The following is a 144179-nucleotide window of genomic DNA, read 5'->3' as shown; positions in this document are numbered from 1 at the left end:
CACTGTATGGATACAATATATCCATTGCATGGATATATTCAAGCTTTGTTTATGCATTTATCAGTTAATGGCTATGTGGGTTGTTTTCACTTCTTGGCTATTCCGAATAATGCTGCTATGAAGAGTCACGCACGAGTTTTTGTGTAAACACATATTTTCAGTTCTCTCAGGTACATATACCTAGGAGTAGAATTGCTGGATCACATGGTAACTCTGTGTTTAACGTTTTGAGGAACTGCCACACTGTTTTCCAAAATGTTAGTAGATTTTACATTTCCACCTGCAGTGTATGTGGGTTCCAACCTCTCCACCTCCTTGCCAACTGCTGCTATTGTCCATATTTTTTATTATAGCCATCCTAGTGAGTGTGAGGTGGTATTTCATTGTCAGTTTGATTGGCATGAAATTCTTAATAAAACCTGAACAAGGGGCCCCTCATTTTCATTTTACTTTGGGCCCAGCAAATGATGTAGCTGGTCCTAACTATAGCATAATAACTATAAAAGGAAGTACCAGCACCCAGGATCTAGAGTCAGTCCTTGTTTTCCCCAGATACACAAAAGGCTGGGGTGTGAGAGGAAGGAGAAGAAATCCACCTGTCTCTGACATACCCATCAGACACCTTGGAGGAACTGTCAGGTTCATTGTCAGAGGAGACCTACTGGGATTTCAGTTCACCCTCTTCCCTAAGCCTCTGGACATTCATGCCCCACCATGCCTTCCCCTCTCTTACCCTTTCAGCTTGAATTCCTTCAAGTGAGAGGGAACTAAGTCTTTCATTGTTCATTCAACAACTGTTACTTACCTACCAAGCACTGAGTCACATGCTGGGGATACCAGGGCAAAGAGTTCCAAGTCCCAGGATTCTCAAAGTTGGTAAAGGCTTGACTTCAAAGACCTGCTTGATTTACCATATCCATGAAAATTCATTCACTTTAACTCAACATTAATGAAATTGTTACAAAGCCAGTTTCTGGTGGAAAATAAGAGGAAAAAAGAAGTGATAGGATGCCTTAAGTCAGAGCAGGGGGCAATCTTTTAAGAGGCAACAGAAAATGGAAGATGAAGACATGGTGAAGGCTGAAATATTTTATATATTTGCTAAAGAGTAGCCCTGTTTGCTTACATCTGGACAGGGCTGAGAGCCACTCTGCTGAGGGATGTTTCTGTCTTGCCAAATGCCTGGAGGCAGTTCTGCCTGGCTTGATTTATGAAGATGAGATTGGAGCATATTTTTTTTCCACACTGCCCTTTCCCGGAGGATTTGTTAATTGAGGTATCACCTCTCAAGAATCATTGAGGAAAACTAATATATTACATTGCATGTTTCTGATTTCCACCAGGGCAATTATTTCACAATGTGAATTAAAGGGAAGACCATGCATGTCTCTTAAGCATGTCAAATAGAAAGCAGTTTATTCAGGCCCAAACTGGAAGAGGTTGATTTCCCTAATTTACACACTGGAATTAGACTTTATTTCATTTCTTTATCCTATTTCTAGAAATGAAATCATAAATTTCTCCTGATGGGTCAGCACAAATTAGTTTTAAGTGCTCATAATTCAGTTATCTTTGTTGTGTCTTTGACCAGCATTCAGTAGACGTCGATCACATAACGTTGTAACACCAAAAATTGTACACTTAACCTTTTTCAATATCTTGCGATGGTTACTTCCTATTTAGAAAGATTATAAAATAACCTGTTACAAATTCTAGGGTTTCCTGGACCCCTAGCACCTTAGGAAAGTGCAAATGGGAGTCCTTAAGCATTTTTATGTTTCTGACATCCCAATGAAAATCATATAATACATCTGCACAAGCCAAAAACAACAAAAAGTTTATGTTTGACTCAAACTGTATCAACTCTCACATTCATTAGACATTTGGACTAACAAACGTTGTTGTTGCTGTTGTTTGATTAATTTGTGTGTGTATATATATACATATACATACACATGTTACTTAATATAATTATTTTGTAGATATTTTTTAAACTAGATCGTATATGAGGAAGGTGTCAATCACTAAAAGGGTCCTTGACATTGAGAACTCTAGGGAAAACCTGGAAAAGACTATAAAACATCAGAAAATTCTCTTCCTTTAGCAGCTCTTGCTTTAGAATGCAAAGCTTATCCAGGAATTCACGTTCTGGCCTTCTCATCCTTGTTCACAGGTTCCTCCCACTCCCAGTCACTATCACCTGGGACCTAAAACTGCCCACTCCTGAAGAGCAGGGCTTCCAAGCAGGTTCTTTTTGTAGGTTGAATAATCAGAATAACTCACATTGTTTATATATTTTCTTGGTAACATCAACTTAGATTTTACTTTTTAATATTAATAGCAACTGTTTTCTTCCTGCTTATTGGAGGGGCTCTTGTCCAGAATGAAAGCCCACTGAAATCCAAATGGTCACCCGTGTTCCAGGGAAGGTTTGAGCAAGGATAGCTAAGATTAACCTGGTGTTTCCCTATGGGGAAGTTCTAGAAAGGACCAGGCTAGTGAGACTTCTGGAATTGGGTCTTGACTAAATGATTTTCATCATTTGTTAGAAGTGAATCTTATTGAAAAGTACCCAGTCTTATTGGAAAGTAAGTTTAAATACGTATATCAACGGCAAAGGGAGGCAAGTACAAGGCAGCGGTGAGCCATTCTCTCCAGAGTGAAGGTAAAGGAGCAACAGTTTCTTGTGTGCTCTCATTGTCAAAAGTGGCAGTAATAAAAATAACAATAATAGGGGCTTCCTGGGTGGCGCAGTGGTTGAGAGTCCGCCTGCCAATGCAGAGGACATGGGTTCGATCCCTGCTCCAGGAAGATCCCACATGCCTCGGAGCAACGAAGCCCGTGCACCACAACTATTGAGCCTGCGCTTTAGAGCCTGTGAGCCACAACTATTGAGCCCACATGCTGCAACTACTGAAGCCCACGCACCTAGAGCCCGTGCTCCGCAACAAGAGAAGCCATGGCAATGAGGAGCCCATGCACCACAACGAAGAGTAGCCCCCACTCACTGCAACTAAAAAGAAAGCCCGTGCACAGCAAAAAAAGACCCAATACAGCCAATAAAATAAATAAATTTATTTTAAAAAAATAACAATAACAATAACAATAATAATAATAAAGCAAGTGTTTCATTAATACCCCCCCCCCAAAAAAAAGTCTGAAAGTCTTCATAGACATCTCCCTTCACCCGAGTATGCAACTCACAGGGAGATGTAAACTAACAAAAGCAAACTCTGGCAGATGGCCTTGTCTATACTATTGTGACAGGTAAACAAAAGCTCTCCTGCATCTCAGGCAAAGAGCCTCTGATACACATGGCTTCAGACACTGCAGGGCCAAAGAGGACAGAAAAGTTGGATGCCATTTTGTTCTGTTTCAGTTAGTAAGTACAGCTACCATTCACCATAAATACGTGTTATTCATATCCTAAAATTTTTTTAAATTCTTTATTCTATAGGCAATAAAACGTCATTTAAGTTTTCTGAACAAGCAGATGACATTCTCGAACATGTGTGTAGGAAGGTGACTCTGGTGTCTGTGTGAAGGATGAGCGGGCTGATGGAGATGCTGAGGGTGCGGTAAAGGAGCTTCTTGCAAAAGATGGTGCCAGGCCAAGCCAGGATGAAGGAAGGTGGGGGTGGAGGTGACAGACAAAAGAAACATGGCAAAGAATAAAAATCACTGCAGTTGGCTGCCGATTAGGGATGAGGGAAGGGGAGACACAGAAATGGTGCTGGGGAACTGAGGTTGAGAAAGACATGTATTGAAAAGCTGTAAAGACTATACCCTGCGGTGGTTTTATAGATGCTCGTGAACCCTGCCCATGAGCCTCGGTGAATGGTGAACACCCAGGAGGATCTGCTCAAATGACTAGGCTGATTCCTACCTCAAACCAAAAGGGGAGAAGTGAGCCCACGGGTGCAGCATAGCAGAAAAGCATAGATGTGAAATGAATTGCCTGGTTTTGAATATCTGCTTACCCTCCTTTCTCCCTGCCACCCTCATGTGATCTAGGGCAGACCACTAACCCTATCAAAACCACTGCTTTCTGACCTGAAAATGAGGATGCTATCCCTTGTGAGACTGTTGTGAGGATAAACAGTTTTGTGCAGGATGGTTCCTACTGCAGGCCTAGCAGATATCAGGAGCCCACCAATCGGTAGCGGTTATTATCAGCACACAAATTTCCTATGCGGGACTCAGAGAGAATGCATGGCTTTGCCAAGGTCAAGTCTGTGTAGTAAATTAGTAATAAAACCAGCACATGTTTATAGCAATGTAGTCCTACCTTAAGAAACAAGAAAATTATCGAATAAACAACCTAACCTTACACCTAAAACAACTAGAGAAAGAAGAACAAAGAAACCCCAAAGTGAGCAGAAGGAAAGAAATCATAAAGATCAGAGCAGAAATAAATGAAAAAGAAAGGAAGGAAGCAATAGCAAAAATCAATAAAACTAAAAGCTGGTTCTTTGAGAAGATAAACAAAATTGATAAACCATTAGCCAGACTCATCAAGAAAAAAAAGGGAGAAGATGCAAATCAACAGAATTAGAAATGAAAAAGGAGAAGTCACAACGGACACCTCAGAAATACAAAACATCATGAGAGACTACTACAAGCAACTATATGCCAATCAATTGGATAACCTGGAAGAAATGGATACATTCTTAGAAAAGTACAATCTTCCAAGACTGAACCAGGAAGAAATAGAAACCATGAACAGAACAATCACAAGTACGGAAATTGAGGCAGTGATTAAAAATCTCCCAACACACAAAAGCCCAGGACCACACAGATTCACGGGCGAATTCTATCAAACATTTAGAGAAGAGTTAACACCTATCCTTCTCAAACTCTTCCAAAATATTGCAGAAGGCAGAACACTCCCAAACTCATTCTACAAGGCCACCATCACCCTGATAACAAAATCAGGCAAAGATGTCACAAAAAAAGAAAATTACAGACCAATATCACTGATGAATATACATGCAAAAATCCTCAACAAAATACTAGCTAACAGACTCCAACAGCACACTAAAAAAATCATACACCATGATCATGTGGGGTTTATCCCTGGGATGCAAGGATTCTTCAATATACGCGAATCAATCAACGTGATACATCATATCAACAACTTGAAGGATAAAAACCATATGATCATCTCAATAGATGCAGAAAAAGCTTTTGACAAAGTTCAACATCCATTTATGATAAAAGCTCTCCAGAAAATGGGCATAGAAGGAAATTACCTCAACATAATAAAAGCCATATATGAGAAACCAAAAGCCAACATCGTTCTAAATGGGGAAAAACTGAAAGAATTCCCTCTAAGAACAGGAACAAGACAAGGGGGTCCACTCTCACCATTATTATTCAACATAGTTTTGGAAGTTTTAGCCACAGCAATCAGAGAAGAAAAAGAAATAAAAGGAATCCAAATTGGAAAAGAAGTAAAATTGTCACTCTTTGCAGATGACATGATATTATATATAGAAAACCCTAAAGACTCTACCAGAAAACTGCTAGCACTAATTGAGGAGTTTAGTAAAGTAGTAGGATACAAAATTAATGCACAGAAATCTCTTGCATTCCTATACACTAACAACGGAAGAGCACAAAGAGAAATTAAGGAAACTCTCCCATTCACCATTGCAACCAAAAGAATAAAATACCTAGGAATAAACCTGCCTAAGGAGGCAAAAGATCTGTATGCAGAAAACTTTATGACACTGATGAAAGAAATCAAAGACGACACAAACAGATGGAGAGACATACCATGTTCCTGGATTGGAAGAATCAACATCATGAAAATGACTGTACTACCCAAAGCAACTTACAGATTCAATGCAATCCCGATCAAATTACCAATGGCATTTTTCACAGAACTAGAGCAAGAAATCTTACGATTTGTATGGAAACACAAAAGACCCCGAATAGCCAAAGCAATCTTGAGAAGGAAAAATGGAGTTGGTGGAATCAGGCTTCCTGACTTCAAACTATACTACAAGGCCATAGTGATCAAGACAGTATGGTACTGGCACAAAAATAGAAAGGAAGATCAATGGAATAGAATAGAGAACTCAGAAGTAAGCCCAAACACATATGGGCACCTTATCATTGACAAAGGAGGCACGAGTATACAATGGAAAAAAGACAGCCTCTTCAATAAGTGGTGCTGGGAAAATTGGACAGCAACATGTCAAAGAATGAAATTAGAACACTTCCTAACATCATACACAAAAATAAACTCCAAATGGATTAAAGACCTACATGGAAGGCCAGACACTATCAAACTCCTAGAGGGAAACATAGGCAGAACACTCTATGACATCCATCAAAGCAACATCCTTTTTGACCCACCTCCTAGAATCATGGAAATAAAATCAAGAATAAACAAATGGGACCTCATGAAACTTAAAAGCTTTTGCACAGCGAAAGAAAGCATAAACAAGACTAGAAGGCAACCCTCAGAATGGGAAAAAATAGTTGCCTATGAAACATAGGCAAAGGATTAACCTCCAAAATATACAAGCAGCTCATGAAGCTTAATACCAAAAAAGCAAATAACCCAATCCACAAATGGGCAGAAGACCTAAATAGACATTTCTCCAAAGAAGACATACAGATGGCCAACAAACACATGAAAAGATGCTCAACATCACGAATCATCAGAGAAATGCAAGTCAAAGCCACAATGAGGTATCACCTCACACCAATCAGAATGGCCATCATCACAAAGTCTGGAAACCACAAATGTTGGAGAGGCTGTGGAGAAAAGGGAACTCTCCTGTACTGTTGGTGGGAATGTAAGTTGGTAGAGCCACTATGGAAAACAATTTGGAGGTTCCTTAAAAAACTACAAATAGAACTACCATATCATCCAGTAATCCCACTCCTGGGCATATATCCAAAGAAAACTATAATCCCAAAAGAAACATGTACCATAATGTTTATTGCAGCACTATTTACAACAGCCAGGACATGGAAGCAACCTAAATGCCCATCAACAAATGAATGGATACAGAAGATGTGGCATATATATACAATGGAATATTACTCAGCTATAAAAAGGGATGAGATGGAGCTATATGTAATGAGGTGGATAGAACTACAATCTGTCATACATAGTGAAGTAAGTCAGAAAGAGAAGGACAAATATTGTATGCTAACTCACATATACAGAATCTAAAAATGGTACTGATGAACTCAGTGACAAGAATAAGGATGCAGATACAGAGAATGGACTGGAGAACTCGAGGTATGGGAGGGGGCGGGGGGTGAAGGGGAAGCTGAGATGAAGCGAGAGAGTAGCACAGACATATATATACTACCAACTGTAAAACAGTCAGTGGGAAGTTGTTGTATAACAAAGGGAGTCCAACTCAAGGATGGAAGATGCCTTAGAGGACTGGGGCAGGGAGGGTGGGGGGGACTCGAGGGGGGGGAGTCAAGAAAGGGAGGGAATATGGGGATATGTGTATAAAAACAGATGATTGAACCTGGTGTAGCCCCCCCCAAAAAAAATAAAAAAATAAAAAAAAAAAAAGAATGGCCATCATCACAAAATCTGGAAACCACAAATGTTGGAGAGGCTGTGGAGAAAAGGGAACTCTCCTGCACTGTTGGTGGGACTGTAAGTTGGTACAGCCACTATGGAAAACAATTTGGAGGTTCCTTAAAAAACTACAAATAGAACTACCATATGATCCAGTAATCCCACTCCTGGGCATATACCCAAAGAAAACCATAATCCCAAAAGAAACTTGTACCATAATGTTTATTGCAGCACTCTTTACAATAGCCAGGACATGGAAGCAACCAAAATGCCCATCAACAAATGAATGGATACAGAAGATGTGGCATATATATACAATGGAATATTACTCAGCTATAAAAAGGGATGAGATGGAGCTATATGTAATGAGGTGGATAGACCTAGAGTCTGTCATATAGAGTGAAGTAAGTCAGAAAGAGAAGGACAAATATTGTATGCTAACTCACATATACGGAATCTAAAAATGGTACTGATGAACTCAGTGACAAGACAAGAACAAGGACGCAGATGCAGAGAATGGACTGGAGAACTCAAGGTTTGGGGGGGGAGGGGGGCGAAGGGGAAGCTGAGACGAAGCGAGAGAGTAGCACAGACATATATATACTACCAACTGTAAAGTAGATAGCCAGTGGGAAGTTGCTGTATAACAAAGAGAGTTCAACTCGAGGATGGAAGATGCCTTAGAGGACTGGGACGGGGAGGGTGGGGGGGACTCGAGGGAGGGTGGGGGAGAGTTGAGGGAGGGAGGGAATACGGGGATATGTGTATAAAAACAGATGATTGAACTTGGTGTACCCCCAAAAAAATAATAAATAAATAAAATTTAAAAAAAAAAAAACAGCACGTAAAGCCAGTTTGTCTAAAGTAATCTTCCCCCTAAGCTATATTTCCCAGATGCAAGCACATGAGACTTCCTTCCACACAGCTTCACATTCTCTGTGTCCTGTACACACTTCCTTTTCAGATCCTGAACAACATCCAAGGCAAATCACTACAAGCTTCCACTGCCAAGATCAAAACATTTTTCTGCTTACACAGTGCCTATTATCGTTGCTCTTAGCTCAAGTAACAATTTTTTAAAATTGTGAATGACACAACTTACCGCCCTGTTTTCGTCATCTCTGGTAACAAAACTGCCCCAGAACTCACCGGTTTGACAGGACAGTTTGTTATTTCTCCCAATTCTGTACCTTGTCGGGACGCAGATGGGAGGTTCTTCCGCGCTATGCGGCACTGTCTGTTATCAGTCTTATGGCTGTGTTCAGCTAGGTGCTCAGCTAGAAAATCCAAAATGCCTTCATTCATATGCCTGGTGCATCTGAGGCTGTGACTGGAACACCGGGGAGCTGTCTGGGTCCCTCTCTCTCTTCACATTCTTCAGCTGTCTGGTCCAAGCTTCTTTACAAAGCAGCTGGGTTCCAAGGGGTGAAGTAAAAGTCGCTACCAGGCCGGTGCTCAGAAACCCAGGTCGCCTCCACACCATTCTGCTGCTCAAAGCAAATCCCAAGGCCAGGCCAGGTGTGCAGGGAGGGAAATAAACCCCACCTCCTGATACACATATGCTCCCAAAAAGATAGGGAGAATTGTTGGGTGGAAGTGCTGATGGATATCTTTGAAAGTATTTACCAACAACATTACTTATAAAATCTGAGCTTCAGAGTCAACAGTGAACTATTTCATTATGACTTTTTAGAAAATATCTCATCCATACATGAACAAAATTTGTTTTTTGTAAGTGTCTTTTACCTTTGATTTCCCAGAAAGCATTTAACAACTGTAGTAGGTCGGACTGTGGGCTTCAAAAAGATGTCCGAATCCCTAGAACCTATAAATGTGACCTTACTTGGAAAAAGTCTTTGCAGATGTCATTAAATTATGAATTTTAAGATAAGATCATACTAGATGACACAGGTAGGACCTAAATCCAATGACAAGTGTCCTCCTAAAAGACACAAGAAGAGGAAACACATAGAGGAGAAAGTGGTGTGACGACAGAAGCAGAGATTAGGGTGATGCCGTCACAAGCCAAGGAAGCCAAGGAATGCCCACAGCCACCAGAAGCTAAAGAGGCAAGAAAAGATTCTCCCCTAGAGCCTCCAGAGGGAGCATGGCCCTACCAGCAGCTTGATTTGACATCTGTGCTGGATTTCCTTGGTGGTCCAGTGATAAAGAATCCATCCTGTGGGTTCGATCCCTGGTCAGGGAACTAAGATCTCACATGCCACAGGGCAACTAAGCCCTCTCGCCACAACTACTGAGCCCACGCACCTCAACTAGAGAGCCCGTGTGCCGCAAAATACAGAGCCTACATGCTCTGGAGCCCACATGCCACAACCAGAGAAGAGAAAAGCAGCACGCCACAACTAGAGAAGAGAAAAGCAGGACGCCACAACTACAGAGGAGCCCACACGCCGCAACTAAAAGCCGATGCAGCCAAAACTTTAAACAACAATCATCAAAAATTTTAAAAAAGGATCTCTGTCCTCCAGAACCTGAGAGAATTCACTTCTGTTATTTTTAACTGCCCAGTTTTCAGTCATCTTTTACAGCAGCCGTGGAAAACTCATCAAGGATCTTCCCGCCTCACAACTAACACCACAGCAGTCCCGCTTCTCAGCAGGGGACACATTCCAAGACCCCCAGCAGATGTCTGAAACCACAGACCGTACAAAACCCTACACACACTACGCTTCTTCCCGTACTTACATACCTACAGTAAAGCTGAATTTATTAATTAGACACAGGAAAAGATTAACAGCAACGACAAATGACAGCCCCGGGGGTGGGGAGCAGCGCCGGGCGCCCCACGCTCCGCTGCTGCCTCCCGGCCTTGAATCCCGGCTGCGCTGGCGGCCAAGGCGGCCTTGGCCAGTGGCCGGAGGTCGGGCCGCGATGGGTTTCCCCCGGGACGAGCCCCAGACGCGGCTTCTGACGTCCTTCCCATCACAATCGTCATCACTGTGGGCTTTCGTTTTTAATGCAAAAAAGGATTAAAAACCTCCAGCCAGCACCAAGAAAACGGCCTTTCCTCCTTGAACCCTTCGCCTTCCACAGTCTGCCTCTGCCAGGGTCCAAAGGCACCGCCCTCCCATCCTCTTCCCCCACGGAGCCCACCCCTCCCCATCCTGCACTAAAGGAAGGTTTCCGATGCCCAAGAGAGAGGCCCCAGGACGGAAGAGTCCCAAAACCCGAGAGCGAAAGGTTTTCTTGAGTCCCTCGGGTGCCTGCTTCCAGAAGTTTCTTTCCTGATGTTATCAATTTATGCAACAGTTGCTCTGGCTTCATCGCGAACTGCGGGCAAGAAGCGTCTTCTGCTGTCCCACATTTGTCCCGTGGGAATCCTCTGTAACCTGGAAACGTGCGGTGTGGCGGATTGTTGGCTGCCAGAAGGAAAATTCGGGAGCTGTACGAGCGTTGTCTTCCTGTGAGTTCCCCAAGCCCCTCGTGAGGCCCGCTGCGGGGTGAGGATGTGAGCTGTGGAAACCTCACCTTTCTCGGTGGTCAGCCCCTCACCCCGCTCCCCGTTCTGTGGTGGCAGCGGCAACGGGAAAGCAAGGTGGGGGTATGCGTTCCAGTGCCCATCCTCATCTGATGAGGACCTTGGAGAAGTTACTCCCAGGGCACGATGGCAGAAGAGCGCAGGCAGACAGCAGAAGAGGTCTGTCGCACTTCATCATCCACGGTTCTGGTGGACTCCGTGATTAAAACAGGGCTTGGTGATTGAAACATGATGCCAGTCGGGCCAAGTTCATCCCAGACCATGTGCCTGTCACCTGGTCCTCCCTTTACCAGCCAGCCTCATCCTTAACGCTGCATCCCATCCCTTCTCAGAAGTAGAGCAACAGTGTGAGAGCTTGAGTCGCCTGAGTGTGGCCCAGCCTCCTGTTTAGGACCTACAGACCAAGTCCTTGGAACAGGCTTGAGGCTGTGGGCAATTTGGGGAGTTTTGAGGAGAGAGGACTGCTGGGAGACAGGAGGCACATGGTGGAAGCTCCCTTCCTTCTTCACAGCTGGATGACACTTTTTCTTTTCTCTGTTTCTAATTTGTGCCAGGCAGTTGATCTTTGTTTGGCCCGAGCTGTAGCGTCAGGCTGTCTTGACCCTGAATCACTGCAGGTCGGGCATGGGTGGGCTGTGAGATGGTAAGTGCCCCAGCGTTTGTGCACTGGGGCTGAGTATAAAGCTGTGGGATAGGAAAACTTGCAAGAGATCTACCACAAGGGTGAGGGCCTACGTATAGGGTCTAAACAAAGCCAGAAGTGCTTTCGTATATTAATACCAATTCTTGCACTCAGTCTCTTGTGTGAAATCCTTGTATAAGTTGGGATAAACCCACAGCTAGTTCAACGTGGTCTCCTGAAAACCATTCCGTTCTCTCCAGCCTAGAGGTCGGGGCAAGGTCTTGGTCACAGCTGTGCAGTAATCATACAATTCAGTGGTCAAGATTTGAGCCCCCTGGTTCAGACCTGCTGGGCTTGGTGAGCCTTGACTGGCGGGGAGCGGCATGAGTGTGTTTAGTATTTCTTTTTTCTGCTGCATGCGGGGCTTGTGGGATCTTAGTTTCCCAACCAGGGATGGAACCCAGGCCCCCCGCAGTGGAAGCACAGAGTCCTAACCACTGGACTACCAGGGAATTCCCAGCATAGGTAATTTTTAAAAGAACGTTTAATGTTATTTTTCTTTTTTTTTTTCAAGGTGTTAAATTTATTCAACTGTGACTATTCGTTATTGTGAAATTACCTCCTTGTAATTTAGTGTTAAACTACCTGTTTATTTATGCAATGGTGACAGTCAGTGATGAAGTTGAATTTTTTTAAGAACTTTTATTGAGCTATAATGGACATACAATAAACTGCATATATTTAAAGCCTACAGTTTGATTTTTTTTCTCATTAGTAATGTGTATATGGCAATCCCCATCTCCCAAGTCATCCCACCCCAACACCCCCCACCCCTGCTTTCCCCACTTGGTGTCCATATGTTTGTTCTCTACATCTGTGTCTCTATTTCTGCCGTGCAAACCTAAATGTTATTTTTCATATTTGGAAAGTAAGAGGGAAAGTCCGTTGTTTTTGAAAACCAACTACAGGGAGTAAAGCTGAATACATGTACAGAAACTGGTGGTTCCCAACCACAGAGCTGAGCATCACAGAGTGTCTTTGCAGCAAGATTCTATCAGAGTTTCCATCACAGGGGTTTGGGATTCTTTGGGGTTTTGTGTGTCAAAGCACGAGTAGTGTGTAGCAGCTGGGACCTTTCTCAAGGGCTCCTTGACATAAACTTTTCAAGTTTATTTCCTCTTGCTGAAGATCACAGCCAAGAACATCCCCTGGGGCCCCAGAACCTGGAGGTAGAGAGGAAGTTCCAGAAGGTTTTAAGCAAAGGGGAGGGTCCAGATTGTGTGGAACTTCTGTAACGTTCCAGGCCATTCCATGTAACTCCTAGCAGAATAGTCCACAGAGTTTATTAACCATCTAACTCTAAGCCTCTCCTTAGGCCTAGAGGACTAGGCACACTCTAATCGTGCCATCCTGCTGCCTCAGGTCTTTTTAGGCCAGAGCTGAACTCTGAGAGACCCCACTTCTGAAAACTGAGTCTGGGCTCTTCATGGAAAGGGAGATGTGTGGGAGGACGCCTCAATTGGTCCCCCATCTCTCCCTCCTGCCCCCACCCCCATGGCATTGTCCTAGGTCTTTCTTTCTCAGATTCTTACCTGCTCTGTGGAGGAGAGGCTGAACCAGGCCGTGGCCGTGACCCTAGCCTTCCAGGGGCTGTTCTCTAATGTCTGATAGTGGAGACAGGCTCAGACAAGCTCAGACTTAGTCGCTTTTCTCCTTTTGGTTGCGAACCAAAACAAGACTACCTAGGGGGCTTCCTAGGTGGCGCAGTGGTTGAGAATCCACCTGCCAATGCAGGGGACACAGGTTTGATCCCTGCTCCAGGAAGATCCCACATGCCGCGGAGCAACGAAGCCCGTGCGCCACAACTACTGAGCCTGTGCTTTAGAGCCTGTGAGTCACAACTATTGAGCCCACGTGCTGCAACTACTGAAGCCCACGCGCCTAGAGCCCGAACTCCACAACAAGAGAAGCCGTAGCAACGAGGAGCCCGCCTACCAAAGAGTAGCCCCCACTCACCACAACTAAAAAAAAAGAAAGCCCGTACACAGCAAAAAAAAGACCCAACACAGCCAATAAAATAATAAATAAATAAATGTATAAAAAAAAAAAAAACAAGACTGCCTAGAAGTTGGGACCTGGCCTGGGTCAGAGGGGACAAGAGGGCGCAGCCCCTCTGGGCTGTGCCCGTCAGGCTGGGAATGAGGTACAAGGACAGTAGGAGCCTGAGTTCGCAGGAAGCACAGCCCCTACGTGGGGAGACACAGACAACGGAACAGAAACCAGAGGTGTACACGTCTAGGCATTTGTGATGCTGTCTTTGGACTTGATCGGGACTTCCTTTTGTTCCTTCTGAGCCACACTGATTTTTCCCTCTGTGGCCCCTTATTCGTTGCTGAGTGAAATGATCCTTCCTAGATCGCAGTGCTGGGAGAGAAGGATTTCCTGCTTTCTTCGGAGGTTCTGGCATTTCATTCACTGGGTGCACCGTGCCCTCTCGTAATGGTCCCAGCATGAGTCAAGGTGACTAACAGGAAACATAAATTTTAATTAAATTAAATAAAGCAAGTAAAAGAACTGGCACAGAGGACCTCGGGAAATGGTGCCTGTCATCACCGCTCCTCTTATGTCCTGCTTTGTTTCCTTTGTTTACACTCCTGATGCCCAGGGTCACTGGAGCTGAGCCCCAATCTGATAAGTGAGGCCTCTGACCCCTTCCTGGTCCTTTCCAGCCACCCCGTCCCTCCCAAGGCAGCTGTCCTCCACGACTTCATCACCCAACAGCGGCACCACTTTCGCCAGGCCCCCCAACCCAGTAGATTTGACCTAGCAGGATATTACAGTGATGCAAGTTCTTGGCCTCTTTGAATTAATCAGAATCTCAGGGGCCTGGGATTTTTAGTTAGTATTTTTCAAGCCTCCCCACATGATTCTACCGTGCAGGCAGGGCTGAAAGACCACAATAGGGGATCGGAGGCTGTTCCTTTTTTGCTCCGTCCTCCTCACCCCGGTCCTGCCGGCTCCTAGCACCCTCCCTTCCCTACCGGCGACTGCTGCTGAATTCCCTGCAAGTCTCATGACCAAGGTCACCCCACTTTCTCCGTACACAGAGAACACGTGTCTCCGTGGTAGACACAAAGGTGCACTGCTCAGATATGCCTTCAAGAAAGGACGCGTTGCTCAGATTTGGAGAACGTGGTCACCTGACAGCCTCCAGCGGTTTACTCCTTCAGGACTGCCTCAGCTTAGCCAACATCGGGCTCTCCTGGGGACGGCTATAGCCAGTGACTGAGCAGGACTGTGGTCAAGAGCCTGGAATTTCTGCCCAAGGGGGCTCCTCTGGGCAACCTCGTCCACAGGCGAGACTTTGCGAGATGGGCATCAAGGACATCAGGCTGTTCCCCACCCCCATGCCCCACTTCCAGTTCTATTCTTTCCTTGTACAGGTCTCACTCCCCAATACACCTTCCACACTCATAATTCCATCTCCTCCCAAAAGGACTCAGCTGACTCATAGGCCCTATTTCACAGGTTCTCAAAGACCAGCAATCTCAGCATCAACTGGGAACCTGTTAGAAATGTCAATTCTTGGGCCCCCTCCCAGACCTACTGACTCGGAAACTCCGGGGCAGGGCCCGACATCTGCGTTTTAACAAGCCTCGAGTTGATTCTGAGGCACGCAAGTTGAGAATTGTGGCCTTGCTGTATTTCAGTAAAAGTTCAAACCACTTGATATCCTGAACAGTCAAATGAAATCACCTACCCAGGGTACTGAAGAGGTGCTGCTAGCGCCCTCTGCAGGCCAGTGATATAAAGAGAACTGCATCAGACCTTTGGCAGCAGTGAGCTACACCTTGCCCAGGGCAGCACTTTTAATATTTTACACACTTAGTGTGCCCAGTCTGTAGCTCTCCAGGCCCATACCCCCAGGATCCTGCCCACTCCACTGCGAGCAATGGAATCAGTGTCGCAAAATTAAGCACAAGGTCAAAATCTGGCTTTGAACGGTAAAAGTACAGCATTTGACATTTATACTGCCAACTGCTTTCTATAGTAGCTCAAATGCTTAACATATAGCACCTCCTGATATTTAATTTTTCAGACCTAACAATGTATCTGATGTTCATAGGATGTGGACTCAGATATCGGATTAACCTGCTCATAAATCCTGCGTTTATCTTACCACGACCTCGTGAGTTAGGCTGTAAAACCACAGCATGTTTACAAGATTCAGAGCTGACCGTGAGCACCCAGTGGCTGGGGCATTTTTGCTGTGACCCACCCTGAAGGAGAAAGGAAGCAGATCTTCAGGCTCTTTGGCCCCTCCTTGGCATAGTTCAGACAGATTCTCTTATTAAAGCCTCCTCCTTAATGACTGACATACGTGCAATTCAAGTTACTTTCTTGCAATTATGTTATTCAGCAATAATTGGATTTCTAGTTTTAATTGGGCCCTAAATTAGCAATAGCTTTCATGAAAGCCATTACAGTGATTTCTAACTACAGTTTTTGCTGCTTTTTGAGTACATTATATTTCAAACAGAATGATTCACCAGTAGAAGTCACAGCTGCAGTGAACTCTTACACGGGTTGCTATTAATGATTACAAGTTGGGTGCTCTTCTGTTGTAACTAAACATGTGCTGCAAATGCTATCCATTGAGCCTTGCTATGCCATGAGGGAGGCTGCCTCCTGCCCAGGGTTAGAGCACACTATTCTGTTTGTGATGAAGATCCAGCCATTGGCCAGCTATGTAGCTCAGTTAAATGGGGAACAGAATCTATGTCTTACCACCTGCTACTGCAGATAAATATTGAAAATAATACAAAGTAAAAGAAAACCAAATTATTCTTGAAAGCTATTGAAATCAAAATTTTGTCGAAACTACGGAAAGCATAATCCCGTTGGTGTCTTCTTTTCCTAATGGGACCGTCTACTCAGATCCGCTCAACAAATGTGCTGGGTGTCAACTATACACTAGTCATTGCAAAAGACACTAAGGTAGGAAGAGAAATACAGTGATGCCGTTAAGAGCATGAGCTTTGGAGTCAGACCACTCAGACCACATGGATTAGCATCCCAGCTTTGCTACTTCCTGGCTGTGTGACCTCAGGCAAGTTACTTAATTTCTCTGAGGTTCTGTTTTCTCATTTGTAAAATATATCACAAGGTGGTTGTGTGGATGAAGTGATTTACGATACATAAAGGACATTTAAAAGTGCCTGCCATGTGGTAACACTTATTAAATACTAGTCCCATTATTCTTGTTCAAGATGGCGAGGACTTATGTATATTGTTCATCACTGTATTCCCAGCATCCAGAAGAGTGACTGATAGATGATAAGTGCTCAATAGGTGCTTGTTGTCTAATCGGGAAATCCATGACTATAGAAAGTACCTAAGAGAGAAGGGATTTAAAGGAGAGAGTAATTGTATCTAGTTTGGATACCAGTCAGGACATTTGGTAGTAAGTGGATGGAACATCCGAAAGGAATACTTGTGAGGAGCATTTCATGAAATAATTACTTACAAAGGTATGGGACACATTCATAGAAACAAAGATGGTAAAGCACTGCAGGGTTAGCAACAGCAGAGCGAAATTACCAGCCCGAGACCTGAAAGGGCAGAAGCTGTGGGGAGAGGTTTCTGATGGGAGGAGCAGCCTTCAGGACAGCGTGCAGCCTCTGCCACCTGCAGCCGCGCAGGAAGGGCGTCAAGACCTCTCTCTCTTGCCCCCAGACAGTGTCCCATTGGCCAAACCCAATTAGAAGCCAGAGGATAAATGACAATCCCTGCAGGTCAGCCTCCTAGGCAGCCAGCACAGTGGACAAGGGTGGAGAGTGAATCTGGAGAAGGAGATGGAGGACATTTAATTTACAGGAAAATTAGGAAGAGATTGGGTAGGGGTGGAATTTAACATGAGCCTTTAAGCAAGGTTGGGTTGTGTATGCAAGGTGAAGTTCAAAGGCTGGGGAGGGTATCCTAGGTGGAAAGAACATCATCAGTAAATTAATACGGGAAATAGGAGTCAAAATTAATCCAAGCTGGCTGGAGAATAGAGCACAAGTTTGTAAGAAAAGATAACAGTGAAAAGATAGATTGGAACATTCCACAGAATATCTCAAATGACAGGGCAAGATGGGGGACATGATTTTGGAGGCAGGAGAAGCCACTGAAGTTGGGGGTCCAGCAGGTAAGGATCAAAGCTATGGTTTAAGAAGTCTGATTTTACAGGGGTGCATCAAAAAGACTGGAATATGACAAGGTAAAATGTCCACTTAATTCAAGTTCTCTTTCATGTTACTCAATAAACTATTACATAATTTTTTATGAAAAAAAAAAAGACTGGAAAGTGAAAAGATTAGTGCTAATAAGATGATTTGAGAGGTTTTAATAATTGTTCAAGGGAGAGAAAAATAAGGATATGAACCCAGGTGTGAGCAACAGGGGTAGCATTAAGGAAGCAGATGGTTTATGTGGGAGATGGGGGACAGGGGTCAAGAATTCACAAAGAGTCAAAGATCATCCCAATATGTCCCACCTGGATGGATGCTTAAAAAGAGAAAGGCAAGGATGGAGGAGAAGCCACTCTTCAGCACTTGGGGGCAGAAGAGTAGTGACAAACAAGTCATTGAGTGCCCTTTCATGTATTCCCCACAGACCTTGTACAGACACACTTGGATTCCAGCCAGCTGGCTTCTACTCCAGCTCATTTCTACTTGTACTCAGCCTTGTTACTCTGACAGCCCACCAGCGAACCTGGTGCGGTTTCTTTGGTATGTGACTCTTTGCCAGGCTCCTGGCTCCTTATCCTCCTAAAGCTCAATCCTGGTTCTGAGCCCACCTCAGGCCTTCAAGCTACTTGTATTCAGTTACCCGCGCAGCCCTGGACCCATCCACGCTCACGATGCAGAGCAACGCTGTCCAGCAGAATCTTACGTGATGATGGACGTGTTCCGTACCTTGGCTGTCCCGTATGGTAACTGCTAGCACACGTAGCTATTGAGCACGTAAGATGTGGCCAGTGCGACTGAGGAAATGAACTTTTCATTTTAATTAATTCTAATTTGGAGAGCCTCAAGCTGGGAAGCTCATTCCAGTGGGAAAGATGAAAAAGCATGAGGGTTTGTTAGATTTTGAATTGTCAAACGGGTTTTGCAGGAACTAGCCTTAGGAGAAACTGTGGCAAGAATAAAGTTGGTTGTTAGCGTGTTTTCAGCTTTCTTTCTACTTCCTTTCCATATATATATTTATCACGTCAGAAGCTGCTTTCTCCGCTCCCCGCAGCCGTGCCTAGCCCAGAGCTGCTCTGCCCTGCCTCTCCTTGGAACATCTGCAGTGTGTGTCATAGCTGCCACAACTTGTCCCCACACCCCGCCAGGCTTGAGCACTGGGCAAATAAAGCAAACAGGGAAGACAGGACCGGACAGGGACAGGGCCAATCGAACAACACTGTCCAGCTGACCCCCTTCAGGGGCATGAAAATTCTAAATCTCACGCTAAATCCTGCTCCAGGTTTTTTCCATAGCATTTTAATGTTCTAAAATACTACATGATTCAATTATGTTGTGTTTGTTATTTAATGCTTCTCTCCCCGTGTGAGAATGCAAGCACCACAAGGGCAGGAATTTTGTGTATATTGCCTACTGATATACCAAGTTACCCAGAGCAAAGTCTGTTGAGGGGATGAATTGGACCCAGTGAGGGAGACATGGACTGTGGTGAGTGGAACAAAAGGCATCAAGATTCTAGGAGTGAGTTTAAACTGGGACAGGATCCCAGACAGCAGCTGAAGGGTACGAGAAATAGGATTTAGCTCAGGACTTGACCAAAGGGTAAATCCTGTGTGCATTTCCAAAGAACAGTAGTTCCTGACCATGAGCTTGGGAAGGACTGTGAAACCAACCCTGAGCCAAGCAAGAGAGCATTGTAATCAACACGTTCTGTCTGCCATGAGTGCAGGACTGGCTGCCCAGATGCCCCATATTTGTCTATCTTGACTGGTGTAATTAAGAATTAAGGCTCCATACGACTACTGAGGCTACGAGCCACAACTACCGAAGCCCTCATGCCTAGAGCCCATGCTCCACAACAGGAGAAACCACCACAATGAGAAACCCACGCACCACAACAAAGAGCAGCCCCTGCTTTCCACAACTAGAGGAAGCCCGTGCTCAGCAATGAAGACCCAACACAGCCAAATAAAGAAAGAAAGAAAGAAAATAAATCTTTAAATAAATAAATAAAATTACATGAAAACCTGTTGCAGGAAATAAGGAAAAGATAGACTATGTAATCACAAGTGTTATTAAATGTCTTAAAAGTTGTGTAAATATTGTGCTATTACATACCACAGTATGAAGACAATAACTGAATATATTGTTTGTTAAACAGTCTATGGGAGTTTAATTCTAACTTGCCTGTCAAATAGCCTTTTATATTGAGAGTCTACATTTGTGTTTCACTTTGACTTGTTAGGAGTAAGAGAATTTTTGTTTGTTTGTTTTCTTTCCTGAATCATTATCAAAGTTAACCGTAGTATTATAAAAGAACTATTGGCTTTATTTGATTTTATTTATTATTTTTCTAAGTGACACACACAAATAAGTTTTCAAAAAAAAAAATAATTAAGGCTCCAGGGACTTCCCTGGTGGCGCAGTGGGTAAGAATCCGCCTGCCAATGCAGGGGACATGGGTTCAATCCCGGCCCCAGGAAGATACCACACGCCGCAGAGCAACTAAGCCTGTGCGCCACAACAAATGAGCCTGTGCTCTAGAGCCCGTGAGCCACAACTGTTGAGCCCATGTGCCACAACTACTGAAGCCCACGCACCTAGAGCCTGTGCTCTACAACAAGAGAAGCCACAGCAATGAGAAGCCTGCGCAACACAATGAAGAGTAACCCCCACTCGCCACAACTAGAGAAAGCCCATGTGCAGCAACAAAGACCCAACACAGCCAATAAAATTAATTAATTAATTAATTAATTAAAAAAAATAAAGAATCTGCCTGCCAATGCAAGGGACACAGTTTCGACCCCTGGGCCAGGAAGATCCCACGTGCCACGGAGCAACTAAGCCTGCACACCACAACTACTCAGCCTGTGCTTTAGAGCCCACGGGCCACAACTACTGAGCCCATTCACCACAACTACTGAAGCCCAAGAGCCTAGAGCTTGTGCTCCGCAAGAGAAGCCACCGCAGTGAGAAGCTCACGCACTGCAATGAAGAGGAGACCCTGCTCACCACAACTAGAGAAAGCCCATGTGCAGCAACAAAGACCCAATGCAGCCAAAAATAAATAAATTAAATTAACAATAAAATAAATCTTTAAAAAAAAAAAAGAATTAAGGCTCCAGCCCAAGGGCCTGTGATTCGAGCCAGTTGTCCAATCCAGTGAGGAAACTTGAAGCCACTGAAAAACACAAAAGCACTCACCTAATCATCCAAACTGTGAAGCACAGCAGGGTAATATTAGGAAGAAAGGCCAGTTAGAAAGTCAAGAGATGCCTATGTCCCCCACAGATACAACATATTTCAAAATAAAGGCATCAAGGCGCATTCGTTGATTTGACCAATGTCTATTTATTATCTCTGTTCCAACCATTATTCTAGGCACATTTATTCTAGAAGACACAGCATGAAAAAAACACAAAATTCCCTACGCTCATGAAGCTTACGTTCTAGAGACAATTCTCAAAATAACCAAAATATATAGTATGATAAATTGCAGTAAGAATTAAGCAAGACAGGGGTTAGGAGGTATGTATAGGAGTAGAGTTGTTGAAATTGCAGAGAGAGTAGCTGGAAGGGCTTCATGTAATTGATAAATTCAAGATCCACCTCTTGAGGGCTGGAAATCCTAATTACTACAGAATCCCACTGGGTCGGCCCAAGTATCTTGGTGAGACTGGACTTGCAGAGACCAGACTTGGCACCTAGAGAACACTCCCTAGAGGGGAGCAGGACACGGCTCTTTTTGTTGCAAGTCTGGTCTTGGCTGGTTCTTGGCAGCCACCCAGCCGCAAGGACTTCCCACCACACTCTCTCCCGGCACAGACTCCTTAACAACCTGGTGAAGCCTAAACTCCTTTTTAAAATAATGTTTTTGAAAGCATACAACAAAATACATGGTATTACAGGACTTCCCTGGAGGTCCAGTGGTTGGGACTCCGTGCTTGCACTGCAGGAATGGGGCACAGGTTCAATCCCTGGCTGGAGAACTAGGATCCCACAAGCCGCGTGGTGAGGGCAGAAATGAAATGAAATGAAATAATGAAATGAAATGAAATGAAATGAAAAAATAAAAATGGTATTACAAAGGAAGTAAAACATTGAGATATACTTATCAAATATTTTTAACAAATTTGTGATACAGTAATATATATGATTCTTTATTAATGCATTAAATAGTAAAAGCTAGAGACAGATGTAATCGCTACCATAATTTTGAAGTGGGAATAATTGAAAATATTTTTATATTGGGTTGGCCAAATAGTTCGTTCAGATTTTTCTGTAAGATGTTATGGAAAAACCCAAATGAACTTTTGAGCCAACCCAATATATCTGAAACAATAACGTGATATGAAAAAATTGTGGTTTCTATTGCTGACAAAGTCTCTTGTGGCTTGTTGCCTACATTGGCAGTTGAATAAAATGCTAAATTTCAGGTAGACGTAAATTAAAATAAACTAGTAGTCTTTCCCCCATCAAAGTTCATGGACTCCCTGAATTAAGGGCCACTGACCTAGTCCTACCATGCCTGTCTTCATGTCCGCAGATGCTACTGAAAGCAAACTAACACGGAGTGTTGATTCAGAGGCCATTACCTTTCACTTGAAGGGGAAAATGTTTGAACGAATTCTATTTGCTGAGCCTTTTCTATTTCCCAATAAAACCTGATTATACGTAGTCATGAGCAAGATGGTTATGGATAACTTGTGAAGACTATCTCATTAATCTATAGAGAGTTTTCATAAAACTTGTTAATTCAGCAGACATGTATTGAGCACCTATTACATGCCAGGCACTGTTCTATATACTAGGGATACGTCAGTGAACAAACAGACCCCCCCAAAAAACTCCTTCTCTCCGTGACCCTCAGATTCCAGTGGAGAGCGGCTGGGAGGAGGGGAGCTGATAGGAGTGGGGGTCAGATAATAAATACAATCAAATGATATAAATGATATCATAGGCAGGGAGATAAGTGCTGTGAAAAGATGTGTATGTAACATTGTAAGGAGTACAGGGAGCCAGAGGGAGTCTTGCAAGTTTAAAAGGAGTTGATCAGGGTAAAGCTGATTAGGAAGGTGAAGGTGAAATTTAAGAAAAGACTTGAAGGAGGTGAAATTAATCAAATGAGTTATCGCTCCCAACGTGACCACGGTCTTGTTCTTCTGTGTCAGTAGGCAGCACGGGTTAACAGGTGCACAAGAATGGATTCAAGAATCCTTGTCCCTGTTCTCCCTCTGCCAGTTGACTTTTCCTGGACTTGGTTTCCTCATCAGTGAAGGCAGAGCCCCAACTAGGTCAGCGGTTCTGGAACCGTGATGGGCACAACCTTGGGGTGGTGGAGATACTTTGGGGGCCCTGGAGGGAGACTCTGCTGCTAGAGGATACATAGGCCAAGATTGGAGTCACTTCCCCAGCTTCAGCCTTTGATCTGTTTTATACAATGTGGCTGCAAATCAGATTTTGCTTCAAAAACCATTCCACTACAAACCCGCCCCCATAAAAAAGTCTGAAAACCATAAATAGTATAGATGTTTGTCTTTTAAATAACTGTCATAATTATTTGAAAGAAAAATCACGGCAGTGTTGTGTACTGCTGCCTTGATTCGTCAATTCTCACAGCTTGCCATGATTTCACGACTTCTTTTGGCTTTATTTCATTACTTTCCGTACAGAGGTATTTATAGCGATGATAATGAGTTTCAAAACAAATCTAATGAAATGTGCATTTCTGTAGGGCTGTGAGCTCCTAGAATAAACAAGCATTGATTTAGGGGACCAAATTACACAGCAACCAGGAGAGGAGGCCGCCCCAGGAAGGTGACGGTGCAGCCTGCACGTCCTTGCCCTTCCCGGCCCTGCGCTGTCCCAGACATCCCTCCACTAATGCATGCCGGATTGATTCTATTAAAGGATCATCTGATCATCCCCACTGAAAGTAGTCCTCCAACTGACACCCGCGCGTGCTCACCTAGAGGAGTTTTCTAATAGGCGATAGATCCTCAGCACAGGGCCCTGCTCAGTCAGACGTCAGACACAGCATACCCACATAACTGATTCGATGGCGCTCCCCGTAAATATTCCACCACCAAGGAAGAGATTTATGATATTGTATCTTCAGTTCAATTTTCATAACGATTTACAGCTCACACACATCCAAAAACTTATTACCAACTGCATTATTTGAAAACAAAGCGATAACTTGCTCTCCTCCGAGAGGACCAGGGGAGCCTTCCCGGGTGCTTTCCCTCCCCCACTATCTCTGCCACTGCTATTACCAGGATATATGTAACAAACCTCTTAAGTGAAGTTACAAAGCACACATGCTGCACGGCGTGTAGTAGTCCCTTAAGTGAAAAGCCTTCAGAGGATCGCGTATTTGTCTTCAAACTGGGGACCTCGACAGAACATTTCAAGACACTGAGAGGCCCAGAGCAAAGATTGCGCTGAGAATGCATGAGGCCTCCTGATAACCACGGACACCGCCACGCGGCTGCTGAGTTTAGCCAACAACAGAAGCCCTGACTTCCTGGCTTCCTGTCCGTGGGCGGCCCAGGGTGACCTCGCAGCAGTGTCCCCAAGAACCCCCAAGGGAACTTTATAAAAAAAGGACTGGCCCCCCCCAGCCCCATATTTTAGCGATTCTGATTTAATCGACCTAGGGTAGAGCCCAGGCATTGGTATTTTCAGAAGCAGAACCCTCTGATGATTCTAATGTAACAGAGATGACAACCTCTGACTTCACCTCCCTGAGCTGTAGTTTCCCCAGCGCTGGACTACCCTCCACGCTTGCTTCCACAAGGTGGGTGAATGGATACACAAGTCTGGCTTGTTAACCATTGTCGCTCACACGAGTGCCTGGCACGCACGAGGAACTCACTAAATATGAGTTGAACTGACAGGTGAATAAACATCAAGTCCTGGGCACGGTTCACCACGTGGTCAGCATCAGTGACAGCTAATATTGCTAATCAAAATGCCTTTTTAAAGCCTTTTCATTTACAGTTTTTATTATCAAAAATGTTCTTATTTGGGTCTTGCTTTCCCACTCCAAAGGCAAGGTTTCCTCTCAGAACGAATTTTTTTGTTGTTGCATTATCACACAATAGGGAGAGTTATGAAATCAGATACTGTAAGAAAAGTACCCGCATCCGGCATCTGGCACTGGCATGGAAAAGGAAAACCATATCCCAGAATTCAACACTCTTACAAAAAAATATGTTTGTAGAGGCAAAAAATCACAACGTGAAAAATTTCAAATTAAAATGTCCATTGTCATTTTAGTTCCAACAGCATCAAAGTCCTTTCCTAATGCCCCCCTGCTGTACCTGTGAGGAGATGCAATCAAGTACCAATCACGCCTCCATGTGAAATGCACCTCCTTGCAGCGCACACAAAACAGTCATTCTGGCCCATTTCATTGATTGGTGCCAGTAGCCACACCATCAATCCCGCTGGGGAAGCAGCCCTGGTGACCAGCACTGGTAGTGAAGGCAGCTGGGAGAGCTAGTGCCACTGAGCTGAGTTCCAGGGACGATAAATGGACCCAACTGCAGGCTCATTTATACCAGAGAAGGGGGATTCTGAAAAAGTAGCCACTGCTGTGGTCCACACAATTAATCAGCCCATTTAACTAAGATTCATCCTTCTGTTTTCTCAACCTGAATTCCTCTCCACATCTCTTAGGTGGCCCTGTGATTCACCTGCACTAAATCATCCTTTTAAAACCAGGTCCTTCATAATCACGATTGAAAACTTTCGAGTTTCATTCAGATTTGGTTCTTTTGAAAGCCATCTTGACTTTTCTTTAAAATGTGAATAATTTTCACCCCCTCAGCCAATCAGGTCGACCCCCACCACATTCTTTTGAGGTGCACGTTCCCCAGGGTTGCCTCCAATGCTTGCATCTTTGAAAAATATCTCTAATAAAAATTCAAATACACTCAAAAATGAGCATAAATAAAACATAATTTCCTCCAAATGATTTATAAAATACTGAAACATTGACTTCCCTGTCTTCCTGCCTGTCAGGAGTGCCGCAGCATATATCCTTGGGGTGGTGGAGCTGCTCTGTGGTGCCCTGCAGAGTCTTCCACGGGCGCTGCCTTGACAACAGAGAACACCCGGAAGCCTGCCAGTTCTCACAGAACGCCGATCTCCCTTTATCCATCAAAGCGCCAGGATGATTTCATCCCTGGCGAGATGGTACAGCTCTATATTTCCTCCTCACGGGGTTCTAATTTTAGCAAAAATGCTAGGGTGAAAAATCTGTCAGGACAGCAACAGGTGGGGGACGGAAGAATGATTCACCTTATCCCGGGGATTTGACTAGCGCTCCAATCTTAGAGAGAGGCACTGTGGAGCTGGGTTCTCTCCTCCACTCACCTCACCATCTGCATTCCCTGCGGACCCCATATTCCCTGCCTTAGTACCACAGAGATACTTGGAGCTAGTCTTAGGCAGTAGTGGACATGCACAGATTCCCCTGGAGGGCATGTGGAAACACAGGTTGCTGGGGTCCATAGAGTTTTAATTTAGTAGTACCGTGGTGAGACCTGAGAACCTGCATTTCTTTTTTTCCCCCAGCTTTATTAAAATATAATTAAGGGAACTTCCTGGCGGTCCAGTGGTGAGGACTCTGCAATTCTGTTGCAAGGGGCATGGGTTCCATCCCTTGTTGGGGAACTAAGATCCAGCAACCCCCACAGTGCAGCCAAAAGAAAGAAAAAAAGATACAATTGACATAAAACATATAACATTGTGTACGTTTAAGGTACACAACGTGATGATTTGATATACATGTATTGCAAAATGATTACCACAATAAGGTTAGTTAATACTTTCATCACCTCACATAGTTGTGTGTGTGTGTGTGTGTGTGTGTGTGTGTGTGATGAGAACTTTTATAATCTACCCTCTTAGCAACTTTCAAGTGTTCAATACAGCACTGTTAACTAGAGTCATCATGTCATGTGTTAGATCCCCAGGACTATTCATCTTATAACTGGAAGTTTGTACCCTTTGATCACCTTCACCCTTTTCCGCCCACCCCCAAACCTGGCAACCACCAATCTACTGTCTGTTTCTATGAGTTCAGTTTTGGGGGTTCCACATGTGAGATCATACTATTTTTCGCTGACTTATTTCACTCAGCGTAATGCCCTCAAGACCCATCCATGTTGTCACAAAAGGCAAGATTTCCTTCTTTTTTATGACTGGTTAATATTCCATTGTATATATACAGGCATACCTCCAAGATATTATGGGTTTGGTTCCAGACCACCACGCTAAAGTGAATATCACCATAAAGCAAATCACACATTTACTGGTTTCCCAAAGCACAGAAAAGCTATGTTTATAGTGTAATCTGTTAAGTGTAAGAAAGCATTATGTCTAAAAATCAATGTAAGTACCTTAATTTAAAAGTACTTTTTTGCTAAAAAATGCTAACCTTCATCTGAGCCTTCAGTGAGCCTTTTTGTTGGTGGAGTGTCTTGCCTCCATCCGAATGGCTACTGACTGATTAGAGTGATGGTTGCTGGAGGTTGGGATGGCTGTGGCAATTTCTTAAAATAAAATAACAATGGAGTTTGCCACCCTGCTTGACTCTTCCTCTCACAAACACCTTCTCTATGTCATGCAATGCTGTTTGACAGCGTTTTATACACAGTAAAGCTTCTTTCAAAATTGGAGTCAATCCTTTCAAACCTATCCACTGCTTTATCAACTAAGTTGATGCGCTGTTCTAAATCCTCTGTCATTTCAACAATCTCCACAGCATCTTCACCAGGAGTAGACTTCAAAGAAATCACTTTCTCTGCTCTTCCACATAAGAAGCAACTCCTCACTTGTTTGCATTTTTCATGAGATTGCAGCAATTCAGTTACATCTTTAGGCTCCACTTCCAATTCTGATTCTCTTGCTATTTCCACCATATCTGCAGTGACTTCCTCCACGGAAGTCCCGAAGCCCTCAAAGTCATCCGTGAGGGTTGAAATCAACTTCTTCCAAACTCCTGTTAATGTTGATATTTGGACCTCTTCCCATGAATCGTGAATGTTCTGAATGGCATCTAGAATCCTTTGCAGAAGATTTTCAACTGACTTTGCCCAGATCCATTAAAGGAATCGCTATCTATGGCAGCTATAGCCTTATGCAGTGTATTTCCTGAATAATATTTGAAAGTGTAAATTACTCCTTGATCCATGGGCCGCAGAATGCATGTTGTGTTAACCAGGCATGAAAACAATATTAATCTTGTTATATACCTCCATCACAACTCTTGGGTGACCAGGTGCATTATCAATGAGCAGTAATATTTTAAAAGGAATCTTTTTTCTTTCTGAGCAGTAGGTCTCAACAGTGGGCTTAAAATGTCCAGTAAACTATGCTGTAAACAGACGTGCTGTCATCCAGGCTTTGTTGTTCCATTTATAGAGCATAGGCAGAGTAGATTTAGCATAATTCTTAAGGATCCTGGGATTTTCAGAATGGTAAATGAGCACTGGCTTCAACTTACGGTCACCAACTGGATTAACCGTTAACAAGAGGGTCAGCCTTTCTTTTGAAACTTTGAAGCCAGGCATTGACTTCTCCTTTCTAGCTATGAAAGTCCTATATGGCATCTTCTTCCAATGTAAGGCTGTTTTGCCTACATTGAAAATCTGTTGTTTAGGGTAGCTGCCTTCATTAATTATGTTAGCTAGATCTTCTGGATGACTTGCTGCAGCTTCTACATCAGCACTTTCTACTTCACCTTACACTTTATATTATATTAGTACCACCTCTGCTAGCTTCAAACTTTTCTTCTGCAGTTTCCTCACCTCTCTAAGCTTTCATAGAATTGAGGAGAGTTAGGGCCTAGCTCTGGATTAGGCTTTTGTTAAGGGAATGTTGTGACTGGTTAAATATTCTACTCAGACCACTACAACTTTCTCCATATAAATAAGACTATTTCACTTTCTTATCATTCATGTGTTCACTGGAGTAGCACTTTTAATTTCCTTCAAGAACTTTTTTTTGCATTTATAACTTGGCTAACTGACACAAGTGGTCTAGCTTTTGGCCTATCTCAGCTTTCAGTATTCCTTCCTCACTAAGCTTAATCATTTCTAGCTTTTGATTTAAGGTGAGAGATGTCTCCCATCCAAGTACTAATCAGGCCCGACCCTGCTTGGCTTCCGAGAACAGATGAGATCGGGTGCGTTCAGGGTGGGGTGGTGGGACAAACTGTGAGATTGGGCTTGACGTATATATCCTAACATGTATAAAATAGATAACTAATAAAAAAGTTTATTTTTGAACATAGAGAGATGTGCAACTTCCTTTCACTTGCACACTTAGAGGCCATTATAGGGTTATTAATTGGCCTAATTTCAATATTATTGTTTCTCAGGGAATAGGGAGGCCCGAGGAGAGGTAGAGAAATGCGGGGATGACTAGTCAGTGGAGCAGTCAGAACACACACTACATTTACCAATTACATTTTCTGTCTTTATATGGTCATGGTTTGTGGCACCCCAAAACAATTACAATAGTAACATCAAAAATCACTGATACAATCTAAGTAGACATTTCTCCAAAGAAGACATACAGATGGCCAACAGGCACATGGAAAGATGTTTAACATTGCTAATTATTAGAGAAACGCAAATCAAAACTACAATGAGGTATCACCTCACTACAGGCAGAATCGCCATCATCAGAGAGTCTACAAATAATAAATGCTAGAAAGGGTATGGAGGAAAGGGAACCCTCCTACCTTGTTGATGGGAAAGTAAGTTTGTGCAGCCACTGTGGAGAACAGTATGGAGGTTACTTAAAAAACTAAAAATGCAGTTACCATTATGATCCAGCAATCCCGCTCTTGGGCATATATCTGGAGAAAACCGTAATTTGAAAAGACATATACACCCCAATGCTCATTGCAGCATAGCCAAGACATAGAAGCAACTTGAATGTCTATAGACAGATGAATGGATAAAGAAGATGTGGTACTTATATACAATGGAATATTACTCAGCCATTAAAATAATGAAATAATGCCATATGCAGCAACATGAAAGGACCTAAAGATTATCATACTAAGTGAAGTAAGCCAGACAGAGAAAGACACATGTCATATGACATCTTTATATGTGGAATCTAAAAAATAAATAGAGATGAACTTATTTACAAAACAGACACACAGACATAGAAAGCAATCTTATGGTTACCAAACGGGAAAGTGAGGTGAAGAGATAAATTAGGAGTTTTGGGATCAACATATACACACTACTATATATAAAATAGATAACCAACAAGGACCTACTGTATAGCTCTACACAGTATAGTAACTATGTTTGATATTTTGTAATAACCTATAAGGGAAAAGAATCTGAAAAAGATATATATATGTATACATATATGTATAACTGAACCACTGTGCTTTACACCTGAAACTAACACATTGTAAATCAACTATACTTCAATTAAAAAATAATTTAAGGACTTCCTAGGTGGCGCAGTGGTAAAGAATGTGCCTGCCAATGCGGGGGACAAGGGTTCGAGCCCTGCCTTGGGAAGATTCCACATGCCACGGAGCAGCTAAGCCCGTGCCTCACAACTATTGAGCCTGTGCTCTAAAGCCCGTGAGCCACAACTACTGAGCCCATGTGCCACAACTACTGAAGCCCACGTGCCTAGGGCCCATGCTCCACAACAAGAGCAGCCACTATGATGACGAGTCTGCACATCAAAATGAAGAGTAGCCCCCACTCTCAGCAACTAGAGAAAGCCCATGTGCAGCGGCGAGGACCCAGCACAGCCAATAAATAAATAAAATTAATTAATTAATTAATTAAAATAATAATAATAATAATTTAAAAATTAAAAAAATTAAAGATCACTGATCACAGATCGCCATAGCAAATGTAATAATAATGAAAAAGTTTGGAATATTGCAATAATTGCTAAAATGTGGCACAGAGACATGAAGCGAGCAAATGCTGTTGGAAGATGGCACTGATAGATTTGTTCAATGCAAGGGTTGTCACAATCTTCAGTTTGCAAGAACACAACATCTGGGAGAAGCACAGTAAAATGAGGAATGCTTGTACCTGTTGGCCATTTGTATTTCTTCTTTGGAAATATGTCCATTCAGTTCCTTTGTCCATTTTTAATTAGATTATTTGGGGGGGGGGGTTGTATACGAGCTCCTTATATACTTTGGATACTAGCCTCTTATCAGATACATGATTTGCATATTTTTTTTCCTAGCCTGTAGCTTGCCTTTTTATTTTGTTGATCATTTCTTTTTATGTGTATAAAATTTTTAGTGTGATATAGTCCGCTTGATTATTCTTGCTTCTGTTTCTTGTGCTTTTGGAGTCATAGCCAGAAATCATTGCCAATGTCAATGTCAAGGAACGTTTTTCCTGTGTTTTCTTCTTAAGAGTCTTATGGTTTCAGGTCTTACATATAAGTCTTTAACTTATTTCAAGTTAATTTTTGTGAGCAGTGTAAGCCAGGAGTCCAGTTTTATTCTTTTACATGTGAATATCCAGTTTTCCCAGCATCATTTATTGAAGAGACTTATCTTTTCTCCGTTGAGTATTCTTGCCTCTTTTTTCAAAAATTAGTTAACTATATATGTGTGAGCTTGTTTCTGAGCTCTGGACTTGACCCACTAGTCTTTGTGTTCGTTTTTACGCCAGTATCTTATTATTTTGATTACAAGTTTTGTAGTATAGTTTAAAATCAGGACATATGATTGCACCAGCTTTGTTCTTCCTTCTCAAGATTGGCTTGGCTATGTGGGATCTTTTGTGATTCCATACAAATGTTAGAATTTTTTCTATTTATGTAAAAACTGTCATTGGGATTTTGATTCTAATTCCAAGGATTACATAGAATCTTAGATTGCTTTGGGTATTATGGACATTTTGATAACTTAATCATTTCAGTCCATGATTATGTGATATCTTTCCATTTGTCTGCATCTTCTTCAGGTTCTTTCATCAACGTCTTATTGTCTTCAGGGTACAGATCTTTCACCACCTTGGTTAAATTTATTCCCTAAGTATTTTTTTTGTTTGTTTTGATGCTGTTGTGAATGGGTTTGTTTTCTTTCTTTTTCGAATATTTTGTTATCATTAGTGTATAGAAATGTGCCTCATTTTTGCATATTGACTTCGCATCTTGCAACTTTACTGAATTTGTTTATTAGTTCCAACAGGTTTTTTTTTTCTTTTTGGTGGATTCTTGCAAATGACATATATACTATGTCATTTGCAAACAAAGACAATTTTATTTCTTCCTTTCCAACTTGGATGCCTTATCTTTCTTTTTATTGCCCAAATGCTATGGCTAAGACTTCCAGTAATATGTTGAGTAGATGTGGGAAAAGTGGGCACCCTTGTCTTTTTCTTGATCTTAAAGGAAAAGCTTCAATCTTTCACCGTTGAGTATGATATTAGCTGTGGGCTTGTCCTACACGTTTATTATGTTGCAGTACATTCCCTCTATACCCAATTTGTTAGAATCTGCATTTCTAGGTGCATCATCCAGGTGATGCTGATGCTGTTGGACTGGGAGCCATACTTCAGGAACAAGTCATCTAACTTCTCAGAGACCGATCCTTCCTTGACAGGACTCAGGTAGGAATGAGATTGTACTGAGAACAATTCAAAATGTACTAGACCTGATCATATCATATTCTGTAGAAAGATCCTAGGGTTATGCGATTCCCAGGGGATTTTCTACACACACACACACACACACACACACACACACACACACACACCCATGCAGGAAGATGCATGGCACACTGGGGTTAATTCAAAATAAGTTAGACACACGATGAATCCTTCCTCTTGAATAACTCACAGGCTAATGGAAGAAAAGGTACAAAAATAGAGAATAATGTGAAAAATGCTTTAGAGAAAATGTGTACCAAATTTATGGGAGTCCAAAGGAGTAAGTGATTAATTGCCCAGAGAAGTTAAGAAAGTTTTCAAAAAAAGAGGTAACACTAGACCCAGCACTTGAAGGGTGAATGAGAGTGGAGGGTAAAGTAAGGAGTTTTCAGGCAATAAAGGGAACAGATGTAAAAGACAGCTGAGACTGCTGAAAAGGCCTGGTACTCAGAGAAAATAAAAGAATTTTATGTGTACTTGAGGAAATGTTTGGATATTGCTATGTATAGGTTCTTAAATGTCAGTCTGAGGAGCTGAACCTTGAAACAGCCAAAAGGTTTTCAGGTCAGATCCCTGTTCGCATGAGAGACCAACTCACTATCCTTCTGGAATCATTTCTGGGCTCCAATCCAGTTCCCTGAAACTGTCTGTAGCCACCAAAGCCATCCTGAAGTTTGAGGGAAGGTTGGCCACAGAAATCAATCATATTCAATAAATTGCCAGAGAAATTGGGACACAACACAGAGACCACCAAACAAGCTGCTACCTGGAAGCTGCTACATACAAAAGTAAGCTTTGCCTAAGACCCAAGAAGCTCACACAGCCAGATATTGGCAGGAATTTTGGTGTGGGCCACATATCAGCTCTCCACGCATGTCAGCCATGTGGGTGTTCTATTGATGATGAGGTTGTGAAGACTGTACCCGATGCCACTGTGCCTGGCACAAACATGAGTCGAGTACATAATAATGATAAAATGTTATAAGACAGCTACTGCATGGGTATAAATCTTGCAGTTACAAGGTCAGATGTACAAAAAAAGAACTTTAAAAAATTTATTTCCCTATAACTCAACCTACCCTAGCTTTCAAAGTTTCATTTTACCTGGAGCAGGAAACTTTGTCTAGTCACTTTCAGGGAAACTCAATCCATTCAGTGTTCTCACCCTCTCCTTTCAACTTGTTTTTGCCTGGCGATTATTCCAATCATGGGAGCTCAGGTAGCCACCGTGTGTCATTGGTAGACAACATCTTTTCCCCATCTCCTTCTTCCTTGGTCCTAAGATATGTCTACCACTAACACCTCTGGCTAGATGTTTTTACTTTGGGGCTGCTAACCACACTGCAACTGCTGCTGAATCTTGCAGGCTCCACCCCGCTTTCTGGACGTGAGGGCCAAATGGGTCACCTGCATCCTTCTTGTCTGGACGTCAAGGCCGCCCAGGTACAGAAGTGGCTGTTCCCCTCTGAAGGGCACATTACTTTCTTTACTCTCCTACTTTACTCTCCTACTTCAGGGATGAATAAACTTGATGGTTGTGGGCTGTCAACCTTCCTCTGCTTAAGAACACTTGGACAATTTTTAATCTACTGGAGACCCAGTTGGTGCAGGGGGTCCTGGCTCTAAGAGGCTTTTTGTGTTCTCAGGCTTCACCCAGGAAGCAAAGCACAAGTACCCCTGCTCTGGATCTTCCCCCAGGCTTCTCTAGGCTTTCTGTTGTCTAACCTTGGCCATGAACTCATCTCGGAAGGTGTGGAATCCCCTCTCTATCACTAGCCAGCTCCGGTGTAGCCCCTCCAATCCACCTCCTACCACCAACTGATTGAACTTACATCTCTTTTAGAGCAGTAAAGTCTGTTGCTTAAAAAAGAAATAAACTTCAGCTATCTCCAAATTATTTGGATAATATACTGCAGTTATTCATTTATTCATTTGTTTATTATTGAGAATCTACTGTGTGTCAAATATGTTCTAGGCACATAGGATATGGCAAGAAACCAACCACAAAAAACTTCCGCACCATGAAGCTTATGTATTAGAGGGAGGAGACAGATTATAAAAAATAAACATAATACTTCTTATCATACTATTATATTTAATATATTATGTATGCTGCGAGATCATATAGTATAGGTACTGATTAAATAGTATACCAGAAGATAATAAATGCTATTTAAAAATCCAATGCTAGAGGCCAAATGCAAACCAATAAGTCAGGTTCTGTGGGCATGAGGTCCTGGCATCAATATTTTTCCCAAGCTCTCCAAGTGATTCTGAAGTGCAGCCAGATTTGAGAACCACTGCTTTCACCCCTGGAAATCATCACTGTGGCTCTGTGGGAGTTCTTTCTTTGCTTTGTTAATTCATTTATTCATTAATTCAGTTATTTAAATCAATGAATGAATAAATAAATGTTTGTGTATTAAAAGGTAGCACCTCCATCTCCCAGCCTTGTGGTAAACACTGGGGATACAGAAATGAAGAAAAGAAACAAACTCCATGCTCTCATGCTGTTCACCTACCAGAAACGTGTTTTTCTTTTCCTTCAGCATCTCACTTAGTTCTCACAACACACACATGCAATCACCACCATCCCCGCTGTCCAGCTGAGGAAACTGAGCATTCAGCCAGTTAAGAAACTTGCCCAAAGTCACACAACTACTAAGTGACAGAGCTAGGGCTCACACCCAGGCCTGGACAAGTCAAAAGACCATATTCTTATACCCTTTCTCAGAACTACATTTTCCCAGTGAAAGGCCTTTATGCGTGCTTCTTTCCATCTTGTTTTCAATACTTCACATGGACCAGTTTCGTGATATAATTTAATGGAATTAAATCCGAACAGCTCAAAATGGTGTCATTGATTACACTCAATTTCCATCACAAATTACTCATTTGATTCACACCTGCTGATGTGACATCTGGAGGGAGGGAGTAGAGCTAGGTGGGTAGTTAGGCCTTATTGATCTATGATATAGGTGCTAACTAATCGTGTAAAAGAAATGTTATTTAAAAATCTCCCATGGGCTGTGATTAGGCAGACCACATACTTATCATCAGCTTACCTGTTAGACACCTGGAAGTTATTGTATTCAGCCTGGTAAATTCTGAAATTAATCTTCATTAAATCTCCCTGTACGGGAGATCCATTGAGGAGATCTCCATGTACCATATGAGATACTCTCACCCCATGCCTCATGTATGGGTCATACATTTCCATGAGAGCATATATTTACAGAAATTCTAAATTTTTGATCCGCATTTCACGTTCAGTACCACTGCGTGTTATTTGAAAGACATATGAATCGTGCCCCCCTAAACTTCAAATGTCCAAGCCCTGTCCCCCAGGACCTCAGAATACGACTGCGCTCAGAAATAGTCCTCTAAAGAGGTGACTGAGTTAAAATGAGGCCATTAAGTTGGGCCCTAATCCAGTGTGACTGGTGTCCTCATAAGAAGAGGAAATTCGGGCATACAGAGTGACACCAAGGATGTGTGTGCACAGAGGAAAGCCCATGTGGGGACACAGCAAGAAGGTGGCCACCTGGAAGCCAAGGAGAGAGGCCTCAGAAGACCCCAACCCTGCTGACACCTTGATCTTGGACCTCTAGCCTCCAGAACTGTGGGACAATACATTTCTGTCGTTTAAGCCACCCAGTCTGTAGTTATGACTGCCGTAGCAAACTAATACAAATTACATTCAGTTAGATAATTACCATTCTATGTCTGACATAAAACTATACTATTAGGGTGATGTCTCGGACCCTTTCTTGAAGAACTTGTGGTCTCTTAGAAAGACACATACATGGGCTTCCCTGGTGGTGCAGTGGTTAAGAATCCGCCTGCCAACTCAGGGGACATGGGTTTGAGCCCTGGTCTGGGAAGATCTCACATGCTGCAGAGCAACTAAGCCCGAATGCCACAACTACTGAGCCTGTGCTCTAGAGGCCGTGTGCCACAACTACTGAAGCCCATGAGCCTAGCCCCTGTGCTCTGCAACAAGAGAAGCCACTGCAATGAGAAGCCCGCACACTGCAACCAAGAGTAGACCCCGCTCTCCGCAACTAGAGAAAGCCCAATCTCAGCAACAAAGACCCAACACAGTCAGTAAACAAAAATAAAGAAAAATTAAAAAAATTTTTAAAAAAGGAAGAAAGATACATACATGGACAAGACAGAGAATAATAGAAGGTCCAGTAGAGGACATAAGTGCTACTCTGAGGGGGCCAAAGCCAAGATAGAGCAGGATGGGTCACCCAAAGAAGAGTTTCAAAAGAGGGAAATACTGAGGCTGGGTGGGGTAGGGGGTAGAATGAACAATAGTACAGACGGTGAAGGCTTACGAGAGAGTAAAGCAAAGAGCGGAACAGCATGTGCTTTGGAGTAGTCATTGCCACTTACTAGATAGTGACCTTCAAGGGAGACAGTAAAATGCACACTTCGTGGGGCTGGGGGGAAGACTGGCTGTGACGGTGCCGTAAGAGGGATTTGCTGACATATAGTAAGCTCTTGGTAAGAGTGATGGAATTTGGGGAGAACGGGGGGAGGGCTCACTCAGAGAGAAAAGATTCAGCCTGAGAAACAGTGAAAGATAAGGGGTGTCCTTGGTGAGGACTTGAGACTAATCTAAATCCTCCCAATCAGATTTTCCCTAAAAGGGATATTTTGCTCCCAAATGGACAATGCATCCGTAGAACAATAGCCAACATCTGCTGAGTATCCACATGCGCCAGGAGCTCTTTTAAACATTTTATGTGTTAATTCCTTATTATTATGAGTATAATAATGCATTGAGATGGGTCTGATAACAATGGCCCCCACTTTACAGATGAAGAAACTGAAATGAAAAAGATGCCGTAAGGGGCCCAGAACTGCACAGTTACAGCCGCAGGGAGAGTCAGGCACTGGCAGTTCTGCCCCAGAGTCCGACTCTGCACACACACGGGGACCCACACCCTCCTCAGAAGCACACAAGGTGCCCCGCAGGCACGAGCCCTTCGCACCCTCTAACTTTTTAATGAGGAAACGGAGGCAAGAGAAAGGTCCTGACTAATTGCCCAAAACTGTCTAGCAGGCAAGTGGCAAAGCCAGGACTCAGAGTCCTTCTGGCCTGTGGCTTGTGCCCTCCCCCAGCTTGGCCCTGGCTCTCTTTTCAAAATACGTAACTTTCAGGGATTGTCTTTTTTTTTTTCCCCAAGAGAATATGTTGACTTTCACCAGACTCTGGGTCCTTCCTGCTTCTCCATGTGACTTGGTTAATCGCTTAGAACCGGAAAAAAAAAAAAAAAGGAAAATTCTCAAAATATAAATGCAGTGACTACAGGGAGAAAAAGAAATTTTAAATACAGCTTTTTGTGTATATGCATGTGCACATAAAGAAAGCCTAGTATAATATTTATGAAGGCGCTAACTGATGCAGAGCACATGGAGTGTACTTTCTCATTTCACTCTCACGCCAGCCCTTGGGGATGGCCAGGTGCCAGCATTATCCCATTGTAGAAATGAGGACACTGGGGATCAGAGAGGGTAGAGGTGCTGGTCCGAGTCTGGCAGGTCGTCAGTGGTGGAGCAGGAGGATTCAGAACCAGGTTTGTCAGACAGAGCCCACTCCCCTAATTCCATGCTATATCACCTCTAGCTGATGTTCTCCTCTGTACTTACACTCATGCTAGTTCCCTCTCGAAAGCCTTCTTTTCCCCCGCAAATCCTAATCGCCTTCCAAAGTACCAGTTTCCATCTTCCCTGCCCCACCTGCAGCCCTTTACACCAGAACACAGGCCTCAAAATGACCCAAGGTGGCTGGTTTGAATGTAGTTTCCTGGGTCCCACCGCTAAGCCCATGAATTATAATCTAGGAGACTGGGGCTTGACTCTGCATTTTTAACAAGGTCACTGGGGGATTCTGAATCTCACTGATGTTTGAGGGCACTGGTCTGCCCCATGCCATATGAAATGTGTGTGATCATTACAGGGTGACCCAGGGATACTTGGAGTCTTGCAAGAGCTGCACCAGCTCCAAGCAGGTTTGGTCTCAAAGACAGCTGTTTGGCCTTTCTCATAAAAGCAAGATTACAAATGTTTATTGGGCTCTTAGGTTAGCCAGCCAAAGCAGGGTTATCCACAATGTAGTTTAACCATGGGGCCAGTTGAACCTTGGTACTGATAATTGAAGAAACGTTAGGTACAGAGCACAAAGAAGAAAAGAACATGGTGCCTTGCAGAACACTTATTTCCTTGGGTTCGTGTTTACTGCATATTTACAAGCCAAAGAGTATACACACCCTTTTAGCACTTCCACTTCAAACATATAGATGGAAAGGAAAATGGATACCAGAGATTTAAATCAAGCTCTGTAAGAAGCCCCTTCTAAAAGCCAGGTGGCTAATTCAAATTAAAATATGTTTTGCTTCTTTGCTGAATATCAAGGAGGAGTAGAATAGACACATTTTCAATAACGTTTATGAAGCATTGATTTTCCTTTCTCTCAAACCCAGGGATACTCCATTCACTTCACAGATACCCCCCTAAATATGAATATGATTAGCAATGATGATCTGATGACAGTGTGTTTGGAGTAAAGCAGCTTTTTCATCAGCATTAATACACATTTATTGAGCATCTACTATGTATAAAGCATAAAATGAAATAGAAATTCAAAAAATATTTAGGCTTTGTGCCATGGAGACCTAAAGATGACAGTATCTGAAAGAATGATTAAGCTGAGCCCTGGAGTAGATCTGGGGCATTTAGGGAGCATCCTCATTCAGTCTGATCAAAGAAATAATAAAAACACTGGAATGTAAGTTTTCCTCCACTACTTCATCAACTAGCAAGGTCTAGGGAGCAGAAACTGCCTCCTCCTAGCAGCCCTTCCTGCTCTCTAGAGCACCTGTGATTGCACACCTGGTTCCCTGGCCCAGTCAATGACTCCAGATAATAATATGAGAAAAAAAATCCATGCATCTTCCGTAATATTATTTTCATAGTATGTTAAGAAAATGGGTATTGTCGAAAGGTAACAAGTCCAGTATTATCTTAAAATAACTTGTATTTCATTAAGCACAGCAGTATCTGCATTCTACATTTATCTAAAAAGCAGTTAAATCACATGGTTTATTCAGGCTACAGATCACTCTTGGTGCGCTGGGGAATTTAAAGTTCTTTTTAATAATTTCAAGGGTCGGAAGCAGAGGCTTGAGTCCCACAGGCTAAGATCTGTTGTCTCAGTCTATCATCTCGAGGGATTTCCTCCCAGACTCTTCTCCTTAACTGGTCTGTGGAAAGACAGCCCTCGTACCCCAGTGAAAGCAAGGAGCTCAGATCTGTTAGGAAATGGGAAGGCTGACAGCAGACGCTGGGCTTCTGCAGATGGTTTACAGCAGCATTTTCTAAAGCTGTCAGGGTCTTCACCACGTTTAGAATTGGGGACTGAGCCTAGACTGGCTCAGAGCAACTACTTCATCCTCTGCAAAGATCTGATTTCACCCCAGAGGACACCTTGACTGGCTTAAAGCATGGTGGGTACTAAAAGGATGAGGCAGAAAAGCATTGTCAAGCAGCTCATAAATGTCCGATTCTCTCTAAGGGAGGCAAGCATTGTCCTTAGAAGTAGTTACACTATAAAACTGTAGGCAGCAGAGAAGTGTGTTAAAGCAGATCATTCTTGAGGTTTATTCCTCAAAAGTCAAACATGATTTCAGTTTAGGGTCATCCACCAAGCATGAAGGTTGTGGATAACAGTATTATTAATATTCCATAAATTCTTTATATAGTACTCAGTGGAAAATCATCATTTGTAATATTTATCTGGTGCTTGAATGAGAACACGCGATAATATGACAATTCAATTTTCTACTTTGACATTTCGAATATGACCAAGTCATGATAATCAATCAGCAATACATTTATCATCTACATGAAGCCAATTACGTGCCAATAATCAGTAAAATTTCAAACTTGTAACCTAGACCCGTGTGAGGTGGCGACAGCGAAGGTGGAGACATTTGCTATAATTATGCTGTTATTGCTTCTAACAAAATGTTTTATACCTGAAAGGGCAGGCAGTGCTTTTAAAACCTCAGTTCCACTCCGGCTCCTTATTATTAATCGCCTTTTGAACCATAAGCTTTTTAGAAGGGCAGTAGGAGATGCAGTCATCATAAAGCAGCAGGGGTACATGGCTTTGGAATCAGAAAGAGTGTGGTTCAAATCCCAGCTCTGCATTTATTAACTGAGTAACCTTGGGCAAGCAATTTAACTCACTGAGCCTCAGTTTCCCCATCTATAAAGGGGATAGTAATAACCCCGCGTGATATATAAGGATTCACCATGATGTACGACACATGGGTGCTCCAAAAATAGGAGATATCATTAGAGCCAAAGGAATATAACCAAAGCTTAAATGTTTAGATCATGTTTTTAAAAGAATAAATTTGAAACTTTCCATATAAGTGAATCAATGTTGGAAGGAGAAAAACATTTAAAACAGAGCACTCATCATAATCAAGTACCTTTTAAAATATTCTGATTACTAGACAACAATTATATGCACTATCTTAGTAATATCATAAAATGGTTGCCCTTTGTTCTTTGTTTATTGCATTCTGAAAACCCATGTTAGAATTATAGGCATATAAACTGGAGCTATTAAGAATGCCTGCGGAAGGCACTAACTGATGCATCCTTTAGCCTGTATCTTGTCTTTGGAAGAGAGAAATCCAAATGGCTGCTTCTTTCAAATGTCACCCCGATACACAGTGCTCATTTGAGGTCATCTATATTTTTTTGTGTATGTGTATGTGTGTGCGCACATTTTAACTTAGCTTTCCACAGCACGTCATAGGAGTTTTTCTGCCCCTATGAGACAGTTAAGAATACTGTCTGGGACCAGGAGGGATTTGGAGACGGCCAATGTGCATGGGCTATGGCACTACAGGAAGCTTCGCGTGAACCTTTTCCTGGTCCCAAATAGTGGGCCTCAGACCTCACAGGGCTACAGCGTTGCTGCCGAGGGATCCTTGAATCAATATGAACCCAATCACTCACTGTGTGCATGCTATCACAAAGGATGTGTGTTCCAGTGACGTATTATTGTGTACTAATGACAACAGCCGCCCCAAAACTCAGAGGCTTAAAGCAAAATGTGTTCTTTTTTTTTTAAGATTTTTTTGATGTGGACCGCTTTTGAAGTCTTTATTGAATTGGTTACAGTATTGCTTCTGTTTTATGTTTTGGTTTTGGGGCCACGAGGCATGTGGGAATCTTAGCTCCCCGACCAGGGATGGAACCCGTACCCCCTGCATTGGAAGGCGAAGTCGTAACCACTGGACCACCAGGGGAGTCCCAACAAAATGTACTGTCTCGTAATTCTGTGGGTTGACGAGGGTTTCTGCCGCTCCACCTGGTGTTAGCTGGAGCTCCAGGGTGGCTGCCGTCCTCCGGGAAGTAGATCGGGCTGGAACGTCCAAAACGGCTCACTTCCATGACTGCCTCCTGTTGGCTCTTGGCCAGGAGTTCAGCTGAGGCTGGCAGCCGAAGCACCTACACAGGGAATCTCCACGTAGGTTGGGCTTCTCAGTTGGGTGGCGGGGCTGCAAATTGCAGCACCCAAAAAACGGAGCATTACAAAGAGCCAGATAAAAGCAACAAAGCTTCTTCTGAACTTGCCTTTGACACCATGCAGTCATTTTCACCTCATGCTATTGGTCAAGCAACTCACAGGGCTACCCTGATTCAAGGGGTGGGCGATTAGACTTCACTTCGCGCTGGGAGAACTGCTATTTTTCAAGTTTTCCTATGTGTAAAAGCTAGAATACAAATTTATTGAAGGGCATATTGAATTCTTAGTAAATTTTAGTCATTAAATATTTTTCAATCAGCTCATAAAAATGTACAAGCAATTTAACAAGATGATTAGGAGTTCAAGCTCTGCAGTCAGACAGCTCCGAATTTAAATACCGACACCTATTGGTTGCATAGCCTTGAGACAATCACTAAGCCTCAAGTTCTCTACCGCTAAATTGGCGATAGAAATGGACTTCACAGAGTGGTCCCAAAGATCGCACGAGACAATGAACGGCAGATGCTCAGTACTCAGAAACAGTGAGCCCTTGTAGTTCCTGTAACGCTGGGATGCACACCTCTAGCTGACTGTCTCTTGTCTTCTGGCTTCCGCCCGCACTCCCATCCCTTTCCTCACTTCATCTTCCATTGTATTTAAACTGGCGGATTGCTACAAGGCTGACCCAGTTGTGCCTGGGAAGCGTCTATAGGTAGAAACTTGCTGGAAAGATGAATTTTAACATTTGCTTATGCAAAAAGAAAAAACATTATTAATGTCAAACACAATTTAAGAGACATGATGTTGATGGAAGAAAATGAAAAAGTAGCCCTATTATCATCAAGTATCTTTTTTCAAAAATTCTCCATAGCCCATACCTGACAAATCAGCCAGGAGTCAGCTACTACATATTAATCACACGTGGTGAGTCAGTTCTGCCTCACTTGCCACTTTCTTGGGACAAAACTGACCAAGAGGCAGAAATGGGCTCTAGCACATAATGAGTTAAAAGCAGCATCTGAGTGCAAAGTGGGCAGATCAGGTCCGAGGCCCAGCAAGGCAGGAGGAAGTGGGGCTACAGGCCAGCACAGAGCAGATAATCGGAAACCAAAAGGACTTTTGAATTCAGCCTGTTCAGTTAGGGTAACGACAGTAGATTCAATAAATGGGAGGCAGGAAATCACACGGCACAGAAGCCGAAGGTCAAATAGCAGAAGTGTTGGAAGTTCACAGAAAAGACTCTGCTGCTGGCTTTCTTGGGGTTTTCCTCTTACTGCCTATTCTAAGCAACTCTGCCCTACCTGGAGTAGAAAACTGCACTGGTGTGGCTTCTGACCCAAGGTTAGTCCAACCCAACCCAAGTCCAGCCCAGCTAAGAGCTCAGTGCAGGAGTGGAAATTTTGCTGAATTCAAAGCTTTTATTGAAAGGAAGGAAGGGAGCTCTCTGGCCCTAAACTATGCAAGTGCCTATCTCATGAGGTGAAGTGGTCCAGCAAGCATCACGTATGAGGTTTCTTTCCCATACCCTGAAGCCAGCAAGAGGTACACACATGAGCGGAACCATGGCATCTGCTCTATAGAGTGTTTTGGAAGCTTTGAAGATGAAAATATTTATGAAACTTCCATGGACAGGACCTCTCTCTGGGTATCACAGCCCCGGTAGGTCATGGGGAAAATAAGGTTCCAACAAAGCGTTCCAGTATAAAGCTTTTTTAAAAGGTTGACAGAAGGCTGATAGATCTGCCTACCTGTGCATTCCACACCGCCGGAGCTCTTCTTATGTATTAGGACTCCAATGCATAAGGCTTTTTCAGGAATAGTCTTTCTCCCAGTTATTGGACTATACCTACAGATTTGCCAAGTAGCCTGTCTTCAGCATCCTCCTATTTGGTGCTATGTGTTAATAATGTTGAAAAACGACTTACAGATGATGCATTAGCCACTGAAATTAGCTTCACAGTGAGACGTTCACATCTTATTCTAGACACTGTTATATTATTGAGAGTAAATTTATATACTTACCCTGTCTTAGTTTATAAGCTAGAGGGGAGAGCTGTCATTGAACATTCCCATCTATTCATGCCACCAAACAAGAGACAGCTTGCAAGGACTGCCGGTCCCTTTGAGAATTTCTCCAACGCACTGATAGTCACAGCAGTCATCTAGTCACAACTTCGATGTGAGTTTCTTATGTATTTTTGTTTGAACGCAAGAGATTCTAGTTGGATGACTGGGTCGTTTGAATGAATCTCATTGGTTTTTGTCCTCTCTCCCCACTCAGAGACCTTCTTTTCTAAACATGCGCATTGGCCATACTATATTATCATTGAAAAGAAGGGTCTACCTTTGATGATGCTCAGATGATTGTCCCACACCTTCAGGCAGCCATTTATTACTTAGAACCATGATATCAGAGAAAACTAGGTTTATATCTCGTAGAATTAAATTCCGCTGACTACACCCTGCCAACTACTTGCATGTAAATGTATGCTTAATTGGATGGGAGTTTATCCAGGCAAAGGTGCAGCTCTGCAGTCACCAGGCCATGTGGAATTGACTGTCGCTCATTAAAGTTATCCTTAAGATAAAGATTTTAACCTATTTCATTTCCTTGCTTGGCATCACTAAAGTAAATAGGACTAAGACACGAGAATTAAAGGAGATTTCCCAGCCAAGAACATTGACAGCTGAAATATAATCAGTTTCTAAGATTTATAATGCTATTGACTTTTCTTTCGCATCATAAATTTCACTGCTGACTCTCTGCCTGAGTTTTATTATAATATCATATCATATTAGGGAGATCAGCTTTGCTGGTGACGAACGAAAATCACTGATATGAAAAAAAATTCCCATTATCAGCTCATCACCTAATCATATTAGCATCTTTGTATCCTATTATCAACTTTTTTATATAAAATAACATTTCCTAATGACAGGGATTTCACTAATGCTATGTGACTGGGACTAATGTCATTTGAGAGTTCTTATCATGCATATCCTACTTGAAAGCAAAGTATATTTGTTTTCTACACAGACTGAAAATTTCAAATGGGTGTCTAGAAATTCAGGCAAAAACGATGGCTTATGGAAAAGCTATCTTCTTGATACGCATTGAGGGCCCTTCACACGTTGATCCCAAACTTCAATTAACAGCATAATGACTTACAAATTTCAAGGTAGCTACAGCGGATTTTTTAAAAACCCAACCAGCTAACTATTGAATGCAAATAGAATAGATCTAATTTCTTTAGTTACCACTCATACTATTCTCAAAGTCAAATCAGGGTAAAGCTCAGCTGAGTTAACTGTTACCCGATACCAAGAGTTTGCCAATGCCACTGAATGGGAGATTTTTACCTATTTCTTAGCAAACTTGCAACTCTCTTAGCAATCTTGAAACCTGATAAAGGAAAAAAGCAGCATTTCTACAATCTACTTTTTAGAATGTGACCAAATCACTAGAGTTTGTGGCTATATCTGCTAGATGCTGAACCAGTCAATCACCTCAGCGATTCAGTACGACAACCAGTCAATGCAGTGAGAAAATCAATTTTATCAGCTCGTTGAACTGAACTGATGCCTGTGGACACATGCAAATCAAAGGCCCTTCATGACTTCCCAGCGCTCCTGTGACAGCAGTTTCTCTCGCGCCCGGCGGGGAAGTTTCTCACACAGCCAGAATTCCACAAGAGGGGAGTCCAGTTCTTGGATGTATTTTTTGTTTTGAGGGTTTTTTTTGGCTGCATTGGGTCTTCACGGCTGCCTGTGGGCTTTCTCTAGTTGCGGTGTGCAGGCTTCTTATTGCAGTGGCTTCTCTTGCGGCAGAGCACAGGTTCTAGGCTCGAGGGCTTCAGTAGTTGTGGGTTGCAGCCTCTAGAGCGCAGGCTCAGTAGTTGTGGCGCACGGGCTTAGTTGCTTCGTGGCATGTGGGATCTTCCCGGACCAGGGATCAAACCTGTGTCCCCTACCTTGGGAGGCGGATTCTTAACTGCTGTGCCACCAGGGAAGTCCCTCTTGCATGTATTTTTAAGTTCCCCTGACATCTGGCACTGAACAAGGAGACACTTATGAGGCAGCACCAAGTATCTCCCGGCCAGCTGCAGCGCAGGGCCCCAGAGAGCAGGCTGAGCTCCCTTGATGAGGACTTCCCTGGCTGCCCTCTTAGTCCTTCTAGGATTCAAGGTTCACCTTTTTTTTTTAATAAATTTATTTATTTATGTATTGGCTGCGTTGGGTCTTCGTTGCTTCGGGCTTTCTCTAGTTGCAACAAGTGGGGGTTACTCTTCATCATGGTGTGTGGGCTCCTCACTGAGGTGGCTTCTCTTGTTGTGGAGCATGGGCTCTAGGCCCGCAAGCTTCAGTAGTTCAGGGATCTTCCTGGAGCAGGGATCGAATCCATGTCCCCTGCATTGGCAGGCGGATTCTTAACCACTGCGCCACCTAGGAAGTCCCCGGGGTTCACCGTTGACCCTGTTATGAGAGTATGCTCCCAGTGATTCTTCAACTGGTATTTCAGTCCTCTCCAGCATTTCATCCAAGAAGCCGTCATTGCATACCTCCATAGTCAGCCAAGAGCTTCCAGAATTCTAGAATGGTTAAATAGCTTGACTTCTCACAAACCCTCCCCACATGTCACAGCTGAAATGTAAGTGCTTGAAATGGAGGGGCCCTGTCTTTATAACCCATGCAATGGATGTCAGTTCACGGGGTTTAGTAAATACTGAATGACTGGATTAATTAACTAATTAATTTAAAGCAGCGGCGCTCAAGCTTTAGTTGGCATTAAAAGAAATTACTGCAATCTTTTCAAAATATGGCTTCCTGGACCCCATTCCCCCCAAAATGTTTATTTAATAGGTCTTGGATTGAATGCAGGTATCTGAACTTTTAACAAGTACCCCGGGTGACACGCTTTGATTTAAAGTATCAGCTGTCTTCCAGTGATCTAACTCTACTTTAAAAAACAAAAACTATGTAAATGTTTGCTATAAGACAAATTTTGTAAGTTGACCCACTTCTGCTGCAAGTATCTGTTTTTGCCATTGTTTTTTTAATCATTTATCTAAGCCTAGGAGAATGATCAAGCATTTAAAACATATTTCCAGGCCTGAGGTTCAGTGGAAATTAGTTGGGAAGGCACCCCCAGTGAAACGTGTGAAAACAAGTAACACAGAATACCTGAAAGTCTTAACAAGTGTCTCCCTTCCTGTGGCTTTCTCGTGACCCCCACCTCATGAATTTCCAGGCACCCGGCATCGGAAGGAAACACAGCCAAGTTCCGAGCGGTTCCCACCTTTAAGGAGAGGTGCAAAGAGTCAGGGAGAAGCCTAACTGTGCTGTCAGGCTGAGGGAACGAGTGAGGGAAAGCCAGCTTCCTGGGAAGCTAATAGAAGCCAGACCACATAGAGGAAGAGAGGAGGTTAGAAATGTCACGTCTCTGCCGGCTTCTTAGCTCCTCCTGGCCGGGGAGTCACCCCCTGCTCTGTGCTCCTTTTCTCACTAGCATCTGTCTACATTTCAGCGCTTTTTACAGCATAGTCTACTTCATGGCCCACAGTTTCCAGGAGTCCATAAGCCCTTCAAGGCAGCACCTGGGACTGTATTATGAGTAAGAGCTTGTTCTAGAGGCAGATCCCAAATTCAAGTCCAGGTCTGCCACTTACTGTCTGTGTGGGCTTGACAACTTACCCTCTAAACCTCAGCTTCCTCAACTGCCCAGCGGACACAATAATAACTTCCCTGGAGAAATGGTGTTATGAATTAAGTGAAATAATCCCCGTGAAATGCTTAGCGAACTTGCTTTGTAAGTGTTGGATACGTGTTAGCTCTTACAATTATTGTTCATTTTGTGTCCCCAGAAAAACCTGTGATAACCAGAATGGAAATGAGAATTCTGACACCCATCCTCCCACAGCCAGCCTCAAGCTCCAGCTGGGCCCCTGAGGAAGACAGAAGTCAAGGCCAGTCACATGTCCACTGCTGGCCACTCTAAGTCCTGGCCACGAGCCTTATGTGGAACCCTGGTACGCTGGACCAAAAGCCCGGGCTGGAAGATCTCCATGGCCTCTTCTCCTGGGTCCATCCTCTCTGATCTTGGCTCTTGAAGTCTCACCACTCCATGGAAAGAAGATGTACAGAAAAGGGATGCTGAAAAAAGAGAAGGACCTTCCCTAAGCCACACTCCTAGGTCAATCTTGACATAATTATTAATAAGACATGCTCTCTCAAGCACACTCAGGTTTGAGGATAAATTCTGTGGTTATCCATCCCCTACTCATTAGAGGGCAAGAGTCCCTCCAAGTTACTTGCACCAAGTTGGAATTAGTTCGAGCCGATCATGTGACACCAGCCTCATGGGCTAACAGGGAAGGGAGGGCATGCAGGAGAAGAACCTCCAAGGGTGTAAGCTGCAGGCCCCACCTCCACTCTGAAAGGCCTGCCCTGGAGCCTTGCAGCCCAGGTATATCCCTGGGAACTCCTCCGGCCCTGGACCCCCATCAAAGCCCCCCTTTCTCAGTGGGAGGGAACCCGGGGATGCCTAGCTCCCAGGAGAGTTTAAAGAGGACTTTAAACCCCACTCCTAGCAGGGTCCCCAACCACTGCAAGAAACTCAGAATGCGAACTTTCAGTTTAGGAAAAGTCTTTCCATGGACTTAACAGCTAGATTGTTTTTGATGATCATGACATTCTTGGGTAAGGAACAAAAGGCAACCTAACAAACCGCTGATTGAACAGTGGTCACAGACTATCAAAGATACAAGTCCAAAATAATAATAAAAATCGCAGGCAGCCACAGTAACGAATTCCTGTCCAGCAGTTTCCATTCACAGTGTGCTTCTGTGACCTCATTCCTGTCTTTCAGCAGCACTACGAGCGCAGCACTGTTAGCCCAAAGTTTACAGGTGAGAAAAAGGACACCAAGAAAAGTGTTCTGCCAAGATCACGCGCATGTAAGCAGCAGGCCTGCAACCTGAATCTGTGGCTTTTGATTTCTAACACAGTCACGTCATATTTAGATTAAACTTGAATTCAATGATACATAAAAAAAGAAACGAGAAAAATACAGATAGAAGGAGAGGCCAAGGAGAAACCATTTAAGACGTGCAGGCAACATCTCTGACCCACCCTTTCAATGCAAACTCGCCTTGAAAGGAGCAAATGATTGGGGCCAGCACCACACTATTCACTAAGTTTACCTCTGTCCTCAGATGCTTTCATAATGGAGCATCTCATCTTACTGAACGTGAGTCTAAAATGTAAAGGTTTGTATTTGGGGACAACAAACTCCTAAACACAGATAAACTAGTTCATCTCGTGCTCAACCCAGGGAAAGAACCATATATTAAATATCGGAGGAAAAACCCCAGTGAGGGACAGTGTGAAGTCCCACGAGGCACCTTCCCCAGAGCTGTGGCTCCTCCAGTGTCCAGCATCCCACAGTTGAGGAAATGCTTTCACAGACCCCACCTCATCCAATCTTGTCAGCATCCCAGAGGCAGGGAGGAATAGAAGAGATGTGCTTGTCTCCACCTTGTGGTAGGGCAGGATAGTATTTTAAGACACTACATTGTGTCTTTTCTCTCTGCATTTGTGCTGCAGGAAGGAGGAGATCGAGTGGTTAAGACTCAGGCTGATCAACCCCCTAGGAGTGGAGCTTTCAGAGATAGGCAAGATTCTTGTGCCCAGGCGTGGTCCAGAAGCCACAGAGCTGCCTGCCGCCAAAGCACACAGCTTAGACAATGCAGATGCCACCTGCCACCCCACTGAACTGATAATGGATTGTCCTCCCCATAAAGCAAGGCACCACGGAGCCTCCTGGGTTCTTGTACAACCCAAGGGAGTTGGGAGAAGCCCCGGTAATGACTATAAATGTCTTGCGCACCTTGGGAGATGAGCACCCACAGTTATGTTGATGTTGACTCTTTCCTTACTTGTTTTTAAATTCAGAGAATTGTTTCTAGAGTTGTTTGAAGTTCACAGCAGAATTGCGGGGAAGTACAGACATTTCACATACGCCCCCCTCCACACACACACACGCGCCACTTCCCCCCCGTTAGCAACATCCCTCACCAGAGTGGCACGTTTGTTACGATGGATGAATCTGCATGGACATATCAGAATCACCCAAAGTCCATAATTACCCTTAGGCTTCACTCTTAGTGCTGCGCATTCTTGGGACAAATGTATAATGACATGCATTCACCATTATGGTATCATGCAGGTTGCTTTTACTGCCCCCAAAATTCTCCGTGCTCTGCGTATTCATCTATCCTTCCACCCCGAACCCCTGACAACCACTGATCTTTTTATTGTCTCTATACGTTCACCTTTTCCAGAATGTCAAATAGGTGGGATCGCACAATATGTAGCCTTTTTAGATTGGCTTTTTTCACTTAGTGATATGCATTTACGTCTCCTCCATGTCTTTTTATAGGCTCGTTTCTTTTCTTTTTTTATAGATGTATTTATTTATTTTATTGGCTGTGTTGGGTCTCTTTTGCTGTGCGCAGGCTTTCTTTTTAGTTGCGGAGAGTGGGCGCTACTCTTCATTGTGGTGCGTGGGCTCCTCATTGTGGTGGCTTCTCTTGTTGCGGAGCATGGGCTCTAGGCATGTGGGCTTCGGTAGTTGCAGCGCATAGGCTCAATAGTTGTGACGCACGGGCTTAGTTGCTCTGCGGCATGTGGGATCTTCCTGGAGCAGGGCTCGAACCCATGTCCCCTGCATTGGCAGGCGGATTCTCAACCACTGCGCCACCTAGGAAGCCCCTAGGCTCATTTCTTTTTAGTGCTGAATAAGATTCCATTGTCTGGATATACCACAGTTTATTTAACTCTTCACCTACTGAAGGACATCTTGGTTGCTTCCAAGTTTTGTGTTGACTCCCTTTAATGAAAAAATATGAAATTTCTTGCAGATCTTATTTGTGATTGCAAATTTTTTCCCACCTGTGAATGCGGACAAGCTAAGATGCCAAACAACCAGGAAAATCACATATTTGAGTTATAAGAGCAACCTTGTGTGGAATGGACACCGTTTATTAGGCAGACTGTTGGCTAATGTATGCGTTTCCCTTGGTTTCCTGTACAGACCTCAGTTGTTTAAAGTGGCTTTGGGGTGCCCCTGTTTTTACCTGATAGATTTTCTCTAACGCCAATTACCATCCTAAGGATGTGACATCAAAACAATTTGTATGGCTCCTTGGGGACACACAAAAGAAGGGGTTCCCAAGGCATACAGGCATTAAGCAAGTTTTTGTGCCCTTGTGCCAGGGCCTTTGCTTATTATATAAGAAGTAGCCCCGTTTAATGGTTCCTTGTCATGGAAGCGTCTACGAATATAAACTCACTTGATATTCATCTAGTTGAAAATATCTCCTACACATGTCCTGGTCTGCTCTCTCTGCAGCATTCTGAATTTGGGCTTTGGCTTGCTTTTAGTATTTGAGGATTTGTTTTCTTGCTTTCAAGTTCATCTATAGTCAAGGGTTTCTCTTACACTGAATCTAGCATATCTCTGTGTCCAGAGCCTGAGGAGGGCTTCCCATAACACCCAAGTTTGCCATTTGAAGCAGAATCTCCATAAACACTTCATTCATTCATTCAATAAACGTTTGAATCCTTAAGAGGCGTCAAGCACTTGCAAGGCACGGGGGATGAGACAAACATGAGTAGGGTGAAAAGCATGTTCCCAACAACCTCATAGCCTAGAGACAGACCACGGACAGACTCCAGTACAGTGGGGCTCTGGCCGGCCTAGGCACATGCAAAGGGAACAGGAGCAGAGCACTGATTGCTGGCTGTGGCAGGAAAGCTGCAGAAGGCTTTGCACGTACAGCTGTGGGTGACGGATGTGACCAGCCAAAATCTATCCATGATCAGCATGTCAGCGATGGAAATCAACTTTGACGTTTCTGATCTGAACCTGTTTTAAAATGCAACAGAGCATAAAGTAAAGTGGGTTGTTAGACTGTTCAAGAAACCTGGGTCAAAGTTCTCATTCTGAATCTACGGGCACTTGAGAGAATCCTTGTACATGTCTAAGTATCACTCTCTTACCATAGTATTTAACCAGTTGGGTTAAATAATCTCTAAGATCTCTTCTAGCTGAAAATTACAGGATTATTATACTGAACTGTCATCATTTTCCCACAAAAGCTTTTTTTTTTAATTATTTAAGGAAATAAAGTTGAACGTATCTATTTGCCAAGGTCAATAAGTGCAATTTAACTAAAGAAACAGACCCGGAAGAAGAAACAGACGTAGACCAAAAGACTAAAGAGAGGAGAGATTGCTGGTTGAGCGTCAGATGCAATTAGTACAGCAATGCTGGAACACAGCAAAATGAAACTGGTTGTTTAGTATCAATGGGCAGAAAATTGTTTTGACTAAATATCTACCACTAACCTCCTTAACCACAAACTTCTCAAAGTTACAAGTCACATATTGTCACTGCCGCTCACTACCAAGCATCAAGGGCCCTTAATAAATACACACTGGTTATGAGGAAGAAGAGAGCATCCTTTTCTTGGTGTTTGTTGGGTGCTGCTGAGAATAGTCTTTCAGCCTCTCACAGCAATCATTGGTTCCTTTCCCCGGGTAAGCACCTGGTTCCCTTACCAGTAATGAGCCCTGTTAACCCAATGCATTAAGCCCCCTAGATCAAGGATAACAAAAATTCCTTGAGAGCACACATCGGTGAAGTGAAGTGAATTATGATGCTAAAAGCGTAGCTTCAATTACTCACCCAGTTCTGAATATGTTGTTTACAATCTTCAGCTCAGCTCTGCCAAAATTGGGTTCCCATTTCATTGCCAAAGGCGGACAAAAGGGGAAGCGCAGCGCCATCTGCTGTCTGTCTGAGGGGAGAGCGGACACTGGGAAGGAATTACTACTGTGTCCCGAAGGGGTTTCTTCAATGACACTGCGACTGTGACTACGTTCTGTAAAGCAATTTTCTCTAAGATTAACGAATACCTGAAATTTATTTGTTGTTGAATTTTTATTATTTATTATCATTTTATTGCTGTATGATATTCTAGCTAAGGGTCTCAGACAAAAATGACATTGGAAGTTTAAAATCTAGTTTATAATATTTATGCAGGTCATAGAATCACAGCATACATTTTTTAATAAAGCATCTGACCTTAATTACAGTTCTTTCCTTTATATTCATTTTAAATACCACCAAATTATTGCCATACACAGAGGGAAATATTGCAGAGGGAAAATGTATTCAATGTTATAAAAGAGCACCTTTTGAGTTATTAAGATAAATATTTTTAAAATAACATATTAGAATTTAAAGAATGATTCAAAAGGAGTCTTCTTTCTGTAAAATAGCTGAAATTTTGCACTGAGTTGCTGATCTTTTCTTAATTGGACTCAGTATGTAATTCTATTTTAATGAAGCCTATTTTCAGAGCTGATAGTGGTGCACAGGGATTCTTTCAACTACGGATGAAAATGCCCTGGATAGGACTAGATATTGGTCTCTAACTTGGATGATTTGGGGCTTATGTGATATGACCAGAAAAATGATAAACAGGATGTCAAGGACAGCCACCACCATCTCTGAACACTTACCTCGTGTACAGTCAGCCCTGAAATTCTCGATTGAGATCACAGCAGAGATCTGGACAGAGAAACCCAAAGGCAGCCTCCTCTGGCACCTTCTGCCAACATCTTATTCCAGATGTTGATTTTAATTCATTGAGTTTCTATTTCTATAACTTGAGGTTATAGAAAGAGATGTGACAGCAAGAGATAAACAGTGCTTGTTTTTTATTATAAATATTCCCCCCAAATATTGGGAGAGAACAAGATGCCAGAAATAGTATTCATGAAACAAATTACAGTTTGAGCCATAATAAACTGCTGCTATTTGACTATTTTTTACCTTAAATAAAGCAATTTCACATACCACTTAGGAAACAGGCAACTCAAGGAAAGGCACAACAACACAGATGTGACTAGGGAATGACATTCCTTGTAAGTGCAATTTTTAACTGCACAAAGTTTGTTCATGGCTGAGGCCATGTTTATGCAACGTTTAGTTGGTCAAAGATTTTAACTGGCTTCGTGGGTTTTATCAAATAGCACCATCACTTAGCAGAATACACCCACTGAAATAAGCTTCCAGGAGGGACTATCAATTTGGGTGTTAAGATCTAGTTTCTCATCCTTATTTACTAATTAAGTTTCTGCCAAACCTTTTCTGTTATAATATAGATAAGAACTACATATGAAATTAACTAATAGACATGCTATGTTGCAAAAGTCCATTTTTAAGGCAGTTGCTTGAAGGTAAGAGCGCACCTCCTCAAAGAAATAAAAAGTGGTTAAGTTTTCAAGCCAGCTCATGAGAGTCTGCGTAATTCATTATGCAGTTACATTATGATGTTAGTTTACAAACTGAAATTGCAAGCCCAGGAAACAGAGAGCTAAAAAGGAGAAGGAAAAGGATCAAAAAGTGGCATGGTGATACTTGGTGTTTGTGCCACCATTTCCAGTATTCTGCCATACCATGTTATTTTTGAGTACTAAAATACATATTTAGTTCTGGATGATATTGTTGTTTCAATATTTGAAAAAATGTGAAATCTGAATCCTTTATGTATTCAAAAATCAGTGACTCAATTCTCCAATTTATAGCACGAAACAAACCTGTGCTCATTTTTTAGTCTAGGCAAGACCACGCCCAAAAGGTGGCAATAAGAAACCAAATATGCAATTTCCAAGCTTCCACTGAGAGAATGTCTTCTTCCACAAAGAATTTCTGAATAAGGAAAATATGAACCTGTCAGTATGGAAATTGATAAAGCTCCCTCAATCTCAGTCTCTAAGACCCTAAGAAAGGCAAACTCGAAATACTTTCTTCAAAACAAAATATTGCAGCTTACAATAATAAAAAGATTGTCACTCTGAAAAATTTTCAAAAAGTGCTCCTCAAAGAGATGGAGATGAAAGAGTCAAAAGTAAATGTCTGGAGTTAGCTTCTAACTTGCTCCTCCACGTCTGACATGTATAGAATCAGAAGGAGCATTATCAGCAACTGGAAAAAATTGTACAAAAATATGCTTGCAACTGAATAATGATACTATTGACCTCATTTCTTTTAAGTTAGTACTTGTTAGAAGAACTGTAAATTACATCAGATATTTGATTTTATATTTTGTGACTGATTTAATTTTCTTCGTTTTGTAAAGAGCCCATTTAAGTAAAGCACTATTTAATATACTTCATCTTTTAATAACTTATATTATTATAATGCTTATTTTCATAAATTTATATTTTACTTGAGGCCTTCTAGGTTTATGATTTTTATATTTGAAATGTATAACTTTTTAATCCAACTGAATTTTAAGAATTCTGAAATTTTGTTTTGAATAAATTATAGATGATACATGTATTTCAGTGTTTATTTCACTTAAAATCAAAATAAATACTGACGTGCCAGAAGTGTCATTTTTTCTGGGATATCATAATGTCTAGTGATGCTCAGAGACGGCATGTTGAAGAAGACAGAACAAGAACCCAAGAGACCTCCATTTCAGGCTGAAATAAGAACTACTGAGGCCATAAATAGTGAATGATACCCCTTCACCAATATGTAATTAAAAATTAAAACAATACTAAGTCAGAAACCAAACCCAACAGTCTTTATTTTTCTCATAATGAATAATAATTTTGTTGTTAAATATTTAAAAATATGCCATGTTTCATCCATCTACAGCTCAGTCCTCCCCAGCCCCCCTCTGCTCCCAACTCTGCTTTGTTCACCAGTAACTTCACCTCTCGGGGCATCTTTCTTCATCAGCACAATAAAGCGTTTTGATGAGATGACATCCAGTACAACAGCTTGCATCCAGGGGCTGGCATTGAGTGAACAGGCAAGAAGAGTTACTGACTGGAGGAGGAGAGGGGGTGGGAGATGGTAGAGCTGAAGGATCATCAGGAACAGGAGATGAAGGGCAAGCTGCAGTTCCACTCACGCCTGATGTTGGTGGCATAGGTTCTGGTGCCTTGCTGGATTCAGTTCTATCTACCCTTCTGAAAAAAGGATCCAGTGATGTCTGGGTAATAGCTCTTTTTTTCTCATCATAGTTGGATGACACGGTAGCACTGGATTGCATTCTGAACGTCCGCTGCAACATTTATGTACCGTTCTACGTTAGGGTCCTGTGCCTCAAAAATTAACCGTGCCTCCTCAAATGCTGTACACAAAAGCACAACCACTTGTAGAGGATGCATGCACGTGACAATGTACACCAGACACATGAACTAACTTACATTATTGGACATGCGAACACATGTCCGAATCTTTGAAAGTTCGAAACTTGGTGTGTACGTAGGGGACTTACTGTTTAAGATTAATAAGAGACTAGGTCTTCATATTATAAGCTGCTACCTTGAGTTTGCTTGGTCTCTGGATTTCTCTGTACTTTTTTAATTTGGTGGATGTGGGTATGATGTAAAGTTTTTATGTGTTCATGAACTTTGAGTCTTTAGCAAACAGTAGTATATATATAAAAAGATACCTTTTTAGAAGTTCTGGAGTAGAGATCTAGGGTAAACTGAGCTCCCCATAGGATCTAAAAAGTAACCAACTTCCTTTCAGGTCTACGAGTAAGATTCTCCGGCTGTGACTCAACAAAATGATATGAACTAGAAGATGTTGGTGGAAAAGTTTCCTGGACCCAATTCCAATGTGTGTGTGTGTAGGGGGGGGGGCGGGGGGGAAAGGGGGGAGGGGGAGGTTTCCCATACCAACAAGCAGTTCTCAGATGCCAGCAGAGTGTCCAAGAATTCAACTCCATTCTGTCATTGTCTACCCTGATATAGAGTCAGATTTCACAATCAAGGGCTCAATCTCACAAGACTACCTCCACTTCAGGCACTAGCCGCAAGCCCACGTTGCTACCTGTGCTGGACCAGCCATAAATTAGAGGTTCCAACCCACTCCTTGGGTTTGATTAATTTGCTAGAATGGCTCACAGAACTCAGGAAAACCTGCTTACTCACTAGATTACTGATTCATTATAAAAGGATATTAAAGGATACAAATTAACAGCCAGATGAAGAGACACATTGAGCAAGGTCCAGAACAGAAAGCTTCTGTTCTTGTGGCGCTTGGGGCTCTACAAAGTGGCTGGTAGAAGGGTCCAGTTTTCTGATGAGAAAGCTCTCCAAAAAGGCCAAAAAGCTGTCCTTTGGGGGTTTTATGGAGGTTTCATTACATTGGAATGATTGATTAAATCATTGACCAATGGTGATTGGTTAAACCTCAAGCCCCTCTCCCCTCCCCAGAAATTAGGGGGTGGGACTGAAAGTTCCAACCCTCCAGTCACATGGTGGGTTCTCCTGGAAGCCAGCATGTATTCTAAGATGCTGCCAGAAGTCACCTCACTGACATTACGAAAGATACTCTTATCATTCTCAATACCTAAGAAATTTCAAGGGTTTGGGGAGCTGTGGATGAAGGCCAAATATATACGAGAAATATATTTTGGTTAACTGAATGACCAAATATATGTTTCTTATAAATCGCAATATCAGGGACTTACCTGGTGGCACAGTGGTTAAGACCCCAAGCTCCCAACGCAGGGGACCCGGGTTCAACCCCTGGTCCGGGAACCAGATCCCACATGCACGCCACAACTTAGAGTTCACATGCCTCAACTAAGGAGCCCACCTGCCACAACTAAAGGAGCCCACGTGCTGCAACTAAGACCCAATGCAACCAAACAAGTAAATAAATAAATGTTTTAATAAAATACATCACAATATTACCGTGGGGCTTTTATTATGGTGATAGGAGGAAGGAAAATCCAGTGTCTGCACTTTGTTTGAACAACAGGAGGAAGATTTAATAGTCAAGTGTGCTTTAACTTTCAGACAGAAAAAAATATGATATTAATGAGAAGAGGAACTTAAACTTTTCTGTGAAATCCAGGCGTTTACTTGACAGTGAGGGGACGCTCAAATCAAATTTGGGGCATACTGCTGGCAAGTACATCCAGCGCGCTAGAGACAAAGGAAATGAGTGAGTTCTCCAGGGTAGAGGGACCTCTACCTCTACCAGAATTTATTGTGTATGTAGCCTTCAGGTTTACTTAATTAATGCTCCTCCTTGACCCATTTCAGAATTTCTGGGAGCAACATAAAAGAGGAATTTACAAAAGCCCTTCAGGGGCTTCCCTGCCTCTCTAATTAGTCCCAAGAAGTAGCTAACATATCTGAAGGGACTCCAAAAAATCCAAGCAGGATTTATCAGTCTGGATTTGGTGAGAGAACAGAACCTCTACAAGTTTTAAGCAATAAGGAGTTTAACATAGGAATCAAAGTCTGCAGCTGAGAAAGAAGAAAAATAGTGACTAACAACCTTGATGTAAACTAAAGCAGTGGAAAAGAAGTAGCCAGAGCACACACGTAGGGAAGCCTGAGAAACTGTTGCTCAGGGCCATCCACACCAGCAGGGGGAGCTCTCGAGAAACCTGCCAAGCCACCACGTTCGGCTGCCTGACATTCCGTGAATAATGGCTCTTGCTTTCACCTTGGAAATCTCAATGCAATTTTGTCTCTCCCCCATCTCCCACCACACAGGGAAAGGGATGCTGAGAAACGTAGTTCCAGCTTTCCACGGTGCGGGGCTGGGAATGGACAACCTAGTACACAGAACTTCACACTTTTTCCTCCACCAGAACCTTTAGCATTGGATACAGTTTGCTATTTCCCTTTTTTCAAAACACTTTCTTCCCTTGGTTATGAAATATTGCTTTCTCTTGGATCACCTTTTACTTAATTTCTATTTCTCAGTCTTTTTTGATGCTTCCTCTTCACCTCCCAGAGATCAGTCCTGAGACCCCCTTGCTGATCTCATCCGGTCTTATGACTTTATATAATATCTATGTACTGATGACTCCCAAATATACATCTCAGCTCAGATGCCCCAAAACTCTCGACTCATGTATCCAAGTGCCCTCTTCTCTGCTCACCTGTCTACTAGCCCAAACCAAACTCTTGATTACCCCTAAGAAAAATTTCTCCCTCAGCCTCCCACACCTCAATAAATAACAACTCCATTCTTTTCAGTTGCTCATATCACCAAAGTCATTTTTTATTTTTCTCTCATCCCAAAGCCCATGCATCATCAAATACTATTAGCTCTGTGCTCAAGATATGTCAAGAATCTGTCCACAACTCATCACCTCCACCTCTGTAACACTGTGCAAGCTCCCATCTGGATTTCTGCAGTGGTCTCCTAATCCATCCCACCCCAAGTCTATGCCCAATACAATAGGCAGAGGGATCCACCTAAAATATACAACATACATTACATCACGTCTCTTCTCTGCTCAGAATTCTACAATGACTCCATTTCACTCAGAGTAAAGTCAAAGAGATTTGTCATCACAGAGGTTTGTCCTGACCACCTTATATAAAACAGCAACCCCATCAGCATGCGCCTTAGTGTCTATCACCTTCTGACTACTACGTGTTTACGTGGTCTGTTTCCCTGCTGTGGACTGCACTGTGTCTCTCTAAGATTCCCATGTGAAGCCCTAGGCCCCAATGTGATGATATTTGGAGACAGGTCCTTTGAGGGGTAAGTAGGGTTACATGAGGTCATGAGAGTGAGGTCCTCGTGATGCGATTAGTGCTCTTATAAGAAGAGACACCAGAGAGCTTGCTTCCTCTTTCTCTGCCTTGTGAGGACACAGCTAGAAGGCAGTCATCTGCAAGCCAGAAAGAGGGCTTCTGCAGGAACTGAATCTGTCCACACCTTGATTTTGAACTTCCTAGCCTCCAGAACTATGAGAAAATAAATTTCTATTGTTGAAACCACCCAGTCTGTGGTGTGTTATGGTATCCTGAGAGGATTAGAACAATCCACTCTCCCCAAATAGACTATAAGATTCATAAGGGACCAGATTTTGTTTGTTTGCTGCTCTATCCCCAGCACCTAGTTGTCACTCGATACACAATGTGCTTGCACAATGAAATGACTGAATGAATGAGTTGTCCAGTGTCTTAGCTAGAATGTGGCAGAGCTTGAACTAGCTCAGATGCTAGCTGATGGCAATAAAATAAAGGATAAGTGTTCTATCTTAATTGTGTGAATCTAACTTGCAAATGATAACATAAGCAAGCCATCGTGAATATTTTAGTATATTCAGAACATAAAAATACCAATTCTTTCCCTCAGCCTTTCTCCTGTTTGAAAGAAGTGGTCATGCACTTGAGAAAACCTCACATCATATCTATCCCACCACAGATTTCATCCAGTAAATAGCATGTGGGGATTCAGAGAGCACAGCCTTAAACTCCACTCCCCATCCAAACCACAGAAATATGTTTCTTTCTTAAAAGCTATTGCAGAGCTAACTCCCAGGACAAGGGCCAACCAGCACTCTTGAGGTCCTGACTTTAAAACCATGGCACAGCTTTTTCAATTGCCCGAGAGAGTGCATTTGTTAGAGACATAAAGCACAATGTGAATTAGCTTTTGATAGTAATTCATCTGATTGCACTAACACAGAAAGCTCAAAACCATTCAGACGTCTTTCCTTGAGATTGCTGAAAAGAAGATTCTTTTCAAAGCAGGAAGTCATGATTGTCCCTGAAAATTAAGGCCAAATGGCCCAGAAATGAGAAACAGTTTGTAAATTCTGAGTTTGGGCCCACCAGAGCCAATTACTCTAACAGGGACAATCTTGGTGTCTTTATTTGGACACTTGAGGTAACCTGTTTACTGCAAGGTAAATGAATTGATGTGCTCTCTAGGTGTAATTGAGAGGACACCTGTTGGATCACAGATTCATCCAGTAATTACCTAGGATTCCTCTGAGAAAGAGGTTACATAATTTCCTTTGTCTGTGTTTTCCAAAAGGATATACGTCTCCTATCCAGTGTTCTCTAAACCACAAATGTACCCGATTGATTTTCTCAGTCTACAGTGTGTTGATTTTCAGCCCATCGTGTATAAGGTGAAAGGAAACAATAATTGTATATAGAAAATATTGATCTGCAACCATTGATTCAAGGCCCCATGGTATCAAAAGATTAGTTACTTTTAAGAGAAGTGTTAAAGGTGACTTTCAGCTACTTTTTATTGACTAACACAGGCCAGATAAGTCCTTCTATTCAAAGCTATAGCCTCTTCTCCAGAAGCCGTAATGAATAGACTATTTTATCCCTTGCTTGAGATCTAAATAACACTGTCAGCATATTTTCCAAATACGTATAAACATATGCTGCACTATTGCCAAATATTTCATGATATTTAAATTTTGTTTTGTTTTGTTTTGTTTTTGGTTTTTTTTTTTTTTTTTTTGGCACACGGGCTTAGTTGCTCCGTGGCATGTGGGATCTTCCTGGAGCAGGGATTGAACCTGTGTCCCCTGCATTGGCAGGCGGATTCTTAACCACTGCGCCACCTAGGAAGCCCCATGATATTTAAATTTAACTACAATAATAACTAATACATTTAGTATTTACTATGTCCCAGGAATTGTTCCAAGTGATTAATTGTTCCATTAAATATATTTATTTATTTAATGTTCACAGTACCCCTCTGAGTTAGGTACCAATATTAGTCCCATTTTACAGAAGAGTAAAGTGAAGCACAGAAAGGTTAAGTAACTGGTCCAAAGTCACACAGCTATTAAGTAGCAGAGCCAGTCTTTGAACTCCAGTTACACTTTTAACCATTACACAATAGTACCACTCAAATGTTAAGGAAAAGGTGAGAAACTTCATGGGTCAAAGTTGCAAATAAAAATTATCCAAATACCAGCCATTATTCTGCATCTGGGGAAGGTGAAAAAGAGAAGGTAATTTGTTGTCTTTTCAATGATAGCCATTCTGACAGGTGTGAGGTAATATCTCTGTGGTTTTGACTTGCATTTCCCTGATATTTAGTAATGTTGGGCATTTTGGTGTGTGCCTATTGGCCATCTGCATGTCTTCTTTGGAAAAATGTCAAGTCACATCCTTTGCCCATTTTTTAATCAGGTTGTTTGGTCTTTTGATCTTGAGTTGTATGAGTTCTTTGTGTATTTTGGATATTGACCCCTTATCAAATATATTATTTGCAAATATTTTCTCCCATCCTCTAGGTGGCCTTTTCATTTTGGTGGTTTCTTTCACTGTGCAAAAACTTTTTAGTTTGAGGCAGCCCCATTTGTTTATTTTTGTTTTTATTTCCTTTGCTTGAGGAGACATAACCAAAAAATATTGCTAAGACCAGTGTCAAAGAGCTTACTGCCTATGTTTTCTTCTAGGTGTTTTATGGTTTCAGGTCTTACACTTAAGTCTCTAAGCCATTTTGAGTTTATTTTTGTACATAGTGTGAGAAAGTAGCCAGTTTGATTCTTTTGCATGTAGCTGCCCACTTTTCCCAGTACCATTTATTTAAGAGGCTGTCTTTTCCCCACCATATATTCTTGGCTCCTTTGTTGTAGATTAATTGACCATACATATGGCTTTACTTCTGGGCTCTGTTCTGCTCCACTGATCTATGTGTCTGTTTTTGTGCTAGTGCTATACTGTTTTGATTACTGCAGCTCTCTAGTTCAGTTTGAAATCAGGGAGTGTGATACTTCCCGTTTCATACTTCTTTCTAAAGATTGTTTTGGTTATTCAGGGTGTTTTGTGTTTCCATACAAATTTTTAAATTATTTGTTTTAGTCTGTGAAAAATGCCATTGGTATTTTGATAGGAATTACATTGACTCTATATTGCCTTGTGAAAAGGGGACTCTCGTGCACTGTTGGTGGGAATGTAAATTGGTACAACCACTATGGAAAACACTGTAGAGTCCCTCCAAACATTAAAAGTATAACTACCACATGATCCAACCATTCCACTTCTGGGTATTTTTCTAAGGAAAGCAAAAACACTGATTTGAAAAAGTACATGCACCCCATGTTCATTACGGCATTATTTATAATGGCCAGGATATGGGAGCAACGTAAATGTCCGTTGATAGATGAATGAGTAAAGAAGATATGATAGATATAGATGTAGATACGGATATAGAATGGAATATTACTTAAATAGAATGAAATATTGCCATTTGTGACATGGATGGACCAGGAGTGTATTATGCTAAGTGAAATGTCAGACAGAGAAAAACAAATACCATATGATTTCACTTATATGTGGAATTCAAAAAACAAAACAAATAAACAAATATAACTAAGTGGAAACAGAGTCACAGATACAGAGAACAAATACAGAGAACAAACTAGTGGTTACCAGCGGGAAGGACGGTGGAGAGATGATAAAAAAAAAGGTAACTATGTGAGGTAATGAATGCTAATTAGCTTGATTGTGGCGAGCAGATCACAATGTATATTTATATGAAACCATCATGCTGAACACCTTAAATGTATACAATTTTTGTCAATTATATCTCAATAAAGCCAAAAAAAATTTTTTTAAGGAAATGTAACTTTTTAAAGTTTAAGTACTTTTTCTGGTTTACCTTCAAAGAAATAATTTAGAGAATATCAAAAGTCATGTTATCCCATAGCTTACTAAAACACTCAGGCAAGATTTCTTATCATCATTTATAACTTTTAAATCCTCTAGACCTATAATCTAAAGAAATACAAACAAAGACCACAATGGATACCACTGCTCACCCATCAGGATGGCTATCAAAAGAAAGAAAGAAAAAAAGAAGAAAAAGAAAGAAAGAAAGAAAAGAAAGGAAGGAAGGAAGGAGAAGAAAGAAAGAAAGAAAAGAAAGGAAGGAAGGAAGGAAGGAGAAGAAAGAAAGAAAGAAAGAAAGAAAGAAAGAAAGAAAGAAAGAAAGAGAGAGAGAGAGAGAAAGAAAGAAAGAAAGAAAGAAAGAAAGAAAGAAAGAAAGGAAGAAAGAAAGACAGGAAGGAAGGAAGGAAGAAAGAAAGAAAGAAAGAAAGAAAGAAAGAAAGAAAGAAAGGAGAAAAAGAAAGAAAGAGAGAGAAAGAAAGAAGAAAGAAAAAGAAAGAAAGAAAGAAGAAAGAAAAAGAAAGAAAGAGAGAGAAAGAAAGAAGAAAGAAAAAGAAAGAAAGAAAGAAAGAAAGAAAGAAAGAAAGAAAGAAAGAGAAAGAGAGAAAGAAAGAAAGAAAAAGAAAACAACAGGAAATAAGAAGTGTTGGTGAAGATATGGAAAAATCAGAACCTTTGCTAGTGGGAGTGTAAATAGTGCAGAGGCTATGGAAAACAAGATGGGGTTCCTTTAAAAATTAAATGTAGAGTTACCATATGATCTAGCAATGCCACTTCTGGGTATATACCTGAATGAATTAAAAACAGGGATCTGAACAGGTATTTGTACACCCATATTCAAAGCAGCATTATTCACAATAGCCAAAAGGTGGAAGCAGCCTAAGTGTTCACTAATAGATGATTGGATAAACAAAATGTCGTATAAACATATAATGGGAATACCATTCAGTGTGAAAAAGGAAGGATATTCTGACACATGCTCAACATGGATGAACCTTGAAGACATTATGCTAAGTGAAATATGCCAATCACAAAAGAACAAATACTGCATAATTCCACATATATGCGGTCAAACTCATTGAGACAGAAAGTGGAATGATGCTTACCAGATGCTGGGGTAAGGGGGAAATGGGGAGTTACTGTTCAATGTGTATACAATTTCCACATGAGAAGATGAAAAATGTTCTGAAGATGGATGGTGGTGGTTGTTGCACAAGAATGTGAATATATTTCATTCTACCAAACTGTACACTTAAAAATGGTTAAATTTTATGTTAAGCATATTTTACCATGATAAAAAAAAGACCATGGGTTCATTTGCGCATGCTGATCATGTAAATAGCTGACAGATTAGATAGATAGATGATAGAGATAGATGATATAGATAGATGATAGATAGATAGATAGATAGATAGATAGATAGATAGATAGATAGATAGATAGATAAATAGACAATAGATAGACAGGCAGATAGACACAGCCTCTCTTTTTTATTCTAATCGAAGCTGTGAACACTGTTCTGAACCTTCTTTTCTTCTCGTAACAACATATCTTAGAATTCCATATAGGCACATTCTTTTAAATGACTGGTTGATAGTCTATGGTCCAGGATACTATAATTTATCTAAGCTACCTGTTATCAATGGTTATTTAATTATCTACAGTCTTTTGTTACAGTATACAGTGCTGCAACAGCAACAAAAAAATCCTCTAGAATAGAAAGTATACAATAGTGTTTGTATGAGTCAGGACAGACTAGGTAACATGATGTTAAAAGAAAACAACCCCCAAACCCTTTACTAAACTCTCAGATTCTCTTAATACAACAAGAGTTTCTTTCTTACTCATGTGACACGTCCTGCACGAGTCAGCAAGGGCTTCTGCTCCACACAGTTCCACCATCCTCTTCATCGTCCAGAAGACATAACCTCCCTCCTTGATCACTGGGCTTCCCACAGTCTCAGCCCAGAACTAGACTCATATCTCAGCCAGAACTAGTATTTTCTCTGTCTCAACTGAAAAGAGGCTGAAAAAATGTAGGAGAGTAAAATAATCTATTTCAGTATCTCTTCCGTACTCCAATCACACAAACAGAAATAATTTCCTCACTAATTAAGTCCAAAGTTTGCAAATTATTTACGGAAGGCTTTTCAACTCTCAAGTGATTATTTTTTATTCAACAAATATTTATAGCACTCCTACTATAAGCTGAGTGCAGGAACATGGTAGGCACTCAATAAATATTTGCTGAATAAACAAATAAATGATCCCTAATTATACTAGTAATTGCTACCATTTCTCCCAGAGCAGTCCAACTACTAGAAAGGGATAGGAAGAGAATAAGAAATGACTTCTGTCTTCTCACCTCGTCACTTGACCAGAGCCCAAATTAACTAAACTTCCTATTTGAGGGCAAACCTTGACCGCCGAGCCAGGAATCTGACTAAGCTCTAAGCTACAATTAAGCTATGATTATTGCCCAATTCAAAATTCTCATTGTTTCAAGGTCAATCCATGAGCCATGGTTGGCACTTAAAACACTTCAGCTTACTGCTCACATTTGCATTCTGCACAAACATTACGCACAGGCAAAAGAAGAGAACACGATTCAGCTTAATCCAATAGCTAATTAGCAACACCTGCACCAAGACACTATTAGCATCTTGCTATTAGGTTACTGTTTGCATTACAGGATAAGTGATTATGCCTGTCAAATTATGACAGGACTTGCTTCATTTTTTAGTTCGTGTATAAATTTAAATGCCATATTTTTTAATGTCACAAAATGTTTAGATATGACATTGCTATTTTTGAATTGCAGTTACAGATTTAAATTGTCAATGACAGAATTACAATTCAATAATTCCTAGAAAACTTAAAAGTTGTATTTACATGATGAAGCCTATTCTTTTAATTATTAGTATCAGAGTATCTCCTCTACTCAGTCTATCTGTTCTCCCTAAGGCTCTAGTGCCTAGATATAAACTCTAAAGGTAGTAACATGTTCTAATGCTAAAAATTTTATGCCTGTGCCTAAAAGAACACCCAGCATATGGGACTTCCCTGGTGGCACAGTGGTTGGGAATCTGCCTGTCAATGCAGGGGACACGGGTTCGAGCCCTGCTCTGGGAAGATCCCACATACCACGGAGCAAGTAAGCCTGTGCGCCACAACAATTGAGCCTGCACTCTAGAGTCCATGAGCCACAACTATTGAGCCCATGTGCCACAACTACTGAAGCCCACACACCTAGAGCCCGTGCTCCACAACAAGAGAAGCCACCGCAATGAGTAGCCCATGCACCACAATGAAGAGTAGCCCCCACTCGCCACAACTAGAGAAAGCCCGTGTGCCACAACAAAGACCCAATGCAGCCAATAAATAAATAGATACATTAAAAAAAAAAAACACCCAGCATGTGTAGGTCAATGCATATTTGTTGAATTAATTAATTCAGTTTCTGCATCTATGTTGATGACTCTCGAATCTCCACTCCTAACCACTCTCTAAGCTCCTGGCTTCTATTCACTTACAAAATATCTTTCAGTATTTCACCATTTGACAGACAGTATATGCTCTACTACGATACTATGATAAGCACTTAATTATTATCTAAGTTTACAGTCATTCAGATCAAGATCAAGAATTCACAGTATCCTTTGTCCACACGTGAGCAAAATCTTTCCTCCTCTAGAGAGAGGAGTGGTCAAGATGGTGAAGTAGGAAAATCCTAAGTTCACCCCCTTCCACAGGCAAACCAAAACTGTAGCCATTTACAGAGCAATTATCCATGAAAGTGACCTGAAGACTACAGGAAAAGACCTACAGCTGAGAACCACAACAAGCCAGGTAAGAGAGGGCAGAAATACAGTACAGTCAAGAGCCACACCCCAGGTAGGCAACCCACAAATGGGAGGATAATTATAGTTACAAAGGTTCTCCCCAAGGAGCAAGGGGTCTGAGCCCGACATTGGGCTCCCAAGGCCAGGGGTCCTGCATCAGGAAGATAGGCCCCCAGAACATTTGTTTTTGAAAGTCAGTGGGGCTTACTTTCAGGAGAACCAGAGGGCTGTGGGAAATAGGGATTCCGTTCTTAGAGGGTACACACAAAATTTCACATACTCTGAGACCCAGGGCAGAAGCCGTAAACTGAAAGGGGCCTGGGTCAGACCCACTTGATAATCTTGGAGAGCTCCTAGAGAGGCAAAAGGCAATTGAAACTCATCCTGGGGACACAGACTCTGGTAGCACCCATTTTGGGAAGCTCATCCCACCATGAAGACACTGGTGCTGGTAAGCACCGTTTTGAAATCCTCCCTGTATCCTGTTAGTGCTGGGACCTGGCCTCGCCCAACGGCCAGTCAACATCAGCCCTGGGATGCTCTAGGCCATGTCCCTATCCATCAGCAGGCCAACTGTCACAAGACCTCCTGAGCACCCAGCCAACCTGGGACCTGGCCCTACCCACCAGAGAGCTCAGCACCTAGTCCCATCCACCCATGAGCCTGCCCTAGCCCCAGGACCCCCAAGGGACCCCATAGCTAGCTATCAGATTGCCCCCCTGCCACCAACAAGCTGACACCAGTCCCTGGACAACAACCACATCTCACAGACAGCCAAGTCAAGACCCAGATTACCCACCCGCAGGCCAGCACCACTATGGGATACCCAGGACTCTGGCCACTCCCAATAGTAGGCAAACACCAGCTCCAGGACAATTTTGGCCCCTCAGCCAGCCATGTCAGGATCTGGTCCCATGTATAGCAGGCCATCATCAGTTCTGAGTCACCCCAGAGTCCACAGCCAGCCACATCAAGGATTGACCTCACTTATTAGCAGGCTGACTCTAGCTCCAGGACCACCAGCCCAGCAGTCAGACACCTGGGGACGTGGCTCTGCCCATCAGTTGTCCAGTCTGAGCCTCAGGATCCCCAGGGCTTCATAGCCAATCATCTCATGAACTGGCACCACCCACTTGATGGCTGGCATCAACACAAGGACTTCTCTGGGTATGCAGCCAGCTGCACCAGGACCCAGTCCCACCATTAGCAGCCAGTAGCCTCCACCTAAGGCAGGGCCTGGCAACCAACCAGACCAGGGACCAGTCACACCTCCCAGCATTTTCACTGTAGTCAGACCCACCACAACAGAAGGGTTCATGCAGCCCACAAAGAGAGCACTCCTAAAGCATATAGCTCTGGTGACCAGAGGGGAGTGTGCTGCTGGGACCCCTAAGATGTTTCCTACATAATGCCAATTTTCCAAGATCAGGAAACATAGCCAACATACCAAATACATAGAAATAAAAACAGCACATTAGGCAAAATGAGGCAACAGAGAAATATGTTCCAAAGGAAGGAAAAAGATAAAACCCTAGAAGAAGAAATAAATGAAGTGGAGATAAGCAATCAACCAGATAAAGATGCTCAAAGAACTCAGGAAAGAATGGATAAGCAGAGTGAACAGCTAGAATTTTTTAACAAAGACTTAGAAAATAGAAAAAAAAAATAGGCATGAAAAATACAATAACTGAAATAAACAATACACTAGAAGGAAAGAACAGTAGATTAGATGATACAGAGGAATGGATCAGCAAACTGGAAGACAGTAGTGGAAATCACTGAAATTGGACAGGAAAAAAAAGAATTTTAAAAAATGAGGACAGTTTAAGAGATCTCTGAGATAACACCAAGTGTACTAACATTCACATTATAGGGATCCCAGAAAAAGGAGGGAAAGGGGCAGAGAATGTATTTAAAGACATAATAGCTGAAAACTTCCCTAGCCTGGGAGAGGAAACAGACATCCAGCTCTGGGAAATACAGAGAGTCCCAAACAGAAGCAATTCTAAGAGGGCCACGCCACAACATGTGGTAATTAAAATGGCAAAATAAAGAGAGAATACAAAAGCTGCAAGGGAAAATCAACAAGTTATGAACAAGGGAATTCTCATAAAGCTATCTGTTGACTTTTCGGCAGAAACTCTGCAGACCAGAAGGGAGTGCCATGATACAAAGTAATGAAAGGAAAAAACAAAAACAAAACACAAGAATACTCTACACAGCAAGGCTTTCACTGAGATTTGATAGAGAGATCAAAAGTTTTTCAGACAAGTGCAAGTTAAAAGAGTTCAGCACCGTTAAACCAGCTTAACAAGATATAAGGTAAAAGTACTTCTTTTAAGAGGAAAAGGCCAAAACTAGAAATATGAAAAGCACAAAAGGAAAAATCTCATTGGTAAAGGCAAATATAGAGTAAAGGTGGTAAATTAACCATTTATAAAGCTAACAGCAAGATTAAAGACAAAAGTAGTGAAATCATCTATATCTACAAAAAGGAAAGGGATGCACAAAGCAAAAGGATATAAAATATGATGTCACAAACAATAAACATGGAGCAGGGAGTAGCATTGCAGAGCTGTTAAAAATGCATTTGAACTTGAGATCAGCAACCTAAAATAATCATGTGTATATACCCATATATTGCTATATATTATTGCTATATAAACCTCATGGAAACCACAAACCAAAAATCTATAATAGATATACACACACAAAAAGAGAAAGGAATCAAAACATAACACAAAAGACAGTCATCAAATCACAAGGAAAGAGAGCAAAAGAAGAAAGCAACAGAGCTTCCCTGGTGGCACAGTGGTTAAGAATCTGCCTGCCAATGCAGGGGACACGGATTTGAGCCCTGGTCTGCGAGGATCCCACATGCCTCGGAGCAACTAAGCCCATGAGCCACAACTACTGAGCCTGTGCTCTAGAACCTGTGAGCCACAACTACTGAGCCCACATGCCACAACTACTGAAGCCCGTGCACCTAGAGCCCATGCTCCGCAACAAGAGAAACCACCACAATGAGAAGCCAGTGCGCCGCAACAAAGAGTAGCCCCCGCTCTCCACAACTAGAGAAAGCCCGCATGCAGCAACGAAGACCCAGCACAGCCAATAAATTAATTAATTAATTAATTAATTTTAAAAAAAGAAAGGAACAAAAAAGAGCCACAAAAACAAAGTGGCAAATGAGTACATACCTATCAATAATTAAATGTAAGTAGACTAAATACTCCAATAAAAAGACATAAAGTGGCTGAATGGACACAGCAATAAGACCCGTATACATGTTGAGACTAATTTCAGATCTAAAGACACACACAGATGAAACTGAAGGAATGGAAAAATATATTCTATGCAAGTGGAAACAAAAAGAAAGCCAAGGTAACAATACTTATATCAGACAAAATAAACTTTAAAACAAAGACTCTAACAAGATACAATGAAGGATATTACATAATGATCAAGGCATCAACCCAAGAAGAAGATAAAACAATTCAAAACATATATGCACCCAACGTAGGAGTACCTAAATACAGAAAGCAAATATTAACAGACATAAAGGGAGAAACTGACAGTAACATGATAATGGTAGGGGTCTTTAACACCCTACTTACATCAATGGACAGATCATCCAGACAGATAATCAGTAAGGAAACACTGCCCTTAAACAATATATCAGATCAGATATAGGTACATAGAGATGTTTAAAAGGAAAATACTCGTTAAAGCAACTTTCACCTTCTGGGATTTACTTTTTAAAACTTTCTTCCCCTGTAGTTACTGTCTGCATGTGTCAGGCCTCTAGAAATTAGTATGTTAAGCCGAACCAACTTGATGGGCGTCACTGTCCATACACAGGGCATGTTTTCCAAAGAAAAGTAATGTTTAGAGTAGCAAAATTATAAGCCTACCTAGGCGTGTCGTAAAGCTGTTTGAAAAGTAACTCAGAGCAAGTTTCGTGAATGGAAACGTAGTGTTCAAGTCACATTCTGCTCTCAAAGTGTTAACAAATACAGATTAATTAAAAAGAAACAAAATGATCAAGCAATCCAAGGTGGTGACAACAGAGCATTAAATCAAGCATGAGCCCTTCTGAACATGGTGCCCTGTGCCACTGCTCAGCTTGCAGGCCCAGGAAGCAGGCCCTATTTGCAGTGACGACAGGTGCAGATGTTGGGTACTCTAGGTCCACGTGTGTGAGGTCAACAAGTATTGATGCTTGTGGCCACAGGACCAGGTTGGTGCGGTTGTGTCTGAGGATGGACAGCCTAGCTCCTCACGACACTGCCTGCCGTGTTCAGCTATTTCCAGGTGCCAGATCAGCTAGGAATCCTCCCTCACCTATATTTGATAAATGCAGGTTTACTGGGTTTTGCTGTAAAATTGCAGGCAGTGCTCAGAGGGTAGCTCACCTTTCTTGTTATATCTTCAGGAAGGCCAGGTGGATGCTGGGCAGACACACCGTGGCCGGGTTACCCGGGACGGACCAGGTCTTGTTCCAGTGGGAGACTGGCCTTCTCATCCTGCGTGTGGGCTCCGTATGAAAGATCTGGGAGCTGCTGAAGGAAGGTTTCCAAGGCGGAGAGATTCTGGCTCAGAACTGCTTCTCTCCCTTCACCCCGATGAAGCTGTGGCACTTCTTGTCACTGGGCGGGGAAGCCTAGGCTTCAGATATACCCAACACCTCCTTCTCATGGACCACAGAGTCAATGCCATCACCTTCTGCTTCTACAACTTCTAGCAGGGAGCTTGGCCCTGGCTCCACCTGCCTCCAAGCCCAGTGGACACTGGGTGCTGGATGGGAGGAGGCTTTTCCTCCTTTTCCTTAAACACATATGAAAATAAATGCACTTGACCCACTTCAAAAAAAAAGGGGGGGGGGGTGGCCGCAGTGGTTTCAACAGAACTAAATTCCAGAAGTAGCTGGGCAAACTGCATCTTCTAGTGCCTCACAGAAGTATAACAATGGATTCCTCACCAGACACTTCCGGAGGGTGGGTTAGGACATTTCTTCCTGGTTGACTAATCTCATTCCTGATTCTACAGTTCTCCCAGAGGTTCTGTGAACTACCAATGTCTTAAAAACATAAAGTTTCCTTTCTATTTCAAAATCAGATTCATTTCTGTAGCTTATAACAGAGAACCCCACCTGATGTGTGACTTTCCTGCATTTACTGGGAAGGGGACTATGGCTTTCACCAGATTCTCACAGAGGTTCTCTGCTTTAGAACCAAACCTAACTGAATTCCAGTGCCAACTCTGTCCCTTCCTTGTTTAATGTCTTACTTCTCTCTCATGTAAAACAGGTTTAATAAAATCTACTTTGCAGTATTTTCTGAGGAATAAGCAATAATTCAAGGGGGAACTATCTGGCATAGATGTACTTCATCAAGGTTACTTTCCTTTCTCTAGACTCCCTTAAACTATAAATAAAACTTAAGTTTTGGGACTTCCTAGGTGGTGCAGTGGTTAAGAATCCACCTGCCAATGAAGGGGGCATGTGTTCGATCCCTGAGCCAGAAAGAGCCCACATGTCACAGAGCAATTAAGCCCGTAAGCCACAACTATTGAGCCCATGTGCTGCAACTACTGAAGCCCATGCGCCACAAACAGGAGAAGCCACCACAATGAGGAGCCCACACACCACAATGAAGAGTAGCCCCTGCTCACCACAACTAGAGAAAGCCCATGGGCAGCAATGAAGACCCAATGCAGCCAATAAATAAATAAATAAATAAATAAATAAATAAATTTATTTTAAAAAAAAAACTTGTTTCAATTTAAGACAGGAGGTTGTAAGGTAGAGTTAAAAAACAAAGATCAGTGATAACACAAATATATTTAATATTTGTTTAAAGAAACAGATATTCTAAATTTACTAAAGATGTTTTGAAAATACAAATAAAATCTACAGAAACATGAGATGAGATTAAAGTATTCTATAAACAATACAGGGAAAGAGAAACAAAAAACTGGGCATAAGAATTAAATACCATTATAGTTCAAGATCAACACAAATGTTTCATTTCTGGGACTGATCGATCAGGTGAAGTCCGTCTGCATAATATCCCTGAACTTCAGAATGGCACTTGATGGCATTTCAAATGGTCATGACCTTGTTAGACATGAGATAAGACGCATGCTGAAAGTGACTCAGGGTGGGGGATTCACAACTGGTTGAATGATGAGAGTCTAAAACACAGATTTTGGTTTGAGGGAGCAAGGTTTAATGAGGCACATCATAAGGCAATTTCCTCAGTTGTAGTTGCTTCTTATTACTTTGATGAGGCTAGCTGACTTAAGAAATACACAGTAATTTAGTGTACCCCCAAAAAAATAATAAATAAAAAAAAAAAAAGAAAGAATTGAAAAAAAAAAAAAGGCTTTGGGGTGGAATAGGATGTGTAATTAGGAGGAATAGATGAAATAAAGAAATAAAAACTTAAAAAAAAAAGAAATACACAGTAAAAGCCTACTATATGCCATGCGTTGTACTGGGCACTGAAGATACAATGGTGAAAAAATAAAATACATATTCGTGCATTACAGGACCTTACAGGTTAGTGAGAAAAAGTCAAGAATATGACCATTATCATGTAGTTTGATGAGTGCTAGGATTAACATAAATACAGAGTCCTATAGGAGCTCAGAGGTGGGCCATCTCACTAGTAATGAACGAAGCCCTAGAAAAAGTGATGTCTCAGTCAAGCCTTGAAGAATAAGAGTTAGCAGAGGAAAAAAGGAGAAGTATCACAAAAGAGTATGTGCAATGACTCAAATTGAGATAAATCATGACCTGCTCCAAGAATTATATTTCTGATTATATGTAGAGAGCAGAGTGTATGATGGTGGAGGTGATGAGAGATGAGAGGATCATTAGACAATATAAGAAGAATCCATGAAGACTCCGGTAAGTCAAAATGAGAAGCTAAACACAACAAGAAATTTGAGGGATAAATGCAAATTTCAAAGTCTCAGTACTCAAGGATGGGTGGAAATGCTCATGAACATGAGAAAAAGGTGCAGGGATTTTACAAGACCATAAGATTAATATGATTTAATATGAGTAGAGAGAAGGTAACCCATAAAAGAAACCTCTTCAAAATCCAAGTCCTAAAAGGAAGTAGTCAGAGTCTGAACTTGTGTGGTACTTGCCACATCACAATTCAAATTTTGTGTCATAATATTTGCCTTCAAATGTGTAAAGGGATTTTAACATGGAAGAAGGATCAGACTTGCTCTGTGAGGCCTCAGAGGACAGACCTGGCACGAGGAAGTTATATGACTGAACTCAGGTTTGGCTACTCGCGACTCAAAAGCAGAACAATTGAGGGGCAAGTGCCGGTAGAAAGAAAAGGTGCTTTATTCAGAAAAGCCAGCAATCTGGGGAGAAAGTGGACTCTTGTCTGGAGACCAACTCCAAAGATTCTGCTCAGCCATGGCAATTTTTTAAGGGAAAAGGGGGAAATAATCTCAGTTAGTCATTAAGGTAAGAGGTCAGATTCTTCAACATTTTTCCATTGTGTGCAGACCCGCTGACTTCTCCTGATTCCTTTGGATGCTCTCTTGCCCACATGGCCTACCTGCAAATTTGCTAAGGGGGAAACTGGGGGTAGAGGGTCAGTCATTCTTTAACTACTTAGTTCTCCATTCACACTCCTTTTAATCCAGGAAAGGAATCAACAAGTTAGGCAAGGCACTGTATACATTCAGTAGAGTAGAAGTCAGGAGGTAGGTTCAATGTTACCGAGTGATCTCATTTTTATGATTAAGGCCTGAGGAAAACAGAGATGAACAAACAGAAAAGGGGCAAAAGAGCTGCTTACAAATCCCTGCTGTCAGACATGATTCCATTTCTATGAGATTAGGGGCAAAGGCCCACCTTCTGTAACTGCTGAGAGAGGGCACCGAGGTCTTCGAGTGAAAGATGTCCACGCAGGTCTGCAGCATCTCTTTGCAGACAATTTTAGTTGCCTGCTTACACACATGGGCAGAGCAAGCTACAATTATTCCTGTGCCCGCAAAGATATAGATTATTATGAGCAACAGTGTTAACAGTGTTAATCCTATTCTCTCATCAGACACTGAGCCTGGGACTCTGTTGTCCTCCTCATTAACTACTTGAGCCTGCTCTTTTGTAACTCAGGGAGGCCTAGGAGGTTTCAGCTTTTCTGCAAACAAGAGGCAGGGGACACAGAGGGGCCTTTGTACTTGGCCCGGGCGGGGCCGGACGGGGCGGGGGCGGGGCCGGGCAGGGGCGGGGGGGGGGGGGGGGGGGGGTGTGGTTGCGGATCGCTGGGTTCTGCTCCGTTCCAGTTAGAGGAGAGCATATGTTCACCCAAGAGAAGAACAAGTCTCTGCCTAAGCTGTCAAAGCCAGAATGGGCTGACTGGTGTGGTGGGGTAATTGTGTTGAAACACGTTCAAACAGAGGTTCGTCCATGATCATGTAGATGGATGTCTCCAAGGACCTTCATCCACGACTGACCAGGTGTAGTAGGAGTGGGGGCATAAAAAAGTGAATAAGAGATGCCCCAGCCTTCGATCTCATATCATTCTCGACATAAAGAGGTGCATGGAAATTAGTAAGGCATGTTATAGTCATACTGTCACTCGAAACCGTGCTATTTTGGAAAGATTCTTTCCCCTAAAGGTTAGCGTTTACAGCTCCTTGTGTATTTTTTCAACTATATTGCCAAAATATTCTGTATTTCGTTTTTGCAGTTAAAATAGCATTGATTTACAATCTAACATAAGCAAACCCACATTCTGACTCTAAAGATTGAAAAGCTGTTCTCTGTGCATGCCACCATGGGAACCCATCCAATAATCAAGGCTCCACGCTTTCTGCGAGATGGACTCAGACTTTGCCTCCAGCTGTACAATACAGAACCCTGTAGACAACATTTTTAAATTTGCCATTAAAAGTATAAGAACATTTTCCAGGCCCTACGGAAAACTATTCTTTCAGACAACGGGAGTCACTTTTTTCATAGCACAAAACTGAAAAAGCCTCTATAAGTCAGTATCTCTATACTCAGAGAGCACATGTATTCATTTATTTCAAATTCCACCCGAGAATGAACCCCAGCAGTGGTGACCTACGATTTGTTACAGACTGATTTATCCTGAAACGACCCAAAATAGCCTTTCTACTCCGCATACGGTATCTGCTCATCTATCTTGAGAATCTCATCTTTGCTGCATTCCTCCTCCAGGTACGTATATTCTTTGTCACATTCACTTGACTTTGATCACCAGTTTGATAGTTTAGCTTCTATTGCAGAAAATGTTCTCCGGTTTAAATACCTCATCTTAAATCCATCACAGAAAACTGTAATAGATTAGCCAAAGCAAGGCAATTTTATTTATTTTAGAATTTTTAGAGACTTTTAAGAATAAGACATTTTGAACCTGCTAATTTTTGTGGGTTTTTTAGAAATAATGATAAACTGATTTTCATAATGGATCAGTAAAAACAATAGTTTGCCAATCTTCTCCTTTGTATTAGGGACTAAGAAAAGTAGGGGAGGGAAGAAATGAAGCACAATGGTTTTTAATGTTTCTCTTGAATGAGGTGAGAACTTAAAATATAATTTTCAAAATAAATGGTACCTACTTTTCAGAAATAGGACACAAATTGGCCCAATGAACAATCAAGAGTGCCTGGAAGCTTTATTCTCTTATGCTGACTCTATGAACTTTCTTTAATTCTATACAATATAAATCATCTAACTATTAAAATTAAATGTAATTTGAAATTAATGATGTGAAGAACTTATTTCAATTATCATTTAAACAAACCACTTTCATAATTTAGCTAGTCACCTTGGCTTCCCAGAAAGCGATGAAATAAATAGCTTCCCAGAGGCAGGGGGCATGGATTTTGGCATCTGATCTTTTATTACAAATCAATCACTGACTACCTCTATAACCTTGGACAAGTCACTTCACTTCCCTGGTCCTTATCTGAAAATAGGTACATATTATCTATGTGTCTATCACCATTGCTGTCACCAGTTATGGCTTGGAGGTTCCAAGGAATCAAATTGAGTTTGATTAATTTGCTAGAGTGGCTCGCAGAACTCAGAGACACATTTTACTCGCTATATTAGCAGCTTATTATAAAAAGGTATAACTCAGGAACAGCCAAATAGAAGAGAGGCATAGGGCAAGGTATGGGGGAAAGGGTCCAGAGCTTCCCTGCCCCCTCCAGGCACACCACACGTCCTGAATCTCCATGAGTTCACCAACCTGTCCTATTGGGTTTTTATGGAAGCTCCTTACATGGGAATGACTGATTAAATCATTGGCCACTGAGGATGAATTCAACCTCCAGACCCTCTACCCTCCCAGGAGGCCAGGTGGTAGGACTGAAAGTTCCAACCCTCTAATCACATGGCTTATTCTCCTGGCAACCAGTCCCCATCTTTAGGTGGGATCCAAAAGTCACCTCATTAACATAACAAGAGACAACTTAATAGCTGTCATCACTTAGGAAATTCCAAGAGTTTTAGGAGCTCAACTGGGTAAAGACCAAATATGTATTTCTCATTACAAGTCACAATATCATAGCACTATACAGGATACACACAATGGGTGGACACAGAGAATAATAGATAGGGTCCTTTTTATACGGTATGATCAGAATTACAGTAAAGATGGCAAGAAAATGGGATCACAAATATAAAACACTTGGCACATAAAAGGCATTCAATAAACATTATTACATTGCTTCAGAACAAGATATGGAGAAAATTCTGAAATACAAATAGGTAGGATTTGAAATTTAAAGGAACAGCAGGCTAGATATTTTCAAATTTTTTTCTATAAGAAACTTAGAAAAACTGGATCAAATATAATAGTCATTCTTTCCAATGCATAGCTGTGTTCATTTAAAAAAAAAAAGAAAAAATATATGAGGGAAATTCCCAAGGGCCAAGCAAATTGTAACCCATAGCTGTAGGCTGACACTGAAAGTGCAGTTGGCCTTAAAGCAGTTGACAGTTTCTATTTTCTAAATGCTTGGGGTTCTTTTTTCTGGTTTTTTGTTTGTTTGGTTGGTTGGTTTTAGATTTATTGTTTATTTATTTATTTATTTATTTTTGGCTGCATTGGGTCTTCGTTGTTACATGCAGGCTTTCTCTAGTTGCAGCGAGCAGGGGCTACTCTTTGTTGCAGTGCACAGGCTTCTCACATCAGTGGCTTCTCTCGTTGTGGAGCACAGGCTCTAGGCATGCAGACTTCAGTAGTTGCAGCACATGGGCTCAGTAGTTGTGGTGCACGGGCTTAGTTGCTCCACAGCATGTGGGAATCTTCCTGGACCAGGGATTAAACCCATGTCCCCTGCACTGGCAGGCAGATTCTTAACCACGTGCCACCAGGGAAGTCCCATGCTTGAGTTTTAAGGATGACCTGGAGACAGGAAATAAGACTTTGAACTTGCAAAAGATAGGGACTTGAAGTGCCAGTGCTCACCCTCAGTGAAAAAGGCTAGAAAAAGTCAGTCTGCCTATCACCAAAGAGGAAACACAAAGAGATTTGTTTGTCTTGGCACAGATTTAGGGTGTTTAAAAATAAATATATCCTTTGATATTCATAACTACAGGTTTACCCTCATGCATTTGGGATTAAAAGTCAGCCTCTAATTGGTTTGGGAAACTCCAAAACAATACATTAACATATAAAGTTCAGGCAAACATGATATCACAATCCAAAATTACCAAATGTACCAGCCATGAGCAAAAATTAGCTGAAATAAGAAACAAGGCCCTCAAGAACTTCCACAATTGGAAATATCAGATAGATAATACAAAATTAGAATGCACAAAAGACAGATATAGTGATCCCAAAGTAAAAATCTGGAAAAGATTACAGTAATGATGGGGGTAGAATACACACAAAAACTTAATTAGAAGTGAACATTAAGCTGAAAAAATTATAGGGGGAATGGGTGACTGTAAAATATAATGAAATTGTCTGGAAGATGTCTGAAATTTAGGCAGAGTCCCAAACTGTCTCTAATAAAATAAAATTCATACATCACAAATTTTTTACAGTTTCAGGACTGGAAATAAACTGTTGAAATAGTCTCTTCTGCAGTGAAACAAAGATTCCTGTGGATAGGATAGGATAGGATAGGATAGGATAGGATAGGATAGGATAGAATAGAATAGAATAGAATAGAATAGAATAGAATAGAATAGAATAGAATAGAATAGAATAGAATAATAGAATAGGATGCCTGAGGAGAGCTTTGGCTTTCATTAGAACTACCTTATTTAGAAATGAAACAGCTATTCATTTTCCAATTTTGATCAAGGATGATTTTGACCAAGAACTGCTAATTAGAAAAGTAGCTTCACAAAATTAGTATCCTGTTATGTAAGCCCAGGGTTGATCAGGACTATAAGAAATATGGGTGTGTACACGTCGGGACCCTGTCATTTTGCTCCCCACTTTGTGCCTGCTGAGAACGTAGTCTTGCATATCTGCCCCCAGGCTGGCATGAGCAGGGAAAGGGGAACAGGGGAGAGGAAGGACAGAGAACGCAGAGGTGGAGTCAGCCCTTGTGCTGCATCATGTGAATAACATGACTTTTCTGTGCGGCTGGTGGAGCCACAGAAAGTGCTTGGGCTGGAATCATCCAACCGGAACAGCACGCAAAGGAGCCATTTGCCAGGCAAGTGGTGTGGCGGTAAGAGGAGGTCAAGGGAAGAGGCTGATCTGGAACCAAAGATCCCACAGGAGGGGACTTTGCAGTGGGGACCCCGTCAGAAAGCCAGCATCTGCACTCTGCAAAGAGATATCATCTGCCGTCAGCATTACCAGAAAAGCAACCAGGAGAAGAAGGTAATCACCCAAAGAAGATAAGGGGTGTTTTCCTTCCCTGCCATCCCTTCCCCAAGCTCTAGATAGAAGGCAGAAGCAGAGCAACAAGTCTGACCAGCACTGGGGGAGCGTTTTGGATCAGATATGAAATTGAAGTTTTTAACTGGACTACGTTATTCTAATAACAGAAACTGACCAGAAAGGTATAGGATTTGCCCAAGGTGTTGTTAGGAGGTTGGAAAGTAGTGTTTGGCATAGAATTATTAAAGGTGGCGTGTACGGCAATGTTTTCCATGTCTCTATACTGCAGTTAAAACTGTGTAGAAAGCAGAGAATGATACGGTACTCAGTTTCCAATCCCTCCGTTAAATAGTAGACCTGCATTAGAAAGGCCAATTTTTGTGTGTGGATTGAAGTTTACAATCTATCTAGAGAGATGCGGTTCTCAGACATAAAACGTTATTGCAACATACTGCACATAGGGACAAAGGGTTAAATGCTGAATGCATAGCACAGACTACGACTTGAGAGAAGGAAAACACTGTGAGCTACCCAGTGAGCTTCACGGACAATATAGGACCTAAGCTGTGCCTGGAGAGATGGATATAATTTGCGTTGATAAAGGGATGTGGGGAGGATTTTGCGAGAGGAAGAGGTAGCACAAGCCCAGGAGCAGAGGTGGCCGTCCAGGCATCATGATCTACCTGGCTACGATTAGTGTGAGGGAACAATGGGACAGAAATTTGCAGAAAGAGTTCAAGGTCAGAACATACCATAACCTATCAGCCAAAGGAATTTGCACTTGATCGGATAAATAATAAGAAACCATTAGTTTTGCACAAACGGTTGAGATGATTGTCAAAAGAAGACAGAGCATTAGAAAAGCATTTAGAAAAGGAAAGAGGACTTCCCTGGTGGCCCAGTGGTTAAGAATCCACCTGCCAATGCAGGGGACACAGATTTGATCCCTCGTCCCGGAAGATCTCACATGCCACGGAGCAACTAAGCCCATGTGCCACAACTACTGAGCCTGTGCTCTAGAGCCCGTGAGCCACAACTACTGCAGCCAACGTGCCTAGCGCCCCATGCTCAGCAACAAGAGAAGCCACCTCAAAGAGAAGCCCGCACACCACAACGAAGACTAGCTCCTGCTCACCACAACTAGAGAAAGCCTGTGCACAGCAACAAAGACCCAATGCAGCCAAAGGAAGGGAGGGAGCGAGCGAGGGAGGGAGGGAAAGAAAACATTTATTTTCCAAGAGGGCAAGAGTCAGACTTCAGAACTGGCTGGCCAGAATATTTAAATTTAAAAGCTGCAAAATTACTTAGGTTACCCAGTTTACATTAGTCTGTCCATGAAGGAAAAACAGTAGCTTTCTCACACAATTATCATATTCAAAAGGTCACGATATATCTTCAGACACCAACATGGCAAATATCAGGTATAACGTGGTTTACAGGAAATATTCAAGGCTTTGCTATGCAGGGGCCAAATCCAGTCAAGGTGGCCTTGTTATTTTTGGTTTATGTCAGAAAGTAACATGTTCTCTCTGACTGTCATATGTGAAGTGCTTAATCATATTGGAAGCAGGGCAAAATGTCACTTTTTGCTTCTACAGGATCAAAGTGGAATATGACGCCAATAAACTTGACACTGGTGTTCCGTTGGGTTGTTGAGATGAGAGCAGTCTCTGTAGGTCTGAGCTGCGTGTGTTTTCCAGCTTCACCACGAAGAAACTGAGGCAGAGGTGTCAGCTGACAGGCTCAATAACATATTCCACGATGGAGCTGGGCCACGGTATGCAACTGACAGCATGGCTTTCCGTTCCACTCCTCCGGCCCTTCTGATTAGCCCTGCTGAAGCATTTTACTTCTCTTTCAATAATAACTACCAGTGAATTGATTCAAGGGTGGGCGTTTGGAGTTGCTATCAACAAGACAGATGATACAAGCCTCACCGGCAGTGCCCATAATTCAATTAGTCCTAATTAGGCAGTGCTAATCTGAGGAAGAACCATCCTACAAGATCCTTGATGCCTCCCTGGATATATCAGCGTTATTGTCAGGGCATCTGCCTCCTTTTGTTGCTCGTTCCAAAACATGATTTACTTCTTATTTTATTATATTGTGGGGTTTTCCCCCTTGAACCTGGAATGTGCAGTTGGTGTCCTATGGTTGCATTTTTCATTTGGCCACAGAAGGAGCGATGTGAGGTTACAAATATGTCTCAGTGGTGTCATACTGATTCAGACAGTAAGAGATTCCCATTATTTCTGCTACCTGGCTCCATCTGCTTCTGTGCTGATAGGAGGAAGCTCTTTCTAAAGTCTTGAGTGTATTCGTTTGGTCTTTACTACACAATGGACTTTCTACTGTTCGGTAATTATTAAGTATAAAAAATACGGTACTTCTCTATAATACACTTTATAAAGCAAAGAATTTTTTCCATACATGTTATTCAAAGATGCAGATTCAGACCTTTTCATGTCTTTATTTGTGTCACACAATGATCTTTTTTAGCAGAATGTTGACTTGGATTTTTCTGTTATCCTGATCTTGCTGTTAATTTAGACGCTCTTTGTACTGATCTGATGTACACAGGGCCAAGTGCCAAAATAGATGTACAGCTCCACAACTTAGCGATTACAATTGCATCTATGAGCACATTTATAAAACTTCATTAGGGCAGTGGGAGTTGGTGGTGTGGGTAGGAGGGGAAGAAAGGATAAATTATAGATGTTTTGGACTTGGGAGTAAGAAGAGGCTCTCAAAATGCTCTGAATAAAATTACCTCTTTGTTGATATTTTTCCTCATATAAAATGTTTTTATTATTCTTTGAAATTATGATAAACATGGTTACATCACAAGTAATATCTGAACAGGATTGAGAATACCTCAAAGATGTTTTGCTCAACTGACATCTTAATAATTTCATTTTAAAAAATTAAATTGTAAATTAATACAATGTAAATTAAAACACAAACAGAACTTTCCCTTTAAAAGTAATTTTTGAGGACTTCCCTGGTGGCACAGTGGTTAAGAATCTGCCTGCCAATGCAAGGGACGCAGGTTCGAGCCCTGGTCCGGGAAGATCGCATATGCCACGGAGCAACTAAGCCTGGGCGCCACAGCTACTGAGCCTGAGCTCTATAGCCTGCGAGCCACAACCACTGGAGGCCATGCACCTAGAGCCCGTGCTCTGCAACAAGAGAAGCCACCGCAGTGAGCAGCCCACACACAGCAACGAAGGGTAGCCCCCACTCTCCACAACTAGAGAAAGCCCCGTGTGCAGCAAGGAAGACCCAGTGCAGCCAATAAATAAACAAACAAATAAATAAATAAATTTATTTTTTTTTAAATGTTATTCTCTATTTTGACAAGCAAGGGCAAGGTCCCAAGGCTCAACTCTCACCGTCCGGGACCAGGCCCTGGCTAAGAGGAGGGGATCCCCACACAGCCTGTTACCCTGCCCGAGAGCATTCATCCAGCACCTAGTCTGGGTCCTCCCACCAGTGCCAGGGCCCAGCTGATGAGGCCGCTCTCAGCTGGCGGCCCCCTCAGGGCCAAGTCCCCAGACTCTGCCCAGCCGTCATCACTGAAGGAGCCAGCACCCAGGAGCCAGTCGGCCCTCAGCCTCCTCAGGCCACCCAAACGGGGGCTGGGTCCCGAGGACTGTGACCCATGGAGACAGCCACCGGCACTAGGCCACGGAGGTGGGGACAGGGGAGAGGTTCACTGCCCCCTCAAGACCTGAGCCTGGCCAGTGGGCGACTCTGGCACGGGCTCTGGAGCTCTGCAGGACACAGCCCTCAAGCCGGTCCCGGGCTCCCAGCTCACCTGCTGACCCGAGGCCGCAGTGCCTGGGGGAGCCCGGAGAGGGCCATGACCCGCCTGTCACCTCACTCTCTGCTGCGAGGACCACCTCGTGCGCTAACAGCTGCACACCTGCTCCGCCCATGTTACCAATCTAGTGCAAAATGAAGACTGGGTTTAGATGGGAGGTGCAGTAACATGGGGAAGCCAGAATCTAAGGGAGCAGACAGAGGTTTATTGCACGTTTGAGATCATGAGTAACCAGTGATCCAAAATGTGGGCTATGAGGGTATGTGAGTCACGGGCCTCACACTGTCCTCTGAAGTCGTGCAGCAGATTCACCATAACCTCGTTAGCATTGAGCTTCTTCTCATTCTTGCTCTCTCACTCACACACACACTTCCATTAGATTAAAACACTTTTCACCTCTTCTGGTTTAATTTCTTTCACTATCAGTGAGGGTATACATTTTAAAATAGAATTTTATTTAATGTCTTTATAAATAAAATGGCTAGAGTTCAAACGCCTTTCCAAATTTACAAAAAACAAACCCCTCCACAATTTATAAAATATCCCTCAATTAAAATTCATTGAGTAAACCTGTGTGTCTACTATGTATAGTCACAGTGACAGGTATCACTGAAAAACAGAAATGATTTTTGCCTCCAGGGTTTACACTCCAGGAGAGCTGTGCTGTCCAAGGCATTAACCCCGAGCCACAAGTGGCCACCGAACATGTGAAACGTGGCAAATCTGAATTGAGATGTGCTGTGTGTGAAAAATGCATGCTTAGTACAGTACGGAAAAAATGTGATCCCACTAACGTTTCTATATTGACTACATGCCCAGATGACAATATTGTGGATATACTGAATTAAGTGAAATATACTATTAAAATTAATTGCAAGTGCTTCTTACTGCATTTCATGTGGCTACTAGAAAATTTAAAATTAAATATATGTTTGCATTATATTTCTGTCAGACAGCACTGTTCTAACAGATTAAAAACCTCTTTTAACCAGTTAAATGGCCCAATTAAAATATTTTAAATGCTAAAGAACAGGTAAAGCACAAGTAAAACTGAGGGTCAAATTTTGTTAATTTCTACAAATAAATTTTTTAAAACTTTACTAGTCAACATGTATTTCTTTAAGAAAGAATGGAAAGGTAAAAGAACGCTGAAATAACAATATTCAGACATGCCAGTCTCAAAAAAATAAAGCTATTGTTATTTACCTTATTATATATTTATTATATTACACATTATTTGTATTACTCCTTATTAAAAACTTCGGATTTTAAAAAATTTTAATAATCTGATATTTACTTTGATTTTTCAGGTACACTAGTTTATTCACAATGTAATGCACCTTAAATCACAACTAGAAAAATGGTAAAAATAGTTTATGACTATTGCCCCTAACAAGTTAAAATTCATCACTTAAGTTTTCATACTTCAGAAGTCCATACACTAATCTCTACTTAAGTCACTACTATGACATAATATGCAGCTAAAGAATGAGGTGGACCTAATGCATCCACAAGGAAAGATATCATTACATACTCTGTGAAATAAGGCAAGTGGTAGAAGCCATTGTGGAACCAAGCTTGTGTGTGAGTGCATCTTGTGTACATTGGCACAGCAAGACAGGGTGGATACACACCAAATGCTCTCAGAAGTCTTTTATTTTTCACTTCATATACTTTTAATTCTTCTGTATTGTTTGAATTTTTTTCAATGAGGACATTTTATAACATAAATAATTTAAAATATGATAAATGATTAAAAATATAAATGATTAAAAAGATTGCCAATAAGTAGGTATTAATACATTTTTCAACATGAATTTAGATGAACTTTTAAACCTTCTTGGAAGTAGCCATCACCTCAATAATCTTTTTTTTTAAAGCTCTTTATTGGAATATAATTGCTTTACACTGTTGTGCCAGTTTTTGCTGTACAACAAAGTGAATTAGCTGTATTTACACATATATCCCCATATCCCCTCCCTCCCGCAACACCCTCTCTCAATAATCTTTTAAAACCCTTCATGCTATAATTGTAACCAGAAAACCATTGTATAGATAATAAAATATGTAAAACTGAGAACTGTTGGATTATAACATTACAGAGACCCATGAAAGCACAATTTCACCCTGGCACAGAAAAGGTGCTCTTCTCTAGATCTGAAATTTGATCCTCCAGGAAGCTTTAAGAAATATTTGAGCCAGTAAAATCATCCAGGTCTGTTGCCTACTCGATAGCTGTTTTCCAAGCCCCCACCCTTCTACCCTGGACTTCTGACAGAACCCTGATGTTATTTCCTTTCCTGTGAGTAGCCATTCTTCAAGGGGAGGCTATATTTAAGTTTGGGGCAAATCATGGTCTGAGCCAACCATTATACTTTTTTTCTCTTTGCAAAATAACTTTTGGACACAGATATATTGCTATGGCTATGAGAGCAAGTAAACGGAGACAGGTGGCACCTTCCTCTTATAAAAAGATGTATTTTTCCCTCTGGTTGTCATCTGTGACCCAGAATGTTGGCTGTCACTTGGGGACCATGGGAGGAACCTACCTCAGATGGTAAGAACGGTAATGTAGAGACAGAAGGTCCCTAGGTTTCTGATGACATTGTCTGGTTGCTGAATTAGTCAATCCAGGAACTGACCTCTGCCTGGACGTTCAGTTATCAAGCTTCCCAAGCCTAAAGATTCCAAAATGGCTTTTGACTGTTAGAATAATTCAGACACGTCATTTGAAGAAATTAGATATTTACTGAATAGATGTTTATTTAGTAACAACAAAACAGTTTCTCAAGAAAAAGGTGATTTGAACTCCCCCCCCTCAAAACAGAACAAAGCAACTTTCCATTATTCTCAGGTTACATCGATCTATAATCTTATACTCACCCTCCCTTTAATAAATGTCAAGATACACAAAATACTTGGAGGAAGATATCCAAATTATCCTAAAATCGTAATATTTTCAGGTAAAAAGCAGTTTAAGAGTAGTAATCTTTATGTTTACAGTACACCAAAATGCCTTCCTGCAGCTTTAGAATCATTACTACTCAAAATATTAACATACTTATGCAAAATGCTTGTGAAAAATGGAAACACCTTCCAGTTTCTGATTTCAGGAACAGGTACAAACCATGATCTCCTTCATAGATCTTCTGTTACAACATCCATCAGAAGCCACTGATCCAGCTCTCAAATACTGACGACAATGGATGTGATGCATGTGTGTTCTGCTACATTTGGAACGGATGACACAGTCTACGTCTATGCTACGAGCCCTGAATTATTTTTGCGTAACAGTCCAATATTCCCTGAAGAGATTTTATACACAGGTTGAAAACAGCTATTTTCCATCATAGTCAAAGTCAACTTACATTTTAAATGGAAGGTATACTGTTGCTTCTCTTCAGTTTTTACAAGGAGTTACTATGATGATGTGTGTTTGAATATGCTCACAGATTCAGACGGAATATGTAAACTACACAAATTCAGATTGTATATGTAAACTACACATAAGGCCTTAAGTTTGGTATTAAAATGTCTGACCACAGACCCTCCAAATGGCATTCACAGCATTAGAAGTGAGAGAAACTTTCCTTTCTTTCTCTCTCCATATCTTTTCAAAGGCTCTCTTTTGTTTGAAAACTGGGTTTATAGAAAATTCTTAAAAAAATAATCCCATTAGACATTTGGAATTATCAACAGAGATGAGGTGACGATACGTATTTTTCATTTAGAAGCTTGACATCAACTTGTAAGCAGTTTTAAATTGCTTGGTCCGATATGCCATGCCATGTTCTTCTCATAATTCTGTAATTGCTAGATATTTGAATTAACATCATATTCATTTTTAGTTAAAAAAAAACTTGTACCACCTTTTACACCTGCCTTAAATTTAAATAATTTAGTGTTAAAAACCTAGTTTCATGTTCAATGAACTAAGAAACAATAAACATCAGGACAGGTTAGCCACACTTTAATAGGCAAAAAAGGGTTGCTTTGGCAATGTATCAAAGGATAATTGTTACAGTGCTAATCATTATTTAATCTACTTTTTATTAAATGTTAGAATGCAATAAGGCAATTGTTTTAAGACACCTGAAATTACATTTAGTAAACTGATAACTGGTCCCACACCTGACGTACTGCATCTCTACTTTTCTTCTCTATTTTACTCTAAGGAACCAAAAGTTATTTAAAAAAAAAAAAAGATCAGTGGTCTTGCTAAATCACTACTGATTAACACTAAGGTGTTTATTACTACTTACAATATAAACTTCTGAAAAAGAAGACACTGAATACTTTCTTTTCAGGTTTTCCATTTAATGTACCCCTGCTGTCTCCTGTTCTCTTGAATCCATTCCTAACACTTAAACTGGAAGGACGCCTACTGAGGAATCAACAGATGTGATGCATTGTTTAAGCTGCCATTCAAGGCAGGGCAGTGGTTCCCAAATCGGGCTTCTTATCAGTATCACCTGGGAAAAGCACTGCGCCAGATCCTCGGGTCCTATTCCGACTTGATACAGCCATGCCCTCCACCCTAACCTCCCGTGTGATCTATGTGGTCAGTCCTGCATAATCCAACAACTGGGAGGACTGAAAGGATGTTTACAAAGAAGATGTCGGTCATTGTGTTTCCACAGGCCTTAGCTCACAAACTGAGACCCAATTAAAAAAACAAAACAAAACAGAAAACGATGTTGAGTCACAGCACTAAATGATCAGTGAGTAGTGTGCCTGGGAAAAGACTCCAGTATCAACAAAGCCCACAAAGGCAGCCTGGCTGCCCCTTCCATGAAAGCCAGCACCCCTGCCGACCCCAGAGGGCCTCATGAACGGAAAGAAAGGAAGGCAAGCCGCCACGGGCACAGGCTCCAGCTCAAAAGGCGACTGTCCCCACACCGCCTCTCTCCACCTCTACTTCTCCATTTCCCCACTCTCACCCCCTCTCTTCTCTTCCTCTGCCTTTGGCCATTCTCACTCTTGTTCCCTTCTCGTTCCTCACTTTTCTCACTTCCTCTCTTTTCCTTCTTCCTTTGATCATTCCTTTACATCAATCTTTGCTTTGCTTTCTCTTCCTTAAAAATTCTTCCTTACAAAATCTAAGCAAATTCATACTGGAGATATAATACATGTCAGAAAACACTCAGCCTAAACCAGAAGGATCTGTTCAGGAGACCCCAGGGCAACATAGAACTCCAGCAGCAATGCTGGCGGCACACGACACGAACCACGCAGCAGGTCCATTCTCTCCTCGGGGTCTTGTAACTTCATGACTACTGAGTCTCAAGAGGTGGGAAGGGCACACTGACTGTTCGCAAACTTACGGCACAGAGAAGGTTAAATGATGTGCCTCGGGTCCCTGACCAAGAAGAGAATCCAGATCTGGTGCACAGTCTGCTTTTTTTCTTCCCATTACACCAATAACATCTGACCGGAGGCAGAGTGAGAGCGGTGAGTAAGCAGTAATGTTGTTTCAGGCTCTCAAGTGTCCGGAGATAACTGGGTTACCGTATACATTATGAACTACTAATCAGAGGCGGGGGGGAAGGGATGTATTTTCTTAAAATATAAATCACAATATATATTTTCTAAGAGTTTTCCAAGTTCCTCTAAGATGGCTACTTCATACAAATGAAGGCTGGCGACATTATAAAGTCATGCCACTTTGGTAATATTGTAGCCCAGAGATAGTTCTGAGGTCGGAATTGTTCTAACACACAGACTCAAAGCATATATAACTCACATAAACTGCATAGATACACTGTCTTATAGAAAGAAATATAAAACGCCCTCTAAGCTGTCCTAGAATTTAACTTCATTAATGCTGAGGACTGCGTTTCTTGAGACTTCTCAAGGAAAAAGATACCTTATCTAAAGATAAACTCAGAAAACTCATTTTAATGTTAAGGACTTCCTGTGATATCCTAAATTTCAGGTAAAAATAGTACTTAAGTGGAGTGTTTTCACCATAACCCAATTTAAGGTAAAATGCTCAATTAGGTCAGGTTTGAATAAACCAGATGAAGAACTTTCCAACTGATCTACAAGGCAGACAGAGTGTGTGAAAGTGTAAACAGGTACAACAGGTGTGAGACCAGAGCATACAGTCCAGTTACATTAAACTATGACCACACTGTACCCAGTCTCAATCATACTAGAGCCTATGGGGCTAAGAGCCTCTGTTCACTGAGGAAATTAAATCTAAGCAACTTCCTAATAATATAAATTTGTATCTTCTCAATAACCCCACGAACTTCCACTAATGTTTCAGAATCACATTTATAATCCCCCAACTGTGCCGAGAACTGTGGACCTAACTTCAACCTTCAAGTTGACAAAATGATTTCCAGGGGTTCCCAAACTAACTGACCCCAAAATCATCTGAAGTGCTTATGAAAAATAGAATCATAATGTGACTTACTTTTGCACCCTGATTCTAACACTGTAGTCAATAAGGGAAATTTGCCTAAGGACTGGATATTAACTGAAGCCAAAGGAGATATGTTGTCACTGTAGTTACCAAAGTGTTCACATAGGTGAAATAAGTTGATGCCTGGCATTTTCTTTAAGATACTTCAGCAAAGGAAAAAGGGATAGATGACACAACTGGGGTAAGATACTGGTTTATGTAATCTGGACGGGGAGTGCCACTGTACTATTCTCTCTACTCTTGTGTGATGTGCAGACCCATCTAGATATGGTGTACCAGAGTCACCAAAGCTGAAGCCCAGAAATCCATCTTCATCAAGGTCCCTACAAGAGTCTAATGTAGCCAGGCAGCCAATGGTCTCATCTGGGGACCATAAAAAATGATCCTATACCCGTCAAACTTCAAAATTCTAGGGATCTCATTTCTCATTTAGCAAATTCAACTTCAGCAAGTTCACAAGTTTTTATATTCACTATGGCGTTCTGCCAAGGACGTACAGATGCTCTCTAAATACTTCTGTTCTAAGAGTGCTGAGCTGGTTATCAACTTTCTATTTGCCTTTCTTATGCCCTCCTCTCTCAACTTGTCCCTGACTGAACTGCAAAAGACAGACAACTGTCTTCCACATCTCCACAGAGGACACTGTGTCTTCATAAAGCCAATCACCACTATTTTCACATAGGTGATATTTCTCCTTCATGATTTTTTCTTCTCTATTTAAGCATTAAAATACCAAAAAGAGAAAAAGAAGTTAACCATATAGCACTTGGTAAAATGACACATGTGCCCCAGCACAGCACATGCTAAGTACTCAGAATCTATACCTACATCAGATGGAGGTCAAAACACTAAGAGAAGTAATATTTTCTTTTTGTCAAGATAAAAAAAAAAAAACTGTCTTAAGTGATATTCAAAACAAGGAGAACATGCACATTAACCAACACTAGTTTTTCTACAGTCAGATGTGACAACCTTCTTAAGCCAAATCATCCATGAAAGTCATCTAACTTACTTAAAGTAAGGCTCTATATGTATATTTGCTTCTTCAAAAATATGTTGCAAAGCCATTTTGAGGTAGAAGGAAAAAGGTCTAAATGGACCACTTCTTTGCTGCTCCACTGTAACCAGAATTACTGCTCACAGGAAGCTTATAGCTTATGCATTTTGGTCCATCACATAAGTATATTCATTATGTTCTCATTTTATTGTCTGCATATTTATTGCGTCCAGAATGCCCAGTAAAGCTGAAATTTTTCATTTTAAGTGATAAAAAAAATTTCCTAAAATACCTGCTTAATAATCTTAGATCTGACTTTTGGCAAGACAGTTAAGCACATACAAATGAAAATACTACTTTTCACAAATACACACAGAGACTGAGATCCAAATCTTTCAGTTTTCCCTCTCAATTTTAAATGTGCAGCTTACTTATAAACTAAAGAAATTTTAAACGTGATTGTCACAAAAATATTTAAGAGATGAAATGTATAAAGGCACACATAGATTGTCGACAGTGACATCAGTTACATCACATTTCTTTAGAAACAGAACCTTTCCGTTCCTGTAAACAACTTTTTTTCTCACACGTTTAAAGTGAGGGTAGTGCTGACATAAAATTATTGCTATACTCACAGCTTGAGTGTTTCCACTGTGTATGAGGTACATTTTCTCCATCCAAAAGTCCCTACTACTCTTACCCACTTGAGAGGAAGAGTCAGCCAAAGTCTGTGGACTCTAACCATTCAATAATATTTTCACCAATACTGGAATGATAGCAAGTAATATTATAAAACATCAGAGATCAAATATATCTTCTTGTTGGGGTCCAAGACCCCAACTTACTCTTCATTATATATATACTGCTCATTTAACTTCTTCAGGAAGAAAAATTATTCTGAAGATGAATAATTCCTTCCTGAACACTTCATCTAAGACTATTCCTTCACACATAGCCTCTGATACTTTGTTGTTTTAATTCACTTGATGTGGCGGTCACCAAGAGTCACCTCTCTTTTGGTGGTCTGTTGTAACGATCCTGTATGCTTCTTGTCAGCTGCTTGATAAATATTTTGTAAATTTTTCCACAGTATGTATGCACTGTCTTTTGTAGTTCCAGTTCTAAAGGCTTTAATAAGGAATAGATGTTGTCATCTTCAAAAGAACACTAGGGAAAGAAAATAAAAAGACAAAGAGAGAGAGATATATAAATGTAACTCTATTCCCAACAAGTTCTTCAATCAACTTTATATTGACAATCTCCATTTAAAGTTGCACAGAGAGCATGTGCCCAACGAATAAGCTCAATGAATTAAAAAGAATACAATCTCACGGGAGGAGGGAGAGTCCCGGTAAGTCCTGGGGGTATCAGGCAGAGCCCTTCGGAGAGGAGGGGGAAGGCCGGGCGTTCCAAGCCGAGGCGAGAACATGGTCAAGGGCAGAGAAGACCCAGAGATACTGACAGGCGTGAGGTGACAACCGAAACCTCTGAGGGTGTCTGAGAGAGACCAGTAAAAGCCAAGAACCGCTCTGATGACACTGGGGAGGCTGCACTGGAAAGGCGTGAGATGGAAGCATGGAGTGGGAGGAATGCAAAACGACAGCACAGTTCAGTGCTTCCCAAAGAGCCCTAACTGCACAAAGGGATCCAGGGGATGAATGTGCCTGAGGACTGCTAAAGACCATGCACTCCGCGGGGGAGTCACAGTGGCACACGAAAAACTATAAAAACAGAAAATACATCTGCTGGATACTGTGTGGCCCACTAATTCCAAAATATACTTTTTACCAGAATCCCTTTTCACCATAAAAATATATTAATATCCCAAGGAACATACTTTGAAAAACACTGTAGTAGTAGCTACGTGGAAATAACCTGTGATCTTAGTATCTTCAACCAGGTACTTTTTTTTTTTTTAATAGATATAGATATATATTTATATATAAAATAGTTTCTTACAAAATAAAACCAAACGAACGAAAAATGGAAACCAACTTAAAAAAACCAACAACAATAACAAAAAGTCAAGCAGGACAGAGATGGGCTTGAGGCCCAGGGTTAGCCCTGGCGCTGCCTGAGTCTGTGGGTGGGTGCGAGCTGGGGAGGTCCAAGTGCTCAGTCGCCCTTCTGCCTGGGGGCCTGCACAGTCCTGTTGGCCAGAGCGGGGGTGCTGCCTGGGGAGGAGGCGTTTGGTGTCTGGGAGGGGCTCAGATAGGTGCTGAAGAGCCTCCCATGGAGCGGGTGGTGAAGGGAGAAGTCCTGGAACTCGCAGAGGGAGAGGCCCTGGCGGGCTCCTGCCTGGCACAGCTTGGCATGCAGTCCTGGCGGCAGGGCGGGGCGAGCCCAGCAGCAGGTGCAGGATGGTGCTGAAGCCATCTTTGTACAGCAGGTGGCTGGGCCCCTCGGCAAACAGCTCAAACGCCAGGCGACTCAGCTCCTCCAGGCTCCTGCCCCCATCCAGAGCTGCCAACACAAGGGCCACGTCTCGGAAGTCCACCAAACCACCGGCATCCTGCTGGAAGTAGCTAAAGGCACTAGCCACCGTCTGGGAGTCAGAGAGCTGCAGCTGCTTGGCAAACTCTTCCTGGCTGATCATCTGACTCCGACCTGGCTCTGCCGCAGTGTCCACACAGCCAGGGGACAGCCCAAGCCTTCCGAAGAACCTTTCCCAGTTCCCAGAGCTGTGGTTCCAATGCCACCTTCAGCCCGCCCACCACAATCGCAGGCAAGCTCCCCACAGACTCACACTCGGTGGCCGGAATGCCCAGGGCCTGTGCCATAACCCTCTGGACACTGCGGGCATGGAGGGCGGGGTCCCTGCTCTCCTCCGGGCTGGGGCGGTACACAGGGAGGAACTCCGCACCCACGATGCTGCGGGGCTCAGGCTGTGAGCCACAGGACTGAGCGCGCCAGGGCCCCTCCACGCCCAGCTGGTGCTGTCCAGACTGCTGCGGTAGCAGATGAGGACAGGCTGCACAGGCACCCCTCCGATGAAGGCTCCTGGTCTGAATTTAGGCAAAGCCTTCTCGTTGCAGCAGGTGCCCTCGGGAAAGAACAGTACCTGGGGCCACGTGCCTCCGGAGGTAGACCCCCTCTGCCGCTCTGCGCCGAGAAGCCGGGTCACGCCTGGATGCTAGGATGGCTTGGCTGACGCGAAGAAGGGCTCCAATGACAGGAACAGAAAGATCCACAAGCTCGGGCAGGTCACAGGGCAGCAGAACAATGGGGTCAAAGAAAGCAGCGTGAGGGGCAGCAGCCAGGACGCGAGCTCGAAGGCAAGAGGCCCGCTGGCCCGAGCTTGAATCCGGAGGAAACCCAGCAGGAAAAGGAGCAGGCGGCTGAGGCCCAGCGCCCCGCTGTGGCGCACAGTCCTCAACCTTCCGGAGGCCGGAGAGATGCAACTCATGCACGAAGGGGCTGGGGGGCAGTGGGGGCCCGGGGGTGGGGTCGAGGGGGGCCCAGTCCCCCGGACTTCCCTGGCCCATGGTGGCGGGAGAAGGTGGGAGGGAGGGCACCCCGGCCCGGCCCCCTCTTTGCAGAGAAGCGGCTGTGGCGGCAGTGGCGGTGGCGCTCTGGCCCTGGCCCTGCCTCTCCACCAGGTACATTTTTTGATTTAGTGTTTGCAACTACAATTAGAAAGATTGACGGGGCTTGAAAATAGAACATTTTACGGGAAAAGTTTGAAGTCAGTGAAAAAGGCAAGATCCTGAAGGAAATTCAGAACCTGAAATCTAGGAGGGCTGCAAATGACCTGAGGCTCACTCCCCTGCCAGTGAGGGAGAGGAAATAAAAGCACATCTGAATCACAATCAGTGAATCTGTAGGAAGCCTCAGCCCATCTATGGAGAACAGGCTGAACTTGGATGATAATTTAGAACATGGACATTTAGACCTGCAAAGAGATCCTAAACCGTGGTGCCTCTCGTGCAAGAAAACCGTCATTAGCTGCATGAAACCTTCACTCTTGGGGTGATTTTTCAAACCTTATCCCATACACTGAGGATAAATATCTTAAAGTATTTTTGAAAAACAACCAAACCAAACCAAAACAAAAAGAGGAGGAGAGGCTTAACTAGGAAGAATGTAATGAAAAAAATAACACCTAGCATGCAGGGATGTGGTAGAGACTGTTGAAAGCTGGACTGGTTAAAAAAGAGAGGGCACTTCCTACATGCCAGGCATCGTTTTAAGAGCTTTATACGCATTAACGCATTTAAGCCTCACACCAACTTTATGAAACAGGACATCATCACTTACAATGAAGCTACTTAAAGCAGGGAGACAGAATTGTCCCCGTTACAAAGCTAGTAAGTGGCTAAGCTAGGATTCCACCTCAGCTCCAAAAGTCAAGAGTTTCACAAACACACAACACTGCTCATCCAAAAAAGCAAACGGAACTGTGCCAAATCAGTTTCAAAAACTCTGTTTAAAGATGAAGCTCGGGGACGTCCTTGGCGGTCCAGTGGTTAAGACTCCACATTCCCAACACAGGGGGCGTGGGTTCCATCCCTGGTCAGGGAACTAAGATCCGACATGCCGTGGGACTTGGCCAAAAATAAATAAATAAATAAAATGAAATAAAGATGAAGCTCAGTTAACAGTGGGAAACTACGCTGTGCTGTATACAGATATGTCTACACTCTTCTGGGGTTACACTGAAGAAGGTTACCTTCATTAAGGTTTAACACCTGTCTTAAGTGAAACTGCCAAGTAACATCTCAACATGTAAAAAAAACATACTGGGACCACTGTGGCTGAGAGGCGAGTAACACTGGGAAGACCAAACTGCGGTCTTTTTCTTGCTCTACAATGACCGAAAACAAAAACGTCACAAGGTGTTTAAAAGTTAATTCCCAGGAATACTTGAGATTCCGTTCATTCATTTTCATGTGATTTAAATCCCAGTGTTTGTGGTTAAATCTTTGCTCCCCCTACTGAGAAAGTCTTTTGATGAGTATTTTCCTGAAATATATTAATAAAAATAGTGCCTCATGAATTACAGCTCTTTTAGACTACCATATAACACAAGTAGTTTGACCTTTAAGGGAGAAGGTGATAAATCACCCAAAGGTCCACCTGTATATACACAGCCTGAAGTCTCGCCCTCCGCCAGTGAGCTTCTGCAGGGTCCAGGAGTTGTGCAGCACGGAACTCATATCCAGACGTCCCCTTTCCCAGAGGCCACATGTGCCCTTACCCGACTGCGGGCCTCTTCCCACACTGAGTGCTGTACCTGACTCATCTGCACCTTTCCTGTCTGCCTGGTACACATCCTTCTGGCCCAGTCCAATATTAGCTCCTCTGAGAAGCTCTCCAGACACAATCACTCCCTCCCTCTTCACTGGCACCGAACCGAGCACACAAACTTTTAGGAAGGTCATGCTTTATATATGAGACTGTCAGTTGAAGGCAGCGAATAAATAGTGAGGCTATGATGAACACGGGCAGATAATTCAAGGCATTTTCAAAAACTAGAACATGTTTTAAAAATATGGTAGAATGCCAGGCAGTCAATCCAATAAATGCTGAGTGCCAACTGTATACAAGGAGGTTGTGCAGGAGGGAACTGGTCGAGACTCCCTCGCACCTTTGCAAACCTACTGCATCTTAAGCAAACAGAAGAAGGGTGTGAAGTAAATCAAAGTTAACCAAGAAACACCAAGAAACCCAATAATTCAAATGAAATACAAGAAGCAGAAAATATTTTACAGAGCAATAAAATGTTTTGTTCCCATTGCGAATCTGCAATTTTTAATCTTAATATTCTTATTCACTCAGTAACTAATATTTAACAACTATGTATGGACTGTAAAAACTGATTTGCTGGCAGCCATAGCCATGCATTTACATTTTAAAGATGGTTCACATTCTTTCTGTTCACAGCATTGGAAGGCTATGACTAAGCTTCTCTCTGAAACTTGTATAAATACCCTTGTCTAAATGGCAATTCTTTTAAATTACACTTCTTATTGAATTATAGATAAGGGAAGATAAAAACACTAACCAAGAGCACCAAAAAAAGACTGATTAACTTCATTAAGTTTCAAAATGGGTAATATGGCTATTAATACAGACCCCAAACATTCATCATTAATTATCTCAGTATTTGCGAGTTTTTAAAATAAGATTTTTTAAAAAATCAAGTGTAATTAATCAGCTTAAAACCAATACTCAGTTTTCTAAAAGCATATATTTATAAAAGATCAAAGAAAAGATCAAATAAAACTAGTAAGATTTAATTCCTTAATAATGGGATTTTTTTCAATGCTCAAAGGCAACAAAGAAATCACATTTTTATAGGAATGCATTTCTTTTCTATCCTGCGAAGTCTCAGAACCTCAAATGTACCTTTTGTCATTTTTATAACCCATGATAAAGCATTATTAAAATATGATATTGATTTCTGAAGGCATACAAGGTCAGTTACATGAAAATGAACACCACTAAATTTTACAAGTCTTCAGTGAGTGTAGCTGTATCATGATAAACTGATTATTCAGAAACCTTCTCTCTCAGGTTTACAGGACAAGAAATTTAGCAAAAACATTAAAACTGTAGTCTGTAATCCCGTCAGCACTTTGCCTACCACCAAGTTTGAGAAACACAGATTTCCAGCAGAAAATTTCAGCTCTTTGTCCCTGCAGATCACCACCTCACACAGCACGTCATCACCATGTCCAGCCCACCCCAGCCTCCCTTTCCCCATCACCCCAAACAGCTCTACGCCTGACCTCCCCATGGATTTTTCACAACCCCTCAGCCTTCTTCTCAGGCAATTTTGGCCCAGCCTGCTCATCTGGCAAACTCTTACTCATTCTTCAGGGCTCACTTCAAATGCCTCCTCATCAATGAGGCCTTCCCTGACCCTTCGGGGCAAAACTGTTTGCACTCTTTCACAGTCCTAGTATAGTCTCTGTCTCAGTAGATTACAGTTCAGTATCTTTATCCTCATTCCTATGACTGAGGCTGTACTAGCAAATAATCAGAGTCAGTCACTAGCAAATACTGAGAGTCTAGCAAATCAGGGCCTCGGCTCTTCTCCTGACCCCCACACTTACACCAAACCAGCACTCCTATCATTTTACCTATGTTTTTGTCTTCACATCCACATAAGATTAGACACAGTCTAGCAGAACAGGGAACATACCCACATGAGAGACGAGTGGTCACACATACTTCTCCCCAGGTATCAGTAAGTTTAGCTGCATGGACAGCAATTGATACACAGCTCATTAAGCAAAATCATAAATCCAATCCTTAACTGGATTTGGCCCAGGTCTAGATCCCCAGCATATTCGGAGACCTGGTTCATGCATCAATCTAACCTAGAGGTATGTGAAGTACAATCATGTCCCCCTGTCCACCCACCTTAAATACACAAAAGAGGACAATGCAAACAAGGGGAAAAAAAAGAGAAGAACAGTTATCTGGGGTGGGTGGTGGGGCCAGTATAATTTTTTCCCTAACTCAATATAAAGTAAATGCTTAAAAGAGAAAACCGCAACAAAGGCAGCAAAGAAGATAAAACACTTAACCATACACTTAAGATATCTTCAAAATTCCTAACATGAAGAAAACAAACATTCCTGAGAGACACAAATGAAAGACAGTCCTTGTTCTTAAGATGTCTCAACACCAGCAAAATGTCAGCAGTCACTAAGTTAATATGTGAAGATACGCTCCAAACAAAAAAACAAGTTTTTTATGTAATTAAGTGAGTTGATATCTGTGGAAAAATAAAAACACAACAGGTAGGAAAACACTGAAAAGACAGGCCATGAAGAGGAAGTAGCCCTATCAGATATTAAAATACAGCACAAAGCCTTTATAACAAAAAGTGTGTCATGGTGCACAAATGGACAGACCAATGGAGCAAAACAGAAAACCCACAATTAAAAATGGCACTTCAGTACACGATAGAGTCAGTATCTCAAATCTCTGGGTTACAGAGAAGACTTTTAAATAAATGGTGTTGGGACAAGACAGCCATTTGGAAAAAAACCAAATTAGATCTATTCCTTGCTCAAAAGAGTAAATTCCAAAGTGAGCAGAAGGTTAAATGTAATAAATGAAAAAGTATATATATAGCTGAATTTTTCTATAAGCTGAGTATAGGTAGGGAAAGACTTTCTAATTACAACTTTTTTTAAAAAAAGATTTTAAATTTGATTACACACAGTTTTTAAAAAACAACTTTGAATGGCAAAAATTGCCATAAACAGTCAAATTGGGGAAAAAATTTACATCAGAAAGCACAGAAAAAGAACTAATATCTTTAATATACAAAAAACTTGCAACAAATGGTGGGAAGGCAGGAAGTAAAGACCAAGATTCCCTTGTGGTGATGATTGTACAAGTCTGTAAATACTCTAAAAACACTACGGATGGGACTTCCTAGGTGGTAAAGTGGCTAAGAATCCGCCTGCCAACACAGGGGACACAGGTTCAATCTCTGCTCCAGGAAGATCCCACATGCCACAGAGCAACTAAGCCCATGCGCCACAATTAGTGAAACTGCGAGCCACAACTACTGAGCCCACATACTGCAACCACTGAAGCCCATACACCTAGAGCCTGTGCTCTGCAACAAGAGAAGCCACGGCAGTGAGGAGTCCGTGCATCACAACGAAGAGTAGTCCCCACTCGCATCAACTAGAGAAGTCCACATGCAGCAACAAAGACCAAATGCAGCCCATAAATAAATAAATAAATAAATTTATTTAAAAAAAACCACTATGGGTGAACTGTGTGCTATACATAAAATATGTTATCAGTAAAGTTATTTTTTAAAAATGATATGACTAGGTGAGAGATTTGAAAGAAAATTCACCCCCAAAAAAGATGCAAAAACAGCCATTAAATATATAAAACAATGTTCATCTCAACCATAAGAGAAAGGCAAATTTAAACTGAGATTCCATTTCTCACTTATTAGACCAGCAAAAATTTTTCAAGTTTGGTAATACACTCTGTTAATGAGGCTGCAACAGGCCTCATCATGAACTGCTGGCAGGAAGGCAAATAATCCCCATGTAGGGGACACAGGCAGTATCTTCAGTTAAAATTAACTTACATCCAGGAATGTACCCTGAAGATACATCTCCCAACAATACAAATATACCTATGGCCAAGTTAAGCGTTGCTGCATTATTTATTACTCAAAATGCTAGAAAATACAAAAATGGTCAATTATACGAGATCAGTTGAATAACCTCTGGTATATGTGCAAAATGGAGTATCATACAGCTGTTTACAAAAAAAAAGAAAGCATGAGGAAAATATTTATAATTACCCAAATTTCCAGAATACTGTGAAAAAGACAAAGCACAAATAAAGCTGCACAGTACTTACTTTTCCTGTAAGACAAGGGGGTTACAGAACACACACGTATCTACTCATCTGTACAGCAAGGATGAACCAGAAAATGAAACTGGCGATGGGGTGGGGGCCTGGGGCAGAAGGATGGAGAAGCAGGGATACTTCTGAGTAAACGCTTATATAGTTTTGACTTTCTGAAGTTTATTAATATTCCTCATATTAAAGTTAAATCAACAAAGGTGAGGTGAAAAAACTTAAAGCCGAAAGCATACAGAAACACATGAACCCGACTGCATTTCAAATGAATAAATAACCACACTGAAAGGCAAAGAAAAGAACAAATGCAAGTAACTTGTGAACACAGTACTGAGTACACATCCCCACCTGGGGCGGGGCGGGGCAGGGTAGGGTGGCCGAGGACTAGAAACAAATCCCGAGGTTTACAGTAGGCTGGTTTCTCGAGAAGAGAGGAGCGGAGATAGCAGTAATGACTGGAGCATTTTTGAAGCTATTTTAAGTGTACTGCAGGATTAAGCAAAAGAGGAAATGTTTTATTTGGGGCCAGGATTCTAACTGTGGAAGAAAGGAGATAAAACAGAAACAAAGTAGAAGGCAAGGAAGGGGCCTGAGGGAATGGAACTGGGCGCACAGGTGTGAGCACAGGGCTGTGTGTGTTTGTGTATTTGCGTTTCCCAGCTCTGCTGCTGGAAGGGCTTACAAGGGAAGACATCCTTGCAGCAATAAGCCTCAGAGTTCCTTTGACAGAGAGCTAATTTCAGGGCGAGGGCAAGGAAGGTATAACAAGATGAGCCTGGGACATTTTCTTTGGACAGAGAACGAGAAGGTACTCAAAATAAAGATGCGAATGTGTCAAACGATCACAAGATGCAGCCGAAAGGGGCTCCAAATCGCCAAAATTTGGCAAAACATCAGCATCAGTATAAACAAACTGACTGAATACTGCATTACAAATCATCGAAAAAACACGTCTCAGTGAGTTCATGCTGATAATGCACAGATCAGCAAGTGAGCAAAAGGGAGTGTGCTTCCCTACAGCAGGACGCCAAGTGCCGGAGCTCTAAGCGGTAGGAGCGCTGGGGTTATAACTGATGAACCAGAGTAAAGGACGTGCAAATTCTCTGTAAGCCTGGGAGTATGTCCACAAAAACATTTTTTTAAAAAAAAGCTTACATTTCTCAGTGCTTCATAAACAGCTCTAAACGCTGGTTGCTTGTCATCATGGTAAACACCTCTGTTCCCATGAAGAATAAAGATTCCTTCTTCTTCGGCTTCTTGGCAATTGCTTCCATATATGCAATGATCTGGTCGATAATTCCACTGACACGGAAAAACAAAAAGGCTTTCTATGCAAAGACAAAAAAACAAAGAAGCAAATATACCCTCATTTCACAGGATTAACATCTTTCAAAAATTTTAAATTTATTTTACTCTGCCTTAAACATAGAGTGATAACCATTAACATAAGCCAAAGTCAAATAAATACATTTCTCCCATTGTGACTAAATATTAACTATGATTTTTTTTACAAATGCAAGGAATAAAAGAAATTCAAATGATTACCTGGATTATGAAAAAATATGATATTCAACAGATCTTGATCACCCCATGTGATGTTCAGTTTGTATTTTTTAAGCATTGGCATAAGTATATCTCCCCATCGTAGCCGCACAGTGGTCATATCATTCTGTTGGTGAACACATTGAGATTCTCAGGCCTTCAGGTTTAAAACAGCAGCATAACGACAAGTTCCCCATTCTTCCCTCAGCAATCGTTACAGAGCAACAGAAGTGTAAACTTCTTCTGTTGCAAAACCAAGTGAACCTAATGTAAACCTAAATGTCAGTAAGACTGTCAAGCCGGAGTGGAGAAGATAACAAAGGAAGGTATCTGAAGCTGCACAAAGAAGAGATAAATCTAATAGAAGTCGGGAAGGAAAGGAGAAAGTATGAGGTACTTGAAGTACTATGACTATGACCTCATCTTAAAAAGCTTTAATACCTATGTCATACATCTAGATACAGTACCTATGTCTCTGTCATACAGCTGCTGAGGATTAAACCTGTCAATATATAAATAAAAAGTACTAGGAACAGTACCTGGCACAGTGTTAGCTATTATTAACACCATGATTACTATTAGTCTGATTTGCTAACACTTTAAAATTGGCATCTCAAAGAGATCATTTGGAATTGATAAATCAAAAATAGATACTGAATTTCGTCAGATGCCTTTTCAGCCTCTATGGAATTACTCATAGCTCATTATTTTAAAACCCAAAGTCAAATACCTAAGGGAACAACAGAGTTGAGAGAGCACTGGGGATCACGTGAATCTGGGCTGAAAGGGGTGGAGGTGAATATGAAGTCTTTTATACCAATTTGACTCTTTACAACTCTCCAGTACTCCTGTAAAAGTACAGCTTGCAGTGTGCTGGTCAGTGAACTTTTCAGCTCCTCTACAATATTTAAGTAAAGAAATTAAGAGTAAGATTTAGAAACTTTTATAGCAATTTTATGTCTATTTAGTCTAATATTGTTCTAGTAATTTATTTACATTATTTTTACAAAAGCATTGGCTCATGACAGATTGTAAATAACATTCAAAAAACACCGATCCAGATAGCTTCCTCCACAAGAGGGCAGATAGCAGAATCAAGCGGTATCAGCAGTATTTCATTCTGTGGAACTGAAAACCACAGCCACAGAAAGACAGAGAAAATGAAAAAGCAGAGGACTTTGTACCAGATGAAGGGACAGGATAAAACCCCAGAAAAACAACTACATGAAGAGGAGATAGGCACCCTTCCAGAAAAAGAATTCAGAATAATGATGGTGATGATGATCCAGGACTTTGAGAAAAGACTGGACGCAAAGATCGAAAAGTTTACCAAAAACCTAGAAGAATTAAAGAACCAACAAACAGAGATATGCAACACAACTGAAATGAGAATTACACTAGAAGGAACCAATAGCAGATAAACTGAGGCAGAAGGACGAATACGTGACCTGGAAGACAGAATGGTGATCATCACTGATGCAGAAAAGAATAAAGAAAAAAGAATGAAAAGAACTGAAGACAGCCTAAGACACCTCCGGGACAACATTAAACACACCAACATTCGCATTATAGGGGTCCCGGAAGGAGAAGAGAGAGAGAAAGGACCTGAGAAAATATTGGAAGAGATTATAGCTGAAAACTTCCCTAACATAGGAAAGGAAACAGCTACCCAAGTCCAGGAAGCACAGAGAGTCCCAGGCAGGATAAACCCAAGGAGAAACATGCCAACACATATAGTAGTCAAATGGACAAAAATTAAAGACAGAGAAAAGTTATTAAAAGCAACAAGGGAAAAACAACAAATAGCATACAAGGGAACTCCCATCAGGTTAACAGCTGACTTCTCAGCAGAAGCTCTGCAAGCCAGAAGGGAGTAGCACGATATATTTAAAGTGATGAAAGGGAAGAACCTGCAACCAAGAATACTCTACCCAGCAAGGATCTCATTCAGATTGCACAGAGAAATCAAAAGCTTTACAGACAAGCAACAGCTAAGAGAATTCAGCACCACCAAACCAGCCCTACAACAAATGCTAAAGGAACTTCTCTAAGCAGGAAACATGAGAGAAGAAAAGGACCTACAAAAACATAAACAAAACAATTAAGAAAATGGTAATAGGAACATACATATCGATAATTACCTTGAATGTAAATGGACTAAATGCACCAACCAAAAGACACAGACTGGCTGAATGGATACAAAAACCAGACCCATATATACGCTGTCTACAAGAGACCCACTTCAGACCTAGGGACACATACAGACGGAAAGTGAGGAGATGGAGAAAGATATTCCATGCAAATGGAAATCAAAAGAAAGCTGGAGTAGCAATACTCATATCAGATAAAATAGACTTTAAAATAAAAAATGTTACAAGAGACAAGAAAGGACATTTTTTACATAAAGATCAAGGGATCCATCCAAGAAGAGGAGATAACAATTATAAATACATATGCACCCAATATAGGAGCACCTCAATACATAAGGCAAATGCTAACAACTATGAAAGAGGAAATCGACAGAAACACAGTAATAGTGGGGGACTTTAACACCCCATTTACACCAATGGACAGATCATCCACACAGAAAATTAATAAGGAAACACAAGCTTTAAATGACACAATAAATCGGCTTGATTTAATAGATATCTATAGGACATTACATCCAAAAACAGCAGACTACACATTCTTCTCAAGTGCACATGGAACATTCTCCAGGATAGATCACATTTAGGGTCATAAATCAAGCGTTGGTAAATTCAAGAAAACTGAAATCGTATCAAGCATCTTTTCTGACGACAATACTATGAGATTAGAAATCGATTACTGGAAAAAAATTGTAAAAAACACAAACACATGGAGGCTAAACAATACGCTACTAAATAACCAAGAGATCACTGAAGAAATCAAAGAGGAAATCAAAAAATACCTAGAGACAAATGACAATAAAAAAAGAAAGAAAAGAAACCACTGATCCTTCTTCACAGATAGTTCAATAACATTGCTACATGCTCTTCTAAGATATATAATAAACTCAATGGAGGTATAAACAAGATATCCTTTGAGAAAGAAACGTCATAATTCCTGGAAAAAAATTACATATTTAAACTAAATATAATCTGCTATAATTGTATTACCTTTGTGTAAAGTTTCTCAGAATGCAGTAAATACAGTAACTATATACAATCAGAAATTTCCCTCCCCCCAAAATCTGGAAAATTACTGAAACAAGTTTTACTTAAGGAAATAATATGAAAATAATTTACTGAAAGGATGACTCTGAAATAAGTCACTGATCCTGTTAATTAAATGTTCTCAGAATCTGCAAAGGAAACTATGAATTGCTCAAGGACCAAGGCAAGCAACAGGTTCAATAGACAGGACTAGTCGACCCCTTGTACATGTCATGTTCAAGTCTTCACTGGATTCTACTTATGCAAAAAAATAGAGAGAGAGAGAGAGAGAGAGAGAGAAATACACCTATTCAAATAAATACAACTATTAGAAGAAAAGAAAGATAAAATTACAAGGTCAGGGCAGTTTTAGGGGAAAAAAACAAAAACACAAGGAGGGGGGACCTTTATAACATAAAGGAGAAGTCCTACTAGAAAAATACTGGATAAGAAGCAATAACACTAGTATTATTTGCTGAGGATATAACCTAGAATATCCAAGACAACCAATGAAAAACTACTAGAGAAATGAGTTTAATGAAGAGGCATTATATATATAAAAAAAAGTTCAAGTCAACAGAAACAGAAAAACAGCAAAGTAGAGAAACAGTCAAAGGATATGGACATACAGCCATTCACAAAGGAAGAAACAAAAATGGCTAAAAGTTGTATGAAAAGATTTTTACCTACACTGGTGGTATAATCAGGAAAGTAAGAATTAAAATACATGAGATATTTTTCAGCCATATAACTACATATTCATACTAGTACACACAAAGAATAAAATCAAATCATTCTTTCCCCACAATATCACACACATTAAATGTGACACACTATATGTGTTGACATAAAAATCAATTATATATTTACTAAGTGAAAAAAGCAAACTGAAGATGTATAAAAGAATTTTACATATAAATGCTAATGTACACGCATATCTGCTACAAAACACCTTTTTAAAAGTGTCTGATGAATACGTAGCAAAGTTTACACTGTCATTTGCGCAAAAGAATGAAACTGGGGAGAGTAATGTGTAAAGGGGGGACTTACCTTTTTACTCTACATGCAATGAATTGTCTGAATTTTTATAAGCATGATTTAGGTTTGTAATTTTTTAAAGAGATGTAGTTCTAATTTACTAATTTCGGCAAACCTACCAAAATGCACATGTATACTAAGATAAATTGGTTTCATTTTTAGAATTATGCATGCTTTTGAAAATACAGACTCATTTTTATCATCAGTCTATGTTACACATAAATATAAAATTGACAGGTGGCTATCTATTCATATTGTGCTCCAATTATGCTAGAAACTGAGAACTCATCACTTCCCAAAGACTAGTTACTAACCTCTGAAAAGTCCTATCCCTTTGGGTAAGATGTTCACTGATATTGTTCTCTTAAGCTATATATGCAACACACTAAAAGCCCTCTATCACATACGTCTTTCAAATATGTAAAAACGACTCTCATGGCTACCTGACGATAAGTATTCTCTTTTTCAATATTTTTCAATAATCTATTAATGGGCTAGTTTCTAAAACTTTTGGCTGCCCCTGCCAACAATTATCTGTTGAGTTGCTACTTTACGCCAGACTCCACGCTAAATACCCTGAATAAAAAGCTGTATAAAAGACACACCCTGCCCTCAGCAGATGGAGAAAACAGGCAAAACTACTGTACAAAGTAACACATGGCACGACATGGGCAGGGTACAGTAAATATACAAGAAGAGAATTCTCAAGATGCCTTATTTTACAGCCTCTGGTTTTTATCTAATACATAGAAAAAAGGCTAAGGAATATCCTAACAGGGATTCAACACTGCAAACACAATCATAATACAAGATACAAAGCAGTATCTTAGCCAGTATTACATCAATGTCTACCAAGCATTATGAGGGAAAAAAAAAGTTAAATATATACTATTTTAATTTTTAAAATATATAATTATAATACATCAGGTTGGAACTAAATAATCATGAATGGTAGGGCTGGGTGACAGCAAAGCAAATTAAGAATTTAAAACACGGCCACTATCCTGAGTGAGGAGTCTTAGAGCTTCTCATGTGATAAGAACTATGGGGTAACACGCATGGCCCTGTATGAAACAATTTGAAAGTTACTACAAGTAATTCGGTTATATCACTAGAGCTCTAACATTTAAGATCTGGCCAGAAGTTATAGAATTACAGTAGGAAAAAACAAGGCAATGTTTGCTAAGGATATGTGTGGAAATCAGGAAAAATAAAGAAAACTATATGAAAAGAACTAGAAATCAATAAATTTTGTATAAACCTATCAGGAACCATAAACACAATATTTAAAAACAGAGCAAATCTGTGTTGCTCCCACTGGGCAAGGATAGAGTTGTTTGAAACAGAGGGATGGTAGGTACGAAGTAAATGGTACCTACGGAATTAATGTCCTATCATACACCTCATGTTTTTCTTCATTAGGTCATTAATACACAGAAAAAAACAGGAGCTTGAAAGGTTAGAAATTATTTCAACTGCCGTATCTACATCTCCAGCTGATTTAGAACATGACACAGACGAAAAGAAAAGGGAAAGGGGAGAAACTGTTAAATAAATATAGTTAAGAATGACATTTAAGTAAGTAAAAGGTAAATAAAAAATAATCACAGATTTGAACTATGTAGCTGTAATTTGAAATTTTCTCAAAAATCAAATAATGGTGTTACACTAAATTATCTCTAAGGTTCTTTGCAACACTCTCTCTCTCATAATTCTAAGAATTTCAAGTGAAGAGTTTATGAGCGGTCACATTACCTACTCCTTAGCACCATAATCTTACAGCACCATCTTCTGGTATAATATTACCGTGCATAGTATAACTGTCAGAAAAGGAAGAAAACTCATGGTATGACACTTGTTTTATTTAGTAAAATTTTATGGTACATAAAATTTTAAAGTTCAAAATATATTTTAAAAAATGGGAAATGGAAAAAGATGTTCACTGGTAAGCAAGAGCACAGGCCAGCACAGCACTGGCCTCCCTAATGCACTCATTTGTAGAAGACAAAGCTGAAATGAAACTGAGATTTCAGAAAGGTACAGAAAATGGGAAAGCTAAAAAAACCCTTAGGTTTACTGGATCTTCACAGAAGACAAGAGTGATGGGTACTAACTGTCTTAAGACTGAAATGTCAAGATGTGGGTGGTGATGGCTACAAGCAGAACTGCTGCCTACAGCAAGGATAAGAGGGGACAACAGATTTAAATCAGACATGCAGAAAGGAGTAATAAGTAATGGTGTAAATTCTGGTCCACCAGCCATCTGAAAATTACCAGACAAATATATATGCACCTACAAATACATATATCATATATATACTCATACCACAAAAGACATAATATCCCTTAACGTTTAATTTAGTGCTAACTAGATGTAAAGAGATAAACAGTGAGTCTACTAGAGACTGTCATACAAAGTGAAGTGAGTCAGAAAGAGAAAAACAAATATTGTATATTAACACATATATGTGGACTATAGAAAAATGGTACAAATCAACCGGTTTGCAAGGCAGAAATAGAGACACAGATGTAGAGAACAAACATATGGACACCAAGTGGGGAAAGTGGGGAGGGTTGGGGGGGGAACAAATTGGGAGACTGGGATACCAAACTGTACACTCTAAATATATGCAGTTTATTGTAAAAAATAAAAAAATAAAAATAAAAATAAATCATCATTTAAAAAAAAAGAGATAAACAGTGAGTCTATATGAGTGCTTCCGAAGCCACTGCTTTTAGCTAACACTGAAGTGCTTCCTGTGTGTCACGTTCTGTACTAAGCACTTTAAATGGCTCTTTTAAAAAGACAACCTAAGTTCATTTATTATCTCTATTTTTCAGCTGAGAGAACTGACATTTGAAAGTTAACCAGTTGGCCAGTGGCTGTGGTGAACAGGGGGCAAAGCTAAACATAAGGCCAAACCACTTGATTCCAACACCCCCAGATTACAAGGACTTAACAATTCATCAGCATGAAACTGGTAAACAGTACAACATACTCATGTGTTCAGAATGCACAATCGGAGAATTTAAATAGCCTAACTCTTCTACTGATCCCACAATTTGAGAGCCATGTAGGGATTCTTTTTTTTAACTTCCAACAGCACCAAAATAGGCACATTCCTATGTGTTAGCCTCTGTTCTAATTTAAACCTCACAAAAGCCCTATGACATAGGTACTGTTATCGATGATAGATAACATCCTATTTCACAGATGAGGAAATCAAAGCCCAGAGATGCTCAAAACTTACCCAAGATCGCAGCATCTGAACCAAGCCAAAAGGACTGAGTCTTAAGCTCTTAACCACAGTCTGTGTTTCCCCAAGATGTACCACACTTTAGATTCAAGTATTATGAGGCTGCACAACCACAAAATGACAACTCCTGCCTGGAACACCAATCTAAGAAGGTGATGTTCACACTTGCTGTGTTGTTCCTTCATTGTAATGCCATCTGCTCTGACCTGCTGTAATGCTCTAATAAACACAATACTAAGAACACATTTTTCTTTAAATATTCTAGATAAGTGGAAAAATTCTGAATAGTTCAATCTAGTTTTCAATAAAGCAAAACGGAAGTGGAAACCAAACAATCTGGAGGGAAAAGGGAGAGACGTTAACCTGGATCGGTGACTTACCTTGAAATGCTTCCTTCTCATCCTGGTCATGTTCATCAACATAACTCCAGAGTTCACTCCGGTTTTCCCATAGTATGGGTGTCTGGCAAAGCGATTATACCAGCCTATTCGAGGCTCTTCATGCTCTGGTGCCATAGCAGCAATTTGTGTGGAATTAAATTTCTTCAGTAAAGACCAAATATCATCAACGGGCCGTAAAAAAAGGATATCAGTGTCGACATACAATAGTGAGTCAACTTCCTTCAGGATTAACTATGGGGAGAGATATTTGAATCATTAACTATAATTCTACTTACTTAATATAAAACATGAAAGAGGCTTTCATTATTTAAAAAATACCTAAGAGATAAACTAGTTGACATTCATTTTTAAAAGCAATTTTTCCGAAGTCTGTCATTCTTTAAAAGAGCATATATAGATACTCTGCTAATCTGTTTATTAACTTTTAGAGACGAAAAGTTAGAAAAAACAAATCAGAGCAAAAACTCAATACTAAAAATTGGAAGAAAAAATAAAAGCAGTATCTTCAAAGTCTAGGGTGGAAACGCTTTTCATAATGGAAAGTAACTTTACCTTCGGTGAACTGACATATCGAATCTTAATTCCCTGAGGTACATACAGAAATCAACCAATGCAAATGAAGATCTTCTAAACTCGTCCCTTCAGCCTGTAACACTGATGCCCGGCACCCTTACCTCCCACTCTGGTCTCAGCTGGCAAAACGGTAGAGCCAAAACTGAAATCCAGACCATCTGACTCCAGAGCCCATGCTCTTATTTCTGAGCTTACTCTCTCTCAAACAAATCAAAGAAAATACACACTTCTATAGCAAGGGCAAAGACAAGACTTGTCTTGGAAGACTGGCTATGTCATTTTCTGAGAGATGTTATATCTCCAATATGTATCTTTTACAGGAATTTGCAAGAGTAAGTTTTTATTTCTGCCTTACCCACAAACTTTAGGATTTGACTTCTGCAAATTTAAATTTATTGTCTGTCCCAGTATGTTAGTAAGATTCAATGATTACGTTAACCTAAAGGTTTTTGGTTAAGAATATAATGATGATAAGAGCTTGATCTTCATTCCGCTCCGTTTCAAAGCTGCTACCTCCTCCTGCAGCTGGGGTTAAGCCATCAACATAATGAGCAGTTACGAAGCTGAAATCTCTCCATTCCCCCCACTGATTTAATATCAGGCCGGGGGAAAAAAATCTGATGGTTGACTACAGGGCCTGAGTAGAGAAGTTTTACTTGTTCAAAGACTGCAATTAAAAGGGTATGTATGGGGACTTCCCTGGTGGTGCAATGGTTAAGAATCCATCTGCCAATGCAGGGGACACTGGTTTGAGCCCTGGTCCGGGAAGATTGCGCACACACACAAAAAAAACGGGTATGTATGTATTTGGATGTCTGTCCCTCTCTCTCTTTGTGGGGGGCAGAAGAGTGAAGGAACATTTTGCTTCTGTACCATGAAACATGTGTGTTTACAGACTACTGTACTGTTAGCTGTCTAGGAAGACACGACAGGAAGCTCCAAGGTCACTGTTGGGAGCCACTGCCAACTGGAGGTCATACATAAGGTTAAATAATAACCATATCAATATTTTCCTATGGTTCCTTTGAGGGTAAGGAGTCGGCAGAGCTTACAGTGGTTCTTTTAATCCATCTATTTTAAAGGAGGAGAAACTTAGTCGAAAAAAGCAAAAAGGGTTTTTACTTAGAAAAATGAAGTATCACTTTACTTAGATCTACTTAAAAAGATGCAGAAGTAAGAGTGAAGTACAAGGACAATTTGACAGGTTTCAAGTATTTAATTTTAGTATTTCAAATTCCATGTAGGAATTTAACGAAATTACATCATTAAATGAGTTGGCAAATTTCCTATCACAAGATCAACAATTAAACATATTAATAATGCAGACTAAAACAGAAGAGCAATGATTGTAACCTTATGTTTTCATCACTGTTTTTCAGTGACATATTTGTGTTTATTTAATTTCATAATCTGTTTAATGTCCGTCTCCCACGTCAGACAATAAGCTCTATGAAAACAAGAAATATGTCTGTTTCATTCATTTCTAATATTCAGCACTTCAGTACAGATAGTTGGTAGAATAGAGGCACTCAAACTATTAACTAATGTAACATTGCAATGATTCAAGATAAATTTTTTTTTAATTTTTAAAATTTAAAGCCTACATCAAGTATCTAAAACTTCTTAGGCTTTTTCCCTCTCTTCATCCCTTATTTGTGTACTTCTTAACAATGGAAGCAGATAATGAGAACGATATCCTAGGTTCCAGATTTTTCAGGCTCAGCAATAAAGCTGCTGGTTAGGCCTCACTCAGCTATCCAAATGTAACAATTTGAAATCTTAACTGACATCCTGGATTTGATAAACTGTATTCTTAACACCCTAAGAATTGCCTTGATCCATTTAATAACAAGTAGCTTCAGTTTCTTCCTGATAATTTATACACTTTCCAGAAACTTGAGCTTAAATCCAGTATTTCTAACTAGCATAAATATTTTAAATGTTCTAGTGTTTCTAACAACTACTGAGAATTTTAAAACTGTGGATAATTCAATTCAAAATGGAAGAGGTAACCTTGCTTCTGAATATTTTTATTTATTTTTAATTTTTAAATTTTGTTTGTTTGTTTTTGGCCACATCGTGCAGCTTACGGGATTTTAGTTCCTGACCACTCATCGAACCCATGCCCCCTGCAGCAGAAGCTTGGAGTCCTAACCCCTGGACTGCCAGGGAATTCCCCGAATACTTTTAGATTAAACAAAATAATCAGGGTTTATCACCGGAGACCACCACCAAAGAGCAGTCCCACTGAATAAATGGTTCCCATTTCCCTTCGGGTTCACATGCCTCAAATTTTGTGTCTGTGTTAAAATATCAGCTAGGAAAGGTAAACTGGCTTGCTGTTAAGACAGAAACGGTTATCTAATGATCTACTTCATTTCCCAAATTATAAATGCAGTCTGCAACTGGAAGGTGAGCCTGCCACTGCACTGCTGCTGGTAAAGACTTGGCTTCATTAAGACCTAATGACCTCTAACTCCTCCTTAGAGATGGAACAGTTTACAGCAACTGAATAAATTAAAATGTAAGAAATAGTACTTCAACAGAAATTACTTACAATTTTCATTTGTAACAGAGGTTTTTATTGTAGCTTTTATTTGTTCTATGGGAAGTTTTTTCTTTCTTCCAATGTTCGAAGTGAAAATCATACGTGTGTGTTTATATAACTGATTTATATGGAACTCTTCATTAACTCGTGTGTAAAAGCAAGATGCAAACAAAAAAAAAAACAGAAAACAATGAAGACAGAACTTACTGGCAAGAACAATCTCTGGGATGCGCACGGTTTAAAGAGCTTTTTCCACTCTGCTGCATTCTCACTTGGAAAAGTTATCGGGTATAATGAGTAATTAAATGTTTGTAGAAATGACCAACTGTCAAGCTAAAATTAAAAAATAAAAGAACTCGGTTTAGATTTGTTTCACTTTCTCTGTAGAACCATAAACCAAAAGATTATTTTTCAAAAGCTAAAATTTAAAATGCTATACACTGTAGGTCATACACAGTTAAGAAAAAGTTAGATTCTTCTTTCCCACCATTTTGTTTTCACTCAGAATCCTAAAATCATTCCAATATGCTAGAAAGATTCCACCATAAAGATCTGAGGGACAATTAAAGTTATAAGGATATCAATTACAAAACCAGGAAGTTGAAAGAGCCTTACAAATTGTTCACCTCCATCAGCTTGACCTGATGTATAAATCCTTTCAATCCCTAAGCAAGCTAAACTCAGAAAAATTAAGCACTAATTTTATTACCATGGTATGTATGATATAATAGAAAATATTTACAATCCAAGTCAAACCAATATGAAAAACTGGTTAGAAAATATTTATCTATGTAGTTTCAATATCCATAGATATTCCTGGTAATAAAATATTTCAATAAATGCACATCCAGTGCCAATTTTCAAAAAAACACTACAAAAAGCAAAATCTGATTTTCTAATCTGAAATTCTACAATGCACACATTTACTCTTTAGTATCCCGAATGCATTTCGAGACACTGAAATACTTCAAATTCAGTTTAATTACTACCTATCACTGCTGCTTCAACAGAATTGTTGATTTAAATTTCCTACAGAGCATTCACAATCTTTGGGAGAAGAAAAAACTAAGCACTTTATGTAACAGGCTAAAGATGATCTCTTTTTGAATTATGTCTGTCTTCAATTTTTAAAAACATTAATTCCTCCCTCTTTCTTTCCTTCTTTCTTTCTTTCCCTCTCCACCCCCCCTCCCCACACACAGAATGCCTTCCAACATAGTTTAATGGCTTTACCTCCAACACACTGTTTTGATGTCTGTTAATCAGTTTCAAACCCTAGCATTTTATGCTCCTTGCATGACTTATAAATCACTTAAAGATCCTTTCAATACCAGCTTCAAAATGAAATCAGCCATTTTTTAAATTCTGATATCTAACCATCTTTTTTTGCAGTAAAGCACATTCCACAAAATATTTGATTCTCTTTCATCAAAAGCAAAAGTAAAGTCTCAGAGTTAACTATGACAGTTAAAAAAAAACAAAACTAAGTTTAAAAACACAGTATATATTATATAAGCAATAACTTCAGCCGGATTTGAAGGCAGCACAGAAGCTGCAAATAAGATGAAGCAATAAATTTATTTTACTCTTATATTTTCAAAGATTTCCATAGTTGGTAGCAACCTGTTAACTATTCTCTGAACTGTTAAGACAAGATTAATTCCTCAGTTAATATTTTAGAAAACAATCCAGATAATGAGATTAAGGTCACAAAAGCACAGATCACAAATACAGAGACTAGAAGTATTTTAAGACAGTAAGGAAAGCTTTTTTTCTGTTTTTTAATTGAAGTGCAGCTGATGTACAATATTATGTAAGTTACAGGTACAGAACATAGTGATACACAATTTTTAAAGGTTACACTCCATTTAGAGTTATTATAAAATATTGGCTACATTCCCATGGTATATACAGGATATACTGTGTTGTGAAATATATTCTGTAGCTTATTGTATACATAATAGTTTGTACTTCTTAATCCCCTACCCCTATGTTGCCCTTCCTCCATCCCCTCTCCCCACTGGTAACCACTAGTTTGTTCTCTGTAACTGTGAGTCTGTTTCTTTTTTGTTATAATCACTAGTTTGTTGTAATCTGTAGATTCCACATATAAGTGATATCATACAGTATTTTTTTTTCTCCATCTGACTTATTTTACTTAGCATAATGCCCTCCAAGTCCATCCATGTTGCTGTAAATGGCAAAATTTTCATTCTTTTTTATGGCTGAGTAGTATTCCACTGTATGTACATGTATGTGTGTATACACACACCACACACACACACACACACACACACACACACACACACACACACACAAAACCTCTCCTTTATCCATTCATCTGTTGATGGACACCTGGTTGCCTCCATACCTTAGCAACTGTAAACAATGCTGCTAACAGATAGATACACACATGCTGGGGTGCATGTATCTTTTATAATGAGTGTTTCTGCTTTTTACAAATATATACCTAGGAGTGGGATTGCTGAGTCATATGGGAGTTCTATTTTTAATTTTCTGAGAAACCTCCACACTATTTTCCACAGTGTTTGCACCAATTTACAGGCCCACCAACAGTGTATGAGGGCTCCCTTTTCTCCACATCCTAACATTTCTTATCTGAGGTCTTTGTGATGATAGCCATTCTGACAGGTGGAAGGTGAGATCTCACTGTGGTTTTGATTTGCATTTCCCTGATGATTAACGAGCAATACTGAGCATCTCCTCATGTGCCCACTGGCCATCTGCATGTCCTCTTTGGAGAAATGTCTATTCAGTTCTTCTGCCCATTTTTAATCATGTTGTTTGGTTTTTTTCGATGGTGAATTGTAAGAGCTGTTTATATATTTTGGATACCAACCCCTTACTGGTCATATCACTTGCCAATATTTCTCCTATCCAACAGGTTGTCTTTTCATTTTGTCAATGGTTTCCTTTGCTGTGCAAAAGCTTTTAAGTCTAATTAGGTCCCATTTCTTTATTTTTGCTTTTACTTCCTTTGCTTTAGGAGATAGATCCAAAAACATATTGCTATGATTTATGTCAAAGAGTGTCCTATGTTTTCTTCTAGGAGTTTTATGGCTTCCGGTCTTACATTTAGGTCTTTAATCTATTTTGAGTTAGTTTTTGTGTATGGTGTTAGAGAATGTTCTAATTTCATTCCTTGTAAAACGGTAAATAAAGCTTTATGCCTCTTGCAATCAAAGATTTTAACAGAAAAATAAAAGACTTGAGGTTCCCAAGTAGTGCTTTTCACTTCATATGCAAAATGAACTAATTTCACCTGAAAAAACATCAAATACGTTTTTCCTACATAAATCAAGCATAAAAATCCAAATCAGTTTGAAAGCTTAACTGAGTGTAGTTGGAGAGACAGACAGAGATGGTGGGGGATGATCACTATCTTCACCACCATCTCAGAACGCAAGGTAATGCGATTTCAGGAGAATTTTCTTTTTCGTGTATGTTCTCCCTCCTCTATTTATCTATCTTCTTGCATCGGAATAACTTTTTCTTAAGGTTATGTGGTGGTCCTGATTAAAACAGTATGTTATCAACCCTCACAAGCAACCAGATACGGTCACATGACTAAGTTGTGACCAGTGAGATACTAGAAGGAATGTCATGTGCAACTTCTAAAAGTTGCCGTAGGAAGGAGGAGAAGAATGCCCTTCTTCACGTCTTCCTCCCTCATGCTGGCTAGAATACGAGTGTAATGGCTGGAGCTTGAGTAGCCATCTTGGATCATGAGGTAGAAGCCTTATGTTAAAGATGGCTCAGCCACAAGAGAGTAAAAAACAGAATCCTGGAAGACATGGAGCTGCCATACACCACAGACTGCCTACTTTTATATAAGAGAGAAATAAACTTCTAGCTTGTTTAAGCCACTGTCAGTTTGGGTTTTCTGCCATTACAGCCAAACTGACTGTAACTAATATATAACCAAAATAAGAAACTTTCTTATCAGAGCAAGAAGCTACTTCCCTCCACACGGTCGATTAAGAGTTCCCTCCACTCAAAATAGAATTAAAAGCTTTGTGTGCACTCTGACTGAGGCACTCTCAAGCCGAGGATGGGAACACAATTAAGAAATAGGACTTCTCAGCCAAAACATCCTGGAACTATAGTCAGTAAAATAAAACCTCCATGTTTGGCAAAGGACTCTAAGTGGCCTAACTCCTTTTCAAAAACAAGTCCTCCTCTTACACCCTAGATCTGGAAGCGCAGATGGAAGTGGCAGCAGGAACAGTCTCCATTCTAAGAGGGCAGAGCTGCAGAATAAACATTTTTGTTCCACAGCATTTTACTATATTATATCATTGAATATTCAACTCTACAGGCTTGACTAAGTCTCAAATACTTACTATGCCTTTAAAACGATCATGCAGTTGATCTTCAGCAAAAATATGGAACTGAAGAGGTTTGATGCTGAAGATGAGCGCTGACTTCAACATGGTTACAGTTTCTTCCAGTCTTTCCCCGCAGGCAACTACGGCTAGGTGTACTCTCTCAACGGGCTGTGTTTTCAGACTATACCTGATAGAAGAGAAAACCACATTTTCCAAGTGTTGGTACAGGGTAACATGTTAACAACATCGTATTCTGACCACGTTCAAAGACTGAAGTTTGAACAACAAGGTCTTACTATACAGCAGAGGGGACTATATGCAATATCCTGTAATAAATCATAATGAAAGAATATGAAAGAGAATATGTATATATAAAGCTGAATCACTTTCCTGTACACCAGAAACTAACACAACATTGTAAATCAACTATACTTAGATTAAAAACAAAAAACCTCAAGTTTGAACCTTCTATTTAAAAAGCAAAGACACATCAAATTACAAAACAACACAATGTTGAATCAATCATACACATCTATATCCTCAACCAGCCTTTCTCAGCTAACGTTCCTCACCAGGAACCACAGAACACAAAAATGACCACGTCTGCATTTCTCCAAGAATGATACATAACTAGCATCATTCTGGATACACAGGACAGAAATTAATTCGCCACTTACTCTGGATGCTGTAGGGCATTAGGGCTTAATTCTCTCAAGGAAACCCGCAATTGAGAAAGACAGCAGTTCTGATTTGAAGGTCTTCCATTTAACTTTTAACTTTTTTTTTTTTTTTTTTTTTGGCACACGGGCTTAGTTGCTCCGCGGCATGTGGGATCTTCCTGGAGCAGGGATCAAACCCGTGTCCTCTGCATTGGCAGGCAGATTCTTAACCACTGCACCACCTAGGAAGCCCCTAACTTTTAACTTTTTTACTTAAAAAAAAAAAAACCTCAAACACACCAAAGCACAGAGCATACAACAGTAAATCTCCACGCACCCATCCCTCAGCTACAACAACTACCCATGCAAAGGTATTCTTATTTCCTCTAAAAGCCCTCCCCACAGCCCTTTCCACTAACCAACAGATCATTTTGAAGCAAACCCAGCTATAAATTCATCCACAAATATTTCAGTATTATATGCAATCTTCAACCATGCTGATTACAAGAAGTTTCCTTCACATGACTTTTTTTTTTACTGTGCAGTCCCATTTTATCAAGTAATCAGTGAGAAGTAAAAATTTCTGAGGTGGTCTAAAAACTACTAGTCAAACACTAGTAGCACATCATTTTGGCAGGAAGGAAAGATTCCCTAAACCCAAGTTATTGGCCTAGGCTATGTCAGACCCTACCTCTAACGCAGAGCAGCAGTGCAAGCACCAGGCCTCAGGAACCTTTCAAACCTCTTGCATCTTAACACTGAACCAATAAAGCTCCAAAATCACACAAAGGACAGAATTGATTATGTGTGACTGCACTGTTATTAAATATTTAACATTTACAATATGAGATAAAGACCTTATCTGTAATTAGGACATAAAATAATCCTTTTGGGACTGACAGCTAAAGGTATGTAGGAGTAGAAGACAACATAAAACAAAGCAATAGCACATTAAAGTATTATGAAGTACAAACATTCCAAACTAAAAACATACAAATCTGACTTTAACCCAATTTTTGCTTACAGAGATCCTTTCTGTAAAACATGTAAGGGGATTAGAAATTATATTGTTTAACATTAACAGCTGTATGTATATATTACTGAGATTTTGTAGTAGCAGGGATGGGTGATTAATCATTTTTCTTAGATCTATGAGCTAAAATTATCATAGTTATGGTCCTTAGCACAAGACTTTGGAATCCATTTGTCAGTGGACCCAGAACTGCTTCCTGAGGAAAATCCTGGTCGTGCTCATGGGTAGTCCCTCAACTGACCAGGATATCAGAAAAGAAAAAACCATGCTAAGTAACATTAAATACAAACTATCGACTATATAAGACGTACCTGAATATCAAATTCATACATCTTAATGTTGTCACATTAAACATTTGGAATTATTTATTATCAACAGGATAAAAAACTAACGTCCTCTTGCTTTTACTATGGATCTATTGGGTCCTATTAACAAGCTTCTTTGCCAAGGGCCTAGAGACATTTAAGACAGCAGCTGAAACTGATGCTTGCTAGTCTGAGTCCCTGATGCCCGAGAATGGGCTCATTTCTCTTACCTGGGACATCTCTCACCTACACAATTACTGGTAGCTGTCAGCCTTCAACAGAGGAACAGCAAAGCTCTTCAGCAGGAATAGTTATCTGTTAGAAAACACCGGAGGCATTTGCTTCCCTGATCCCTCAAATGGGAGGCTGAAACTCAATACCTTGATCACCACCCCTTTACTGAGACTAATGGACCAACTATTCTAAAGATGAGGTTCTTTAAAAACAAACAACAATAAAAACTGCTTTTAAGAAAGAGAAACCTCCCCTGGATAATTCATGAAATTGAACCTAACGACATCACTTTGTTAATGGTAGTAAATGGAGAAGTCACATAAAAAACGGTATTCTTGGAAAGAGAAAATTTACTATTTGAGAAGCGGTGGCAATATTTCCTTCTTCATCAAATTATTAAGATTATCATTAAGATATTATATCAGGTACATGCTTTGCCTTTAAAATTTAGATCCATCTACCAGGAACTGGTTTTTATCTGTGGTTTGAGGAGGGGACAATTGCATAGTTTTGCACGTGGCTATCCAGCTGTCCAAGCATCTTCTGTTACAGGGTTACCACAGAGTTTAGCCTTTCCCCACCCACCTGCTCTGCTACCTCTTTCACACATTAAGGCGTAGCATAAGCTTGGATCTTTTGAAAGCTCTGTCCTTTTCCACTGACAGCAATTAGAAAGGAAGAGTACCTCCCCCTCCTTGTCTGCACCCTCTAAGGAGGGAGGTACTCCTCTTTTCTGTTGAGTCCCTCAGTTTGTAACACAGGGACCCTATCAGAGTGAAGACTATCTACACTTTCTATACCCAAACAAGGGGATGTGAACCTAGTTCACCTCAAAGCAGTGGAAGCCACAATGACACAACTAAAAGACAAGGCAATCAAGACACACAATAATTTCACAGAGCTCTAAATTGTCTCATCTTTCTGATAAGTGCCTCCAGATCCTGTTCCTCATGATGGTATAAAGACCCTCACTAAAGCACCAAGATTTGAGAATCTATAATGTGCTTGGATTCCTTAACTGGCCATAACTACACCCTGTCCCAAAGGTAAAGCCTAGAGATTTAAAGAATAAGCCATAACAGTCACATGCTGTTTTGTACAGAAATTTCTACCTACAGAGACAAGAGGTATAATAAACCTTTTCAAGAGAAATAAGTCAAAAGCCTAGAGATTTAAAGAATAAGCTATAACAGTCACGTGCTGTTTTGCACAGAAATTTCTACCTACAGAGACAAGAAGTATAATAAACCTTTTCAAGAGAAATAAGTCGGGACTTCCTAGGTGGCGCAGTGGCAGAGAATCTGCCTGCCAATGCAGGGGCCATGGGTTCGAGCCCTGCCCTGGGAAGATTCCACATGCCATGGAGCAACTAAGCCCCCCCCCAAAAAAAAAAGAGAGAGAGAGAGAGAGAAATAAGTCAAGTGTTCTTCAAGGAGAAAAAGTACTTCTAAAGTCAGTCCCAGGGACTCCTGCTCTCAAGCACTGCAGCAAGGCTTGTTCTTAATCACACTGCTAGCACTCCTTCCACCAATTTCTATGAAAATAGTAGTAATGTCAACTATATTGCATTTGCTTTTCTGTTATGTGTCTCATTTTTGCAAAAGCATTATATACAGTGCACACTCCAACACCTAAACTGACGAGACAAAACATTTTAAAGATGTCTCTGCTTACTACGCTGTCCTTAGACCCAGGAAGGGGACGTAACTGCAACTGGAAGAAATCTAAAGTGAGCTTTCACACTAGAGGAAGGGACAGCTAAAACCTCTGAAGAAGTCATTGGGAAGTAGCCGTTCAAGTAATTCTGGTCCCAACTGAATGGTGTTAATATTGTCAGGATCTACAAAAATGTGCTATATATTAATCACAGCATGAATAAGAGAAAGGCCCTGTGGATATAAAGAAATGTTATCCAAAAGGACATTTTAAAGTCAAACGTATTTTTCTACAGATACACGATTAGAAGAAATCCTTCAGATAATTCGAAGGTAGCACCTGAGGGCCCCCATGACTAAATCTGGCATAGCCTGAGCACAAACAGGAATTGCGACAGTGATGAACAGTAACACACTCTATTAAAAACCTGAATCAGTGAGTCCAAAATGATACTAAATAAAAGGTAAGGGGGAGGGGGAACTCTCCTTTAAAGATGAATACCAACCAATAAATGTAGAAGGAATGACAGAATTACAAAAAAACACTATTTTGCATTCACTACTGTAACAGATGATTTGAACAAGAATAATTAATGGATGCTAAAACCAGAGTATCAAGGTATTATCCCCACACTTTACAAAGGGGATACAGATACTGCTACAGTGCAGAAATGGGACACCACCACCTTAACCAGGGGATCAAACAACCAATTATGTGAACCATGTGCCACCAGATGCCTGCCCAGAGCACACCCAAAGAGCACAGGATATCCTACGCAGTATTCCTGCTCAAGATCCTGAATCTAATCCTAAGGAGACAGGCAAATTCAAATAAAGGAACATTCTGCAAAACAAAACAAAAACATCATGTCACGCAAGAAAGACACCAACCACCACCCCTCCCTGCCCTGCCCCTCCCCGCCCAACCCCTGCTCAAAAAAATGTTGTCTGGGAATTGTTCTAGAAAAAAAGACTACATAGATATAATAACTGAATGCAATGTATGTTCCTTGCCTGGGCTCTGAATGGGGAAGAAAAGATACAGAGTTCATTAATAGGAAAGTAAGAAAATATGAATATATATAAATATATAGTATATAAATATAATATTCTGTCACTGTTAAATAACTTGAAATGCTGACTTTGTTATGGTGGTACTGGAGAATATCCCTGTTCTTAGGCAATCATGCTGAATATTTAGGTGTGTGTCATAATGGCTGTTGCCCAAATGGTTCAGCCAAAAACAAAACGGCAAAATGTTAATAACAGGTAAACATCTAGTGAACGTACGTAGTGTGCTCACTATGCTATTCCTATAACCTCTGTAGATCTGAAAACTTAGCAAAGTAAAAAGTTGAGAGGGGGAATCCACAAAAAAAAGTTAACACAACATTTTAGAAGAAAATTCTAATACAAATAGTGTAAACAGATTTTAAGCCTTAAGAACAGGCTTATTTTAAGTAACATTTCTGCTATAAAGGAATAATTTTTTCTTTTCTCAGACATCAAAATTTAAACAAAATTAAAAATTTTAAATCAAAATTTAAAATTTTTAAATCAAAATTAAAAATCAAAATTTAGCATCAAAAGCTTCCAGAGTGTTCTTCTAGCCTATAATTAAATTAGTGTTTTCTCTATAAAAGACAACAATATATAACAACATTTAGACTAGGAATTAGCATTATAATTAAGTACATAAACTCAAAGTAAACATTAAATTTCTGATAACAATCTCCCCACACTAAAAAATCACTGCCACAAACTTATCTTTAAAAACTTGCATTTGAACAAAACTAGAAAACTATATTCAGAAACACTAATGATAATTTCCTTAATGTGTCGCTTTAAAAAAAAAGCTACTATAAAATGAGTTGTGGTGAACTATCATACTAAGGTAAAACTACTTTAAAGGTTGTATGTAAATCATTTTGGGGACAAAATACAATAATAAAAAAAAACTGCAAGGTTTTATGCAAAGCATCAAAAAAATCTAAAAATTCAACATGAAGTGTAAGCATTAATTGTTAAAATATAATTTTAAATAGTCTGTAAAAATATACCTCTTAAAACTAGCATGGGACCACTCAAGGTAACAGCTGAGGCAGCAAGTACACAGATTCTATGAGTTAAAAATCAATTCCCATCATAAAGAGAAAGAGTAAATATTTTAAGAACTCAAGTCATAATAATATTAAAATTAAGAGATTACATAATGAAAAGATAACTAAAATTTAAAAAATGAAGCAAATTAGGAAAATATTTGTAATCAATGGCAAAAGTAGAATGTATTATTCTAAGAGTTCATAATAAGCATTGAGCTCAACAGGTAAATATCAATACAGAAAATACAAACAAAAATTTCAAAAGCCAAACAAATGCAGAAATATATTCAAGAAATAATCAATGAACATAAATCAATAATAAGCTATCATTTTACTCTAATAAGTGGTACAGTTATAACTGCCAATAATGAAAGCTAAGGTTACAGTGACACCAGTACACTCACACAATGCTGGTGCAGGCTTAAATCTGTATAATTTTTAGAACACAAGTGATATCCACTCTTTTCAATGAATATCTGAACACTTTTCACATGCCAGACACTGGGGATAAGCAAGACAGCCACAATCCTAACCTCACACAATTTATAGCCTGTTGTGAAAAGACAGATTTTTAAAAGATTTAATCAGAAAGCATGGGTAATCGCTTAAATAGAAGACAATCGAGGTTGCTAAGTGGGCTCACTACACAAACATCCAACCTAGTCTGGAAGTGTGGGGGAATGTTATTAGTCATTTACTGGTTGCCAAGCACCTTGCTTAAATAAGGAACACCGAGTGGTGTCTGTCTGCAAAGTCAACACTCCAGAAGTGGGGAACGATTCACAACCACAGCAGATGCAGCAAGTACAGCAACTGAGAGGATACAGAGAAGAGAGCGGCAGGGGGCACAGAAGGGAGGTCACAGTGGCTGGACAGGAAGTGACTCCATGGTAGTTGAGGGACAGAAGAGGCCGGCAGGAGCAGCAGCGTGAAAGAGGACAGGCAGAAGAGCCACCGCGGACTGACCGACGTGTGGAAAGTGCATCGTGAATCAAGATACAAAACCCGGGCGAGGGGAGGTGTGCGTAGCCAGACTGAGTCAGCAAGGTAAAAATCCCCACGGTGCAGCTGGAAACACAGTGCGGGAGCTCAGAAAAGAGCTCTGGATTGAAGGTGATCCTGTGACTATTCAGGGAGCAGGAGAGGGGAGAGCAGGGTCCTATGGCATTAGGAATAGAGAGAGGAGTCCAAAGGCAGAGGGAACAAAACCTGAGACACTGGTCTCAGGAGCCTGAGATGGACAGAGCTGAAAGAAAGAGGAAGTGGTAACGAGGAAGCAGATAGGCCTCAAAGAACAATTCCGAGGTCAGAGGTGGGATTTTAGTCAGGTGGTGGGCGGGTGGTGGGCTGAGGTGGTGAAGATGGTTTTTTTGTTGTTGTCGTTGTTTGTTTGTTAAGGAAATAAAGCCAGTAGAAACTCTTATAAATGTTCGCTGGTGAAGAGGAAGAATAAACAAAGAATGCTTGAAGGAAAAGGGCTGGAAGCAAGCTGCTGCAGGGACTTTGTGTTTAGTTTGTTTCAAGGGCAGAAGAGGTGGGAGCGCTGTGACACACCCCCGGGGAAGCAGTCAGGTGGCAGATGACTCAGGCACATGCACCGGGAGCGAGAAAACCCTTGCGGTGGGTGGTGAGGAGATTTGGGCTTTTTTATGTTATGTTATGATCACTGTATAATAAATTAATTGGGAGGAAATAATCCCCCCGAGATGTCCAATCAAAACAGAAAGAACTCAAACTGGGAACGCTGGGACAAGCCTGGGGAGAAGGAAATGGTGCCAGCTAAGGGCCCACTGGTGCCAGACAAAATGGGAGACCTAATGGTAGCAGAGGGGATTTCAAAGACGCTTCCCCGGGTGGGCAGAGAAACTCAGAGTCAGGTAAAAAATGAGGTGTTGCTTATATACTGAAATGGAGGGTGAGAGTGACATGGCAACTATATGGCACTTTGGCTTGTCTGCATGTTTGAATACACTGAATAAATAATGGATCCCAAGTTCAAAGTAAGAAACGAAGTGCTGGGCTGCAGCACGCAGGCCTGCAAGCCCTGTACTGGCCCAGCTTCAAGTCCGAAGAAGCAGACTGGGTTCAGGCAACAGAGACATCAACGGCTTAGCGGACGGGGGAGCTTACGTGTCGTAAGCAAGGTCCTGGAGCGACACCCCACGGTGTGCAGAGGACATGGCAGCAGTGTTGGTGGGGGGGGGGGGAGTCAGTTACAGGGAGAACTGACCTCAGGCTGGCCCACTGGTTACCAGGGAAACTAGCAGAGGGACAGGCCCCTCACCGTCCCTTTGACAAGCTACCATGGAGGTGTTCTGATTTAAAGACTAGGACAATCACTAGCTGGCGCCAAGGGCAAGTACGTAGGCGTCTGCTGACCAGGCTCTATGGTGAAGAGGGAAGGTCAGTCATGCGAGTAGGGTGCAGGTGAGGCAGGGACTGGTCCAGCAGGAGATGTACAGAGACAAGAGGACAGCCGTCTTGGGTGGCCTATCATACACTAAGTTCAAGAGACTTTACACAATGATATGATACATATAACAAGATGGTTACAGATTTATACTATGGATTAATATTACAAGCAGAAAGTGTAACTTTTAAAGTCTCACATTTAGGAGAATAAAAAGCACAAAGGTTTACAACATTATGTATCCATCCACATGTCATTCCTTCCAGGGAACACTTAGGAGTTTGGGGAACATAATGAGCTGGAGAGCCCAAGCAAAAGGAGTACCACGCAAAGGCGCCAGGACTCACCCCAGGTCAGCTTCTCTGGGCTACTCCTACAGCAGAGGAGGCAGGAAGATAACTACTCACGCTGTAACTTACAAAAGGGCCTGGGGTGTATAAATCCCGGTATACAGGGGCTTTCAAGCTTACCCAGCTTCCAGAGTGAGTAGATTTATGCCACAAAGCCAGAGATAGCAAAGTGGTGCTTGTCAACACTCTATTCACTAGCAAACTCTTTAAAGAATGAAAAATAGGGAGCTTCTATTCTCCAAAATTATGAACAAGGTAAATGGTAAGATTACCTTTAAGAAGTTAAGTTTTCAAAAGTTCACGTAATCTGACTTGACTGACCCATATTAGAATTTCAATCATCCAATCTTTTCCACAGCAACGAGGTACAATTAAAATATCTGATTTCAATGATTTCTTCCTGGTTGTTCATGGGATGCATAATGTATTGGGAACACAAGAATTTAAAAATACATATTGGTAATATTTATTAAGAATGAAGTTCATCCCACCTGGAGTATGTCACCTCCTGTCCCGAAGCCTGGCTAATTTCCTGTTCATCAAGCAGTCACTCCCTCCTGAAAGCCTCCCCTGATGCCTTAAGGTGATCCCACCTGATGCCCACCTGTTTCTCTCCTCATCACGGCTATAACTTGTTACCATCTACTATAATCTCAGGTTGACTAGTGTGAAGCATCCGAGAATGTAAGCTCCATAAGGACGGAGCCATGTTAACCAGACTCTCTGATTCTTAGCACCGAGCACTGTGCCTAGCAGAGGGAATGAGTAGAATTAAAACTTAAATGAATCATAAAGAAATTTTATTCCTGGGAAGGGCATTTCAGGCTACTGCCTCACTCTCCCCTGCTACAATCTCAGAGAGTCTGATATCCCATTCCTACCAACACTTGAAGGTTAGAGCAGGAAGGGACCTGAGAGTCAGCCAATCCAGTGCCTTCATTATCCAGAGAAGCGAACAGAGCTGCACCATTCAAAAACTTTAAAAAAGGGTCAGTAAACAATGTCATATCATTTCCTCCTTCATTAAACACTTAGCTGTATCCTCCCATTCCCGAATATTCAATCCTTCTGCTAATAACCAATGTAATCATTCCCCAGTTGTCTCCATCTACGTACAAAATATTTTTTCAGTATGCCAGCTTTAAATTAGATAAACGCTATATGTCTGTAAACATCAGTGGAAGTCTATCTTTATTATCCATTTATCACTTCATCACCTAAAGTTATCACTTCATTACCTAAAGTTATCACTTCATTACCTAAAATTAGATCATAAGCTGTCCTAAGAACAATGGTTTATCTTAATAACATCTTAAAAAATTTTAGAGCATTTTATACAAATATGTATTAAAAACTAGTCATAACTACTTCAAAGTGGGAAAAAATAGAAAAGCCGATCATAAAACAAATTACTTACTTGTATGATAATATTAGATGACAAGAAAACACTTATATGACCTATACAAAAATTTATTATCTACTATCTAATCTTACCTACACTGATCTACTAATTAAATATTAAGTGCCTACCTAAAAGCCGCTTCCCAAAAGCAGTTCATTCCACAAACATCAGAGGGCAGCATCCAATAGGGATTCCAGTAACACAGAGAGAAATCTTTACACCTAACAGAGTAAGACAGAAAGAGTCCTATGTGAGTATTTTGGCTTAAAACTAACAAGGAATTTATTCAATAACATAAAAACTTACTGTTCTATTCCACAGCAACAAAACTGCAAATCCAACTTGCTGTGGTAACTTGAGGATTTCTGGAAATTGATTTCTCCCTTACTTAGGGTCCCACTATTGTAAACAGAACTTTAAAACCTTTAGGCAGAAAATACTACAGATTGGAAACATTCTCAAGTCATGAACTCTCTTAATACATAAAGATCCCCTCTTCAGATGACACAGAAAATATTGGATTACTTCTAAAATTTTCCTTCATGAACTGTACATATTCCCTGTAAAATAAAATCTAAATGCCAAACAAAGCATTTGCTTTTCCTGAAGCAAAATTTAAGCCACAAATGCTGGTAGAAAGGAAAGAGAGAATCTTTAAACGCTTTTAAATTAATCCTCAATCCAAGCTACCTGTATGGTGTTTTAAACTGGAAATAAGAAATCAAGCTGATGTTCACGGCTCAGTTTCATTATCTACATATCTCAGTTTCACTATATCTCACAAGCTAAACAGGGGATCAAATGTGGTCTTTCTTCTTAAATTGCCAGGTTGGAGCTAAAAAACACACACACACAACTGCTACTCACTTTATAAAAACGTATGTTTTTCACTGTTATTCCTTCTCAAAACAATCTAGTTGGAAATTCAGTACCGTGGGCAGGGGCTTACTAACGTGAGCAAGTATGAAGTCAGCGTGAGTCACTAAGCCAGGTCACTTCATGTCTCATAATCATGAATTCAATTATAAGCTACTGTTCTTACAGTGAAAGGTCTATGAAATTTCATATTTGTAAGATCTCTGATCACACTGTTCACAAATGTCAGCAGGCTAAGACCGGGGGGTGGGGGGGGGGTGGGGGGAGGGGTGGGGGCAGAGGGGGGCGCCTCAACCCAGGGTGTACAATGAAATCACCCGAGAGCCCTACACGAGATCTGTTACATCACAAACCCTGAGAACAGGGTCAGGCACGGGTTGTTTTCAAAATCCTGCCTAAGTAATTCTGTATACGACTGCATGAAGAACTACACATCCGAATTTTTACATCAATGGAAAAAAGTGACACTGTAATTTGTTTTTCTTGAGATGGACACCATTTTCAAGCACAACATAAAAAGTTAACATATCTTAATTTAAATGGTTGATAAATCAGAAAAAGAAAATGTGTGCAGAGCAGCAAAATGTACAATTTGATGAGGAAATTTATTTTTGTCCCCTTCCAGGCATGGTCATGTAGTTTTTAAGTCTTACATTTCATACTAGAGACAGGCTCAGTGGAAGGGACAACAACTAACACAAGAGTTTTTTTCAGATTCAAGAGTTTTCACATCCACTTAAGCCTCACAACAAACCAGTTCAGATAGCTATCTCCATCTTTCAGATACAGACATTGTCAATGCTTGCTTTCAATAAATCCACACTTTATTTGTAATCAACACCTAAAGTGCCCCTTTGTTCCAGGAAGGAAATAAGTTGGTTATTCCACCTCCTTCTGTCAAATCTTCCAACAGCAGAAAACGAAAATTAAAAGTGAAGTCTCAAAGAAAATGACTAATTAAATTTGTCCATAAAAATGACTGCTTGAAACTGTGTATTAATACCATTTTCTGCCTCAACCTGTATTACTCCCAGCCCTAGGCAACCACGCATCTATTTTCTGTTTCCATAGATAAATGGAATCATATAATATGTGGCCTTTTGAGTCAGACTTTTTTCACTTAGTGTATTTTCAAGGTTCACCCACTGTAGTACTTATCAGCACATTTCATTCCTTTTTACGGCCAAATAATATTCCTTTTTATGAATGGATGGCTATACCACATTTTCTTTATCCACTCATGAGTTAATGAAAATCTGGATTGTTAATACTTTTTGGCTATTATAAATATGCTTTTATGAACATTCATGTACAATTTTAATGTGAACATGTTTTCAATTCTCTTGAGTACACACACACATACACCCCCCCCACCACGAGAGGAATTGCTGGATCATGTTATCACTGTAAACTGATTAATGCAGGTGAAATTACAGGGGAAAAAATGTCAAGTTTTAGGTAAGTTTCTTGACTATAACTCAATGTCAGAAAACATAGTTTAGAGAATGTTTTCTTTCTGTATTTCTTTAATAGAAATAGAAAACATATACACTAGTGAGTATACATGTGCCTTACCATTTAAAAAAAAAACAAAACATAAAACACTGAGCTGCTGCTGGCAAGACACAGGCATAATTTATTTATGGTTTCATATCTCCCAAATTTACATTCTTTCACTTATGAAAACTTGGTTTTAAAGATTAAGATAGAGAGTAGAAACTCATACTGAGAACTCATTACATACCAATAACTACCACTACAAGCAATAAATGAGGAAAAGCAACTAATCTGGAGACAGATAGTATTTGTACTTTCAGACCAGAAAAAAAAAGTTTAAAAATATTGGAAAAGTAAAAGTACTTATCCATGTTCTAGTTATTAGTTGTTTTTGCTTTTATTCCTTAAGACTACTGAAAATGGAACATTAGATATACAAAATTCAAAGAGGTCACTCAAATAATTTAAATGCGGCAAAACTGTAGCTGAGCTAAATGGGTATGTCTTCAGTTAACAATGATATTCAGAATCAGTAAAGTCCATAAATGCAAGGGTTTTCCATTGTGGATCAAACTGAAATAAAACTTTACTACAGCTCATCCTCCTATTTCATGTGGCTTAATGTTTCTAGCTCTAGGTGGTTTCTCTACAAGCAAACTGATAAAGGGAAAGCACAGGGTTCCCTGTGGTAATAAAACAGTCTGTATCCTGATTGTGGGGGAGGTGGCACAAATTTTACTTATGTGATAGAACAGCATAAAACTACACATACATACCAGTGCATATAAAACTGGTGATGTCTGAATAGGGTCTACGGGTTGTACAATATCAATTTCTTGGGTTCCACTATGTTAACACACATATATTCCAGATACAGTGGTGTTACACTAAGCATGTAGGGTGTTACTATTGGGGAAAAACTGAGTGCAGGATAAATGGGGTGTCTATGAAGCTTCCTGTGAACTTATATTTATTTCAAACATTTAAAAAAACAAATAAGTCACAAATTAAATTTCCCCCAAATTTCAGTACTTGAAAATTTTTTTAAAAATTGAGACATCACGCTCTGGATTAAACAGAGCATCTAACAGTGACCCTCTCCACAACGACAGTTCTCAAACTTGAGGTTTACTTCAATCCAATAGCAGAAGGTCTTTTATACTTTTAAATTAAACTGGAAAAGGTTTTTTTCCTTTCAAAATGTCCATGATAGCCATGTGGCTTTAGTGAAAACCACGCACACTGTGGAGAGTCAGGGATAAGTCCAGGCATATCCAGCATAAGAATGTGGAAGTCTGACTGAGGTACCTCACCAACGATGCACCTTAAAGGCATGGATACCTGTGCTGTGACTGCAAGAGAAACAAAGATGCTCATCGCCACGTTAAAGGAGACCATTCCCATGGTTCTGACCACCATTATTTAAAGATCACTGCCTGCACAACTCATTTTTAACTAAAAACTGCCTTCAGACAATTTAGATTAATTTCTAGCTCTAAGTCAGGTTATCATTTCTTTTTCTTAAATACCTAGCTTCATGAATATTCAGGAAATGGAAAAAGAACTGCTTATATACAAATGGCAATGAACAATCATCTAACCATTTCAAAAATAAGTTAGCTGTCACACTGTACAACCTAACCTCTCTTTCAAAAAAAAAAAGTGAATTAAGGATTTAAATGTTAAAAAAAGGGAAAAAAAACCCACTGGTAGAAAGTTTTTGTATGCATGACAAAAATAAAAACAATAAAGGAAAAAACTGCCAATCTGAATATGTAAAAATTTTAAACTTCACATGGTATATACTCTGAAAAAAAATTTGTCAACATGTTGGGGGGAAGTATTTCCAACAGGTATGACACACAGATAATAATATTAATGTTTTAAAATAGAATTTCTAAGTCAAAAGTACACATTATTTTCTCATTAGCCTAATCACTTTCCCCTTCAAAAGCAAAGAATAATATTATTTTAATATTTAATTAATTACTAGTCAGGTTTGTGCAATGTACTTTACAGCTATGTGACGTATGATCGTCAGTGAACTGAAATACAAAGTGCAAAATATTGGTTTTTATATACAATGCCTCTGCAGTAACAAAGCAGAGATTAAGGCCGCTGTAGTAAATAATTCAGCCTTTTTCACTGTTCACTGCCTAACTTCTCTCTTCAAAAATAACTGCAGGGAAGGGGGAAAAAATTTCTCCCCCCAAAAACAATAGTACAAAAATAGTGGTCAAATCATTCTCAGTTAAATCAGTGGTTCTCAATCTTTGTCTTTACAACAAACAACCTGGAGCACATATCTAAAATACAGATTCCCAAGCCCCACTGCCAGGCACTGTGGTTTAGCAGGTCTGGACTGGGGCCTGAGGACAGAATTTTTCCCAGAGGTCAGAAATTGAAAAAAATCCACTTAAAATTTACATGATCAAAACCATCACTGAATTAGCTATAATTTTATTGTGCCAGGCACCACACCTAGTAATCTACACAAGCTATTTTACTTCAATTCCCACAAACAACCCATTTATCATGGATACTCTTACCTCTTTGTAACTGATGAGGAAATGTGTTCAAGGTTAACACAGCCAGTAAGTGGCAAAGCTGAAGTCTGTTTCCAAAGCCCTGACTCTTTCCACTCTACATTTTCAGTATATCCCCTACTAGTGTTCCTGGGACGCAGCAGGAACCACAACTTGACGGCCTGACCAGGTCTGAAAAGGAAAGGAAGGTGACTACCTCCCAGTTAATAGTCATTCACACTAAGGGTATGACGGGTCCAGAAACGAGATCACTGAAGTGCTTCGTGGTTTCTTGACTCCCCACTACTGTGGCTGTACAGCCACAATGGGAAGAAATCCTGATAATCACTGTCAAGATTCATCCGTGAAATGTGAGAATCTAATCACCCTGAGAATCTACAGTCAAAAACCATTTAACTCCTTCTGTAGAAGTACTGACATCTGGTAATAATAAGTGCTTTAGATTAAATACCTTAAATACAGTCTGTCCACAATGAGCAGCTTCAGGGAGTCTATGTGGAAGAGCCACTGCCTCCCGAGCACTCCCCTCCACTGAGGCAGCGCTCCTCTCCAACACCGGTCATGTGATTCTGTCTGCAGTAGGGATGTGCAAGGGATACAGCCCAGAGAACCAGAGGTCCCCATCCCAGGCAACATTGGCTGGTCCACGGATGGGCATGTGATGCAAGGCCAAGGAGAGCCTTTTTCTAGAATTTTCTACGTGAGATCAGAGATGAAACACTACAAGGAGCAGAAAGACCCCATGACCAAAGCCTGTCTACAGCAGAAGAGAAAGTCTCCAGTCCTTGAGGTCCCTGAAGCTGCCGGGTAATTTTTTCCTTCAATTCTGTTCATTCCAGCAGCCTTATAAGCCTATAAATATCTGTTTTGCTGAAGTCAGTTTTAATGGATTTTGATGACTGACAACTAAGAATTCTGATTACTATAAATTAATTATGGTAAATATAACTACATTTTACAAGTGAGAAAAGTATAGCAGAGAGGTGGTCAAGGTTTCACAGCAAACAGGGCCAAAATTAGACCACAGGTTTGTCTGACGCTAAGATCTACCCATTTTCTAAATACCAAAATAATGAATTCAAACAAAATGAACTAATTAATAAATTTCACTGAAAAACTGTTTCCATCATTTTCGAGTTTTTGAGAACGTGGAAGGACAATTCCAAGTATTCTGTTGTTGTGGAATTCTGTGCAATGAATGTCTTCTATAAGACTGGACCAACGGAACCTATTGGGTATAACCACAATCCCATGTTTTAAATCAGAGAGAAAAACAATAGTTTGAATCTCTGAGGTAAGACTGCTTTTAAAAAAGTAAGTATGCAATAATAATCAATCCTATCAAAAAAAAGGAAGATGTTGCTTGCCTCATAGCTCCATTTTCCACTGATGAGACACCATCTAGACTAGGTTCTTATCACAGCAGCTTTATAGAAAGAGCACTTGCAGGGCAATCAAAGGATACATAGTTTCTAATCCTGGCCCCAATATTGATGCCCTCTGCACCTTGGCCAGAGGATTTATACGCAGGAAGAGAGGTTAAGAATATATACTCCATACCCCATGGTAGCCAAAAAAGTTGACTGAACTCTATGAGAAATCTAGAAAGATGCTATAAATGATAATATCTAAAATGAAAAGAGTCCTGGTGTCTTAGGAATTCTCCTGACCTTAATCAAATCATAGGCTAAAAAACAATCCAGCTTTTCCATGTTGTTCCTCAGCCCACACTTTTCCTTATACATGCATGCACACGTGGTGAAATGTACTTTGCCACACTTTTACAAAGAATGATACACCTTCAGTTTTAACTCAAATGTATGCCTCATTTAAAAAGAGGAGTTATGCTGCTTGGAGGACCTGTAACTTACAGCTTTTTAGCTGACTGGACTCTGGCACATCAAACTTCAGATTTCAGTAATGGCCCATAAAATATTCATTAAAACTGAGGCATTTATTTTCTGAATTTCAAATAATGCGATTTTGTTAAAATTAGCTAGCCAGCAAATACAATTTACACAAATTTGTCACAAAATATTAAGTATCTCAGACAAGGCACTAAAAATGAATGTTACTCTATCATTCTGAAATGCTAATATCGTACTCCAATTTCATTCAGTGTTTTGATAAAAATGTTGCTTCCTTACAATTCTACCCCATGCAAAAATAGTTTCTTCCCCATAACTTTAAATGCTTCACAGGAACACAATAGACCACCATCCGTCTTCAGTCACTGCACCTCCCAGAACAGGTAACAGAGTTGACAAACCTGGCTCTGCAAAGTAGTTCTGCGTTTATGAACAGAGTCCTGACCGTAATCAAACCACAGGGTGAAAACACGACAATCCAGCTTTTCCACGCTGCTCCTTTGCCCAAACGTCCCTTTTCATTTTGGGAATGGCCATCAACTCTCAGAAGACAGCTGACCTGGTCTCCCTCCTCCTACCAACCCGATACTTTTCCCTATCAAAGCAGCCTTTGCCTCCCCCTAAGGGAGCACAGGGAGGGAGTAAGAGAGGCGCCCACAAACAGAGCGGCCTCTTTTTCAAGGAAGTGGAACCGCTCAGATTTTGTTAAGCATTCGTAATGCGCTGCATGTTTTTTCCCATGTAAATCTCATGTTGATCCCGACTCTGACAGTGATTTGTGTAAATCCACTGAAGTCACTATGCTTTTTAAATTCCGATTCTTAAACACACCTTATCCCGACTCACAAAGGAAGCGAGCATGTTAAGTATCGCTTATTTTTCTTAACTTGCTGAAAGTTTCACAATGGACCGATTGTTTCTTAAAAGAAAAATTCACAGTCCGCAGAAATGCTCTATCCAGATTTAACTAAGCGGCAAATAAAGAAAATGTTAAGCGTTAACAGGAAATCCAGATAGCCCCATTCAGGAGCGGGGGAAGAGCTGGACTAGGGCGCCAGCCCGATGTTTAAATATCTCAACCTGAACGCCATGGAAACAAGAGGGAATTCCCGCTGGTCAGACAGCAAGACGGCTTTTGCAGGACCCTCTGATCTTCAACGAATTCCAAGAAGGAGAAGGAAAATGCAACTGTCAGTGAAGAGTTGGAAACTGATTTCGAAGTGCTTTGAAGAGTGCCTAAGGAATCGGCCAGAAGACCAACACAGAAGGAGCGGGGTGCCCTCGGGCTGGAGCAGCGCCGGGCTCACCCCCGGGGTGCGGGGAAGGAGGGGAACCGGCAAAGGGGGTCAGGGGCGGCGGCAGAGACGCGGCAGACGCGGGCCGGGCGGCGGCAGGCGCGGGGCGGACCCGCGGGCAGCCCGGGCCAGGCCGAGCCCCGCGCCCCCCGCGCGCGCGCCCCCCGCGCCCGTCCCCCGACACGGAACGGCCCGTACCTGTCCGACCGGCCGGGATGCGCCCCGGGGCCCGCGCCGCCCGCCCCTCTCCCGGCGCCGCGTCCGCCGCCCCCGAGCCAGGAAGCCGCTGCGGCCTGCGGCTTCCCGCCACCGCCGCCCGCTCCTTCCTCCAGGGACGCGGCGAGCTGGCTGAAGGCGTAGAGGAGCGAGCAGAAGCCGCAGGCCAGGCACAGCACCACCACGCGCAGGTAGCGCCGCATCGCGCCGGCCGCGCCGCCGCCGCCGCCGCCTCCGCCGCCTCCGCCGCCTCCGCCGTCGTCGTCGCCGCCGTAGCGCCCGCCCGGGCGAACTGGAACGGAGGGAGCGGCACCGCGCAGCCGCCGGCGCCACAAGCTCCTCCCCCGCCGCGGCCTCGCGCCCCGCCCCCTTCCTCCCTGCCGCCCTCCCGTCCCCCCTCCACTCCCCTCCCACCACCTTCGCGAGCGCGGCGACACCCCGCCCCGGCGCCCCGGCCCCGCCTCCGTCGAGGGCCCCTCCCCGGAGGGCGGGGCGGGCGGCCGGACGCGCCGGCGCACTGAGCGCGAGGGGCGGGGCGCGTCGGGTGGGCTCCGGCACGCGGGACGCGCTGCTCGCGCGGGTGTCGGGGGCTCCGCGATTCCCCCTGGCGGGCGACTCCTGAGCCTTGTGGCTCCTGATTGCCGAGACGGGGTGTGGCGAAACGGGCCTGGAGTTGGAGGCAGTTGACCCGAATTCAAATTGTGGTTCTTCCACAGGGTAGTTGGGACGCTGAACGACCTAAATTCTCTCAGCGTGTTTCTTCCTCTCTAAAATAGAGATGGGGACTTCTGGTGGCGCAGTGGGTAAGAATCGTCCTGCCAATGCAGGGGACATGGGTGCGAGCCCTGGCCCAGGAAGATCCCACATGCTGCGGAGCAACTAAGCTCGTGCATCATAACTATTTAGCCTGCGCTCTAGAGACCGTGAGCCACAACTGTTGAGCCCATGTGCCGCAAGTACTGAAGCCCACGCGCCTAAAGCCCCTGCTCTGCAACAAGAGAAGTCACCGCAATGAGAAGCCCGCGCACCACAGCAAATAGTAGCCCCCACTTGCCCCAACCAGAGAAAGCCCGTGTGCAGCAACAAAGACCCAACACAGCCAATAAAATAAATTTATAAAAAATAAAAATAAATAAAATAGAGACGATACCCTCGTCGTACGGTGGTTGTAAAGGTTACGGTTGCTTAGCGCGTGAAACACGCCTTGCACTTAGAAGGCACTTGTTTAAGCCATTTTTCACTTCCATCTCCTCAGCAGGCACTTCCCCAGCCTCTGAGATTCTATGACACAGTCGGTAGGAGCCATTTTAAAACCCAGACATTGAATTACCCCGTGATCCTATTGAGGTTGCGTGTCCCGCCTCGCATTGAGGTTGTAAGTTCCCATAAGGCTGAGGTCCAACCTTTTATGCCTTTTTGACCGTCCTCACAACTCACCATGTCAGTGTCCAAAACAGTATTCTCCCTAAAGAACTTTGCCTTCACATTTCCTTTTCTTTTCCCTCTTTCTCAGCCATATTTTCACTCCATTCATTTATTGAACATTTATAGAGCATCACTATGTGCACTGTGGGCACTGTGTCAGCACTTTGGGTACAGAGACGCCTAGTTGGAGCATGGGGGTGGGACAGTGGCTACTTGTAAGTTAAGTGCAATACAGCCATACAGACATGAGGATAGAAGCCTATAAAGAGGTAGGCACACATGCAAAAAGGAGCAATCAGTTCTACCTGCGGGCATGGCAAGAGTCACTTCATAATGTTGAAATGAAAGGCAGAGACCAGACTTGAAAATTCCCTGAGCAGACAAAACCCAGTTAGTCATACAAGCAAAGCTTAATTTAGCTTGTTTTGCAGGATAAGAAGTTAAGTTGACCTGGGTCACTTTTTGCTTATGAATCTGAAAATCATAAGCAGAACTTAAATAGTTCCCCAAAATTGGTATGGGGTAACCACCAACCAATTCCCTTTCATTTAACAAAACTTGGTGGGGGTGGGCAAAACGGGTGAAGGAGGGGACTTCTCTGGTGGGCCAGTGGCTAAGTCTGCCCTCCTAATGCAGGGGGCCCCTGTTCCATCCCTGGTCAGGGAGCTAGACCCCACACGCCACAGCTAAAGATTTGGCACATGACAACAGAGATCCTATGTGCTGCAATTAAGACCCAGAGCAGCCAAATAAATAAATAAATATATATTTTCTTAAATGGGTGAAGAGGGTCAACTCTATGGTGACAGGTGATAGACTTGTGGTGTTGACGACTTTGCAAAGTACATAGATGTTGAATTATAATGCTGTACACTTGAAACTTTTATAATAAAAAAGAATTTTTAAAAAAGAATAAAATACTCAATGTTTGAACTTTAAACTGCAAAAAAATGAAAAGAAAAAAAGAAATATAATATTTTAACCAATAACTGTAAAGAATACTCACAGGGACTTCCCTGGTGGCACGGTGGTTAAGAATCCACCTGCCAGTGCAGGGGGCATGGGTTCCATCCCTGATCCGAGAAGATCCCATATACCTTGGAGCAAATAAGCCTTGTGCCACAATTACTAAGCCTGAGCTCTAGAACCCTGAACCATAACTACTGAGGCCAAATGCTGCAACCACTGAGCCCACATGCCACAAATACTGAAGCCCAAGCACCTAGAACCCAAGCTCCAAAACAAAAGAAGCCACCGCAATGAGAAGCCTGCACACCACAACGAAGAGTAGCTCTCACTCACCACAACTAGAGAAAGCCCACATGCAGCAATGAAGACCAAACACAGCCAGGAGAAAAAAAAAAAACAGAAAAGAAAAAAATAAAATTACATTAAAAAAACAAAACAAGAATACACACTCACAGCCTTCACACTATATGGGCTGCTTCATAGAAATATACCCCTGAGCCTCCTTCCATATTTTGGTTCGAGTATCCCAGTTTGCTGTCTTTTTGGCGTATGCACAATAAACTTTGACTAATAACTACTTCAGTGACTCATAGGTTTTACTTCTGTTTTTTGTGAACTTTTGACTGCAGCAAAAGTGGCCCTGGAGTCTTGGGTGGGGTAAGGGAAGTAATTCCAGGCTGAGGAATCAGTGAAACAGGCTCTTGTGTTCAGGTAGCTGTGAGAAGTTTGATACCACCAGCTAAGTGAACGCAAGAGAGGAGATGATGAGCGATAAGGCTCCAGGTTGAAGGGGCCAGGTATTGGAATGCCTTGTTTAGTACGTAATCTGGCAGACAATGGCGAACCATTGAAGGGTTTTTAAATTAGGAAGTAACATGATCACATTTGCCTTTTGGAGAGCACATTCTGGCTGCAGTGTGGAGGCTGGGACAGAGATTGAGATTGGAGCCAGAAAGCAGCTACAGTGCCAAAAAGTGAGGGAAAGGAGGCTTTAAATACACACACGCACACACACACTCTCTCTCTTCATGGAGAAAACTCATGCTGTTAAACTGTTCAAGCTGCTATTGGAGCTTTGAAGAGTTTGGCCATGAGAAACAAGATGGGGAAATGCTGTATAATTAGCAGTAGCTCTTCATTTGAAATCCCTACACCAAAGAAGTGCTGGCTCTGTGACCATGGGAAAGTCACTAAACAAATTTAAGCCTCAGTTTCTTCCCCTATAAGGATTAAATTTCCTGCCTTACTTGACAAAAAAGTGAAAACTCTCATGCTATCAAGATGTGTGAATAAAATTAAAACATACATTTATTCATTCAATAAACGTTTATTGAATATATTCTACATGCCAGACAAGGGGCTATTCTGTACTGCCCCCCAAAGGGGAGACGAGCAAGTAAAAACAATGACAATATGAAGCCAATCCTTTCATTTCACCTTACAATTCTTAGAGAAATAAAGACAAACTGAACGAGGTACAAAGATGGATAATAAAAGCATTTATAAGAACAGAAAATAGATTTTGAGAGAGAAAACTAAAGGATATGGTACAAAGAAACTAGAGTAAGAGCTAGTACTCAAAGTATGTTTAATTTAAAGAGATGCCAACTACAATTGTTTCTATTTCAACAAACTAAATGTAATTAAGATAAAGAATAATTTAATGACCCAGAGATTGTTAAAATACTGGAATGGCAGTATTCATTTCTGCAGCAATATATGGGAAGAGCATATCCAGAAGAACAATTATCCATTTACTTGACATCAGGGTTCTGGACCATATCATCCCGTTAGGTTCCTTTTACTTCTGTAATTAAAAAGGAAATTCTGTTGAAAAAGTATATGACATTCCAAAAATAGAAATTTTTTGTATTACCCACACACTGCCCTAACTGCTTATCCTGGATTAAAGGAGCTGTTTTTGATATTCCTAAAATTAATTGTAAATTATTGAAAATGATTTAAAATACTTTTGTCATAATGGTTAGGCATTTCATTTACTGTGTGTATGTACGTGTTCTTAAGTCTATTTTTTCATTTCTAGACCACCCTCTTAATTCTCTAATGACAGGCTGGCCACATCCAAATTTTTAATCAATATTGATCTTCCCTTCATTCTGTCAAAAAAGGTAAATTTAGGGGGACAAGAAGAATTTAAAAGTAGCAACGTTAGTTGTTGTTTAAATTATGGAGGTAGAGACCTTCTCCATGACCTGAAAAACTCTCGGATTCAGGATAATCCAAACCTAAACAATCGTATATTCAAAAGATTAATCCTGATTTTTCATATAGCTCCTAGTACATGTTGGATATATAGCAGACATTCAATTAATTTTTTTAATGTCTTTTCCAAGTCACTCTAGAGCAAATTTACGTCCTGCTCAGCATTTCCTTCCCAATTCTACCTTTTAGTACTTATTTTAAAAAAAAAAGACTCCTATGGGGGAAAAGGTAAATTCTATACCTTTTCAGAATAAAGTTCAAAGACTTTTTTATGTAACTTCCACTTTATAAAGGTCTATACATAATTTAACTTAACCCTGATAACAATTTTATTTTATTCTCTTTAAAAACAAGGAACTTGAAATTCAAAGAAGTTCGTCAACCACATGGCTAATAATGAAGATCTGTAATTCAGATAGAAATCTCTGATGATCCAAAGTGCATGTTTGTTTTTTCCCTTATACCATGCTATCTCACTATGAACAAACAAATGCTAAACTGAGTGATGCAAATTAAAAGCAAAAAAGGAAGAAAAGATGTTATATGAAAATCTCTTAAACCGATCTTGAGGATTAAAACAAATTAAATTTGCAAATCAAAGAAATACAAAGCAGATTAGCTGCAGAGCACAAAGAATCAGAAATTCACACTAAAAGTGAAAATCATTCTCTCCTCTTGTTGGCCTCTAGTGAGATTTTTTCATTTTTCACAGTCCATTTCCTAGAGACCTTGTTGGGCTGGAGGAAAAAGCTGGAAAAGTATGTTGTCAGAGGGAGCAAAGAGTGTTTCATTTTAAGTGTTCACTCAGACCAGTAAATGTGGGACAGGGGTAGGGCAGGGGGAAAACGAAAGAGTAAAGGGATTCTCTTCATGCTGAAAAAACTCAGCGATAGGCTGTAAGATTAGAAAAAAGTGGCAGTGGAAAACAAATAAATAAGGACACCTTAACTCCTAAATAATCCTAGAATTCAGCTAGTATTTCCATCCACAGAGAAGGGAGATTAAGGGGACGGGTGGGGAGGGAAAGAAGCAATAGCCTACTGAACATCATTATATTTCTCCCTGCTTCAGTCTGCAGGAACCCTCCATTTCCATTAATAGATTATAATCTATTATTATTATTTTTTAAAAATACCATCAGTGAAATTAAAAGCTAGATTTGCAGGGAAATTTAGTCATGGGGAAAACTAAAACGTATATGCACAAGTTCGCCAAAACCTGCCATCAATCAAGGTCATGATTATAATGTATTAAGTAACAGATAAGTCTCTGGACCTAGATTCCCCAAAATTGAAAAATGAAAATAATTAAGAATTCTGATACTATTACACTTCAGAAATACAGTGCTTAGTTGAAAAATAAAATCAGAATTCTTATCTGTATTCCTTTCCATATAGAATTTATATCCTAAACAGTCCTATGTTATGTTATGTTTGGTTTCTTTTTCTTTTTTGAAAAATATTAATAGGTTTTATTATTAATAGGTTTCATATGTTGAAATGGTTTTTTATTTTCACATTTCTACATTTTATTTTTAATTAAAAAAATTCCTTTTCTTTCTATGAAGTTGAAGTGTCCTTTAAATTATTTATCTTATCCTATAGTGGAAACAACATAGGCTTTTATATTTTCTCTTATTAAAGACCAAAAGCTACCTCTTGGACCTAAGGCCAGATCACTCTGTTCTTTAATTCTGGAAACAGCCTACTTTCCTTTTTCTTCTCAATGCTTTCACTACATTTTTGTCCTTTAGGAGTCTTCTTCTCCCAAACTGGTTTTATACTGTATCCCAACTCTTCTCAATCTTCCTGAGTCCAAAAGTAAACACAGGCTAATTTCATTGTTGCTATTAGTGTGAATTAAAAGAGGTTTGTGAAAATAATACACATAGAAAGTCTAAATTAACAAATCTTGGTACCCAGTTTAGTTTCTAAATTCTCTTGATAAAAGAGTTAATGAAAATATGAAGTTGAGATGGTAGCTTTCATTCACATTGCCTACTTCCAGGAAGTCAGCAGATCCAGGTTTACCTGGATGTAATTCAAGACCTGCCAAACTTGTGTGTTAACTTCCACTCCTTAGGAATTCCAGTCGGATCCATTTTACTGGATCCTTGCCCTGAAAATTTCACACTGGGGCTTATTCTCACAACTAAAAGAATTTTTTTTTTTGAGATTTTTAAAAAAAGTACCCAAGTGCCACAACTAGAGAGGCCATGTGCTGCAAACTACAGAGCCCACACACTCTGAAGCCCACGTGCCACAGCTAGAGAGAAGCCCATGCTCCACAACAAAGACCCGACACAGCCAAAAAAATAAATAAGTAAATAAAGTAAATAAATGTTGAAATTTTTAGAAAAAAAAAAAAAGTATTACTCTTCAGCTTTATTTACAAAAGAGATTTGAGGAACTTTATAAGAATGCAAGGAAAAACATAAGTAGATAAAAATTGGAATCTAGAAAAATATAGTTACATCAGGAATAACAAGTTAGAATATGGATATGCAGATGACTGAGTTCTACATAATTATTAAAAGTGTGCCTAATTTTAATCTGAGATTTCTCACAACTAAAGCAAAAACTGAGGCAATCAGTGATTTGCATTGCTCATAAGAAAAAGGCAAACTGATTTCTCAGGTTGAAGTAAAGCTTTTCCTGAAACAGGTCTGAATAAAATTTCTCATTTGCATTCGGAGTGATGTAATGTTTCCTCAGTATCCTCACAAAAATGCAACAGGAGACCGCATTCAGCTGTTTACTGATTATTAAAAATTAGTATAGGAAAATGATAATCTCATAGTCCATGGCTTAAAGTCTTTAACACTTGAAAACTCAAGCTGGAAACAAGTCCTCTTGCGCTCTCTCAGCCCTCCACAGCCCTGCTGAGACCCCTCCCCACACGTGCTGGAATTCCTAAACTCTTCTTCCAAGGAAGATCAAAGGTCTGAGATCTTTCATCTGTTCCTGCATTTCTACCTCAAAGAATTCTACCCGTGCTCGTCAATCATCTCCAATCGCCAACCAAACTTGCCGTTTCCTCTGGCCCCGGGGTTCCCCACTATGCTTAAACGGGAACGTAAGTAACTTGAGGGAAGAGATTTGGGTCTTGTTTTCTTTCCTGCTATAACCCCAGCACTTAGAAGAGTGACTGGTACATAGTAGGTGCTCAATAAACAGTCATCAAGTGAAGGGAAAAAAAAGAAAATTCAAGCTGAAGTAATGAAATGGTAGCTAGCTAAAACTACTGGTGACACCCAAGATTATCAGCTGCAATTCTCAAGTTGAGATCCTAACAT

At 41.0% G+C, this 144179-nt stretch overlaps 1 protein-coding gene and 1 pseudogene across 5 annotated transcripts; both read right to left on the bottom strand.

The window, feature by feature from the left end:
• Positions 1–92170: 92170 nt before the first annotated feature.
• Positions 92171–137786, bottom strand: GXYLT1 (glucoside xylosyltransferase 1). 5 transcript variants are annotated; one of them, XM_057701479.1, is made up of 8 exons: positions 137705–137786; positions 128098–128190; positions 117835–118006; positions 113678–113803; positions 110329–110580; positions 102484–102607; positions 102094–102266; positions 92171–92751 (listed from the first exon to the last, which is right to left on the bottom strand). In XM_057701479.1, the coding sequence occupies exons 2-8, from the start codon at positions 128148–128150 to the stop codon at positions 92590–92592; spliced, it is 1062 nt and encodes a 353-aa protein (XP_057557462.1). In that variant the 5' UTR covers positions 128151–128190; positions 137705–137786; the 3' UTR covers positions 92171–92589. The 5 variants fall into 5 exon arrangements, with proteins under 5 accessions (XP_057557462.1, XP_057557458.1, XP_057557461.1 ...); XM_057701475.1 differs by lacking the exon at positions 137705–137786 and adding an exon at positions 136250–136516; XM_057701478.1 differs by lacking the exon at positions 137705–137786 and adding an exon at positions 128276–136141.
• LOC130832741 (lysophospholipid acyltransferase LPCAT4-like) lies at positions 93700–95246 on the bottom strand (annotated as a pseudogene).
• Positions 137787–144179: the final 6393 nt, after the last annotated feature.

This window comes from Hippopotamus amphibius, chromosome 12 (genome assembly GCF_030028045.1).
Source record: "Hippopotamus amphibius kiboko isolate mHipAmp2 chromosome 12, mHipAmp2.hap2, whole genome shotgun sequence".
NCBI classification, from domain to species: Eukaryota; Metazoa; Chordata; class Mammalia; order Artiodactyla; family Hippopotamidae; genus Hippopotamus; species Hippopotamus amphibius.
The sequence above is the reverse complement of the archived record's forward strand: the minus strand, read 5'-3'. Positions and strand labels throughout refer to the sequence as shown.

Coding starts and splice junctions, on each gene's coding strand:
- GXYLT1 (XM_057701475.1), bottom strand. CDS start 136,470: ATGCGGCGCTACCTGCGCGTGGTGGTGCTGTGCCTGGCCTGCGGCTTC. Junction 128,191..136,249: donor CATCCCGGCCGGTCGGACAG/GTACGGGCCGTT, acceptor TTACTCTGTTAG/GTGTAAAGATTTCTCTCTGT. Junction 102,608..110,328: donor TGAGAAGGAAGCATTTCAAG/GTAAGTCACCGA, acceptor GTTCACCAACAG/AATGATATGACCACTGTGCG.